General features: G+C 45.6%; 1 protein-coding gene across 2 annotated transcripts; it reads left to right on the forward strand.

Annotated features, from left to right (window-relative positions):
* Positions 1-71,179: 71,179 nt before the first annotated feature.
* SLC15A2 (solute carrier family 15 member 2) lies at positions 71,180-112,283 on the forward strand. 2 transcript variants are annotated; one of them, XM_086615643.1, is made up of 23 exons: positions 71,180-71,321; positions 71,624-71,670; positions 75,040-75,127; positions 75,746-75,887; positions 77,743-77,835; positions 78,959-79,058; positions 84,173-84,263; positions 88,099-88,176; positions 90,806-90,888; positions 92,121-92,207; positions 92,539-92,628; positions 92,981-93,025; positions 95,226-95,258; positions 96,330-96,418; positions 98,408-98,489; positions 100,433-100,558; positions 101,354-101,518; positions 104,157-104,203; positions 105,863-105,973; positions 107,386-107,482; positions 109,919-110,065; positions 111,126-111,230; positions 112,107-112,283. In XM_086615643.1, exons 1-23 carry the CDS (start codon positions 71,180-71,182, stop codon positions 112,281-112,283), a joined length of 2,265 nt encoding a protein of 754 aa, XP_086471769.1. The 2 variants fall into 2 exon arrangements, with proteins under 2 accessions (XP_086471769.1, XP_009985634.1); XM_009987332.2 differs by lacking the exon at positions 71,180-71,321 and having other exon boundaries at positions 71,539-71,670.
* The last annotated feature ends 19,758 nt before the right edge of the window (positions 112,284-132,041 follow it).

Raw genomic sequence — 132,041 nt, forward strand, 5'->3', positions numbered from 1 at the left:
GCCCGGGTCTAAATCACAGAGAGTGTGTGTACTCATGAATTAGAATCACTCCTTCAGCAATAAAACTGGAAAGTACAATCTACCTGTATCTGTATGTAATTGCAGTCGTGTGTATACAGGTACTTAAGTATAGCTCTGGGAGTAAAGCAGATTTCCAAGCTCCTGAGTCTCATGACTGTAACTAAGCTTCTGTTATCTTTAGGATTTGATCTTTGGGTTGAAAGCTCTCTAGGATGAGAAAAGTCTTGGTTAAGCTTTTGTATAGCACACAGTACAGTGATTAGTGGCCAGTAAGGCGCTACCCTGTATAAATAAGAATATAACCTAGATAGATACATTCTGTCAAATGCACAATGGTGATAACTAAGGAAAGGCTCCCTTTAAATATCAAGACAGGAGGTAATGTTCTGGAGAAGAGTTCATATAGAGATATGGGGAAAAAGATAACAAACCTTAAACTCGTGAAAGAAAAAAGCTCTATATGCTGTTTCCATGACCCAACTCTCCTTCTCCCTGCAAGTGTCAAACAGGCAAGTGAGGTAAAGAGCTTGCTTGGATCTGTTGTTCTGCAGGGGATTTGGGCTTGGATCTCATTTGTGACTTGCTAAGGGTGATTCCTCCCCAAAGGCTTGTTTGTGAGCCCTGAGCAGTGCTCCTACTGCAGTGTGTACTCAAATAGCAGGAGTGAGAAGGTGGTTGCATTGAGATTTAGGAGTGTGAATAAGGGAGGTATTCTAGCAATAGAAAGACAGATCAGGTTGTCTTTTTGGTCTTGAAATTTTCTTTCAGACCCCGATTTAAAAATTTTTTTCTTCTCCTTTAACAACAGTTTTATTCCTGTCACATTAACTTAACTAGCAATGAATAAAATCAGCAACTGCTACAAGTTCCTTTGACCACTGTTCCTATGACCTCTGAGTACTTCTTTCAAAATAGTATTCTGAAATATATCTGGTTCTATCTCGTTGCTTTCAGCTATTTTGTCTTTACATCCAGGGCTTTAAAGTGTGTGTGTATGTATGTCTAAGCAGTAGATTACATTTGAAGAATATTTTATTGTGACATAATTAACCTATTGTGTATGGTTTGGATTTGAGGAACATCTGTGTATCATTTACAGTAAGTCAAAAATATCTTCCAAATATAACTCGAAACGTCAAAATTTTTTACTTTTCTAACTACGGCAGTGCTAAGGATCACTGTAGCCACAACTCACTCAAGCCCTCATGGCACCTGGTACCTGCACCTGGTACACTCATGGTACCTGAGGGTTGCAGTATTCAACCCTCGTTAAGTCGTGAAATGGTGATAATGTATGCTTACCAATTGTAACTCCTTTGCCTGGCAGCTTCTAGTTTTTGTAAGATCTCTGTCCTACTCTTGTTTTTTTCACAAGCCCTGCCTTGGGGCATGTGGAGAGGCTGAGGCAATTGCTTCAGGGCAGCCCTGGCACCACTGTATTCCACTATGAACACTGGGATTGCCATTTCCTTGGGTTTTCTGTCTGTCATAGAATCATATGATGGTTTGGGTTAGAAAGGACCTTAAAGATCATCTAGTTCCAGCTCCCCTGCCATGGGCAGGGACACCTTCCACTAGAAGGTCCACTGTCTGTAATTCCCTCTTGAGATCCTTGTCCCTAATGCTATAATAGGCCTTTAGGAAGTTCTAATTTATAAGCTTGAAACTTGATATAACGCCCATGCATTTTGTAACTGGTAAGTAATAATGTTAGTTCTGGCATAATCTCTGGAAATTATTTTCATGCCTAGGCATGGATTATTGAAAACAGCTGCTCATCAAAATCATGGTATCAGCATTAGCTGGAGCACAGCTCATTACGGCATTTATTGTCAAGGCACCTGATATAATCAGCTTTATTGCATGAGCTTTGGTTTTTATTTGAAGGAAGGCGGGAGATAACCATTTTTCAGCTTAAAAGACTTTAATAAGTCACTTCTGTGCTAACAGACAGTGAATCTTCTTGAGAAGAGAGCCACAGTATTCCTAAGAAAAACTATTTGTTGGGTCTTTCTTGACTGATTTCTGGGGAACCCAACATGAACGCGTCATCTCAGATAAGAGTTTGTTTTGGTTCTCAAGATTTTGGCCCACAAAAATTGTGCCATTTCTGGCCAACACTTTTTTATTTCTTTTAGAATTTCTACTGGAAAGTTTCTGAGAACAGCCAAGCAGACTGTGCTGGGTTTACGTGATGGGGTTTTGGTAGCACAGGAGGGGCTGTGGAGATGGAACCTGTAAGTAGCTGCAAAAAGCTTCCCTGGCTTCAAAACCAGTCGGACCAGCCTCTTGCCAGGTCAGACCCCCCCCATCCCCTCGGGCCAGGGCCGAGCTAATCAGCACCTCTGTGGTGCCGGAACTGGGGCTGGACCTACGCTGAAGAGAGGGAGTAGGTGGGGGGCTGCCCCCTGGGCTCCCAAGCAGGCAGCTGCCCATGCTGGGCCACCGCTACCTGACTGGAGATAGCCACAGCAGCTTGGAGAGCTCCAAAGTGACCCGCTCCTGGGGTGCCCGCAGGATGGAGTTTGTCCTGCTGGGAATACTGAGGTTTGTCAGGCCCAGCATGGCTGCAACGGAGAGAGGACCAAGACCTGAGAGAAACGGCTATGCAGACACCATAGTCAGTGAAGATGGAGAGGGAGGAGGTGCTAGAGCTGAGATTCCCCGTCAGCCCGTGGTGAGACAGCAGCAGCTCCTCTGCTGCCCGTGGAGATTAATGGTGGAGCAGAGAGACCCACCTGCAGCCTGTGGAGAACCCCATGCTGAAGCAGAGATGCCTGTGCCTGAGGGTTGTGGAGAATGGTCTCTCTTTGCTGCTGGAGACTGATGACAAGGCGGAGAGGTATCTGAAGCCTGGCGAGAACCCCACGCCAGAGCGGGTGGCAGCTCCCTAGGAAGCCATGACTCTGCAGGGAAGAAGCCCACGCTGGAGCAATCCAATGGGTAAGGATTGCATCCTGTGGGAAGGACTCATGTTGGAGAAGTCTGTGGACTGTCCCGTGAGGAGGGGATCCATTGGAGCAGGGGAAAAGAGCGTAAGGAGTCTTCCTCCTTTAAGAAAGGAGCGTCAGAAACAATGTGTGGCAAACTGACCTGCAACCTCCTATTCCCTGTCCCCCTGCACCACTGGGGGAGGAGGTAGAGTGGGAAGAAGAGAGGGGAAGGTGTTAAGATCTTTGTTTCTTGTTATCCTCTCTGAATGAACTGTTAACATTAAATTAAATTGATTTGTCCCCAAATCTGTTTTGCCCGGGGTCATGGCTGGTGGGTGATCCTTCCCTGTTCTTATCTCAACACTCAGGCCTTTTGTTACATTTTTCTCCTCTCCACCTCACCACGAGGGAGGAGTCAGGGAGCAACCTCGTGGTAGCTTAGCGGCTGGCTGGGCTAAACCACGACACTGTTGAATCCTTCGTAAACACAAGAGATGAGGATGCCTAGGCTGGATAGAAACAAAGAAGCCCAGAGGAGGAAAGAGAACATGACTTGGCTCACACTGAATGCTTGCAGTACATGTGAATTCCTCCTCTCACCACTTTTCAAGGTCATTCAGCTAACCACGTAAGGTGCTGAGGACAGCCCAAGCAGATATGGAGTTCAGAGCAGCTTTTTGAGATGTAGAAAGATGAATGAGGAAAAGAGAAGTTTTGAATAAGAGTGTTAAAATATATATTCCTGCTGCTTTGGGGAAGGTTGGGGACGTGCAAAAAGAAGGTGAAGATGTACTGAAATGTGGAGAAAAAAAGTGTGAAATTATAATTTCTTTCACAGTTTAGACCTAAAACTTGACAGGAGTAGTCATCCGCATCCAAGGGGAAGACTGAAAGACCAACGTGTCTCAGCTATTACTGTGCCCAGTTCAATGAAACTGTGGTGACAGCTTCTCCTGGTTAGCAGTTCTGTCCCAAGTGATCTTGGTTCTCTGCATAAGAATAATTCATGATGGCTTGGGTATTTGCAGGCAGCGGTTTCTTGCTTACCAGTTATATGCACAGGAATGGGCTGAATTAGTGGGAAGCTCTAAAGAATCTATTAGTTTGGCTTTTATTTCACCGCTTGCATATTCTGGTGTTGGAGAAAAGCTCCTGAAGGGCAGACTCAGAGCTCAGGGTTTGTGTCAGCAGGAAGAACTATTCAGCTCCTGAGCAGAGATACCAACTTCATGCAGAGTTTCCATAAACCCCATGCTTCATCTGCTGTAGTGAAGGGTCTGGCCTGCTGGGAATAGCAAGGGCTTGGGCTTGGGCTTTACTTGTTTCTGTGGTTTTCTGAATCCATAGAAGAAATTAGTGTGTTCTCAGATTTTCCTTCTCTGAAAAGCAAATCTCTCTGCTGTGGTGAGGAAGGAATGGAGGTTAGAGGCAAAGATGAAGGAGCCTTTCATTCAACAGAGAAGGCTTTGTTGATGTACAACACATACCTGGTGAGTTAGCTGCTGAGGCCTCTCTTGACTTGCTTTGAACAGGGGCCCTTGTTACAGAACCTGTTCTCCATCTCTCATCTCCCATATGCTGTCTTTTCTGTGCAGCTTGGTTTGTCTCCTGAAAATTCATACCTGGCTTGTTCTCATAAGTGTGCTTACGCATGACAGAGGATTATTTGCTCTCTCTAAGAGATGAGGCCTTCTTCATGCTGTTATTTAAAGTTTAAAGAAAAGTGGAGTGTCTTTAAAAGGCAATTAAAGAAGACCCAACAACAACCCAAACTGTTCTTTAATCTCTTTAGTTTCACTTCTACATGCTGCCTATCTTGTTCTACCAGTTTCAATGCTCTTGCAAAACAGTTGCACAATGACTTCCTCTTAGCAACCAGCAGAATTAAACTTGAGCTCACCTAATTGGCTCTACCTTTTCTAAGATCCTCAATGTATTGAGTTTCCAATAAACTCTGCAACCTCCTCTTCTTCCTGCACCTTTTCATTGCCATGACTTTTGGAAAATGTACTCTCGGATATCCTCATATACAGCTCTCAGAGAGACATAGGAGCTGATTGCATCCTGAAATGCCAACTCATCCCTTAACCAATTTCCTTTTTACACCTGACTCTCTGAACATTGGCAATTTATGAAAAGATCTAGGCTTTTACCAGAGTTTTGGTCCAAGCGTTGTAGTATTAAAAAAATCTCCCATTACAAAGTGTTCCTAAAAGCTAAGGCTGTTTTAAAGGCCAATGTCCAATTGAGATTCCCCCTTCAAATACAAACAGGTTTTGTGCCAGTTTCTGATTTTGCTGGAATAACAAGGGCACAACAGAGGCAGCAAGAGGTAATTAGCCACTCAGAGCATCAGAGTCAGACAAACTATTTTGGATTTAGCTGTCCTTCAGCAACTCTTCTGGAAAGGCTTGTATGCTTTGCTATCTTCTCCCACCACAGTGTGGAAAAACTTCCACTCCCACGCTGCATGATAACCTGTTGTTTTTTTTTTTTTTCCCTATGCGAAAGTTACCAATAGAAACATTTAGCTAACATTTCATAAACACCTTTTTTATAAATAATGGTCACCAAAAACGTTTGCCAAATGTGACCTGAATGTAGGTGAGGAAAAATGCATCGGGATTAGCAGCTACACTCGTGTTGCTCCCTTATTTGAGCCTTTTTCCCCCTTACAAGCCAGACTTTGCCAAGTAACCTTCACCAGGATATGGTATTTGTCAAGGATACTGAAGATCAGTCACTGTGGCTATGTTTAACCCAGGATGCAAGACCGTTAAGCTATTTGAGAAGTTCTTGCCACAATGAGTACGTTTTAGAAAGTACCATCTGGAAGGAATGTACTGAGCTTAGTGGGGACTTTTTATCCCCGTTGATTTGTAAAACAAAACGACTGCTAAAAGCTTAGAACCCATCCCTGCTTTTGTACTTTCCGTTTGACTCCCTCCTGGTGATGAAACAACAGCTACTCACAGGTGAATAATTGAGGTCCCCAAGAGAGAAACTTGTTAACATTTTAATAATGTCTCGGCTATATTTATAATTCTGTAGAGAGACTTGAGAGCTGAGCGAGCCAAAGAAGCTGCCATGTTACATCAGAGCCTTTGATCCAAATAACCTCTGTTCTGGAAACAAGAAGTGCTTAAGCTGCACAAATCTCTTTAAAGCTAACAAAAATACGTGTGAGATTGTCTGTGCTGTACTGGAGAACAACCACAGCCAGGCAACTTCAGCCGCTCTTAAAAGGCAGCAGCTCAGTGATGGGAGACTGGCAAACAGCCACTGTCCATGGGAGGTGTAGGACAGTGCTGGTGGATTGATCTGACGCTTCCTGGGACTTTGAGAGCAACCCCCACGCAGGTGCTTTGGTTCCTGGATGTGCTGAAACTGCAAACCGCTCCCCAGCGCGTGGAAGCTTGTCAACCTCCTGGGTCTTATCAGCAGCTCACACCGCACAGAGACCTCCTGCCTGATACAGATGCTCAGCTGTGAGAGGCTGCCTCCCAGCTGTGTTTTCTTCACCTTGTACTTCTCTGACAAGGAGGAGGGGCTGTACAAATGGTAAATTTGTTTTCCAAGCTAAATGAAAACTGTAATTTCAAGCTTGCTTGCCTTGGCACCTCTCGCACCTTTCCAGTTTACAGGGAGAGTGGCAGGGTGCTCGGCAGGGAGGGAAATATTTTGGTCATCCCACAATAAGGTGAGGTGACTGTTCAAGGTTGTGCAGTGGCTCAGCAGCAGGACTCCTCACTGCTGGACTCTGCTGACAAAGCCACACAATTTCACACCCAGCCAGCTTGCTGCACTACTACAGCCTTCCCAGACTGCCACGTAACACGGTTCCAGTGAAATAAGGCCACTTGGTCTCACAGGCTTCTTTCTCTCCATGCTAGCATGAGCTTCCCTCCTTTCTTCTCATGGGAAAGGGTATTTAGGATTGTGTTAACTGCATCTGGTATGGGGAAGTGATAATACACCCCTACTCCTTCCTGGCTTTGCTGAGGCCTCCTTAGCCTGGTCTCATGGGGTGAACCACTGAAGTTCCTTCCCTCCACCTTCCCACTGCATCAGAGGAGGAAATTAAAAGCACCTTCACAATGCATACAGCTGCTCTACTCCCTCTGACTGGGGGAGGTGGAGACAACTCTTGTGTCCCTCAGCCTCAGTGGCAAGGACCACATCAGGTACCTCCTCTGAAGGCTGAAGCATGACTATGCTGAAGCCAGGCTGGAGCCACAAGGGAACGTCTGGGTTACCTTGCATGTTGGTGGTTGGGTGGTCCATGAGGTGAAAAGATAAATTAGGCATCTGTGTGCCTTCTCCTGGTCTCCCCTATCTCCTTGACTTGGCCTGGGGCATCTCTGTAGAAGTACTGCATTGCTCCCTTACAAACGTGCAGCTGCGATGGGTTGGCAGGTCCTGTGTCCGTAAACAGTGGGCATGACTCTCTCACCCTACTCTTCATGCAGCTACTCTGTACTGGTCCAGTTGATGCAACAGTATTTTATGTTCTGACAAAAGAGAATGAGACCTAGTCTTCCTAAAGGTGCCACTTTCAAAGCACAAAGAAAAGAGCATCTCGGAAGGAAGACAAGCCATGGGAACCACACCAGGTAGTCCTTTTCCCTCTGGGCCTGACTTAGTCACATATCCAAGCTCACAGTCCTGTCAGGGCATAACCCACCCAGCTGCATGGTCTCCCAGCCTCTGGCGCTACTGTCCATGAGCAACGAAGAAGCATAAAGTGCAAACATTTGAGTCACAGACAAAGGGTGGGTGAGCAGGATTAGGCGAGGCTGTGCTGACTAACCCACCCCAGCAACAGGCAAGTATTGCTCCCAATTTGTCCTGAAGGAGACGGCTCTGGCTGTGCTGAAGGTCAAGGTGGCGTTGGAAGAGCCTCCTTGTGCAGAATTGTCTGAACTCTGATCCTAGGCCACCTTGTCAAAACGGGATCCCAGGCCTGGGTCTGGCTGGATTTATACAGAGACATCACAAAATTGATGACGAAAAGCAAACCAGGGATATATCGTTGCTACTGTTGCATCTGACAAAGGAGAGTCAAATCCCTTGAGGCAGAAACAATTTATCTGTGGCCCAAACTTACTCATTAGGAGCTGTTTCAAACAATTGGCGTCTTCGTATTGAAAAGGCGTGTCCTGATGAATTTGGCAAGGACACAATTTCAGATTATTTTATAGTCTGCTTTGTAAAGCTGTATGCAGGGTTAATGACAGTGTAGTATTAATTGTGTATCTCTGGCAATTTGCAGAGAGGCATTTTTCTGACTAGAATCTTGTTCCTGCTTTTAACGTTTCTAGTTCTTGAACAACAAAACAACTGGAAATTAGAGCGCTGCTTTCTCAAATGGCTTTATCTGAGGCTTTCACAGCATAATACAACTAAGTGCTTTATTGTGAGGCCTTGTATGGACGGCATGAAATTTACTCATCCCCAGCCATTGTGCAGCCTCCCGCAGACTGGAGTGTGACGGCTGTTTGTCAGCGACCAGCAGTGCCTCAGTAACTCCGCAGAAAGGCAGGCTCACAGCCGGCTGACACTGAGCTGGGAGGAACCGAGACGGTTCGGACACATTTAGCAGTAAACCAGCTTACCTGCTCAGTCGCACTGACAAACAGATGCATAAATACAAAAGCGTGGCTTCTTATCACAAGCAACACGTCTGAGTGAGGCCCAAGACCTGGTTGCTTTGAATTTCCCGGAATTAACTGCTAATGTATTAGCTGTGTTAAGATAAAACTGTGTGTCTGCAAGGCCTGCTGTTAACTCTCTTCTGTGTGTGTGTGCCGAGATACAAATATCTCTGAAAAAATAGCGTTTGGTGCTGTAGATTCTGGTCTTGACTTCAACAGGACGAAGTCAATGGTTACACAGCAATTGTTCGGTGAAGGGCACTTGCTCAGTGTGAGGGAGAAATGGTTTACAATGGCTTTAAAGCCTCCGGGTAGTTAACATGGATTTTAAATTTTGACCATCATTTAAATTAATTGCAAAATTCTAACTGACTTCCGTGTGACCAAAATGACAACTTGAATTTACAAATATTCAAGTGGCATTCTTCAAGGTATGGAAAAGTAATTTCTACGGGGATTAGATACACGCAAACAACTTCCACAGTCACCTTCCCCAGCTTATTTCGAATGACTGGTGTGGTTTGGTTGGTCTTTCTGCACTTCACTCTCCTAAGGATTGCCAGCAGGACTGTTCATCCCTATGCACTAGCGTAGCTGGGCTGTCAGTGGGAAGAATGTAAAGGTCCTGAGAGCATCCTCCTTCCTGAGGCTTTTGGTACCTGAGCTTGGACCGAACTAGAGCCAGCGCAGCTGAGGGCAGCCCCATTCCTTTGGTGACCATGGGGAGAGACTCCCAGGCAGTGCTGCAGGAACTTGCTGACAAGGCAAACATTTCTGCCGGCTGCATTATCACACTCAGCTCCTGGCTCCCCATCCCTTGAGGAGCAGCCAGCCCATGCTGTTCCCCAACACAGAGGAAGTTTAAACCCAAGCAGGTTTGGGGTTTTTTTTAAACAAACTCTGCAGTTAAAAGACACTCCAGGTGATGAAAGCACTTGCACTTAATGTGCTTGCAGATTTTCAAAAGCCTAAATTTGGCATCCCAAATAGTTCAACCTATTTGACCAGACTGAGCCCCAGTACAGCTTGTACCCTCTCCGGGCAAATCTTAAGTTTCAGTTCCTGCAGATACACACCTTTTCCAGGAGCTTGTCTTACCTCAAAGACTTATATTTGCATGCTGATGATGTACATAAATAACATTATTTAAATCTGGTGTTTCAGCACACGGCACTAGGGGATTTGTGTGCGAGGCAGGAGATGGTGCTGTGTTCAGGAATAGTTTGATTCCCTGGACTCTTGCTTTGCAAGGAAATTTCAAGCAATTTGGTTTGAGGCCTCTTCCCACAGTGTTCTTATCTTAAATCTGTTATTTTTGCATGCTGCATGCTTTCCTTCTTGTGCAACCACAGTGCCAAGGAAGGCAGTCCGTTTTTCCACGACCTCAGTGGAGAGATCCTCTGAGGCTGGGACAGGAACCAGCCCCATGAGAGCTGGTGTCAGTATACATCAGGACTCAAAGAGCTCTGAGGGCTTCTGAAAGTTATTCCATGGAGCAGTCCAGAGAAGGACCTTTCACTAACGAATTTCTTAATGATTGCCTGAGTGCCACCAGATCCTCTAACCAAGACACTGGGAATTGGGCACCTAGAAGCCGAAGCTGATTACTAGCAGGGATAGAAAAAAGAAAAGAGAAGAGAGACAAATAGAGCAGAGCTTTTTGAAACATTTCCTGCAGAAGGTGTTTCTCCCGAGGGAACTTTGACAATAGTTGTACAAACACCCAGACAGCAGCTGCATGTGTCCTGTATCTGGTGGGCTCAATTCCCTGTCAGGTCCCACATGCCCACCCTGCTTCTCCTCAGCTCCCGCTCAAGGACCTTCCACTGCCTTACTCTTCCAGCAGGGATAATGTGCCTTGGCACTCAGGCCACATGCCAGACTGGGCAGTTGCCCAGAGTTTTGTTGTCTTTGAAGAACGCCGGTGTTTAGGTTCCCTGACTCCCTTTTCAAAAGTGCTCTTGATGTTTCAGTTCATTTTGTGATACTGTTTGCCACTGCTGAAAAATCAGGCTTCACTGTTGGTTTGTATGTGCACATCTACATATGGGTGAGATGAGAGCAACTCCTGAAGGAAACTGTTTCCTTCCCCAGTTCCACCAGAGACTGCCGTGCGTCCCAAGGATCGCCTTCCCAACAGCAGCCCTGAAAGAAAAACATTTCCAAAGAACCATCCATATAAAAACCCACAACTTTATGCTGCGTTTTTGTTGCTTGCAAGTGGATATTTTCTCCTGCGTTTCCTGAGGTCTGTCACAAGCACCTCGCCACAGCTGTCACCTCAAACTTTCCCTGATAGAGCTCCTGCCGCAGCCTGAAAGCACCAGGTTGGCACCGAAGCTGTTTGGCAATCACTCAGCGGCGATTTAAAGATTAAAAGGTAGTGACGACTGAGGAGAGCAGCAGGCAGGCAGAGTGCGTTACTCCTCTGCAGCCCAATCCAAAGGAAAGATAAATATCTTCCTGGCTGCAGGTCCCTGCCGAGGCGTTCACAGGCTGCCTCACCCACTGCTTCCCTGGACTGCTCCGTCTGGTGCCAGAACACTTGTTCTGTAGGCAGCGAATGTCCTGGTCTAGGCAGGTCATGGCTTAGTCCTGCCTGCTGAAGGCTGCCATAACAAAATCCTGGCGTCTTCCCTCCCAGGGGTGACCTCGTACGTTCTCGTTTCCCCTAATCCTGTGGCACCGGAGCCGGGGAGCTCTGCCCAGGCCAGGCCGGGATGGCGGCGCTTGTCCCACGGATGGGTCGGCGGTGGCCCGAGCTGCCCGGGGCTCTCCGGCTCTTGCCGGGGCCCTGGAGGCGGGCGAGGGGAGGCGGGAAGGGGCGGCCGCAGCGCCGCGAGTGCCAGCCGGCACCGGCGAACTCCCGTCCCGCGGGCAGCTGCCGCTCGCGGGCGCCTTTCGCACCGCGACCTGCGCTCAGAGATGCGTGGGCGACGGCTGCTGCTCCCCTGCGGGCATGGCAAGGGGTTGTTTTATTTTCATCGCTGCCCCGGGGAGCGAGGAGGCTTCCTCCGTCGTGTTTCATCTCTGCGCCCCGCAGGTGCAGTCCCGTCCGCCCCCCCGCCCCAGACCCGCGGCTTCGCCAGCACAGGAGGCGGCGGTGGTTGAGGGGCCGGCGCCATCTTCCGGGCTCCGCCGGGCGGCGGAGCGGGCAGAAGGGCGGGCGGGAGCGGCCGGGAATGCTGCTGGGGGAGCAGTGAGGATGGGGCTGAAAAGGAGCTCAGGGAGGCCTGGAGGGGAGAGGGCCCCGGAGACGGGGGACGCAGTGAGCAGCTGTCGGTGCTCTGATGCCTCTTTCTGCCTTATGGCCGCTGTCGCCGGGAGGAGAGCCTGGTGCCCCTGGCTGCCCCGCTGCGTTCCCAGCCTGGCCTCGGCATTGGGATGAGACACCTGCACCAGGGCTGGGAGTGAAAATTCAAAGTACAGGTGGTGGTTTGGTTAGAGCCCAGGTGAAAATGGGGCTCAGGAGCAGCCGAAGCAATGAGGAACCCCTCCTCACTGCCAGCAGGCAGCTGCTGTCAGGAGTAAGGCAGCCAGCCGGAAAAGCACTCAGTATGTTGTGGTTTGGGTTTGCTCTCCCCTCCCTTTCCTCGACTGGTAGCATTGGCTTCTTCCTTCATGTTTCTCAAACATCTCAGTTCAGGGGCAGAGAAACCAGCGTGGTACCAGGTGCTCACCAGCTGCCGAAAAACGCACTGCCCGCCGATGGCCAAGCGTGCGGCAAGGCCTCGCACGATGCGGTACGTGTGCTTGGGACTCCCTGGCCTTGCTCCATCCACCAGAATGCTAATTCTGAAAGAAAGCAGGAAGGAAAACGTACAAATCTTACTTGTGGCAAGAAGCCACAGGAAGGGCGCTTTGCCTGGGTGAAGGTGGTGGGGCGCATGCTGAGGTCGCGTACCGCCTCTGTCAGACACACGTTCGGAGGGCTGGGTAGGTACCTCGACGCTGCCCCGAGCATAAGCAAGTGCGGGCAGTGCTGCGCTAACTGTGCTATGTGCTTCCAGGCATGATTTGGCTCGCATTAGGCAGGTCGGAGCTTGGGATGGGTGGACCTGTGCCTATCCAGGCAGGCATGCCCATGGAGTCTGAGGAGGTGTTACATACACGTCTCCTGAACTCAGTGCCCCTCGATGGCATAATGCTCAGTCATTGCCAAGCATTGATTGAAGCTGGGATTCCGAGGAAGAGAATTTAGCAATCATGCTGAGGTTTCACAGAGCTGTAGGAGTTGGAAATAGTCAAGGTGCACTGCATCCTTGTTTGCTCAGTTCATGCTGGGTCTGCCTCAAGAGCTTTTCATGGTTTTTATCCAGTGGATCAAAAAGGAATCTTGTCTGCACATCCTCACCCTGATGGCTGCCACTCTGCGTGGAAGAAGGCAGTCGACATTGAGTGAGACAACGAAGGAAGTCTAGGTAGAAACCAGTGAGAAATGGGAGATTTGCACAAATGAGTTGTGATTTCTTGGCTAATATATGTTAAAGAAGAAAGTCTGGCCTAGATAAGCTGCCGGTCTCCTGCTGTGGGAATGCAGAATGAATGCTGTGGAGTCCCTGCCTCTCTCTGCATTTGAAAGGGACTAACACTTCCCCTCACATCCTTCAGATGTCTTCACAGACTGCAAGCCTTCTGCTCCAAGGCCTGTCTCTCACTTGGTGTAGGGATGACATCTTGCACAATGCAGTTGTATCTGGTGCTTTTAGGCATGACTGATATTTCTGCTAATGATTATTTCTCACAATAACCCCTGTGGTGGTGCTTCTGTTGCAAATCAGGAAACTGTAGAAATAAATCTCTTCCTCTCAAGGGTGTTTTGTGGTTCAAGCAGAGAGTTGCAACTCAAGAGATCCCTTTTGCTTTGCCATTGGCTCAGTGTGACTGTAGGCAAGTCATTTCCTCTGTCTGGAGGAACTTCATGTCTCTGAAAGTCTGAGGAGTCTGTATATGAAATGAAAAAGTGGTCGAGCATGGAATCACTTGTGTAGTGGTAAAGTAAAGGAGTGTTTTGTTCTCGCTTAGTCGTCTTTTATTACCACATCAAAGAAGAAAATGGTAGAGGTTGTCAGCAGAGGGGGAAATGCCTTTTGAGGAATACTTCATTCACTGAAAAATACAGTTTTGCAGAATGAAATTATTTGGGAATGTGCGTTGAGTTCAGTGAATCGTTTGGGCCAAAAATGAAGAGGGAGAACTTTTCCAAGGAAGCTTTTGTTCTGACAGCCTCAGAAGAAAATGTGACACATTTTGTTGAAAGTGATATTTCTTTAAATGACTACACTTTCTAGGGAGGAAAATGAGACATTTAGTGTGACCTGGAGGAGGGAAGGGTTCAGAGTAGACTGAAAAAGACTGAAAAAGGCCTCAAACTGTCTGAGGTCAGCCTGTTTTATGGGTTATGATCTTTTTTTGCTCAGCCATCATCCAAAGCTCCAGGTCCTCATCATGATAAACCCAGGCTGATGAAAGGACTCCCTGACACTTTTCTTATCTCAGAGTTACAGGTAGCTGCTGCTCTCTCCTGCAGGAAGGATTTGGCTTGCACCTCGGTGAGGAGCACAGAGGAGTGGTAGCATTTTCCAGCTAAAGGACTACTTGAAACTGGTGACTGTATCCTCCAGCTCCTCAGCTGGATGGGCTGTAAGATACTGAGTGATCTCCCAGAAGGGCTGCCTGCCTTGCATTCCCCCTCGAGTAGCAAGTGCTCAGCATCATCCTCTACACACCTATCGTGACAGGGAGCTTTGTGTAACTCAAATGACCCAGGGAGGAAGACCCACTTTCTAAGACAAACAGTGCCAGATTGAAGCTGTTTTCAGTTAAGATAAATTGTGTTGCGTTCATGCTGTGTTCTAAACTGTTTGAGTTACAGGTAGATTGTGTTACGAAAAAGCTCCTAACAGGAAAACCCTGTCTATCTGTTAGTTTGGTAATGAGCCCTAAAGCCCTGGAGGAAGAGGGAGAAACTGCTGCAGCTCTTTCCCAAGGTCTGGTGGTGACTGTGAAGTCTTTATGTCAGGAAATGCTGCTTTTTTTTTTTTCCTTGAAATTGAGGGAGAGTCCTTGGTGACTATAGTTATTTATATTCGAGTGTGCAGATGGGGAAATCGAGGTATCCTTCTGTAAGGACTCGATTAGTAAGGGTCAAGAGTCATAAAATGTCTGGAAAGCATGTATAACATCATCTGATGTTATCAGATGACTTATCCATCAAATTGTGGATGTCCATGAAGAAGGAGTCTCTCCTGTGTGCTGGGTTGCACTTCTGCATGTCCCTGACGCCGCAGTGATTCACGATGAGCTCTGTAAGTTGGGCAGCACACTTGTAGCACCACTGCTGTAGTGGGCAGATGCGAGGTTAGTGGAGCACACGCCAGTCCCTGGGCTGGCCATGCAGTGGCACTGAAAGCAAAGCTAAATCCCACACCTCAGCTCTGGCAAGGTGTGTGCTGGCTACAAGGGAGGTGCTGGGCAGACTCTCTTGTGCTGGGAGGATGGAGAGGGGATGTGGAAGGAATTAATCAGGTGCAGTTTGCAGAGCACAGGGGGACGTGCTCGGCCCTGCACCGTTTGGGAAATTGCTCTGTTAGCCCAATTGCTCACAGTATGCTTCTGCGCTCCTGCTGGCTTTCTGGGGCTGGATTTCACCGAGACTGTTACCAAAGGAAAGTGAGGGTCTTTGTTGCTTGCTCCGTTTGCCCTGCAGAATGACAGAGACTTCAGGTTTCCCTTCTGCAAGAGAGCTGTATTTTCAGCCCTCTTGTTGTTCTGCCTCGTCTGTCCTGTGAGTGAAATGCTGACTTTGCTCACGAACATATCTGTCTGCAAAGTGCATGGAAGCAGAGATGCTGGAGGCAGAAGTGTTGTTAAGAGCACACAGAAAGAAGGGAGTGTCTGCAGCAGCAAAGGTTCTTACTGTAGCTAGTGACAAAGGCAAAGATTGCCTATTGATCTGCTAAATTGCAGAGTATGCACAATGCAACGAATAGGTTTGAACTGTTGTACTTGAAATGGCTGAAACTATTTTGATGAAATAGTTTTGCTCAGAAAATACTTCTCAGAAGGGAGGCAGTTTTGAATAAACAGTGCTTGGATCAAAGACAGAGAGAGAAACGATTGCATGCTCCATTACAGTGCATAGCATGGGAGTTACAGCGCTCATCTGGGCGGCAGGAGCGTGAGGGACTGCTGAACGTGAGCTTGGCTGGATGCATCCCAACTTCATGGGTATTTTGGGTCAGGTTTTTATCAACTTACCCTGTTGAAATTGTTCTACTTTGTAGAAAAGAAATATTCGTTAGCCTTGAGAAAGCTGGGTTCAAGTCACTGTTTGGTTGAAGCTGTGATATTTATGGAGTGCGAAGAAGCTCTAGCAGCAGAGATGGTGGCATTGCCCAGTAGCCTGCTTGCAGGAGACCTGCTGACAAGTCAACCTGAACTTAAAGAGTCTCACCCTGTCACAGCTGATAGCCCCTAGCTACTGAAGTACACATGCACTTCTTTTCAGAAACGATTTGAGAAGCCTAGATTTTATTCTAAAATGGGATTTTTCAAAGTTGCAAAAATCTCTGTGGGTTGAGAATCCATTTCCTACCCAGTGCTTGTTTCAGTAGAAATGCAGGATTTACTGTACAATGTGTTCACGCGCATGCAGTAGCTGATGGAATAGGACAATTAAACTCCAACTCAATAGGTTTCTCTAGTTTCCAGATAAGTTCTAAATTGGGAGCACTGCCCAGAAGACTTGCTGGAAATCTTTGAAAATACGTGAGCATAAGATTCCTTCCAAACTGTATTAGGCAATATCTGTTAAGTAACTAGGTGAGCACAGAGCAAGCTGAACTCCTGACGTGCTCAAATGAAACAGTTGTCTGGGTGGATCTGAATTAAAATAATCCCACTGGTTGGGAAGGCTTCCCTTCTGCTTTGACTCTGCAGATCAAACACTGTTAAAACAAACAATCTCTCCAGCCTTACGCCCCTTTTCAGAGTATCACCTGCCTTGTTCTTGTACAAGATCTCCTGCGCTGGTGTTACAGCTCTTCCCCTCCTGTGTGTAGGGACAGAAAGGGTGGTGGACCAGCACAGGTGTGCTGTGGATTGCCAGTTGACTCCATTGACAGATAACCTAATGCCCCAGACTGTCTGAGTTTATATGCAGCATTGTTCAGGATGTGCTTACTGCAACACAGGATTATCATCTGCTCTCCTGTCTTTGGTTGCCTCAAAGTACTGTTCTTTCCTCAAGTTGTCTTTAAAGAATGCAGCTGTTGCAAATCGCCTCTCTCTGTTTTTCCAGCCTCTGAACAAGAAAATAGATCGATTTTGCCTGATGTGTTTGGCCTTTAAATTGGTGGAGGAATCACAGGGCTTTCAGTTAGCAATAATCTGCACTCTGCATCTACCACCTCTGCAGCAGTGAGGGGCTGTGGGGTGCAAACAGACCTGGAGGAAGCCTCTTCTTTGGCCATAGTTTTGTGTCAGCAGCAGGCAGAGAGTCCCTGAGACAAGAAACATGGAACCAAAGGGGCTTAGTCTGTCCTAAAATACAAGCCAAACATGCTTGGGATGCAGAATGTGTTTTTTCTTTCATATATACTGTGTGCTACCATGCCTCTCACCAGGCGGGAATGTACAGGCACAAACCTCAGCTCCTGCCAGTCACAGTCGCTGCTGCCTGTGCCTTACATCAGCATTCCCCTCACCTAGGAGGTATATTGCTTTCCTCCTCTGCTGTCTGGCTCTGATTGATGCTGTCATTTGTGTATTGAGACAACCAGAGCCTATAAATCCTTCCCAATACCCTATTATTAAAAAGGGATCTCACCTTCAACTTTGGGGTGGTGAGCAGGGCTCATTATGCCGCTGTTTGTTAGCTGTGCTTATGCAGGCGGTGTCTCTTGGGGCCGGAGATAACACTCAGACGTGCGGTGTAACACGGTCAGGGAGTGGGTTGTGTGCGTCAAAAGGTGTCTCGAGGGCAGGCAGAGATTTCAAAGGCAGCAGCCTGCAGAAATTGAGATTTTTACAGCTGCACCGTGAGGGCTTGCGATGTGGGCATGGGCATTTGTGACTTCCAGGTGACAGCTCACCCCAGAGTGGTCCAGAGTGGTGGCACTAGCCCAGGGACCCTTTGTTGCTTCCTCACCTGTGGCTGAGGGTGAAGATGGGTATAAAACCAGAGGCCCTGCTTAGCGAGTGCTAAGCCCGACTCACAGAGCCTGTTGCAGTGCTGGTTTGAGGGGACAGAGGCAGCCAGTATGAGCAAGGCAGGTGCTGTCTTGAACTGATGAGAGGCTTCTCAGCTTCTCAGCCTACTCCTTCCTGTGTCCCCGGGCCCTGCTTCAGTAGGGGAGGGCAGGCATGGACTGGCCATGCACCAAGCCTCGCCTACAGGCCAGACTACAAAGACATCTATGAGAAGAGTCATCTATGTACAGATTTGGCAGTATTGACTGTCTACTCCACGTCACCTCTGAAAAAAATAATGCTGAGGTAAATGTCTATCTCTGTACCCAATTTGATTGAGTTTTCCTGCTTTCTGGAGATTTCTTCCCCATTTTTTATTATTTTGCCTCAGGCGGAAGGGTCTGTTTTAGGGCCAGTGTAATAACTATCATAACTTTGTCAGGCTGACACATCAGTATGGTGCCAATCACAGTTATAGAGACCCTGGGACCACTTCATCACAGCAGCGTCATTCCAAGGCTCCTTTTAATCTTTCGTAATAAAATTTAAATGACAGTAGCTGTTCCAGTCATGAACCAAGAAAAGCCTCTCATATTATTTCCTCTTTTTTTTTTTCCAGTGTTGAGTTCTCCATTTTATAGTGACTAATTTATATGAGAGCTGACATCTTCCAGAGCTGGCGATGTGTGCCTGAAACAAGTGGCACTTCTGTTTAGTGACTCTCTTCTCAGCAGATAGGGTGTTTCCAGAGTGATGCGGAAAATTGTACAGTTGGGCTGTTGCCACCCTTATCAGAATCCAGGCTGGATTTCTTGATGCTTATGCGTGGTTTTGACCAGGAGCTGTTATTGAGCTTGGATAGAGATTTGCTGTGGGTTCTTCTAACCAGCCATTAGAGATCTGACCCACTGATGGTGCTGAGGTCCGTCTGCCTTTCAGTCCCACATTAAATGAGGAGAGCCAATGGCTCCTCACGTACTTCCACTTTTCTCCTCTCCCCAGCAGAAGACAGTAGAAGGACAACTTTAAAAAAACCTGCACAACCTTTTCACTTTAAACATGAGTGGCGTTAAATGGCCTGCCTCCCTGGGAAACGGGCCTCACACTTGAAAGGAGAGGTAGGGTGGTTTGTAGCAGATCCTGGAGACTGCACAGCCCACAGACTTGGACCAGCCCCTGAGAAAAAAGTCTTTGGCAGTAGCAGTCAAGCCACAAAAGCCAGTCTCAGCCTTCCTGAAGTGTGAGGGGTCAGGGAGCTGTTTGGAAATCCTGTGGCTTGAACCTCAGTCTAAGCTATTTCTAGCACTGAACACGCTGGGACTGGAGCAATAATTTGGATTATGCCCGTGTCTTTTGCTTATTTTTCATTTAACCTGCTGATGGCTGCTGTCTGTATTGCTTTTCAGATCTACTGAGAGCAACTGCTCGTGACTGCATTAGTGGGAATGGATGTTTATGACTGATCCCTTGGTGGCTGCAAAACCCATCATCCTCCATCAAAACATCACACTCAGCTTGGTTCAAACAGGTATTTTTTTTCTGGTCTGTTCCTCAGTCTGTTCCTAGCAGAAAGCTGGAGAATGACCAGAATCACTGAGGCTCTCAGGGTCTTGATGGGAAAGAGGAAGGATGCTGGCATGAGGAGGGTGTTGGTCTGGTGAGGTGGATGCTGTCCCAGTCTGAACATCCCACAGGCGATAAGCTGAAGCGTTGGATTTTTGTGCTATGGGTGGATAGGTGCAGGATTCCTGACCCAGACTCCAGGCATTGCTAGGTTCCCTTCATGACATTCATAGGTCGTGAAGCTGGAGGGAAGGCCGAAGACTGCGCTGGTAACATGTAAAATCCGAGTACTGTGGCAAGGAGATGGGAGATGGGGACTGATGTCCTTTCTCGTCTCAGTTAACCTCTTCATCCAGTGCATTTGCACTGGTCTGGTATGGGGAAGACCTGCTCCAGCTACTGCACCAGTACAGACCTCCCCTTTGACTTCAAGACTTTTTTTTTTCTTTCTTTTAGCAATTGGCCAAGTCACACATGTAAGGGAAAGGGCAGTGAATTATAATCAAGGCATCTTCCATCTCCTTTCAGAGTGCATGTCAGGGAAGGTGATGGATATCTGGGGCCTTATTAATACCGCAGTGGTGAAATGTCACTGACTTTGTGGCATGAGCAGGCCTTGATTTACATGAGTATAATGGAGATCAGACTGAGGTCCTCAGACGTCAGTGTCAAAGGCCTGCAGAGATGTACTACATTTTCTTCCCTGCTGACGAAAATGAAGTCCTGGGGGAAATGAGTGGTTTGGTCTCATCTGTGTTCTTTCTGGAGTAGTATTACCTTCAGAAACCCTAACTGGCAGTCAGTGCCTCTCTTCTTGGCATTCTCAGCTGGAAAAACAAGGAATGAGTGGTCTGGGAACAGCATTTTTGGCATCTCTGAGCCATCCATGTTATCTTATTTAGCTACAAGAGGGGTTGTTACCGGGAACATCTGTTTGTCGTGTCTAGGTGGAGAATGAGATAACATTTAGAAGACACTATGCATCCAAATCTCTGTTGCTTTTTAGAGCCAGTCCCAAACAGATCATCTTTGAAGGAGATGACACCTTTGGTTATGTTTCCTGTCTTTACTCAATATCCAGTGTCCTTCTATCAGCCTAAATCTTTCTGTGTGAGTTTGACCCATTCTCACTAGCATCATTGCCCTCTTGTGCTGATACCTTTCCAGCATGCCTTGCTGGAGAACTGGCCCTTTAGCAAAGCTGCATGTTTTTGGGAGACTTGACCTTGGTAGACTTCTGGACAAAATGTACCGGTCTCAAGAGCTTGGATGTTACATCATCAGTGCTTTCTATCCTAAGTTACTTGCAGTTGGCTTATTCAGAAAACACCGCCTAGATTGGCATTTGCTTGGCTGACTGTTTTCAGTACTTAGTACTTTTTAAGTTTTAGAAGGTGTGGGGCAAAGTGAACTAAGCTCATATCTGTAAGGGATCCTAACGTCAAGTTAGATATCCTGATCCTTTGGCCCGTGAAGGTTGTTTTTGTTTTGGTAGTAAGATGAGAGTTCTAACTGCTCCTGCTGCAGGAGATGAGTACGAAGATCCTGTCTGGGTGCCTGGTGGCTGGACAGGCCTGGGCTGCTTGTTTCCCTGAGTATCAGTGGTTCTCACCAATTTCTTTGTACAGTGATCTTCTTGTGTCTTGTTTATCCCCTCTTCTCTTTCATAAGACTTTGTTATAAATTACAGCAGAAACCAAGAGGTTATGGGAAAATTAGGGCTGTTTCTATTTTTCCTCTTTCCAGGTGTACGTCCTCCCAGGGTATATGTCCTTGCCCCATTCTAAATTGCAAATGCCCCCCAAGAGTTGTCTCCCCAACGACAGCCTTGCTACCACTGAGGCAGAAACAAAGCCACACACGTCGTACTGATTTCTGGCAGCACTGTCTGAGTAGTTCAGGGGCTGTTTTCAGGATGGATGAGGACCTTGCTTCTCATTTTCAAGGGACCAAACCCTTTTTGGCCGACTCTGTCCCATGTAAAGATTTTACAAGATGCTTAGAGCTTGCTACAGACTAATACCATCCAGAGACACTTCTGCAGCCTATTGCTTTTTGGTGGATCTCTGAAGAACATCATAAACCATCAGTTTTGAAGCCTAACAGATCTCTAGGGGGTAACTGGGGCTCAAAGAGTCACAGTAACTCTGGTGACGTCTTTTTAAACCCCTTGCTTTTCTCTTACGAGGTTTTAAATCCTGTGCCCCTGTGGCATTTTTTAGCATGTACCAGTATGTGTAGTCTCTAGCAGAGAGCACCCGAAGTTCTGTTTATGGGGGACTGGTGTATGAATTATTACCTGCAAAGCTTGCAGTCAGGTAGTGCGTTATAGTGCTAATTAAGGCAAATGTCATAGCAAGAGCACACTGACGCTGTTGAAGTTAATGGCCCAGAGCATTACTACTTAGCACACCTTTTGAAGTTAATGGAATCGTATTAATTGGGATCTTGGAGGGACTGAGGGACACAGAGTACATCGCTCCTGAGCAGCACCTTTGTTATTACATTTAGGCTGGAATAGCATCCAAGTTCCTGCTGCCTTTTGTGCCCCTTTTGCACAGCCATTTCACAAATGGATGGCTCTGATGAGGCCCAGGGGAAGGTTGTTTGGTCCTAGGATAGAAGGTGAAAAAGTCTGTTCCAGTTGTGGTTACAGAGAATCACTCTGCTTCCAGAAACCACTGCTGAGAACTGCCAGACCGCCTCTGGCACAATCCTGGAGGAACAAGGAGGTGAGTTCAAAAATACTGTGTACCCTTGTCCCTGGGTCTGATTCTGCAAATTCACTTCCCCTCCATGGAGCTTGTTCCAATGAGCACAACCCAGGGTACTGGTGCAAGGCACAGTGTCACAGCACTAAAAAAATAAAGTGTCTGTCAGCAATACTTAGTCCTTTTGAACATTTGACAGCTGTGAGAATTTGAACATTGGTAGCAGTGAGACTGGTGCAATGCGTGGTTAGGACTAACGCCAAGAAAATTTTTATTTTGACATAGAAAAAAGCAACTAATGGAGGGCATCTGCTTTCTTTGTAAAAAAACTGAGAGAACTGATACTTTTCCGCAGAAAACCAGACCTCAAAACTTTTAATACAGTGCTTAGTGCAGTTGAGGAAAAAGGAAAAAAAAAATACTCCAGTGGTTTTCTACTGAGGATTTTAATTCCAAACCAGAATGTTCTCATTTTCATCCAAGTTTTCCACATGGGGGAAATAATTTTCAAGCATCTCTCATATAAAGTAATTAACCATAGGCGAGGAATGGATGATTTCAGAAGAATAGGAACACATACTAACTGTAGATAATGATATTAAATCCATTGTGCACTGGGAATTTAAGTTTTTATGATACTGTAGATTTGCTGTGCCATTTTATCCTTGTTGAGTTCAGACTTAAAAAAAAATACTTAGCTATGGTATAGCATTTTCTCTGTATTAAGAGGAATACAATTATTAATTGTTCTTTTGCAACATTACCGGGATGTAGCTTCATGATTACCATTGAATAAATCGGTAGACTTTCCATTATCTCCTGGATTAACATAGGGGAAACATTCATATTTGCTTGAAAAGCTCATGATTTGATGTCAACTCAAATCTCCCACTGCATGGAAGTTGAAACAACAGCGTGGTTGAGCTGGTGCTGTCTGCACGGGAAGTTCCCTGTCAGCTCCATGCTGGCCTCTCCTCCTGCCTCCGGCACCTGTGGGGCCTGGTTGCAACATCCAGAGCTCATCACATACGATGCTGCTCCGCTGGGCAGGAGCGAGCACGTGAGCCCTAATCCTGCTACAGATTTGCTGCATGATGTTGGACAGGTCTCTGCCTTACTGCTGGGCCTGCTGTGCAGCCACCTGTAGCAGGCTGCAAGGGACGGGCAGGGTTTGCCAGCAGAAAGTCCTTCTGCTCAGGGCAGTCCCTCTCGGGGCTCGTTACCCTGACCTTAGCCCGCAGAACCACTTTGCTCCCAAGCAAGCGCGAAGCGCTCCCGGCTGTTTAAACCTGTCGCGGTTCTGTTTGAATTGAAAGATTCTTCTGTTCCTTGGTGGAGTGTGTTGTAAAACAATCAGTGACATTTGTTAAATGGAGAACACGCAGGGCAAGGACTCCATCCGCTCTGAGGAGACAGTGAGTAATGGTGTCTTAATGTCTGAGAGCTGTAAAGCGACTATAATATCTTCAAAGTCAAGACAGCGCGGTGGGGCTCTGCGTTGCCGTCCCGTGTTCAGGGGCAGGCCGTCGCTGAGCACGCGGACAGCCACCATACTTCAGCAGCATCTACGCTGAGGGGAGGAAATCAGCTGCTGAGCAACATGCATCAGAGAAGAGACAGTTTTATTATTTACTGGCAAGTGTTCCTGTAGCACCCGTCACTCAGCTGGCTGCCCGTGCCTGCCAGACACTGCTTTGCACTTCCAGCGGCGTCTGCTCTGCCCTCTTCTTGGCACAAATCAATACGCCAAGCCTCAGCACATTTGGGAAGGGGGCAAAGATCGCACAGGGGGAGTGGAGAGGAAGCGCATGCCAGTGACTGGATGGAAACCTGCGGTACAGGCTGGACATGGGTCTCTGTGTTTTGGATCCGTCAGACCTGTGGTCCCAGCGATCTCTGTCCAAGGGCTTCGTCTTACCCCTGGGGCAAGGTCCTGTCTCTGGAGGGCTCAGAAGAAAAGGCAGAACAAGAACTTCATTCTGAGTCTCATACTGGGTCGGGTTTAAACATGAACTCTTCACTTCATGTGCAGAGCTCTTGAGCTGAGGGGAGCGGCTTGGTGGAGGACACTGTCCTGAGCACGTGCAGGACCTGTGAAGGCTCTCCTGCCACTTCTGCCCCGCACAGCACAGGGCTGAACTGATCAACCTCATCTGTCACCAGTGCTTGAAGATGCATATTAACGCTATTTGAAACTTGGCTGAGTAACAACTATGTGGTAATGAACTGTGCATTTATAGCTTCGGAGTCTCTGGGACAGACGGATGGAAGCGGAGGGATGATTTACATCCTCAAACCTGTTATTTACGAGCAGTCATGTTCCTCATCTTCTTGTAGACAAATTGAAAGAGTTGTAAATTTGCCATATACAGTCCCTTGAGCTAATGCTTATGGGAGATGCAATTTAAAACATTTCATTCGTCCTGGAGAACTGAGCCTGAACAGCATTGCCATGGCAATAGGCACAAAACTTGAAAATAGGGGGACACACTCCACACAGTCCTTCCTATAAAGAATTTACTGTCCACATAGACACAACAGAAGAAGCAGGAGGGAAATTAAGTTTCCTGAGTGGCGATTCACCTTATTAATCTCTGCCACTAGTGACTAGCTAAGGACTAATTAGAGGGCTAACTGTGGGTCATGAGAAGTGAACCAGCTACCAAATAGGCATGACAGCATTGGGCATTTATTCCCTAACTGATCGTATAGACCTGAAAGTGCACTCCTGCTTTTCATAAACGTGAGACTACTGACATTTTAGAATTGATCTGGAAGAGAATTCTGCCTTATTTCTAAGGAAAAATCTTGGGTGTGTGTCTGTGGGAATACAGCCGTTATGTGAGATAAGGTACAAAGTGAGAGGGGAATCAGGCCTTAGAATATTTGCATTTCTTCCTTTCTGGACACTTTCATGAAGACAATGTTGCTTAGTAGGACTCACTCCACGCCAAAGCATTTGTAAGAGCAGGAGTGGCAAGGGACTGTTATTTTCCTTTGCAAATAATCCAGTGTTTTAGTATTCTCCAGTGCCTGTGGCTTACTGCCCAGCATCCTGAGTTTAAGGAAGAGGTGAAATATAGCTATTTTCTGTACTTTGTCTGTTTTCCCTGCAAATCTGCTTTCAGCCTGGAATATGGATTTTTGAGGGCTAATGTGGAAGTCAATAGATCTAGTTAAATGGATTGGATTCCCTTTTAATTGTAGTAATTGCACTGCCTTGACTGGAGTTGTCACTGATCTACAAGAAGGAATTGCCAGTTGTGCCATGGACTTCTTATGAGAAGGAAGAGGCCAAGCCTCTGTAATACTTTGTGCCTCGGTTTCTCCTCTCCCACCTTCACAGTCTTGTTCCTTGCTGTCAGTGGAAAGCACCAATTACTGTGAATTCCCAGTGTCTGCTCTGGCTCATGGACAGAGCTAGTGACAGATCTTCAAAGTCCTGATCAGAGGCAATGGCATGAGCCTTCTTGCTGTCCTGCTATAAGGCTGCCACGCATATCTAAAGGACATGATTTTTTCCTACTTAAATATTATCATGAAATAGTGGGAGAAGACTTTACCTATTTGACAGGGCTACCTCAAGGTAATGTTACAAGCAGATTGCCAAATTCCTCCATGCTCTGAATCTGCCTTTCTTCCTATGTGTGCATGGATCAACCGTACCTAGGAGCTCTGCAGTGCCTGATGAAATGGGGCTTCATGGGAAAACTGCACCAGTCTTGTAGTCCTGGGGCAGTCAGGGCATCTGCTTGCCTGTCTGTTCCCCTGGTCCTGCTTGGGTATCTCAGCCCTGTGCTAATACAGTAGCAATATTCCAATGCTAATAAAAATATATCTTCCATTGTGGTCCTTTGCTAGTACTGCTGGATGTTTTAAAAGAGCTTCCTTAGACCTGATGCTCTCTGGGTGTTATCTTCATTTCCCACACAGCTCCTAGGTGTGTTTTCTCTTTTAACTGTGTGTTTCATGTATCTGGTGATGGTGAATGCCCTATATTTTCCAGAACCACTTTTGTTGCTATCTGCACATTATCTGTTCCTCTACCTCCCAGAGATATAGTCCCTGTCATGGCATTGGGTCCTCCCTTCCCTGCAAAGAGGCAGGAGGGAAAAAAAATCGCTTCATAAATTCCCCCATTTCATCACCTGCTGACTCCAGTTCACCCCTATCATTTTTACCGGAGTAATTGCCTTGTTTACTTTCTGTCTGGTACAGCCTTGTCCGCAGTGCATGATGCTTCCTGCGAACCTCTGTAAGTCTGATACTCAATATCTCTTTCTGGTTCCTTAATAATCCTCCTAACTCACTTTGCCTCATTTTTATAGGTCTTCCAGTCCCCTTGCTAGGGAGTTCATATCTTTAATACAATTCTCTTTATTGCTTGTACTCCTCTTTACCTTGTGGCCTAAACATGTTGGCCTCTAATGCCTTGGGTTTTGCTCCTAGTGTAGACTCCTGTAATGAGCACTGAGCTCACAGCAGGTGAAACAGTAATTTTACAGAGTCACCCATGGACCCATGCATGTGAGAGAGTATCCAGGGACAGAGCCTGGGTTTCTCTGCTCCCCAAACTGTCTCTGCCCCTGATGCTCCAAAGGCCCCTCCTAGATGGTGCTGTTACTTTCCTTTTCTGTGGCCTGTTGTTATTTCAGGTGCTAACTTTGTCTCTTATTAGGTTTGTTTGGCATTTATCACAGTGGATCTGGGCATGCAGGTGTCTCCCACCTGCAGATAAGAAAGATGTTGTCCTGGTAGTACTACTAGGGCCGTTACCTCTTATTTTTGGGCTTACATCTGCAGCGTCCAATGCCAGCTCAGTGGAAGCTGAGGGGTGGATTTGACTGCAAGCTCTAAGGTGTGTGGAAATTAACACAGGTCTCTCTACATGGGCACTTTTCAAACCTTGAATGTGTAAGTTAGAAAAAAATACTGAAGATATCCCTGTATTGCACTAAAGCTGGGAAGAACTCAGAAAATCCATGACTGATGGAAATGGATAGTGGAGGATACTAGAGTTTTCTGTAGATCAGCCTCTCTCAAAGCAAGCATGAATCCCCATGATAGTCTGTTCTGCTTTGTGGATCTCTTTTATATTTTATGTCGTTGATTGTGTGTACGAGATTGGTGTTAGATAGCTGTAACTACTCCCCAGTTGGGTAAGCATGTGAAGCAAGGTAATATAAGTACACAATTTCTTTTGCTCCAGTAGCAGGAACAAATCCACCCCATATCCTAGTCTTTAGCCTGTGCCCATGTCAGAAATGATTCAGTCATTTGCTGTGAACCACAGGCCTGCTCCACTGGCACACAGGCTGGTGTGGCCTGGGGACACTAGCACTGGGTAAATGGCAAAGAGGCTGTTATCCAGGTCATTATCTCTTCCACTGCTGTCTTCACACTCTTCACAGCAAGCTGTGCTAAAAATAGAATAAAAAACACAGATGAGCTTTCTCTTAATCCCATCTAGAGAACTTTTCCTCTGATCAATACATTGGCTTATTGCCACATGCAATGCAGAAATTCTTCACGTGGACACAGGACTGCTAACAGGAAGGGGAACATCTCTATGGGCAACATGTTAACAGAGTGAAAATAAAAATCCTTTCTCCCTCACATTGCTGAGATAAAATGAAGTGCTCTCCATGTCCCTGACCTGTCACCCGAGTTCCTGTCTTGCCTTTTTGTCTGTGGTAATAATGACGGTAAGTGATCCAGCAGGATGACTTTCTGTTGAAGACCCAAGAAAGGCCAGATAGCTGAAATATTGTGAGGTTATTCAGAGAAGAAAAGGTCTTGAGGAACAATTATGTCTCTTTTTAATGGCAAAAAAGCTGTGCCTGTATGTCTCCGTCTTCCTGGTGCGCAGAAACTATGGATGTGCTTTTAAGGCCCCACAAGTGTTGGCGTGTGTATAGCACGCCTTGTGCCTAGTACTGGTGTGCTTTGTTGCTGGAATTTCGAAACATCGAAGCTTGCATTAAAGTGGAGGGGACCAAGACCATGTAAGATGTACAAGCAGCGTAGTGAAGTAGTTATGGTTCTGGCATAATGGCAAGAGGCAGTGAGGACTTTTGCTTTGGAGAAGAGAATGACACAGAACTCCTGGATTCTTTTGTTTTCAGAACCAAAGTGTACCAAGCAAACCTGCTTGCCTTTTTTCCTGGATACCATTACAAAAATTAATTGATATAGATAAGAACACGGTGTGTGGAATAGAATGAAGTATTAGAGACACTGTTTCATGAGATGTTACAAGCAAAATTACTTTCAGTTAATTAATACCTCCTCAGGCTGGGAGGTAAATGTGACCCAAAGGCTTCAGGGACACATTTTGCATGGCTAGAAGATGAAATGCATGCTCCTGCCTCAGTGTATGCATGTGATTTTCTATGCTCGATTATTAATATGTATATTTACTTTGTGTCATGGGTTAGGCCACCTCAGCAACCGAACCCCACAGCCGGTCACTCACCCTCCCCCACCCCCAGGAATGAGGGAGACAATTAAAGGAGAAACGGGAAACCCGTGGGTTGAGATAAGAACAATTTAATACAGATGATTTAATACACAGTGTAGATGCTCACCACCCTCTCTTATCCGTAGCCCATCTCGTCCTGAAGCTGCAATTCCCGGACGAACGTGAGGCCCTGAAATAGAGAGGGGCAGAGAGAGAGAGAGACAGTACTCTGAGAGTGGGAGTACTGGAAGAGAGCGGGGAAAAAAAAAATGCAATAGAGCAAAAGCACAGCAAGCGCAAAAGAGCAGAAGCGGCGAAAGAGCCAAAGCGCAAGAAGTCCTTCTTTCCGGCTGACCCTCACTTTTATACTGGGCATGACACTGCATGATATGGAATACTAATTGGCCAGTTTGGCCCTCAATCTTAAGTTCCACCACAAATCACAAGGGGAATCGTGGCCCCCTTGTCCCAGCTATGCTCCCCCCTTATCCTGCCGTGCTTCTGCACTCCGGCACACTGAAAAGTCCTTGGAGTCTCATGTCCAACCACAAACATCAACTTGCTATCAACATTCTTCTCAGAGCGAGCCTCTGAGTAAAACCAAAACACGGAGCTCTTCTAGCTGCTAAAAAGAAGAGCTAACTCTGTCCCAGCTAAAACCAGGACACTTTGTCTTGCTGGAATAGACAAAAACAGAGGTGAGGAGTCTTCTGAGTAGCTCCCCAAGCCTGTGTTTCAGCAGGACTTTGGCATACAGCCTCCTGAATCTTCTGGGCAGTGGTCCTCTCCCCTGCCTACAGGCCGTCTAAGTGTAGGCTGAGAAGACTCTGTCTCCGCCTAAGGAAAGGGTTGGAGATGGGCAACAGAGTTCCTGCCCGAAGAGTTGGTCTCCCTTCAGTAACTAAAGGGACCATCTCAATGAGTAGGTTAGACTACAGGTGTCACTTCTGGGTGGCTGAAGGTAGGTGAGATGTGTCCCACACCTGTGGTCACACTTGCAGAGATATTTAGTGGGAGTTACCTGACTGCCTCTATACTTAAAGACTCTGGGAATTCTTGTATTCTGTAGACAACTCCTTGAGGGCAGCTGGAGATAGATGTGAATGCCACCCACTGCAAGCAGCTGAAAGTACATGCTCCTGAGTACTGGAGAAAAAAATACTTTCAAATTTGAGCATTTGGGGAATAAAATGGTAAGATAAAACCCCATCATACTGATTTCCCTGTTGGTTTCCATCTTGTGATACCAAATGTGTTCTGACATCACTCATGAGATCTGCTGGCTGTGGAGTTAATGCTGCACAGTGCCTTGGAGCAGAGCACACTGGCTGCCTCTGTTTTGAGGATTCATAGGAATATTAGCTGGACCTGAGGTGTGATCTGGGAGGGAAGGCAAGACAGGCATCAGAAGGAGATGATCCTTTTTGAAAGGATTATTTTCTTTATTTCATTCTCTTTTTCAGAATAATCCATATTGTCTTCCATTCCCAATTCCTCAGCAGTTTCAGAACACTTAATTAAAACATCATATTCATCTATGCCTAGTGCCCTAGATAGCTTCTGCTTCCACTTTCAAGAGAAATTCCCTAGGGAGGATAAATGGGGAAAATATTAGACCAAATTGGGCAGATACAGTTTCTGTGGAACACAGGGAGAAGGAAAGAATATGAAGAAATCACATCTCCTGACAAGGCTGCTCAGGCAAGACATTAGTCACAGGCTGGGAGTCAAATGGCTTCCTGAATAACACCAGGAAGCAGCAGCTATCATCAAATGACACATCGCAATATGATATTTCGGGGCAAATTGCTTAATGCACATGCATTTCAGCTCAAGCTGCTGTGAAATAAGGACAACGTAGTGTTCACGCATCCCAAAAAGTGACTACGTAGGGAAGGTAATAAGTTCGCTAGATATTCATGTCATGGAATGACACATCAGAGTGTACTGTGCACTCAAGCTTATGCACTGCTGCCTGCTCTTGACAAACATTCAATTTCATATGGGGATATCTGGAAGCATCTACTTAATAATCCTGGATTAGAGAGGTTTCGCCAGTGTCCTGAGTGGGAGGTACTGTGCTGTGGATGAGAAATGCTCCTACCTTCTGATACATGTCCATGAAATTTCTGTACTCGAGCACTCTGAATGTCATATGCACATTTTTCTGTGCATGTCCTCATGTGTGTACATGGTAGAAAACTAAATAGGCTACATATTCTTACCCCTGAAGCAGAAGGTTACTCAAAATGTGAACTCCATAGTTACAGTTGTAAAGTCAATTTCATAACTCACGTAGTAATGCTCCCTCTATTTAATAAGGCAATTCGTTGATCTGCAGCAGCAAATTATACTTTTTGAGCATTTAAGCGATACTTCCACTTGGCTTCCAGTTTACGAGGCAATTTAATATTTCCCTGGGCTCACTAGTGCTGACTGTACAGAACTTCTGGTGTTGGGCATTTATTCAGCATAAAAGCTTGAACACAGTTCTTGCTATTTTATGCACCATTTGGGAACATTTCCTTTTAGAAATCTCCCCTTTGCCCAGCTACCACCAGTGCCGTTGGAGTACACCCAATTCTGGCAAACAAATCCAAAAGGAATGGATTAGTCCAAGTGAGCTGCGTAGGGAGCCAACATCAGGAACACCTGGCCCAAACGGGACGTGGTGCCAGATTTCTAAAGCCATCCTGACCTGGTCACCTTCTCTTCAAAAGCACCACAGGACTCGATGTCTCCCCTGACTAATGGGGAGAATTTGAACATAGGAATCAGGTGCTTAGAAGAAAACTATTTCAGAGGGAGCTGTTGAAGAAGAACTGGTGATATTTATGTGTTGAGGCGTAAATGATTTGAAGAAGATATTTTTATGACCCTAAAGCTCTTTTGGTTTTCCATTTAAGTCGGCTCATAAAATGAAAGATGCTGCTGCTCTCTACAAGCCTTCCCTCATCTGTAGCCTTAGACCATGTCCATCAAGATGGCCACAGCTGGATTCCTCGCAGTATTGGCAGCAGAAATCCACTGGGTCTATCCGTTTGCAATCATGGTCATGCTGGAAATCTGCTAGGACACTGGAGCTGATTCCTGGAGACAGAAATATCCTGCTTGTAATATTCCTTGTTCTAAATGGATCTTTCTTCAGCTAAAAGCCCATCATAAAGCTAAAGCCTGGAAACATAAACATGTTTATTCAGAACATTTCTAAGAAATTTCCTTTAGGTGGCAGCAGGAGTACAAGAATATTTAGTCTCTTCGCTACCCTGGGCTGCTGCGGTGGCATGGCTGCTTGCTGAACATAAAGCCAGTTTTACAACCCTTTCACAGCCTAACACACGTGAGGTTTTATTTTCATTATTAGAGCAACTTGCTGATGAGCTGAAGTCATGAGTCAAGAACCCTCACCCGTCTGCCCAGTCCTTTGGATCTCTGTATGTAACTGCTGTGACAGTCTGGACACTTAACTGAATGGAAGTGATGCAGTCCCTGCCTAGGGGATCTCAGTCTGGACTTGGTATCGCCTACACATAACATTGTGATGGAGTGTGAAAGGCAAGGAGATGATGAGGAGAATACTCACGATTACTGTATTGCTTGTTCGCCTGTTTTACGAGTCGAGGCAGAACAGTAGAGCTGCTAAACTTTGCAGAATTCACAATCTCTGGGATGGCCCTAGTGCTTGCTTATCTGCTGGGAGGCCAAAAGATATTTCTCTATTCCTCCTCTCATTTTCCGACTCTTTCTTCCTTCAAGTCTTATCTGTTTTGGAAGGAAATTCCCAGCTGACATGTCCATCACATTCCCTGGGAAAGTGCTTGGAGGTTTATGGTCTGCTTGTGAGACAATGAAGCCTACAAAGCCCTTTCCTTTTGGACACCAGTATGCCTAGGAGTCTCTCAGGAAGAGGAACAGGGATCTGGAAGGGTCGACTCTCTGAACTCCATAGGATGCCATTCAGGCACTTCCATCCAGCTGGAAATGAGCCAGTAGTTCTCAGTACTACTGAGGGGGACCTGCCTGAGGCCAGGCTGGCCTTGAGCTTGTGGGAAACAAGGCAGTGGCTGAACTATGGCTGTCGTCTCTCCCTCAGCATTCAGTGACTGATGTGGGATGTAGCTGGGCACTCATGGTTGGAGACATCAAGTGTTTGCTCACATGCTGCTGTGTAAGAGCCTGCTCTGCTTCAGACTCTTCTGCTTTCTGGACTTCCTGTCCTCAGACCCCTCATTTCTCAGTGCTGCTTCAGAGGAGAAATCATGTTTTTCCTGTATATTGGGCTCCTGCCTTTTCAAGAAGGCCTTGAAGTGGCATCGCCTTTCTGAAGAGCAAGCAGATACACCTGTTCTATACACTGCAGTGACTTGTGGAAGCTGCTGGCTGGGTGGTAGAGGTCCCAGTATCCTGGCATTCTCTGTCATGCTCAAACCTCCTTCTATTCATCTGTCAACAAACAACTACCGTTGCCTCACACCCTCCTGGAGCCTGGCCATTTATCCAGCTTTTATGGTGAGTAAATAATATGCTCAGTTATATGTCTGGAAATAAGGTTCTGTACAAATTCCTTGGGCAATCAATATACAGAGTCGTTTTATGTTAGAAATAGCTTGTTCCAAATGGCCATATATATCTTTATTATACTGTAAATTCTCACAGTGTCACTGGAAGCCACATACGCCTTATTACCCAGCTTTGGTTGCAGAGCAAGCTCCTTTCTTCCTTCCCTTTCAAAGCCTCTTTCTCTCTCCTCCTGTCCCCTTGGCTCAAAGCTTAAAAATTAACCCACCTCTCCAACGCACCACATAATCTCCCTCCCTTCCTGATACAAAAGTGTCCTTTTGGGATTTTTTCCTCTCCTAGAAGACCCCACTACAGCCTTCTTCAAAAAAATAAATAAATCAGGCTTCGAATATCCATGCCCTATAGCCTTACTATTTTATCTGTGGGAGCTCCCAGCCAGCACTGACTGCCATTCTGTCAGGCACCGTACCCAGTGCACAAGATGGCTCTAGCCATCTTGAACCGACAATTTTACCAGAAGTCATCTACATCTTCTGGCTAAGGTCTCTCCAGATCTGGGGACTAATCTGAAAGGTTTGTGAAAGATAAAGCTGTGGAGCTGTGGGACCTGGGCAGTCAGATAAAGTGATGACAGTTCTGGCCACGTCGTGGAATATAAACTGCATTGGCACTGCGGGTAGGGATGGGGTGATGGATGGTTACTGCCCCTCAGCAGCTGAGGGGCTGCTTCCTAGTCCTGGGCTTTAGCTAGAAAATCACTGGCAATGGTATAGGAGGAGGGTTTTGGTAGCTGTGAGTCTTCTCTGTGGGGAAAATGTAAAAAAATCAGGCGAGCAGCAGAGCGTGGTGATATTTGCAGATGGAGAATGAGAGCCCTCAAACAAAGGCACAACTGACCCCCTAGAAGCAATCCCATTCTCCCTCCTGAGATGGAGAAGTGAAAGCTATTTGCAGGGTTAAAGTTATAGGCATTGGAGACAGTAAAATAAACAATAATGGCTTGAAGAGAAGACAGGAAGATGAAGCATGGCTGTGCCCTGGGAACAGTCACTGCTTGCTCAGCATCTCTTGCTGCTGTATGCCAGCTCAGAGCGAGTCCCACCTTCAGGCTCTGAATTACTTTAGGGGAGGTGGCTCTTTTTTATTGCTCTTAGCACTGTTGTGCCTGTAGAAAGTGAGGAGGGCTTCTCCTGCTCTGGCACAGCTGTAGCAAAGCTCTGGCTAGGTGAGAGCTAAAGACTGCCATGGAAGAGAGGGGTGATCCTCATGGGGATGAGGAGCATGGGTTGTATTTTATTGTGGGTCTCACCTAAGCTCAGAAGAAAGAAGTTTCTTTGCACATCCGTCATGTTTGAGCAAGTTCTGAGGAGGCAACTAAAATGCCTTGCTGGGAAACCATTTTTTTTTTCAGGATGAGTGTAGATCATCAGGTGCATCCATGTTGTGGGGCTGGGCCTGGGTGGAGGGGCTGAAACAGGGCCCACAGGTCTGGGACCAAGAAATTTCTCTCCACCTGGTAAGAGCTCCCCTTGGAGTATTTCTCTATGCCAGGGGCTGGTGCTCTGCTTAGCACAGAGGTGCCCACATCTTCAGCTGTGGAGATATTAGTTGTGGCTGAGCCATGACCTTGGGCCAGGGCTCTCGGGGAGACTGGCTGCCAGCTCCATGGTCTGACAGCAATGGGATAAGTGAAGATGCTCAGCGTGGTTACATGACATGTTTGAGAAGGCTGTTAGTAAAACACAGCCAGGACTGGCTCCGGCCCCCTGGGACAAGGCCTGCAACTCCACGAGCATCACCTCTCTGTGCTAGACAAGGAGTGAAACCCCACCACAGCCCCTGAAGGCCAGCATCACTTGTGTAGGGAGGCAGAGCTCTGCCGGAAAAGTCGATGTAATCCTGCAAAATGAAGTCACAGCTGGAGGCAACGGGCACATCCTTTGCTGGTGTAAATCACTGTGACCTCATTGATTTTAGGGCCAGCCATGGTATTGAAGATGTCACAAAAAGTTCCTTCGAAGGAATCTTTAGAGAAGTGTTTCCCCCTTGGACTCCTGTTAACTTGCCTGTGATAATACATCTGCAGCGTGCTATCAGTGTGGAGCTCACTCACAAGAAAAAGAAAGAAGGAGAGAGACTGCTGTTCATCTTATTGACTGCTTATTCACTTCTTAAAAGTAATTAGGAGTTTAATCAGAGTTTCTATGGATTTTTGGGGGAATCTGTAATTAAAATCTGCGCAGTCCCCTTGCATTATATACTTAACTTTCTCCCAGAGCTGCTCAAATATCTTTAATATTCTCACTTCCTCTAATGGAAACTGTCAAGTACCCCAACATAAAAACGAACAACTAACGAAACCGCTGCAACAGGCTGCCAAACTGCAGCCCCCAACAGTTTTTTGTTGTTAGGAAAGGTCTGATCTGCAATAACAGCCCAGGCTGTAGGTTAACAGGCCTGATCGACTCCAAGCTGCTTTTTCTCTAATGAATAGAGATGTTTCTTTTCATCAGTGTAAAGAGTGAAGCGTATGGAGAGGGGGGAGGGAAGGAGAAGACAAAAAAAGCCGTCTCACTGAGTAGGGATGGAGCCAGTCTCTTGATAAGCTTTCAATTAAGAGCAGATTAAAATTAGTTTTATCTTCTCCTGAAAATGGCAATGACGTTAATATAATAATACAATGTAATAACTTAATAACCCAGTTGGAAGTGACTCATCCACATTGGAAAGGTCACAATTTTGCTGCCTAGTTCTGGGGAGGTTAAACGTGCCTGTCTCTCATTCCTGCTGGTGTGCAGGCACTCGTGGGGAGAGGCAAAGCTGGGCAGTAATTCACAGCCTGGCTGCTTCTCCTCCCTGGCTGGTCCTCAGGGTGGTTGGATCATCTATGTTCCAGCTGCTGGGAGGTGATAGCTGGGTCGAGTGTGGCTGGGGAGATGATTAAGGGCTCTGATTTGCCTTGAAATGCAAATCTCCTGATAATTAGTGTATTCCTGGAGGAAGATCTTCACCTGCTGGCAGGCCTTGCATTTGGACAGTAGCCAGGGTTAGTCCAGCTTTCTTTCTCAGCGGCAGATCTACAGTGCTTGCTTCTTTGTTAGCCTCTATCTGGTGGAAGGGCCCTGTGTGCTTGGCCCAAGCAACCAGCAAGGGACCAGTGTCACCCAGTGGCCTCAAGAGACAGGGAGACCGTGGCCTGAACCACAGGCAGGAAGCGTGTTTGCCTCCCTGTCAGACCCAGTGCTTGGACCAGCTGGTTCCTGTGTGCAGTCAAGTGTCACCGGCGCTCCTTGACACGCAGTCCCACACACAGGCACAGCCCTGGGATATGAATTTGTTCAGGTTGCCTTGGGTGCTGCCTAGGAGAACCAGCGAGATCTGGTTTCCTGGTCTCCTTTGTCTTTCCTCCTGCTCTAATGCTGGTTGAACTGCTCTTTGTGCATCGCTTCGAGCTCCTCAGTGCCGCTCTTCACAGTGTAAGGCCACAAGGAGCTCGTTTGGCTCATGTGTCTGAGTTTGCCTTCAGACACTCAGCTGCATTCAGATCTCCCTTGTAAGTGAAGAAAGTCTCTTTTCTTGAACAATGTGTTCCTGAGCTACTAGGTCAGGCTGGCAGCTATGAGAGAGGATTCTCTTGCCTGTGAATTGCCCCCACAAACTACCTGTCCCCTCACCCCTACTGGGCCCAAGGCTTCCAGCAGCTTCAGGGAAGTTGGTACTTGGCCAGCTGGTTTGGAGGTGTATGTTGAAGCTATGCTGACTTCGACCACCGCTTCAGATCTGCTCCACACCAATTCCTCCTTGGCTCCTTTCTGTGTGCCACTGGCTTCTCCCAGTTTCTAAACCCAACCTGGTCCTGGAGGAGTAGTCTCAGCATTTCTCTTGCATGGCTCCATTTTCCTAGGTACTCTATCAGCACGTGGCTCCTACCTCCAAGCAGTTTGGTGTGACTGGCAAGGGAGATTTGAGGTGCAGAGGTGTGTGATGGGTCCATGTGTAGAAACAATTGTTGAGGCTCCAACACCTGGACCTTGCTGCTTACTCAATCCCATTGTTCCACCAGGGAAAGGACAAGGTCCCAGAGCTTTGAGGTGTAGCAGCCAGTGTCTGGCATTGCTAGGAAAACATCCAGGAATCAAACACCCACCACTGACTGTTCCCTGCTTCTCAGTCCAGCCCATCACATGCGTTAAGGACTATGAAATCTGTCCTTAGTGGGAGTTTATCTATCTCCTCTGTTCAGGTAAAGGAAATAGATTTCCTCTGCCACAGGAGAGTGTTAGTGAAAGCTGCCCTGTGCAGTGTTTGCTGCCCTGAGCTCAGGTGTTGACCCCTGCAATTAACCCAGACTATCATCTGGGAATAGTCTGGTGTCATGGGAGAGTGCAGCCACTTGCTCAGTTCGTGTCTGGATGAGGCTGGATGATCTCAGATATGCCCTTTGCTTTCAGGGACAAAGTTGGTAAATCTGTTCCTGCAATCCAGACAAGGTAACATTTTCCTGTTCTTCGTGGACAGAGACTACATAGATTTATTTGTGTCTGGGAAAAACAGTCAGAAATGCTTCATATTTTTTTTTAATGAACCTCTGCTTGAGATCATAGCAGTCCACTTTCCTTCTAGTGTTTGGGGCACTTTGAATGCAGGATGCATGTCTGGTTTACAGCTGCTGGAACCTGTAATCCCACTGCAGATTCAGGGCTGCTCTGGCAACAAGCTCCAAGTCCTCTGCTTATAAAACTGTGTGGCTTTGTATTAAATCTCTGGGAGGTCTAGAAATCAGTCTTCCAGTGGCCTGATTGCCAGAGCAAAACCTTTGTAGGCACTTCTTCTATAAAAGCCCACTAGCTGGAATTAACCTTGATGCTTACCAGCTGTTTGATATTGCTGCATTGCTGGTCATTCTGCCTGGAGAGTTTTACTGTTAACACCAATCCATCACGTCCTGCTGATCAGTGCTCTCTTGTCAGACATGAGACAATGCCTACTGCCCCCTCAGAGGGCTGCTCATGTTTTGTATCCCTGCAGACTGGATGTGATATGGCTGATTTCTCATCATCCCTTGGCAGAGGTGACTGGTGCAAGATGCTGGCACCATACCTGGTGCTTAGTCCCTCCAAGAAGCTGAGATTATCAGTCTCAGAGGGAGAGGCAGAAAGGAGCTTCCAATGCAAGGTAATCTCTGGTGTCTTTCGCACCCTCTTGATTTGGCTCTGCCAGCTGCCCTCTGGATTGAGAAGATCTGATTTGGCAGGAGGTGATTTGCTCATCTCCTTTCATGGTTCGATCAACACTGTAGCCTGTTACTCCCATGTCAGAGAAAGGTATTTGTCTCTGTGCCTTACGTGGTGTCTTATGGAGGAGGGTAAAAACCTCTTCTCTTCCCTTGTCATGGGGGCTGCCATCTTGGTCTGGAACCTGGGCATTGAGCTTTACCCATGAGAAGTGATCAGATTAAATGGGTTGTCTTCCCAGATAGAGCACTCAAGACCTCTAAGTAACAAAGCATAATCATAATGATGCAGTAATTTTCAGCTGACAACATCTAAGCACTTGAATAGGTTACCATGCTTTTGTGTGCTGGCCACTGTTATGTGCTGGAGGTTTCCTGCAGTTGAGTGTGTCAGTGGCTTGCTAGTGCCTTTGAGTTTATTTAGCTGAAAACAATGAATTAAAGTAGCTATCCCGTAAGATGAACACTTACCTGTGCCCAAAAGCAAAACCCTTCAGAGCACTATTTACTTATGTCTAACCTCTAATGTGGGCCTTTACCTTTTGAGTTGAGTGACTCACTGTGATTGACTGCAGATGAGTCTGCTCAGCCTAGTGCAGGTGCAGGGTGAACAAGTTCAGTGGTAAAGAAAGTGAAAAACAACAGTAAGGAACTGAAATAACAAGGAAATATCAGCCTGGGAAAAAAAAAAAAGACCATAGAATCATAGAATGGTTAGGGTTGGAAGGGACCTCAAAGATCATATGGTTCCAACCCCCCTGCCATGGGCAGGGAAACCCTCTACTAGGAGGCCCAAAGCCTCATCCAACCTGGCCTTGATCATCTTTCTTTCTATTGCCTTTATGGGCTGTGGTTTTTCCATCCATAAAATGGAGTGTGTAGGACTCCGTAGGCCTGAAAACCTAGCTTTAATTCAGAAATGTCTCTAATGTGCTGGAAAGTCATCAGATGGAGAGTGACAGCTCAGCAATGATGTGGCCATGACTAACCTAGTTCCTCGTCATCTTCCCTTTCCCACTCCTGGTTGTGCAGCTAGGGATATTAGAGTGGGAAAAGAAATGGCTTGAAAGCATTTAAAGGGGGAAGTAGTTAGATCCTGTTTAATCCATAGGGAGTGGTGAGCAGAGGAAAACATGGGAAAATGGAGAGGGGAGGGGAGGGGAGGGAAAGGAAGGGAAACAAGGAGTTTCTCAGGTGTAAAAAGGACATTACATGAACTGCATGGGATGTGGCATCAACACTGGCAGCAGGAATCCATCTGTCCATAGTTATGGGGCCGTCTGGTCCCATGTGTCCATCTAGTTATGGAGCTTGCTCAGTTCCTTTATCCTGCTCTGGTTTGAATTTGAATGTCACTTAGCACCCATCTGGGTTCAGGAAAAAGTGTCCCTCATTCCTGTATTTTGTCTGAGGTGATGCCCATCAGATTGCTTTTCACCACTCATTGTATTTGTGACCTAGTTTCTCTGTTCAGGAACTTGTGTTGGCAAAAGGTGGGGGACAGTCCTGGGACCCCAGTTGTCCCCAGCGTTGTGTCTGACCTCATGTGTTTGTTTGCACCAGTCTGTCACTTCAGTGCTTACTGGGGTGCGCATTGGTTAGAGGGGCTGCCTGTGGCAAGGGGGGGTGAGAGAGGCTTTGTTGCTGATGTTCGAGGCTAAACTTCGCAGCCTCTGCAGTACTGTTAGAAAGCTCTTCTCCCTCCATTGTTTGAGGATAATGAAGGCAGCAGTTTCTTGTTTGGATTTATGCTGCTTTAGAAGGTTAAGCTGTGGGCTGCTTTCAGGTGCTTCTGTGTCCCATCACCCATGTCCCATGACAGCAGATGTGGTAAGTGCCTGCTTAGCTGCATTTCCCTCCACATACTAGGAGGACAACTGCATAGATTTGTTAACAATGTCAGGGGAAAAGAAAAAACATAGGATATTTTGCAATGAGAGTCTGATTTTTATTTTAGTGGTGGTATAGGCTGTTTTCTTGAGCTTTGGCCTGTATTATTTTTGCCTGACTTTCAAGTGCTTGTTTTTTAATAGTTTTCCATTGACTGACACAGGAGGCTACTTGTGAAATTGTGACAGAGAAATTTGAATGTTGCACTCTATAGAATAATGAGACATTCATGTTGTGCATCATAAATAGAGAAATTTAGCCTTTGACAGAAAGAACAAGCTCAGCGGATTGTGGATGTTTCTGAAGATGCTTTTTAGCTTTGTCCTCTCGCAACAGCATAGTCAGGACTGGACCTCCTACTTGGGAGTGTGAAAGCTCCTTGTCTTTATTCCTGAGCAGCCAGGGCTAGCCAACATTGATAACTGTGTTCAGTGTTCAATAAACGGTGTTTATTGTTGTTGGAAAAAAGTAATTCCCCTTCTGGCAGTGAAGGAGGTGTGATTTGTAAATAGAAGTCCGGGAGCAGCGCTGTGGCTGCAGACACAGCAAGGGTTTGACAGAATCGCAGCGGAGCTGGATCGCGTGTGTGTCCGTGTGCGGGCGCGGAACAGCCCTGTCAAAACGCAGACCCTGCTCGCTAGAGCCACTGCCCCAGATGGGAACCTGCGGAAAGCAGATACTGTGCAAAATGGCTCACGTACCGTAATTCCCAGCCATGCTTGCTAAGGGGGAATTCTCCAAATTATGTGGGACTGGAAAAACATGCCGAACAGGTTTATTTGACATAATTTCAAATGTGAAACATCTTTAAGAAAAGTATCTTACTTTGGCCATGTTGTAGTTACTGAGATGGCTACTGAGGCTTGTTACACAGGTCCCAGCTTTTTTCCTTTGGAGAGGTGATATTGCTTGTTTATAGACAGTGAAGTTCTTTCAAAGGATCTCCACTCACCTGGCATGCTTTTGCAGGTTTTCAGCTCTCAGGGGACTTTGCTCTCCCACTGAGGGTGTCGTCTTTAATTTCCTCTGGAACAGAAGCACCTGAGCTGCAAACTCAGATGCTGGAGGAGCATTTGGGAATGTGCCACTTGCCCTATTCTTGCACTTTTCCCTGAGCATCTTTGGCACAGTCAGAGGCAGGATCCTGTAGTTATTCTTGGTTTTCTCTCCCACTGCTTCACCACCCTATCTATGATTCTATGATCTCTGTGCTCAGAAGCTTATTGAGGGCATACTTTGGCCTCTTCCCTAACTTGAGCCTGGCATCATCAACAGGCTGGATGTAGGGAGGGCAATGAACAATTCAGGTGCTGGTCTCTGGCTGCCAGTTTATGCAGCAGTCCCACAGGAGAAGCCTCCCTTTCTTAAATGCAGGATTCTCACAGTAACTGCAGATACGCTGAGTCGTCCCTCGCAGCACTTATCTCCCCGATGTGTGCAGCCAACTCCCTGCCCTGGGCCTGGCCACTCACTACTCAGTCAGGATATAGATGTTTAGTCTGTTTTTGTCTATTCCTCACAAATCCATCCCAGAAGCCTCCCAGCCGTTTCTGCCACCTTTCTCCCAATGCCATGCATTTTGTCAATACCCAGCCTGCTGCTGGGGATTATAGAATTTATATGTGTATTTTTAAGCAAGCAGCTCTCTGCACTGGGCTGTTGGAAAGCAGCAACTGAAGGCTGTGTGCATGGAGTTGTACAGGGAGGGGAAGCTGGAAAAGAGAGAAAGTTTCACCAGGATGCTTACTGTCTCTCCCTGACCCCATTGAGGACCTGCTCAGAGCCCATGCCTCTTTTCGAGTCTGTCACCTCAGTCATCGGGGAGCTGCTGGAACAGGCTGGGAACAGGCTGTTCTGATGCCAATGGCGCTACACAAAAAGGCATTCACAAATAACAAAGCTCTGAAACACCCTGAGCAGAAGTGTCAGCAGCTTGAATTGGGGTCAGTTGTGTTACGGAGAGAAGCAGGCTGGGCTGGGGGAGCAGGGAAGAGAGACTCCCCTTCTTTTGCCTGGCTGAGGGAAGGGGCCTTCAAGGCAGCGGGGAGCGAACCTGCGCTTGCTGCTTGTCGCTGAGAAAGCTGGGCTCTGGCAGGGGTCCTTAACCCTGCTGCAGATCAGAGTCTGGTCACCCTGTTCTTCTTCAGGCCTCATGTGGATACCCCAAAAAGCATCCTCACAGCCACAGAGCTTGGCTTTCTGAGGCTGTGGTAGGCAAACAGACATTGCCCAAGGACCTGCAGATTGTGTAGCCTCCTGACTGCCTGTGATGCCCTGAGCAGCCTTGGACAAGTTTCTGCCTTGCTCTGTGCCTCAGTTTCCTCTTTTCTGTACTAGGATAATAACACTGATATACTGAGGGGAGCAGGAGAGGTGAGGAAAGATGTTTGTGTCATGATGGCAGTTCCTGCCTTGAGGGGCTGCTGCTAGCAGAGAGTAGAAGGAGGTTGGTTTTGGGACAAAGGCAGAAGGATACTTGTCTTTGCCATTAAACCAGTGGCTGGCTCTGGCCACATGATGACACCTCTTCATGCTGTTTCGGTAAAACAGGAAAGCAGATCCCCCAGGTCCAAGCAGCACCAAGGATTTGCTGAAGCTTAGCTCTGAACCAGCCAGTCTGTGGTCCCTATTTGAAGGTGTCATGCCGTTGGCTGAAGGAAACTCATCAAGCCAAGTCATACGGACCTCCAACAGCAGGGTATGTAAAACATAGGCTTTCCACTGGCTGTACTTGCTTCATGAATCAACTTTGAGGGAAGAAGATAAGATTTTTAAGGCTGTACTGAGTGGGAGCAAAGCCTGCCCCTGCCTGCCAGGTATTTAATAGCAACTAAGCTGCTAAAGGACTTTGCCAGCATAATTTCTCTGCAGTGCAGTACCTAGGGCTGAGCCACCAGTGCTACCTACTCTGAAGACATGAGATGCGGACCTGAGGACATGTGGGATGTAGTATTGCTGGTTCCCATACTGGAATGCTTAGCAAGTGTGCAGATACCAGCTGGACGCATGTTCAGGGTTATTACAAGTGCAATCACCAAATGCTTTCTCCTGAAACCCTGGAGCTGCTTTGCAGCAAATTAAAGAGAGCAGAAGCCCGTATGCTATTTCACTGGTCAGTTCCCACTGGAAGGGGGGAAAACAAATTGAAGTGCCTATTTTAGCACAGTGAGACAGCTGTGCTCTTCTCAAGGCAGTTCCTGAGAAGCCACCTATCCATGCTTGATGAAGGGGAAAGCATCTGGCCTAGCAGCAGCCAGTTAGCCGGAAGTGGTGGGGTTGGCTAATGGTTGCTGTTGAGGAAATCTTTTGATGACAGCTGGGCAAAGACCAAGAGGCAGATGCAAGTCCCAAGCAGTCACCCCTAAGCAGTGTCAGGTGCCTTTCATGGGACTGCCATGTGCTAGGTGAGAAGGGGCTGCGACCCACACAACAGGGCATTTTAGAGCTCAGCGGCAGCGGGTGTCAGGTGTTTGGCGGGATTTGTTCGTTGTTGGTTGTGACTCTCAGTTACCATCTGCAGAGTGAACCTGGGGAACTGGGTTGCAGGAACACTCTTCGTCTGCATCCCTGCAGAGGCAGGCAGCTACTTAGAGAGCCTGTAGTGTTTTTTAAGCAGTACAGACGTATTATGTATATCATGTTACTGTTAAGCCTTGGTGCACTCTGGAAATGTCGGGCATTCTTATTCTTCTGTTAGCAAAATGGGTTTAAGAAGTTTAAGTGACCAGAATCCCAATAGGTTTCTGCATGAGGAGAAAACAGAAAGGTGAGGGTGTTGTCATGCCTTGCCACAGGCATAACAAGTGACATTCAGATGTTGCTAACTGTGCTTGTTCTTTATTTCTAACACAGTTTTCATAATAGAAACAGAGTTGCAAATTAGAGAAGATGTCACTTCAGTGTTAATAGATCACAAGAACCAAGTCGCTCAGAGGATGTAATCCCTCCTTGTACACGTACATAGGTGCTGGGCGTGTTTAACTGTTTCACCACCCAAAATACTGTAGGGTGATTATCAGTACTTTCTTTGAACCCCTTGCTTATAGTGCTTTATAGTTCACATGAGATAATTCAATTAAAATAAACCACGCTAAATCTAGGCTGAAGTTTTCCTACTTGACGTTTAGGAGCTTACACTTTGGAACGAGTTCACCCTGTGATATGCATGTTTTCGGGTGTTCCTGGGCTATTCCTATGTGATTCCAAACTGAGAAAAGTTACTCTGTTATCAGGAGGTTTTAGTTTGCCAAGCAGCATCCGCCTGTGTCCTGAAAAAGTTCTTTTGGATCGACAGTCAATAAAAAGTTGCAAATGATTGTTATAAAGGGCTGACTGCTATAAGACAAAACAATAGTTCCTTTCCTTTTCCAGGTGAAAACTTGTCCCAAAGATGAAGTGATTTGGTGAAGGTCCTTCAGAAAATGTAAAGCAGAGACAGGAGATGAACTCAAGTCATCTGACATCCCATTTGATGCTCTCTTAACTAAATGCCTGCCTGCATTATGGGAAACTCAGCAAGAAACATGGGTAATGAAGCTGCTCAGCTGCCTGGAAGAATGACTCTGCTACTATATAGCAGGTAATCCTTTAGATTTAAGAAATGCCATAACTTGTAAGGAGGAAGTTTACAAAATATGTCATCTGAAGACACTGCTATGTTTAATGCATTTGGTGCCAATGATTTGCTTTCCCTTGCTATGCTGTTTACAGAGCAGCTGGTACAGAGCTGTTGAGCTTGCTATTGAAGATGAAAGGCTGGTTGTTTTTCAAAGCCCTTTGTGCCTCTTTGCTCCTAACTGGAGCTGTCAGTGCAGATGCTTTTTATTTCCTTTATCACTGGAGGTCTGAAGTCCCTTCTCTAAAGATTTCTTCAATTCAAAGGAAGATTTCTCTTGCTCTTAGTCCCAGAAGACCTGGAGGGTCTTTGCTCTTTTGTTTGGCTGAAGACTCCACAGGACACCCTGTGCCTTCGAAGGACTGCTGAAAACCTCTAACCCCCAGAGAGCCAATGTTCCATCTGAAGTCCTTGATGAAAGCATGAGGAATTCAGTCTGTTCTGCTTGTTTCTGTGTCCTGGGAAGGAGAACACCCCTCTTGAACTATATAAATGCAGTAAAAAATTTCCGGTGATAATTAATGAGTGGTGTTTACAACGGTACATAAAGGCTGGAACTTCCTCCCTCAAAACAGCCGTACAGAATATCTGTTAGGTACTGTACAAACTCCTACAAAGAGATGCTCACTGAAGTTTAAAAGCCAAGTAATCAAGCAAGCAGAATCTTCCCAATTTCAAAGCTGAGGCTCTGAAACTATGGGAGGTCAAGTAATTTGCCCAAGATCATGACAGGAAGATGAAACACAGTTAAGAATTGAAACTAAGGTGCTGCTTTGGTACCTTAACAACCTGATTTTCCTCTTGTGTGCCATCTCTCCTGCACTGAAATAGGCTGAATTACAGGATTTTCTCTTTCATATAGCATGTCAGCTACATAGTTCTGTTACGTTGGTGGCGGAGCTATCTTAGAAATCTCTCTGATCAGTCATTAAATCTGCATGATCTCACTTTTTTTTGAAATGTTCTAGCCAATGAGTTTCTCTCAGAGCTCATCTGATTGGCCTTTAGTGGCAGTCTGAAGGACAGTACCTGCGATGCCCGTTCCAAGCACACAGCCTTCCCACCCAGCCTGCACCAGCAGGGTTATCTGTCAGTCAAAGTGATGCTCCTAAATGGCTACATCGCCCGACTGGAAAGCAGTCTATGCAAATCTCGTAACGAAGCTGTACTGAAAAGAACTGGATCCTGAGTGTTCTCCAAAGCTCTCCCCATCAGTGCATTCAAGTGACTTCTGACTGATGAAATGCTCTTCAGCTAAATGTGCTTTTCATCTGTAAATGTGTTTTCTGTAAATGATTCATAAAAGTGATTCCCACGGGTGTTTCTCAGGTTGTCCGTAGCCCTCTGCCAGCACGCACCCCTCGCTGACCACACCGTGTAGCCCTGGAGGGGAGCTGCAGCTGAGCGGCTTGTGAATTGTGCAGGGCTGAAAAGCCACTCTCCTCTTAGCTGAATGAGAGAGAAACCATCCCAAAGTCACATAGTTCCCTGACGGCGAGAGCAGATCTTGCTCTCCTTGCTGGGCAGTTTGAGTGAATTGATACTGAAGGGTGAATACTGCAACGGAAGGAGGAATGCCTCTAGGTACATTTCTAGTTTTAACGTTCTGCACTTATGACACCTGGATGCTGGGAGATCCATGCAACGATCTGCTTGTTTTCTTCCTGTTTTATATCTTAGGCTAGTGTTTACCCAGCAAACCACCTGCAGAATGCACACAACCTTCTTCCTTCTGTGCATCCACATACGAGCTACTTCTTTGCTGTTAGTGATTAACCGTTACATAATTGAGATTAGAAATACATGAGGGTGAGGAAGGAAGGCGACATGGCTGCCGAAGAAAACTTGTCTTCTGCATCTCAAGTATCAGGTCACCAGAGAACTGTGTATAGAGTAATCAAAATTCACACGGCTACTGCTGAAGGTGACTGCATCTCAGTAGGCAATGCAGTTCTTTCTCTCTCTGTTACATTTGGCCTATTGCACTGTATCAGTGCAAAAAACATTCCCCAAACCCAAAAGACTCCAGTGACACCAGAAGTCTGTACAGGACTGGTAACAATGTGAATCTTTTAAGTCCTAGAGCTTCACCCTCAATTTGCTTTCTCAAACTGCCTGACCTGAGAACAACACAAATTCTTTACTTAATTCTCTTACCAAATTTGCTGATTTCTATTTTAAAAAGGTTCTGTTGATTTTTATTTTGTAAGTTTGAACCTCTTCAAAAAATATCCCAAAGTGCACTAAATATGTCATCTCCTGCCACAGAACTCGTTTGGCTTAATAATTAGGTTGATCACCACCAGTAACAGGCATAGAAGTTTAAACTGTATATAACTGTTCTCTGTACTAATGCAATAAAAGTGGATTTACTTTTACAGTGGTAATTTTAGCAGCAATCTAAATCAGCACCTTGTTGATAATCAGACAAATCTTCCTTTAAATAGAAATGCAGTGCAAGTGAGCTAGTTAGTATTATGGGCACATTATTGTCTTTACTTTCTGCAATCAGTTTTTATTCATGCTTTTACAATAGGTGTAAATTTTTATATTTCCTCAGGCAAGCAGAAGAACGAACTGAACTTGTAGAAAATTCCTTCAAATAGGCTACAGTGATAAGAAATAGGCAATTCCTAACAATGTGTAAAAGGTCAATGGATTAGAGTACTGAGTTCTGCAAAGGGGCAGCCCTGCTACGCTGGGGCTGGCAGCCAGGCAGCTGAAAAAGGAGAGCTTGACTGAGATGGTGTTCAAAGAATGGTGGGGTGTTTTCTGTATGGATGTGTGTTGCGGAATTTGGGAGGGGAGAGGGAGAATGATGGGGAGAAAAATCTGTAGTATGAGGCACTGGGTGAATAGTTGTTTGGAAGAGGAATCGTCTCACATGAGGATGGAAGACTTGCTCCTGTGACAGACCTGGTCTCCCTCAGTTGTGCCTTGTCCACATCCCTCAATCCCAGGCTGCCCTCCATTGTGACCAGGTGCAGGAGAAGTGAGAGACACCAGGGAAGTGGTTTTACATCTTTATGTGACACAGTGACAAGCACACTGTGCGGAGGGAAGAGCAACTCTGGAAAGCTCTGGGTTTGATACTCTCAAGCAGTACCAAAAAAGTAAGGCCGCCAGTTTTATTTTCCTATTCTCTTGACAATGTTGTTTTAAAAAGTTAAAGAAATCATTGAGATCTTGCTATGCTGAAGTTTCAAGGGCACTTATGGCACAGAAAAGCTTGTTGCTCCACATGACTCTGTCTCAAGCTGCGCTGGCTCAGACAAGCAGTGTGGTGGCAGCTCACACTCACATTGCTCCCAATGGTGGATCTTTTATTTTTCCTGTTTTCTAGGTCCATCCAAAGGAGCCTAGGTCAATCAAGGATGTCCTGCATGGCTGCCTCTGGAAACTCCAGATGGCTTTATGTTTGCTGTTGATTTAAGGATCACTACTTTACTTTTATCAGGAGTGCTATTCCCATTGGCTGCCAGGAGAATCTGTTCAGTTGAACATCTAGACAGACATGTTAATTATTATCCTTTCTGTTCCTTTAATGTCTGGATAGTGCCTCGCCATCCTCTTCCAAAACAAGACCACGCGTGAATCAGTTTGAATGCCACATGCAATGTGTTGCTCCCGCCTGACAGGGGACAGCTGTTCTGTGTGCATGGCCGCGCGCTGGGAAATGCTTGGAGCTGAGGTCCTGAGGCTGACTTGCCTCAAATAGAAGTCACTGCCCTGTGTTTTCTCTTCTGTGATCTTTCAAACCATTCTCCTATCTGACTACTGTTTTGTAAACTCTAATGAAAGTTACTTGCGACATGCTATCATTGCAATTTTCAAGCAAAAGGAGAGAAATGGTGGTGGCACATTCTGTGCAGTGTAACTGAAGGCAGTGACATACGTTACATTAGGGTTGGTCTTTCTATCTCTGGTCCTTTCTTTTTTTGTGAGTAGTAAGAGGACAATAAGTCAGCTTAGATTGACTGTTCCTTGCCTGAAGAGCCATGCCGGTGTATCAAGAGATGGCTGTGTGATGGGCAAGTTGAATGTTAAGCCTTGTGTATTCTCCAGTCTGGACGATTCCTCATTAAAGCAATTCACATCAGTGCAAGTTCAGATCCTAATACAGAAACAGCAACCAGTGGGGTTGGGCAAGGCCATGGCCTGGTTTCTCAGGCCTGTTCCAGTTTGCAGAATAACCAACCCATTCCCCTGAGCAGGAGCAGGCTGCACCTTCTTAAGTTGCTTAGTCAGTTTCCTTCACTTAGCAACAGTAGGATGGGTATAGCAGCCTGGCTTGTTTTGTCCTAGAGACCTGTGTCTCCAAGGTCTCTTAAGTCATCTTCTCTGCAGCCAAAGACAGATGGGGCTGGCTTTGACATCTGGTTGCTTTCTCCTTGGGGACTTAAATGGAACCAGTAGCTCATTTTATGTGAGCTGCTGGAGAGCTACTGAATGGCAGTGCAATTGCATTCTGATACCAGTGGGGAAATCCAGGGCTGATTACCTTGCCTGTCAGGGCTAGAATAAGCATGGAGACTTCCACAGCTGATGGAAAGGGAAAAGACCAGGGATGGAGAGTCTGTGAATCAATGGCCATCCACATGTTGAAGGACAGAAAGGCAAACCCATCTGTTGCCTGATAGTGATAGCTCATCACCATGGTTCTGGAGTGACTTGGAGGACAAGCACTCTCCAACTGCATGCTGGAAGCAGAAGGTTCAATGAAGTGAGCTTCTGTTGTGTGCCCTGAAGCCAAAGAACATTTGTGTCAGGAACAACCCAGTGCAAGCAGTGACCTTTTGTATTGTATCCTTTGTGGCTGGTGCTTGGCTCTGGTGCTCTGTATAAGCCAACCCTTTGTTTTGGTTTTGTCTTTCCTTTGCCTTCCCATTTCTATCTCATCTTGGTTCATCACATGTCAAATTACTTTCATCCTTGCTGCCTGCCAGGATGGGGCATGGGCTGAAAATATGGTAGAGCAGAAGGTATCACATATATAACCTGTTTTCTCTGGCCAGGTACAGGTGTGCAGTCCCAGCCTGTGATCTCAAAGCTCTTTCCTTAGCCTGTGAACAAGCAGGGAGCCTGTTGCCTTCAATGACTCTTTTGCCTAAGAAAGCACTTTGTGACTCATCCTACAGCAAGTTGTTAAGTGATAGAGACTTGCCTCTCTCCAGGCTATCTGTCCAACCTGTGATGGAGAAGCTGCTCACTGTGCTAAGATGTGTTTGACGATCCTGTCATTTGGGCAGACCTGCTGCCCTTGGCTGGCTTGCATATCAATGCCAACTGCCTCAGGCAACCACCCAGTGCATCTGCCACAGCTTTACAAAGCAGCCGAGGCTTTCATTGGCATGGCCAGAGTCATCTGTTCTGCATGAATGGGGCTGACCAGCATCTGGCAAATCTCTGCATGGCTGAGATCTGTTGTAAAGAGTGAGAGACCCGACTACTCCAATAGCATGACTACAGAGCAGGATTTAGTCACTGTAAGCAATGGCACTGCCCTGACGTGATTGCCTTTGAGCTTTGAGCTAGAATGAGTGAAGCTCCTTCCCCATTTAAAACCACCTGGATCTATAATGTCTGGCAGAGTCATGATATCTGTCACATAGGCAGCTTTTTGGGTGCTCATAGCTTCGGTTTCAGTGATGGGTGCCCTCTCCATGGAGAACTTTGCCCTGACATTCAGCACATAGCTCAAGTATCTGAGAGTCTGCCCCAGCAAGGGGGAGCTGGATGGGGTGGATAGGTGGGGCAGATCTGGCCCATGCAGGAGGCAAGTAGCCATCCTTTTTGCTCTGCCCTTCCCTAACATCAAGCACAAACCCAGAGCTTGTCCTGCTTGGCTGGCTGGCTGGTGAGCCATGTTTACTGAAGAGGCAGCCAAGGCAGTGTAAACCTGTATTCCACTCATTGGCAATAACCCGCTTCATTGCTTGTGCTTTGTACATGCCAGTGCACCATTAGAAAGGTGGAGAAATGGCAGGAGCGTGCACTGGCAATGCAATTGTCTCCAGCTCTAGAAGATCTGGGAATGTAATGGTCTTAGACACTCAAAGATGCACATTTCCACCCCACCAGAATGTCTGAGATTTAGAAAATCTTCCTATTCTGAAGCAGAACAAGCTACCTGCATTTTGAAAAACTGAAAAAACATGGCTTGAGTCAGTCAAAATGTTTCTGAGATGTTTTATTTCAGTTGTGAGATTTTATGAAGTGCAGATTTTTTAAGTTAACTTGTTGTGGTTTAGGCCCAGCCAGCAACTAAGCACCACACAGCCGCTCGATCGCTCCTCCCCACCCAGTGGGATGGGGAAGAGAAAATATAATGAAAGGCTTGTGGGTTGAGACAAGGACAGAGAGAGATCACTCACCAAGTATGGTCGCAGGCAAAACAGACTCGACTTGGGGAAAAGCATCAATTTAATGTGTTACCTATGAAATCGGAGTAGGATAATGAGAAATAAAACCAAATCTTAAAAACACCTTCCCCTCACCTCTCCTTCTTTCCAGCTCTACTTCCTCCCCCCGAGTGGTGGAGGGGGGACAGGGAATGAAGGTTGCAGTAAGTTCGTCACACATTGTTTCTGCTGCTTCTTCCTCTTCAGGGGGAGGACTCATTACAGTCTTTCCCTGCTCCAGCATGAGGTCACTCCCACGGGAGACAGTTCTCCATGAACTCTGATATGAGTCCTTTCCACGGGTTCCAGTTCTTTGTGAACGTGGGTCCCTCCCGTGGGGTGCAGTCATTCAGGAACAGACTGCTTCAGCATGGGCTTTCCATGGAGTCATGGCCTTCTGTGGGTGCGGCCACCTGCTCTGGCGTGGAGTCCTCCATGGGCTGCAGGTGGATCTCTGCTTCACTGTTAATCTCCATGGGTGGCAGGGGGGCTGCCTGCCATCTCCCCACGGACAGCAGGGGAATCTCAGCTCCACCACACCTCCTCCCCCTCCATCTTCACTGACCGTGGTGCCTGCGTAGTAGTTTCTTTCACATGCTGCTCCTCTGCTTTGGAGCACTCACCAAGTCTTGATTTGGGGGGAACGACGGCCCTTGGCTGACACTGCTGAGCTGTGGGGAGCCGCTCCCTGGCTGGGGCTGCGCACAGGCTGGCGAGGCACCGCGGCCATGCCGCTGCGGCTGCTGCTTCGCCGCTGGTTGAGAGGCGGTGGCCCAGTGCAGCCATGTGCCTGTGCAGGAGGCCAGGGGCGAGGCCCACACCTTCCCCCTCTCTCCGCTGCAGGTCCCCAGCAGTTTTTTTCTTTTTCGCTTCTTAAATATGTTATCACAGAGGTGCTACCACCGTCACTGATTGGCTCAGCCTTGGCCAGTGGTGGGTCCAACTTGGAGCCAGGGAAGCTTCTAGCAGCTTCTCACAGGGGCCACCACTGTAGCCTGTTTCCCACTACCAAAACCCCACCACACAAACCCAATATACAACTAAAATCTTTGAAATTACGTATTTGAATATCTTTGAAATTTTACTCTCTCTCATTTCTTACGTAGACACAATCTTCTCAATTCCTTTCCCCTGCAAGCCCACATTCCTGCTTAAAAAAAAAAAAAAAAATCAGTTGGTGTAATCTAAATCTGCTTGATTCAATTAGAAAGAGCTTTTGCGGAACTGCAAAGTCAGGGGCTTTATCTTTCAAATGCTGAATGATGGCAAAGAGGTCACCACTGGACATAAAATTAAGCCTAGAACCAGTTTTTTCTAGCTTCTAGCTCAGTTTTAGATGCTGGTAATTTTGTCTTTGATGTGAGTCTGGAAATCACAGTAAGAAGCCTCATAAAGCAAAGAAATTATTTGATAGTGAGACATCAGAGTTGCGCATCCATACGTTTTACAGTCCTAACTGCAAGCAAAGACTTTAACTACTCATTCACTGGCAGTTGATTCCAAATCCTTTTAAAGGGCTTTAAGAAAATGTATGTTCTTGAGATTTACCCTCAGCTAAGTCTCCCCTCATACTAGGTCTTGTAGCTACTTGACTAATAATGGTCACACAAGGGTATGAGCCACCTAATAGCTTAACACCACAGTAAATCTTTTCACTCCTTGCACCATATGTTACTGGTTTTTAACTGGACTTTGCTCCAGCTCTGCATACCTAGCACACAGAACTGTCTCATCGGTGACAACTCACCGAGATCAGCAGAGTTACACTCTAACATCTGTGGATCTGGTCCTACAGGCTGCTCTTAGTTTTCTGCAATCTCAAATGCCATGCCACAACTTCAGCCTGGTGTGTGACCTGCCATTGGGCAGGACGATGCCTCCTCCAAGACCAGCATATTAAAATGTCTGGATCTATACATATTCATATACATTTTGATGATATATGGTGTCTATAATTTTTTGAACAGTTCAGCCTGAGGAGGTTTGAACTGAAGTGCAAAGGAAGCACCCCTGTCTGGCCATGATACAGCAGAGGAAATCTTTGCCATAACAAACCACACCAATTACTCAATTAAAGCTAAACCCATCTTTAATCAAGACAGTCAGTTTAAAAGGCCTTTGGGATTTTTTTGAGAAAGATCAGCTCCTAATGAGTGCAAAGGGAATTGCTCCTATTTATTCCAGGGTTGAAGTTGCCCCCAAATTTGCAGATGCTAATTTTGAAAAAGAGGATCAATCATTAGTTTTTAATAAAGAATTTGTTGCTTGAGAGGTGGGGGGAGGGACTGAAAGGATTTCCCCAGCCAGTTTGGAGTTCATTAGTGCACCAGTCAGGGAAAGTGTGCAAGTGCAGTCAAATGAATATTCCTTATTTAACCTCTGAATCCGTAATTCAGAAAAAAAGCAATTTCTTCTAAATCTGAGTTCCAAGTGACTGCCTTTTATCTGAGCTCCATTAAATTATTCCTCTGCTAAATTCTTATGAAATAGGCTGTTTGCTCCAGTAGCCGTTGACTCCCTGAGATAATTTTGAAACCAAAACATCCCGGTTTTATTAGTAATGATCCATCTTTCACTCTGGTGATGTGAAGGGTCTGAGGAAGGTGTTTGCACCTGGCTGTCAACTTTCTGCACTGAATCTGTTTCTTCACTGGCGTGGGGACAGGCTGGGTGAGCTGGTTCCTGCTTTTCTCCCTGGCTATGGGTAGCACTGGGATAAAACAGAAAGACATGAGAGCACCTGGCAGCGGTGCTGCCTCCAGCCAAGTCAAGAGGCAGTGTCCTCAGCCTCATGCTCACTGCACAAGCTTGTAGCTAGATCCCTCTCATCCTCATTCCTACCGCAGTGCCTCAGCAACGTCTCCGCTCTTCAGTCTCAGTTATGATAACGTTTTCCTTTCTTGATTGCCCCATGTGATTCATCCCCAGGATTTATTTCTGTGTGGCAACCACCAGACATAACTTTTCTACAGTCTCCTGTTTATTCAGGACTTAGTGCAGGTTTCCTACACAGCCCTTTTTAAAACCACAGATTTGTTTGGGTTTACTGACTCTAGTCAAAGTAGCTGTTCTGAAATCCCATAGGGATGGAGCATTAGGGGCAGACGGATGTGATGAGCTGGGGCTGCTCCACCTACCACGTGCAGCTGGCTGAAAATAGCCTTGACCTTTTTATAAATTGAAGTATTGTCCAGCCCTGTTTTCATTTACCTGACATACTAACGTGTTGAGGGAACTGGGCAGGAGAACTGCCTTGGAATTTCCCAGGTGGTGTTTGCTTGGGGCATGTTTGCCATGACAGATTTCTTCCCACGCATGAACTCTGAGGCAGAGTTTTTTTATTTTATAAAGCTTTTTATATCTCTGTAGATGACTGATGTGGCAAATTGAGCTCCTCTCTTGTTGTATTCCTTCTCTTCCCTCCTCTCCTTGGTGACCTGAGAGTCATTGGTGCCTGAATTCCTGCCCTTCTGTACCTCATTTTCTTTCTCTGCTGTCTTTGAGGAAGGCTCCATATCCATGACCCAGAGTATATGGCTTTGACACTAGTTGCTAGGGTCTGAAGGGCCGTTCACATGACTTGAGCAGACTTGGGCCTGTCTAGGCATGTAGAAGACCCCAGAAGTCTGGAATACCCTGCTAGGAGCAGCAATGGTAACTACAAGCTTGTTGTAGAGCTTTCAGGCTCCTGCCTCTGCACTGAGGAGCCTGGAAGCCCCCAGACCCCAAGGGTTTGCAGAGTCCTCTCTGTAGAAATGAGCTGGGTTCCCTGGGCAGCCAGATACTACTGAGGTCTGAGGACTCAGATGTCCTTACTCCAGCTCCTCCTGCTTCTCCAGGTAAGAGGAGAATCAGTCTCTTAATCTCAAGAAATCCAATGGCATCTTATCATGTCCTCTGAATTATTCTGTCACAAGCATCTTCAATGTCTGGTTTATCTCCTCTAAAATGATGAGTACACTGCTCATCAATCAGCCTTATTTAAAAACCAACGTGCTGCAGGTGGTTTAGCAACCGGAACATTGGGGCTGAAATTGCAGTCTCTGGAGCCCTGTGTCTGAACCAGGAGGGAGCTGCTGGTGTCTTTGAGATGCCTGAGTGGATGGTCAGCTGGCCACCTGCATCAGGCTCTGTCCTGCAGCATACTGACTCTCAGGAGCAGCAAATTTCAGTTTTACAGTGGATTATGAAGGCAAGGCTGAAGAAAGTGAAAACTTCTTTTCTCTCTCAGGCAATTAAAGAACTCAGGTTATTTTGCCTTAGGAATACAGCTCTACTTGCCTGGCACACTCCAACTGCACTGTAAGCTGCACTTGCGTGGCAAAGTGGTTCTTGCATGTGCAGAAAGTGGGGGTGCCTGAGAAGCGCTTGGCGCTCAGAGGAGGACTGGCTTCTTTGAGAAGCTGAGTAGTCAGTACCGCGACTTTCCCTCCTGCTTGCCATTCACTAAAGCCTAAATCTAATTTTAGGCATTAAGCTGAATATGAACTCTTGAAAACATATGGCATCAATTCTGATTGCTCATCACTTTTGGTAAGTTGGCTTGATATAGCCAAATCCTTTGAGTTACTTTCCATTCTCCAACAGGGAATGTGAAAAAGGAGAAAGCTCCAGTGCTGAGAGAGACCAGGTGTGGCCAAGCCAGCGCCAGCACGATCGCTGTTGTAGCTGTCTATCCTCCCTGTAGGACTAGCTGTTTCTACAGGAGCCCTGCTCTGGAGCATGTGCAAGTCGGAAAGAGACTCCAAGAATAACTCTACACTTACAAAGGCACTGAGCGGTACAGAAAATATAGAAGACTCCTCTGAAGTACATGAATGATGAATTAAAGAGTTAATGAATCCTCAAGAAGCTTTAAGTTTGCATACAGAAATCAGAGAGGGGAGGTTCACCAGTACATTTCTCTGGCCAAACCCACAGATGAAGATTAACTGAAAGCCTTCAGGGACAACAAACAGAACAATGTTGCTGTGAGGCCAAGAGAGTGTTTCGCCATTTGTCCTCTGTACATCAGCATGGTATACAAGTGCTGCTGTGGGTACAAGAAGAAATAACCTTTGTTCCCTACATTCTTCTCAGACACATCCTGAAGTTTAAACAGTTCACAGTACTCCTTTTTGTCTTAGACCACTTCACTGCTTCCTCCATGGAAATCCCTCCACCTGGGGACATTCCACCAACACGTTTCTTTGAGACTTGCTGCAGATATTTCCGTAAGTAACGTGCTTTGATTGTGTTCCTTTTCTTTCCACGTTCCCTGGCTGGGAGTGCTCGAGCAAACAGACGTCGCGTGAGGAATGTTTGTGGGAGTGCACTGTTTTGAGGCAGTCATCCGAAATATCCATGAAAGAGCTTCAGAATGAGAGTTGTGCAGATCTGCATTGTGAACCTGTTTCTAAGATGTGTGCTCATCCAGGTGAAAAACTCTGAAGTGAACGATGTAGCCTGCGTGTCTCATTGTGCTTGCTTATATATATTGCAGATCACTAATGCTATCAAAGTACCTGAAATTGATTGCAGAAATTACTTGAGAAATAGTTCGGAAAAACAAACAAACCTAAGAAAAAAACCACTTCTCTTCTTAGGGGGAAAAATGCAAAAGGCAGAAAATGAGCAAGCTGCTATTATTTTTTGTGAATTAATCACCCATCTCCAGATCTGACAAAATAACTCAAAGGAGGCTGGAGCTTCTTTTTGCTCTGTTTGCAGCCAGTGCTGGAAGCAAAAGTGCCGGAAATCTCTCTGCAAAGCCTATTCTGATGAGATTTCTAGCCAGTTTCATGAATCAAGTTGGTTTGGATTAACTGTGAATAAGCCCTTGGGCAGAACTAGCAAATCATGGGTTCATTGATCACAGACACTTCTGTGCACGGGGTCTGACCCAACACTCAATAAAGGCAATGAGAAACCTGCTGGGGCAGCTTATCTGATAGCTGTGGAGCCTCTTTGCAGTTCTCTCCGAAGCAGCTGGCGTCAGCTGTTCCCAGACACTGGAAACTGGATGGGGGTGAATTTTGCTTATGGTCCATTCACCTAATTTCCTGGGGTTTGCATCAGGCCCAGGGACAAGTTCTTTCCACTGCTCATTTAAAAAACTGGTGTAGCAGATGAGACCTAGTAAGAATCAAGCTCGTCTTTTCCTCCTGCTGCTCTGATGCCTTGTTTCCCAGCAGAAATTAACAGGGGCGGATGCCTGCTTCTTCTGGGATTGTTTAACTGTGGGGACAGTTTCAGGGATGTCCCTGGAGGCCACCTCCAGAAGTGACATGTTTTTTAAGTTATGCCCCTCTATTGATCCCCTGTCTGAACAATTTCCAGTGGTGCTTGCCCTGAGCCCAAAGGTGTCTGCAATCAACGCCGTAACGATATTTGAGGAGAGCACTGTTAAAAAGGCTGCCTCTCCTGAAGCATGCTGTATGTTTTGAATGTGACAGGCTATATGAGAGGACCTGAAACAGAGACATTTGAGAAAGCCTGGGAACTTTTAATCCTTGAGCCTAAGCCTAGCTATGCTTTCTGACTTTGGTTTGGGATCCTCTGATTCAAACACACCCTGGAACACCTCTGCTATGAGGATGGGCTGAGAGAGTTGAGGCTGTTCAGCCTGGAGAAGAGAAGGCTCTGGGGAGATCTTATAGCAGCCTTCCAGTACTTAAAGGGGGCCTGGAGGAAAGCTGGAGAGGGACTTTTTACAAGGGTGTGTAGTGATAGGACAAGGGGCAATGGCTTTAAATTGAAAGAGGGCAGATTTAGATTAGATATAAGGAAGAAATTTTTCACTCAGAGGGTGGTGAGGCACTGGAACAGGTTGCCCAGAGAAGTTGTAGATGCCCCATCCCTGGAAGTGTTGAAGGCCAGGTTGTATGAGGCTTTGGGCAACCTGGTGTACTGGAGGGTTTCCCTGCCCATGGCAGGGGGATTGGAACTAGATGATCTTTGAGGTCCCTTCCAACCACCATTGGAAGGTGGTCCTTCCCAAACCATTCTATGACTCTTTTCACCTGGCATCCAAGCCTGGAGTGGACCATGTTCCCTCTCCAATGCAGAGGAGGCTAGAAGTCTTAAAAAAAAAAATAATCAAATTCTATCAGAAGCTTTTGCCTCAAAATGAGTTCTCCATATGGTAAGAATGACTGATCTTCTGAGATTTCATAATGCTGGAAATCTTGTGAGACTGTCCCCTACCTTGCTTTGAAATGCTCCACCCTGTGCCTGGGTTCCTCCTGTGCACCCAAATCTCAGTCTAAGCTAAGCAGAAAGTTGCAGCCACTGCTTTGAGACCTGGAGAAAGCCTTTAATACCCTTCTGTATCTTAAGGACATTTCAAAAATAGAGGGTAAAATATCTACAGAATCAGGCATGGGAAGAACTCAATCTGAGATGAGGAAGAATGTGAGTTAATGAGGTTTGAGTCTTCACCAAGTAATTATGGGATAATTAATTTAATGATATACATCTGTGGACCCAGCTGACCTGTATACTTGGGTGGTGATAATGAGTTTAAAAGGCAACATGTCCCCCTAAGCCTATTTTGGCAGTGTTACTGTGGGGGTTGGATTTGCTAAATGCTTCTCAAGGGTGAACTGTTAGCATAGGGGTTAGTTTTTTTCTCAGGTTTGTGTGTGGCACAACAGTGCTGTTGTAATGTGATTGCAACATGCGTAAGAGTTACTCGTTCTGTAGCTGCTGCTCATTGTCCTGCTGCCCTCCTGGTTGTATTTGCTATGCTGCCCTTGAATGCAAATACTCTCAGTTCTCAGTAGATAGGGAATCCTGAGGTCTCTGCTGTTGGTTTTTTTTTGTTGTGGTGTTTTTTTTTTTTTGGCTTAGGATCGTGACTGGAACATGTTTGAAGGACTGGTTTGTATCATAAAGAGGGAGAGAATGTAGGTTTCTAAGTTTCTCTTCTATCACAGCTTGACAACCTTTCCTTGCCTTAATCCTTCTAAGGAATGAGTTAATGTATTCTCCAGCATCTTTATCACTCCTGCAGAATAATCACTGTTTTAAAGATGCCTGCCTTGATATTACAATGTAATACTCTGCCTGACTAAACCCTGAAAGTCTGGTGTCTGGTAGATAAAAATCATTGAGAATGATTGTTTCATTTGAGGCATCAATAACTTCAGCAGAGCTGTTAGGACAGCAGCTCAGCTGCTCAGAAAATGGTAAAGAAAATTTTTTGTGTTAAGTAGCTCACTTTGCTTGTCCTGCAGACTCCAGTTGAGGCTCCTGGGGGTTTGATTTTCTGGAGTCAGAAATCCAGTATTGAATGCCTGATGGAGCATCAGGGCTACCAGTCCTCCTTGTGAGGCTGTGTGAAAAGGTAGGATGTGTGTTGAGAAGTAAAAGCACTGACTGAATGATCATTCAGGAGTTGTGGGCCCAGTTCTTGTTTCTGTGGATGGCTTTCTGCTCAGCCTTAGGATGGTTGCTTTTTTTCTTTGCCCTTACATTGACTCAGTTGCTGGACCAGTCTTGCAGTAGCTGGGAGAGAGTAGGAGAGGTCAGACCTCCCATTTGCTTCTTCAAGTAGTCTGGACCACCTCACAGCTGGCAGGGTTTCTGCCTGGAGTGACTTGAGTCAACCAAGAGCTAAGTCAGCAGGGCACTGTGGTCCCTATCTCCATGTGGGCTGTCACTGTGCTCACGAGCAGCTGTAGTGCCAAACTATGTGTGTGGAGCCAGATGCCACGCTGGAGATGGGACTTGCAGGGAGCATCCTTGAGGCACTGGTTTTCCTTCAGGGCTTTTCTTTTAGAAGGTGTATAGTCCTCTGTCACTTCTTCCCAGCCTGATGGCAAAGTTACTTGGGCCAACAGCCCTCAGTTTGGAGGCTCATGCAGGAAGACAGGCTGGAGTGAGCCTGTGTTTGAAGGGGTCTGTGCTGTTTAGAGCCAGATGCTGTTACCACAGGGGCTGTTAATTGAAGGGGTATCAATAGACAGCAGGCCATCTCTCTCTAATTTTCCTTTCCTGCCTGTTTCCTTAATAAAACTATTGAGAGGAAGGCTGCATTAACTTTACTTTTATCTTTAATTCTGTGACTGCAGTAAAAGCCAGTATTTGAGAAGTCACTGGCTACAGGATAGAATTGGTTCTGTAATAATAATAACTTGTTTTCACTCTTTGAAAATAAATATGGTCCTTAGTAGAAAGATTTACTCATTGCTGGCAGTCAATCAGCAGGACAATTTGGGCTCTGAGTACTTGATTAGAATAACTTTAAGGAAAATTGCCTTCCTGAATCAAGTAGGGATCCATTAACCTGATGAAACAGAGTTTGCTTATCTGAGAGGTTAAGACTCAAAACACATCCTGGGCTGCATTAGATGAGGCCTCTTTTAGAATGGGATAAAGACAGAAAGTAATAAAAACACCATCTGTCATGTCTAGTCAATCAGATCTAGTATAAGAGAGGAATTATTCCTCTGACTTTACCATTATAAGATCGTCTGTTCGTTAACAATGGGAAGTGTCAGGAATGCTGAGAATTGGTTTTATTGCCTCAAATTATTTCTAGCTGTCTTTATCTGGGAGAGAATGAATATTAATCTGAGTTTATACAGCAAAGAAATATTTCTAGGTGAGTACAATGCTAAGGCATTCTGTGTTGAGTCTCTTTAGTGATTTATTGTTAGAGGTAAAACTGCACGGGAGATGGAGAAAAAGTGCCATGTACACTTTGCTTCTGAGAGTGATTATTTCTGTAAACAAATCTCTTGCAAGTTGCTGAGCACTCAAAGGTTCTTTGAAGCCAGTTGAATATATACCTCTTGAGTGGCCCTCTGCATCTTAAAGGACTGGCACGGCTGGATTTTCTCAGGTAGCCTAGGCTAGCTGGAGGTCATGGAAAAGGTGATTGCCTTTTTTTGGCATGAGTTTATTAAAGCTAATAAATGTTGGTACTAATGGATTTTTCTGTCAGTGAGTACCAGTGTGCTCTCCTCTGTTTACTAAGGGCCGTACAGGAGAACTTGGAGACGTCTAAAGGCTGAATGCCAAAGAGCAAAGACATGCCAGCTGTGAGCACAGGAGATGGAAGGGGTGGTGGAAAGCCTCTATCAGTATATCCCCAGCACCACTGCTCATTGACTGGGATGGAAACACCATCTCCTCTTGTCACACATGACAGATGAGACTGACCTGAATAGGCACGTCTTCATCATCTAGCAGCTCTTGCTGTAGCTGGTACATGCCTATGCTACCTCACAGCCCACCTGTACCGTTCCCGTCTTGCTGTTGCAGCTGACCAGCTTTTCTCTGTTTGCCAGGCAGACATCCTCTCCAGGGAAACAGGTTTAAGAGAGCAAGTGCTGGGACTAGTGAAACCTCTGCTAGGTCTGGGCATTTTGTTTTGCTCAGGTGCAGATGGCATTGGCTGCTGGTGAGTAATAAATGTAAAGAAGGACCAGATCAATAGCTGATAGGTCACCACAGGAAGATACTGGAAATCTGTGGAGTACTTACAGTGTGCTACTAAGAAGAACTGCTTAGAAGTAGATTAGGAAACAGAAGGGCTGGAGGTGAGTGTAGTAGCCTGAAGAGTGAATGTGGCTTAATTTGAAATCATTAAACGTCCTGCTGTTGTGTAAGACTCGTGCTCTGACTGTGTGTCTGCAATTACTCAAAACACATGGGGCTGGCTCTGCTCCTGGTGAAGCCAACAAGGCTCTGGGGGCCTGCAGGTGCAGTAAGAGCAACATACACCATTGCCTGCTGCTTGGGCATCTGCTGTGCTGCTGCCCTGCACGTTCAGCACTGCTCGATAGCTCTTGGGTGGCCACAAGCTGCAAAACACCAGAGGTGGTTTTTGTGTGCCCATGGGAAAAACATTTCTGTGTTCAGGGTTGCTGTTTGCACAAGTGAAGCATGCAGAGTGTTTGCTGGTATGCGCTGTGGGACTCGGCTGTTGTGTGATGGGCATAACCCCATGCAAGATCTCAGGAGGAAGGCTGGGGGCAGACGAGGAGGGTTAGAGCCGGTGCCTGATTCAGTATTCGATCATAGGCAGAAGACGCGCTCCAGTTAAGCTACTGAGACAGGAGAGGTTATTTCTGGGAGAAAGATGTGTTGAGCAGAGGGAAGTTAACGTGTTCTGTGCGGGTGGCATCTAGGGAGAGGCTGAGTACCCCTAGTGCTACTGATGTCAGGTGGATCAGACACCACTCAGCTCCTAGGAAAGGTGTACCTCTTTGAGGGAGTTAGCATAAGAAGGAAGAGGTACAGATGATTTCTTCCTCCTGCACGAGTATAACTTTTCTCCCTGCCAAACTCAGAGGGGGTTTGCCACAAGTGCCAGTGGAGGGCAGACTGCCCTGCGCACAGGATGGTCAGGGCAAAATGAATGATGCTACAGTGTCAGGGTCCGTGGAGACCCAAAAGATGTATGTATAGATCGACATTAAAAAAAAGGCAAAAAAGATCTCTAGTTTTGTGCCAGTCCCTCTGAGACTGGGAAAACCCACATGACTGCACTTTCTGCTGGAGCTGGTGAGAGCTGCTTGCACTCACCATGTTAACAAATTGATCCCGATGGTTGCTGCAGGGGGAGGCTGAAAAGAATGGATGGCACTGCAAGCTTGTTATGAAAATGCAGAGAGCCAGAGTTAATGAATCTTGGATGAGCCCCTGATCTTCCTGGCCCTTGGTGTGGCAGTGGAAGGAGCTGGTCAGGGAGAGTCTGATTAACATCTCAGCGGAAATGACAGCCCCTAGAATGCAGAAGGTTGTATCATATCTGCCTGTGCTTGCATCTGGGAGAGGTCACTGTCAGCTGAGATCTCTCTGGATTAGATGTGCAGGGTTTTTTTATCAGAACAGAGGTATTTGGGGGATTTACATGTTCTCTGTCCCTGGCAGCTTGCCCTGATGAAATACTGATTACACAATTGCAATCTAACTTAAACTGTAGTCAAAAAATCAGCTGTATGCTGGGATATGGCGAGAATACCCTCTCTGTGGTGGCAAAGATTTGAAATTGTGCAGTGTGTTATGTCTTCTGACACAGAGAAGCTTGCAAAGAATAAAATAATCAAGCTCTTTACTGTGGGTGCATGGAAAAAAATGGAAAAGCTGAAATTAATGCCTTCCCTGAGATTCTCCTAGTCCTGTAGCCGGATTAATGTATGAAACCATTTGCCCCAGATGTACAGGAGCTTAGTGCTGCTTGTTTGTGGCCAGTGGAGTTCGGGCTGGGGGACTTGAAATACGTGCTCAAGGTGCCTGAGAAGTAGCGTAGTCAGAACTGAACCCCAGGGTCCTGCTGCCACATCCTGTAGCTGTGCCCAGTCCTTCACTGCCCTATAGACCTCCCCGGTGCTGGGCATCCCTGTGAGCTGGCTGTGAGGAATAAGAGTAGTTACAGGATTCCTGCTCTCTCATTACCAGCTGCCTCTCGCTGAAGGAGAGGCTAGCAGTGAGTAAAAGCAGCTTTTTGCTCTGGAGCTGAGTGGGAGCAGGTGCGGGATTCACCACCAGAAAGGAGCTACTGGCCAGCTGAGGGGTAGTGCAAAAAGGGAAATTTCCAAGGCAGTATCTGTCCCAGAGGGTGGAAACAAGCACAGAGAGGAGGGCAATGCACCCAAAGGATGACTGAGACACTGGATGTGACTGTCTTTCGGCGTTCCTTCAGACCCAAGGCTGCTGCAAGCTGCGATGTCTTCAGTAGCTGAGCTATCCCTCAGAGCCTGTGGCAGAATCAGGAGCTGTTTTTTCTTTGCTGTGATAATACTACAGGCAGGGCAGCTTAGTGGATAGACTGCTGGGCTGGCGTGCAAGAGGTTTCAGCGGAGTTTGCCTTCGTCAGGATGTTTTTCCCTCTTTTGCTCATCTCTGAAATGGAAGTACTGATATCTGCTCAGTGAAATTCCTTGAGATCTGCTACTGCAAGGCACTCTGTAAGATCCTGCTTCCGATACCATCAGGGAGAAAATGTTCTTGGGACACCAAACAATCCTCAAGTGCTTTTCCAAGGTCCTGCCACACCACATCCATTTTTCTTCCAGCTGCAGGGACTTCTCACCTTCTCACTCCATGAAGGGGACAACCCAGCCTCAGCCCCAGGCAAGTGGATCCAGTAACCCTTCAGGTTTTTCTGTTTCCAGGCTCTCTGTGTTGTTCAGAGGTTTTGAACAGAGAGCTTGAGTTATGCCTGAGCCAGACAGCTTGGCACTAGGTATCTGAGGGACTAGCACACCTTGTTTGTTAGGGGTGTAAAAAAGACATTACGAATTGATCACTTACACCGTTGCGAGTCAAACAGCACTGACTAGTGTGTTAGAAACTGAGCTCACATTCCCTTGTACACCTATCTTCGCTCTCCTTTTCTTGATTTGTTTTTTCAGAGCACTCTCTTCTCTGTTACTGACTTTACATACCTATGTGAACAGTAAAACTAGGTTTTGTTTTAACTAGGGACTGTCTCTAAGAAGTGGGCAGCATTCCTAAAATGCTTTAAATCGCTATAAAGGGGAAACAAAGGCCAAGCAGGAAGAGCAGAGCATAGAAACATCCCAGGGAATGGACATGTTCCCATGGGTCCAGATTGCCTGGGGCACGTGGATGTCCATTTTCTCTATGTCTTAAACTTACTGAAACCAGTGCTACCAGTCAGCTCTGAGTCAAGTCATGGTATGTTATCCCATAGCATCAAGTACAACTTAGAACTGGGAGGGAAGATAGCTGGAAAGGAATTCAAGAGGTCACTTAGCCTGTCTCCTTACTGACAGCCTGAATAGTTAAATTGTCCATGATTTTCTATGCAATTTATCACTTTTCTTGAAATTCACTTACTGTTAATCAATGGTCAGTTCCAAAAGACCACAAGTCTTGTTCTGGAGCCAGCTTCTAATTTTTTGCAGTGGTTTTGTGATACTCCTGTCTTGAGAGCCTAGAAAATAATTTAATTTTGTGGTTGCATTTTGTTTGTGCTGGGTTTTCTTCATTTCCTGCCTCAGATGCTCAGAAGATGCTCTATCTTTTCCTGTGTTTTGCGTGAACATTCCCTCCAATGTAGAGAAAAATCCTAACTTTTCCATGCTATGACAGCCTCTTAAAAAGCTGCTTGGAAATAAAAGCCCTTTCCTGATGTGTTTTTTTCCTCCTAATCTTCTAACAGAAGTCACAAGCATTACCAAGTGAAGCTTTTTATTCTTCCCAACAACTGTTCTCCCTCCAGCTTTTCTTCTCTTTTGCATTGTCTGGCCTATAGTGCTCATACCTCTTTTCTGCTTGTTTTTCACAGTGCTTGCCCAGAGTCTTACACTGCTAGCTTTGCCACCCTGCGCTTTGTACTTATCTATGGTACATCTTCTTATAATATAACACTCCTTGGATCCTGGCCATACATGCTACATTCTGGATTTAAATCCTTCTTACCATCTATCTTTACTTTAATATATCTCGTGTGAATAGCCTGCTCTTTTGTAACCATAATTAAAGTTTTACTTCAATGCTCCTTTCACAAGCGACTTAAAATTTACCGTAATCTTTTTATGAGTTGTTTGTGCTGGTTTTCTTCCTTTCACTTCAGGCTATGCATCCTTTGTTGCTCTGTCAAATGACTCAACACCTGTAGGAATTTATTCCTATTTCATTTTGCAATTTGATCTGTGATCAGCTTATGCTGCTCACTGTTGCACATATAAGTAGCTATTGCTGCACATTTCTCTTCACTGTAGAGTTCAGATGTCTCTTCCCTAGTTCATCTTTCCATTCCTCCTGCCCAGTTCCCCTGGATCAACCTTTGTTCAGCTAATAGCAGAGCTCAGTAGGAACTGCGTACCTGTTTGTAGCCTTGACTGTATCTTGTGTGTTGAGGTGATGATGCAAGATAGGAGGCCATGAAGCAGGTGGGACTGGGATTTCCATGCAATGAAGGGGGGAAGGATGCAGGTGGCTTCAGGGCCATGACCTGTGGTGATGGAGTCCCCATTTTGCTCTACTGCTGAACACACAGAATTTCGCTATGAGCCATTTCTGTATCTGCAGAAAATATCTGGGGTTTTCACCTGCAGAGGAGATGCCTTAGACCCTCTCTGAAAGGGAGTCACAGCAGTTTAGAGGAGGTTATGGGGGAAAGCAGAAAGGAATAAACAACAGAAATGCGATAGACAAAATGTTGATTCTCCTTCAGGTAGCTCATGGCTTTAAGGTGAAAAGGGGTCTGGGAGAAGGACATGTCAATGTTTTATCTGCATTCCTGTGTGACAACGTGAAGAATCAGGAACTGAAGCCAGTCTGGCAAAAGGTGATGAAACTCTGCATCTTCTCACAAGCCTAACTACTGAAAGACATGTATAGTTAAGGCCAGCTCTGTAGCTGGTGTACAGCATCAAAAGTTTGGATTTATGGCCAGCTGTAGATCCTGTCTAGTCACAGGTCCAGTCCCTGTTTTCATCCAGAAGTAGTAATTTTACCGAGAGGTAGTGTAGCTGCAGCATGAAGTGGTTGATCGTGAACATCCATGAAAGATGCCATGAGCCTTAGAGGCTGCATTCAAGGAGAAAGGCAGATTCTCTATGACATTTGAGAGCTGAGCAGAGGTGACTTCAGATCAAAAATAAATGAAAGTTTAACTGTTTTATTGGTGACCAAAAGACTGCTGTTGTGCAGTGAAACATTAACAACAGGGTGAGAGCGAGCCAGGATTGCTCAACGAGGTTCATCTTCAGGCGCAACAGACCTGGAGTCGTCCAACGCGCAGGAAGCAGCAGGCATGGCGGAGGGGGATGGCATGCTGCAGGCTGCAAAGGAAGCCCAAGTTGGTGAGAAAATTTTTTCAAGATTTATTTTTGCTAATCATAGAAGAAACTGAAGGCAAAAAGGCATCAGTTTCTCTGATTATTACAGGTTGACTAGTGACCAGATGACAGGCTTTTAAATACAGGTTATGTACTTGATGTTGTTACTGGTATAATCTAAATACCTTTACAATTTTGAGTCTGTAAGGGCTAGTAAGTAGAGCAGAGATGCGGGTCTGAAGACTTCTGGCATATTTTGCTGGTTCAAGTGATTTGATACATCATTTTCTTATTATTTTGAAGATTGACACAAATCCACAGGCAATGGAAACCAGTCTTCTGTAATCAAAGAATTGGAGAAAATAAGCCAGAAGAGACCTGGAGAGGTTATCTTGTCCATCTAGGGCCAGGTCATTAAGCCCAAAGTGTTGCAGGCACACATTCATCTAGCTTCTTATAACCTTACCTGGGAAAGAGAGAAAGAGGAGAGAAACACAGATATGGTAAAAGGGCTATAAAAATATGACCAGTGTGTATGAATTTGAAAATAAGACTCATTATTAAGAGACCAGTGTGGCTGAGCTGAAAATCAAGAAGGGATTGTACCACAAGATGAATGCAGATAAAAATGAAGAGATCAATTGAGTATAAACAGATTAATGTGCACAGTACTGCAGTGGGAAGCAGTGAGAATCTGAGGATTGTAAATGCAAAAGGAAAATGCAGATTGTCTTCCTGTGGATTTGAGAACCAGAAAAAATTAAATGATGGACTGAAAGTCATAGAAAAATGTATTCATGGGAACTTCTGGCTATGCAAGGCATCTGGTAGTTAAATATTACATTTAAGCATGAATCATCCTGCAGATTCCCCACTTGCATAAAGGATAACTCAGAAAAGAGGAGATTTTACAGAAAACAGCCCTTGCTTTCATGCTTACTAGTTGAAGTTGTTTAGCACATGATTTTCACAGAAATTCAGGAGGGCACTTCATCCATCTGCCTGCTCTGAGATGGGACCTGATATTTAGCCAGTCCCTAATATGTTCTTATATAACAAAAATTAGGGATTGCCTGAACTGTGCAGCCCCAGCCACGCCAGCTCTGTTGCAGTGCTCACCTGTCTTTGCAGAAAGGGAATATGGCCAAAAGCAGCCCGAATCTTTTTTACTGAGAATAAAGTCAGTTGTTTTTCTCGTCTTACCCTCAATGAAAATGCAGAGTAGTTGGTCTCTGTGGCTGCTTTTCCTGTCAGTGGGTGAGGGTAGCATTTGTTTGGTAATCTTCTTCCCTGAATTTAATCTTTTTCATTCCAGAGCCACAAAGTAGTTTAACCCATTTGGCAACAGCATTTTGAATTCATACCCTGTTCTCTCCCAGGCTTGCTCCATCCTGGTTTCGGACACAAATATGAGCAGCACACTGGCTGTGTTGTTTTCTTTGCTCATGGAGAGGCTGAGGACCTGCACATTTCCTACCCTCCTAACCTAATGAAAAATCATTGATAGCTGCTCTGAGAGGGATTTCCCTGTTGCCCATCATATGGGTATTTCGCCTGGACCCTCTTTTACTTGTGAAGCGTCAGAGGCACTGGAGTTAAGACAGATCACATCCACAGCTGCTCTAGCTGTTACACCACTTGCCTTGTCACCAAAGAGTACAACAGTCTGGTCTGAGAGCATTTTTACCAATCCAAAATGGCTATCTTGTAACCCTTATTCTCCTTTTGGTGCTCCGAAGGGATTATCTGATCAAGTATCTCTCAGGCTATGGAGGAACACGACTGAATTGTCCTAACCTGCCTTTTTAAAGGCTGTGGTGATGTCCTGCTTCTGCCCTTCGCAAGGGAAGTTGTTCAATACTATATTTAGCACTCAAAGGTGTGCTCGAACTTCATCAGGCTCTAATGATTTGAGCACGTTTGAGGTATCCAAATATTCTTTAAGCGTTTTTTGTCTCATTTCACCCACATTTCTGCTGGTTCATTTTAATGGTGTTACGTATCTTGTTGCAATTTAGTTTTTTTAGTGAAAACAAACAAAAAGGACACAACTTTTCTGGCTTCTCTGGATGAGTTTTTGTTTGCTCGTTTTCTAGTTTAAGTAACAGACTTTCATTTTCCTTCTCCTTCCTCCAACATTGACAGCATTTCTAACACCTTTTCTTATTGCCTTTTGTGTCCCCCTGCTAGCTGTAATTCATTTTGTGCCTTAGCTTTGCAGCCTCTATCACTCCATGCTTGATCTGTTTGTGTATACTTGTCTTCAGAAATGCCACCTTATTTCCATTTGTGGTACAATTCCTTCCTGATTTTCAGCCCAGCCGCACAGGTCTCCTTCTATTGAGTCTTATTTTGAATTCATTGGTATCTGAGGTGTTTGCAGATTTATTCTCTTTAACTTGTTCTTGCTGTTTGCCATGAGTTACCGTTTATTACCAGACATTTGAATTCCTTTTTGCCCGTTCTGTCTCGGAAAACCTTCTGGTAGCTAATGGCCTAAACATTTCTGCAGTGTATTTGACAAGTAATATGTTAATCCCACTGACTGATATGTTTTTTCATGCTAGTATTAAAAAAAAAAATCATTTAGCTTATGTGACGCACGGGGCTGTGTAAACACACTCAGAAAATATAGCTGCAGGATGCTGAAAATATTAAGGCATCACATTGCAGCAGCGTGGGAGCCCTGCTCAAGGGATGGTGAAACCTTTTCTGTCTTCCTTTTGTTTTACTCCTTTAATAACTTTGCTGCTGTGTTTGCTTTGCTCACCTGTGCAAGGCAGAATACAACAGGCTTCTACTGGAAGTTGTCTAGAGATACTTAGGGCAGTAAGAGATACCACCAGAGGGCACAGAAATATTCCTGCTGCCTTGAACACAGGGTCAGACTTGCAGGACTCAAGAGTACGTGCTAACCTGGTGTGCAAGAGACAGGACCAACATGCTCCAGTCTGTTCCTTGCACTTCCCCCAGTGCTGGGTGTGCTTTTGAGTCACTCTTGCCCGTGAAATGGGCTTAACAAACCGCAGCTCTGTGGAGGCTGTTTGTGGCACCCGAGAAGCGTGACCCGGGTGAAAAGCAAGGTTGCGTGGGTCTGCAAATCACTGGGAGGGCTGAAGATGAGGAGCTGGTCTGTGCCAGTACGGAGGAGATCCCAAACTGCTGTAAAGAAAAAGGAAATAAGAAAAAAGGGTAGGCCTTCCTGGCCTCGTCTGAAGTTTGTGCTGTTGGCCCCATGTTTAGCTGCTCAGTTAGCAGGAGTGAAATGGAATTTCTGGGAATCGTCAGGAGAAGCAAAGCTAGTGCACATGAGGGAATCTGGGGAGTAATTATACTTACTCTGTGCACTGTCACATCTGAGTCCCTTTTCTAAACATTCTCCACGTCTTATTAGCAATAACTGAAGCCAAATTAAGGATCTGTGGTGTAGGCAAAGGTCTCTTTCCTGGTTTGTCAACTGCAGACGTGGTTCCTGTGATACCCAAACACTAGCAGCAACTCGGTACTGGAGCTAGGGATAAGTTTTTGGAGATTCCTTGTACCAATTGCAGATTCTGGGTATGATCTGGACTTTTGCTCATAAGAGAAGGGAGAAATATTTGGGAAAATTCTTTGAACATTTGCCTTTTAAGGAAGTTAAATGTAAGGGGAAGAAAAAACCACCTTCACTGTGCTGAGAATATGGCAGAGCCACAGCCACTGAGAATGGTTTATGGAAAGACTGCTAATTTTGCTCTGTAATTGAAACTGGTACTGGAAGAATATGATGACGAGCTCCTCTGTTCCCGTGGGAAGGGCATGTAAGGAGGGGCAACAGGGTACCTGCAGGGAGCTAAGCCCACGTAGCAGCAGGGGGAATCCAGGACTCTCAGCACAGCATGGGATGCGTTTGCCACATAGGGAACCTTTGGATAATAAGAAGTAGATAAAGGCCATAAAAGTGGCCTTTTGGATAATAAGTAGAGATGGGGTTTGTGGCTGCTCCTGGGTGCTGGCTGTGCCCTCCGTATTGAACTGTCCCAAGGTCATTCCAGGGAATTGGTGTGGGAATGAACTCTGGGTTGCTTCACTCCTGGGATAGCAAAGAAATGATTTAACACAGAGCAGGCATCCGTGACATCCAGTGTCTGAGGGTTGGGCATGATGAGCATTTTAGTAGTTATGACTTGGGATGAATGTGTGGCTCTTCGGTGGAATGAGATCCCTGCAGAATAAACCTGTCATTATCGCATCAGGAGGGAGATGCACACTCTGCTCCTAAATCCACAGGCTGTAGGGGTATGTGGGAACTGGGATTTTTATTCAGCTCACATCTGTTCAGCATACAGTGCTGTGCTGGGCTGGTGCACGTACAATAGCTGGGGGCATGCCAAGCAAATAGGAGGTCCGTGCCACGAAGCACCGACAGCCCCAACCTGTGAATGATTTAGGCTTTGTTCCCTGACTCTTCTTGAACTTTGGCGTTGTCTTTCCTGGTAGCATCTCCCTCCCTTTTCTGCCCTGGCTGCACAAATGTGCTCAATTAGGGTTAACTCAAACTGAATCAAACTTCATGCCTGAGGTTGGAAATCTTCCCAGTCAACTCACCACAGCCACATAGCATGGTGGGAGACAAGGCGAGAGGGGAGATGAACGCTTTTCAGAGAAACGAATCCAAGGAAACTTTGTTCACTTTTATTTCTGCAGGAGATGATCCTCCCAAAGGAGATTTCCCTGTTCAGAAAAAATCCCCGGTGAGTGTTACAGCTGGTTTCCTTTTCTTTGTTTTCTGCTCAGCTTGCTCTAAACATTGCAAGATCTCTCTGTTCTTTCCTCTGTTGTGCTCTGGCTAGAGACAAACACTCTTTCTTGCAGAGGGTTGAAATAAGCGTTAACAACTCAAGGCAAAAATCCCTCCAGTAACCTGATTAAGTTACGAAAGGGCAGCTTAAAGGGAAAAAACTGTCTGAATGTTTGGGGAAAAGGGTAAGAGTTTTGATTGCTGCCTTTTTCCTAAACGTTACTTTCCCTGTGGAAAAGGACTGACTTCTCTGAAGTGGAGGGGGATGTCGTGCATGGGAGGGAAGGAGGGAGCTGACCTGTACGTGTGCTTAATTTGATGAAACCCACCAGGGAAGGGCCCCCAGATGCTGCAAAGCAGAAGGAAGGACAGGGATTGAGGACAGGCCGCTGGTGTGTATTACAGAGCCTGACTGTAGTGCCGGAGCCTCAGGTTTGCATCTTTGCTTCTGATTTGAAGCCAGATTCAGGTGAATATTTTGTTGCCTTGCAGCTTTGAAGTTTGTGCAGTTTTCAGGCTAATTCTGGTTGAGTGCTTGACCCCTAAAAACTACATTGTATTGACTTTGGAGAGAACAGGGCTTGTGTTGCACCTGCCTTCACTTGCAGGATGGTAATACTGGTAATGGTAATATTTGCTTCTAAAGCCCGCCATCAGTCATGTCATTAGCAAGCCAACTATTTAACTCACAGTTTTAAGTACTGTGCAGACATTAACTATTGGATATCCAGAGCTCCAGTGAAATACTAATCTTAGTCCCGTTTTGCAGCTAGTCAGCAAGAAGGAGAGGTGAAAACAAACATCTCCTGTAGCTGGCACTTTAAACGACCTTTCTTTTTTCCAAAGACACAGACTATCAACTTCCACAGTATCTTTAAGAGCGCCATAATCCTGCAGATCCCAGGCTTACAGTGGTAGCTAAGCACAGCAGACTGTCTGTGCGTTCATGAATCCAGGCTTAGCCTCTTTGCTTTTGCTGGGGCTCTCTGCTGAGCAACGTCCTCCTCCGCGAAAACGAGAAAACTGCATCTGGCTCTCCGCATGGATGAAAGCTGCCCACTTTTGGATGTCCAGGCAGGCCACAGGCAGGTCAGTGATACAGCAGAGAGAATACATGAGGGTTTCTGCGTGTGCCGATGCCATCTCATGACATGCCAGCCAGATAGAAGTACCCCTGCTTGTAAGTTGTTGCTCTGCGTTTGTAAGTACTTACTCAGGGTGCTGGCTCAGGTGCTTAGTGAGGCTTAGCTGGAAATCACCACCTTCCACTCTCCTGTCCCTGCGTGCCCCTCCTCATCTGTAGGAAGTGCCCATCCCAGAGCAAGAGTGACTGAAATGGGTCACTGCCAGGTTTTCTGTCACTGGAGGCTGCAGTGTGGTACCTTAAACTGCTGCAGCTAAACCCAGCAGGGCTTGTGCACCGAGTGCAGAGGGGTGAGTTTAGGCAGCAGTTCTCAACACCTGGCCATCTGGGTTGGAACAGTCACGCTCTGCATCTCCATCAAATGTTATTAAATCTCATGAGTACTGATAGCGAAGTCTGTGAAAGAGGAAGAAAAATATCCCTGTTATACAATTTTACTTCCAAGTTCAGAAAATGCCTTCAAGCACTCACGGGAAACATAATTTGCCTCTTATGGTTTTTCTTCTTTATTACAAAAATCTTGTTGGAGAAAGGTATTCTATGTGTGCATATGTCTGCATGTTTGTGCATTTACAGCTTATATATGCCACCATTTTTAGACTAGTCTAAAAGCAGGAGGCCCCAGTGCAGTTTCCAAGGGAGCCCACTCTGTCTTACAAGCCATATGCTGACCATGATGGTTTCAGAGTAAATAATACATGAAATGGATAATTACATATTTACTCTAGTAAAGCAAAGAGGCCAAGGGTTTCTTAATAAAGGCAGCCCATAAATAGAGAGAGAGAAAAAAACATATAAAAAAGGACAAAAATATTTGTCTGTAGAGATTCTGGGTTAAATAATGGAAAGCATTTTGTGGGTTGGGTTTTTTGTTTGGTTGGTTTTTTTTCTCGTCAGACAGCCAGTCTTGTCTCTTTTGTCGCTCTTGTATAATGTTGAGCAAGACAGCATCATTAAGCTAGACTCTTCCAAACTTGATGCCATTGCTTTGGGAATCCAAATAAGCTCAGGTCTTGTGGTGGTGAAATAAACCTGAATAAACACATCTATTTTCGTATCTGTATTTGCATTTGGGGCTCTGGGAAGAAACACAAGAATTCATTATTTCCAGCTTGAGGCACAGAAATGCATGTGAAGAGTTCATCTCACTTCACTGGCCCACACCGTGGCTGTTTAAAACCACAAATATAAATGCAGCTGTTAATATCACACTCCCTCCCCCAACCCTCACCAAGTGCATGGCCAGCCTCTCTCCCACTAATTAGCAGAGGCTGGGCAGTGCTGTGAAAACCTGCTTTCCCTGTTGCGAGGCAGTGGAGCTAAGCAGCTGGAAGCTGCTTAGCTCGGACCGCGGTAGGGTAGCAAGAGGGACGGAGGCCCACGCAAGGTCATGCCAAGACTCATCTGTTTAAATGTCTTGTATTTCACTTGGGAACTGCTGATTTTAGCTGAAGTAAAGCCAGATTCAGTGAAAGAGTGGCCATGCTCAGATCCGACAGTCCCACTGCTGTTTTGCTTAGTTTTGATTGATAAATTTAGTTATCCATAGCTATTCCAGCATTCTTGGAATAAGAAATTGATGCCATGCCTGAGGGAGTGCTGAACACAGGGCTGACACTCTGCTTCAGTGGCCACAGTGGTCCGGTTCGGTGCAAGTGAGGTGCAGAGAATGAGGGCAGTTGTCGCGCAGGAGGGAGCGGCTTCACACAGAAGCAGACAGCAGCTCCCTGGGGTCTACCAACTGCTGAGGCAAGGTCTGCTACTAGGAGAGGGAGCAGGTGGGGGCAGGGGAGTAGCTTTATGTGGAGGGTAGGAGAAAAGGCATCCAAAGGTGGTTTTGCATCTCAGTGGGTTTTTACATTGCAGTGGAGAGACAGTAGGACACTTTCACTGGAGTTCCTGTAGTTATGAGCATGGTGGGCTGCTGACAGCCCATGAATCCCCATGGTGTTCCTTACTGGGCTTGCATCACCAGGCTGATTCACTGGGGAGCCTTACCCAAAGCAAGATAGGTGTGGGGTCCCCTCCCTCCTTTGAGTCCAACTCACAGGCCAGTCAAGCAGCAGTGGGCCCCATGTTTTTTGACTGAACTACTTTTCACCACCCAGGCACTGTGGGGATATGTTACTGGGGTGAAGGCTTTCACAGAGCTGATGCATTCTTGTCTGTCTCCCGCAGAAACTCTGTGGCTCCAATTACCCCCTAAGCATTGCCTTCATCGTGGTGAACGAGTTCTGTGAGCGCTTCTCCTACTATGGCATGAGAGGTATGTAACTTGTGTCTGGGAAATGACTTTCCTGTCCTTGGGTTTCTGTACACACTGGCCTAATGCTCCAGGGCTGTGCTGTATGTGGTCTCAGCTGCCTTTCAAAGTAAATTATTATTTTGGGATGCAGGTATGAATGGTGTGCCCTAACATTGATGCTACACCTGCTCTGAGCAGAAGTTGGGACTAGAGAGCTTCAAATATACCTTCCAGTCTAAATTTTTATAGGATTCTCTGTCTCAAACCTGGTTTTCCAGTGTGTGATGTCTTTCATGGTTGTGTGCAATCAGCATGTTTGGGAACTGAATCATATAGGCACCTAATTTGCAAATAGAAAATGTGCATAAACAGAACTACAGGTTGTGGTAAGATAAGCTAGAAAATATATTTTCCAGCTAAATATAAATGTTTATGAGCAAAGAACACCTGATACTTATATATCTCATTTTCCTATTTCAGGGATTATGAGGAGCAGGTCTGAAAGCACAGATCATTCCACAACAGTGCTCATAGCTGCTAGACAAATCAGTGGTTTTCTTGCTACCGTGATGTAGTTTCCTGCTTACCTGCAGAGATACACATTAATTATCTGATGTGATTTACTTGTTTTCCTTTTAGCTGTCCTGACGCTATATTTCTTAAGCTTCTTCCACTGGGATGAGAATCTCTCCACTGCTGTGTACCATGCCTTTTCTGCGCTCTGTTATTTCACACCTGTCATTGGAGCCATCATGGCAGACTCATGGCTTGGGAAGTACAAGTAAGTGAAGACATGTCTCTAACTCAGGCAGCATACATCTACACCATGCAGCCTGTGCAAGCGTAGTGCTGTGTGTGCTCCTAGTTTTAATCTAGCTCAGGGTGCAGCAAAGGCACGCTTGCGAAGGTCAGCTCCTCTCTATTAGTGGATGAACAGCTGATCTGTTTGCTCTTGCTATTCTGTGCTCCTCTTTCACCCAAAGGCCAATAGGCAGCAAAGTTGGAACAAATTAAATGTCACAAGCACACTTTTCCTCCACTGTCCTGCCCTACCCACCTTGAGGAAGCTGTGGTGTAGGGTGATTAACCCTCAGCTTGCCAAGATCTGCTTCTGAGAAGGATTTGAAGATGGTAAGGAAGCAGTGTCATCCTCTAGATCTCACAGTTTCAGATGAGATGTCACTAGCTATACTATACTGACTTACACTTTCACAGCATAGGGAATGTGTGAGCTCACCCATTTTTATGTCAGAGAAACCTGGATTCACTCAAATAATCTCTCTCAGCACATAACAAGGTAAACTCTCCCTGAGTGATTAGGCAGTCTTCTCTTCCACTGATAAGTTGTGGGGCCATCATCTGCCCCAGAGTGGTGGTGAGCAGGAGGATATAGGACTTTCAACACTGTCCATTGTTTGAGGAGTCTTGACTGTCAGAGTGATGATGTGCAGCCGAACCCTTCTCTCTAGGACTAAGCACATCTGACAGAAGAGTCTCAATAGAAAAAAAACAGCTGCTATGTGCCTTTCCAGCAGAAAGTTCTTAAGGAGATATCAATTTTCTTTTTCCTTTGTGGTCAACTTTAGTCATTCACTTGTCCCTTACAATGAAAAAAATATCAGTGATGGTTTATTAATTTTGTTATTTAAGGTCACCTAGCAATATCCATTGGTATTTGAGGATATCTGTCTTTCAGCATGATGTTGTGAGAAGGTAAATCCTTATGCAGACTTTTGCACGTTAGGCAGGAAACTTCCCTGGAGTAATCCCTGTGACTTAATGGGGGGTGGCTTTTGCTGTAGTAGATGGATCTCAGCCGATACTGAGGACAGGATAACAGATTAGAGGGGCTTTTAGAAATTATCGGATGTGGCTCTAAATTAGCTATTGCAACCAGGGTTTGAATAAATTGAGGACTGCTTCCATACTCAAAGCTCCTAGGGCTTCTTCTAGTGCCTCTGTCCTAACAAGTCCTTCCATTCCCTCTGTGTGTGTCTACTCTGCACATAAATACATAGACATGTCTTAATCATGAGGATGATGAAGGAATAGAATATACACAAGAGCCTGATCCTCCTAGTCAGATTTCTTCTGCTCCCTCACCAAGACATGGGAGGCAGATAGATGAGCTCAGTCCTTCAGAGGTACTTGGGATCTAAACCAGACTTGTAATGGGGAAACCACACTCCTAATTCAGATGTGTTAGTCAGGTGGATTGAATGTGGGCAATGGTCTCTATCGATGCCTTCCAGTCAAGGGATTCACTTAAGCGCAGCTACAAAATACCAGTTATTAGTAATCTGGAAACTGAATTGGACTCATAGTACTCTTCTATTTGCAGTCTTCCATGCATGACAAGACTGGAAAGTTTTTAGTTTATTCTGCTCAGCAACCTCTGCAAAGAAAGCAGGGGCTATCCCTCCTTAATCCGAACTCATTTGCCTATCTCTTTCTTCCAGTGCACTCGGTGTTGAAACAACAGAGTTATAGCTGCCTGCTATACCAGTGGTATGAGCAAACCAGTTCCTTATGTGTCTGCCAAGTAGACCTGCCGTATCAGGAAGCACAGGCGCAGTCTGTTTTCGGATCGTACATCACCCAGCACCTTCAGTCACTGCTATTTGCTTTCCTCGCAGGACGATCATCTACCTCTCCATTGTGTATGTGGTTGGCCACCTGATAAAGTCAGTCGGTGCAATTCCATCCCTAGGCAACCAGGCAGTTCATGTGTAAGTAGCTGTTGAAACTGCAGTGCTGTAGTAGGTTATGATGGTAGCTAGTTTACTCGGGAATGTAATTTGTTTCACCTCCATCAGGCCAACAGTTTGGGGGCTGTGCATGGGTTGCTTTTATCAGGGAAGGGTTTGGGATATTTGAGTAAGAACAGGAGGGCGGATCTAGAGTGTGAATGCACCAGAAGGAATTGGAATTCACCACAGAGACTCTAAGCCTTTTATCCTAAACCCTTACCCGTATCCTCAGATGTGAACCTCTGATCACCACTCTGCTATACCATGCCACTGCAGTTTTGTCTCCTCCTTCCAACTGCCTGCACCAGGCTCATTCCTTCCTCATTTCCTCGTCAGCATAGCTGCTTAGCTCAGCAAAGTTCACCCGTGTGCATGAAAACACAAAACCAAAGATACATTTTCTGATGTGTCCCTTCCATAGGGTACAACCCTTATTGCCCTCTAGATTCTGAACTGATAGGCTTGTCACAGTAGTTCCCCAGCTGGCGTCTCCAAAACCACCAAGCTCTTTTTGCCTAGATGGTCACAGCTCTAAAAATATGCACATGCAAGCAGGAGCACATCTCATTTACAGAACAGTTTCCTTTTGTCCCAGACCTGGCCAGTCCTGACACTCCTGTTCCCTACAGAAGTAATCTGTCAGGCCAACAATGGTATTTTGAGGAGCTCTAGGAGGTAGAAAGCATCCAAGAATGAGCTTAATTCAAAAGTTTGTCTATGCTTACCCAGGTGGGAAGGCTACAGGAAAAGGCTTCTCTTTTTTTTTTTTTTTTTTTTTCTTTTTTTCCCCTTGCTTTTCTCAGTTGATCTCTGCAATCTTTTGTTCTCATATGAGCGAAAAACAATCCCACAGATCTTTGATCTGCAGTATGTCCTTTGGGCCTCAGAACAGCAAGAAACTGACAAAACTGGTTTGGCTAATTGACTGATACTGAATGCAGAAATGAGGATAATTGATTTGTTTTTTGCACTTATCTGGCTCATCATCACTACCCATGTGCAAAAGGCAATGATACCAGAGGAATCATGGTTGAGTGACACTAAAATGCTCTCATTTTAGTGAAAGGTTCTGCAATGGTGATATTTTTGTTCTTGCATGAAGGATCCTGTCTATGGTTGGTCTGTTTTTGATCGCCCTTGGAACGGGAGGTATCAAGCCCTGTGTCTCTGCATTTGGTGGGGACCAGTTTGAAGAGGAACATGTAAGATTTCTTTTCTTTCCTAAAATCTGCAGTATCTGTTTACTTTATGAGGATGTTTGTGTGAATAAATCCTGTTGTACTAGAATAAGGGCCAGTTTTCTAGGAAAAGATATATTAAGATGTGAGGTAAGATGGTTTGCATAAGACTTGAGAGAATCTGCTTGCTTCAGGAAAGCAAAATGACAGCAGAACAGACTGACACTGGGAAGGACAGGTCATAATTGCATCAAATCATCTAAATGTTAATTGGATGTCGAAGTAGTTGGAAGAGCCTGTATCATGTATCATGGAACTGTAGCCATTTCTGGACCATCTTAATAGACGTGATTATAGTGCACTGCAACGGAATACAGCAAATGAAAGAGAAAATTGTATTATCAGCCTATGCTTCCTTGGGAATTTTCCCTCTAAGCAGCCATAGTCTGTGTCTTAGATGTTGTCCAGAAAGAACTGTAGGAAATTCCAGTCTTCCAACAGTAGTGCTGGTACTGGAATGTTTTCTAGATATTCCAGAATGGAAAGTTCTGAAGAGTTGGGAAAATCTTTCCTTTTAGTTCTATTTGTGCTCTGCGTCCTGTGAATTGTAGTCCAGTTGCATCATGTCCTCATTCTCCATCATGAGTGCTTAGCCCCTCGCCTGCATTAATTGCAAACTCCCATTATGCAGCACAGTGGCTTAACAAACGATAACATAATGCTTAAAGAAGCAAAGCAGGTCAAGAAGTACTAATCCTCAGCCAAAAAGCATAATTGTCAAATTGACCTGAAATTAAACACTTACATTTATGTTAACCTAACACACAAGTAAAGATTTCAGTTTTCTCAATGACGGTATTCAAATCAGCACCTTCTGTGCATGGCATGAGTCCTCAAATATGTAGAAGACTGCTGCTACAAGAAAGAAAATAAATGATGAGCAGGCTTAAATTCAAGAAGAATTATTTAGGATTGACAGTAGGAAAAATTTTCCAGAAATAGATTCTAGAGAAGTACTGGAAAAGACTAGGACCTTTGAGAGATGGAAATTCCCATCAATGGGGGCATTGAAGAAGGACAGTAGACTAATGGTCTGCCAAGAAAGGAGCTGGTAGAGTTGGACAAGAGATGGAAGCCCCATAGGACAGTTTGCTGTTTGTCTTTTGCAATGCCCCAACATGTAGTCAGCATTTATTGAATAGATAATATAGACTTAGAATGCTTATTTTAAAATTTTGGGAAGACTTGTGCTTTCTGCACATAAACTTTGTGATGCTGAAGTGATGAATCTTCTGATTATTAAGGAGTAACAAAACCCAGGATGTTTCGTGGTCACTTTTTCAAAGCAGATCCTTCTGCAGGCATGTCCATCCTATGCCGTCAGTTGGACTTGGTGCTTTAGCGGATGCTGCAGAAGAGGGAGCAGCAAGCATTTTGCAGTCACCAGCCTCACCAGTTGGCACAACTCTGACTAAAAGCAGGCTGGCAGTGCAGCACACATGCTCTGGGAATACACCATGTGCATACCACCATGTGGGCATCCCAGCTTGCAGCACCAAGAGTTGTCCCAAAAGGATTGTAACAGGTGTTACAGCAGCATTTTCAGAAGTGCTACTTCTATGAATATTAATGACTAATAATGTTTATCCAGCATCTTTCAATTACCACCTAATTACAGTATGATAATATGTACCACTTATCTTCAGCGCATTTTATAGACTCCAGCTAATGAATCTCAGCATCCCAGTCAGGTACATACATATTATTATCCCAAACTTACAACCGCAACTGAGTTACAGGTTAAAAATTGGATTGCCTGTGGTTGTGTGGGACTGTGCCCGTTCTCCAGCATTCAGACTACACCTCTCCCAACAAATTTATCAAATACTAAGGCTCAAACATTCACCTGTGTGTTGCCTTCAAGAAAAACTAATTTAGAGAAAGAAAACCGTAAAAAGCCTTCTGATAAAGACAATGCTTTCTGCTCTATTCGTTCCCTTCAGAATAGAAAGTTTTGTATTTTACTGTTTTGAAATGACTTGGCCTTTCAGAAGTGAAAAAGGTTTTATGCTATGTGATAGGAAATTTAAGTCTTCAAAATCAGAATGAGAAGTTTTGAATTTGTAAGGAATGAAAGGTTTGGGGCCAACCAGAATATTTCTCTCCTCGGAGTGGTGTTTCAGAGGACTTATCATGTTTTCCCTCTTCCACTCCAGGTAGGATGAAATAAGTTTTGAAATTAAGCATTCAATTCGCCGCTTAGTTTTCAGGACACCAATAAACTTCATCTGAGCCCTTAAGTGCACAGACTTAGTTGTTTCATCTGAAAACTAGGGATGTGGTAGTTCTGTATATAAAATGAGTAAATAAATTGCCCCTGCTATTCTCACGTAGAGACGAATGTATGTTTTGAGGGTTTGGTCTGGTTGGAGCAAAACATACCAGACCAAAACCATTGGTCTGGTTTTCTTTTAAGTACTTTATGAGTGTAATAGTCTTGGATCTGCTGCTTTGAGAACAGAACTACTACAAGCAGTGATGGAGACTGATTCAGCAGGAGGTCAGACAGGGAAAGTAGATTTATCTGCAGGAGATTTCCAGGCATCTCTCTCTATGGGATTAGGAGTCCAAGCTAAAAATGCCTGAACAAAATTATATTTATGATATGTTATAGGAATGTGAAGGCTTCTGTGCATATTAATTGAGGCCTAAAGCTGCTTTTAAACAGTGTGATACGGTGTTTAAGGTACTAAATAGCTTTCTCTTTGTTTCTTTATTTTCTGGTTGCCAAGGAGATCAGGATTATCATGTACGGTACCTTTTCTCAAATTAGCCTAATCCAAATCATGTTGTTAACTTACGTCTGCTCCAAAGATTAACAGAGAGGGAATTCTTTTCTCGAATCAGTGTAATTTGCAAGATGCTGCGTCGTTTTTGTACTCACTTCTACTTTTCTCTGACCATTTTTTTCCATCACTGAAATCTGAAAATATGTCAAATAAGATGCCTCAAATTCTTTATGCGTCATTACTCTCTTCTCTTACCAGCACATTCTTTTTGGTGATTGTTGCTGTAGACTTTATCATGTTGAGAGCTGCATGCTTGAGTTTTTCCTCAGCTCTCAGAAATTCTGAGTTGCTCAGATAAGAAAGATTCGAGATATGACATGAGAATATGACTAGAAGAGGGCAGGACTGTGAGGATTCTACTGCACCACCCATGTCAAGCCATGGCAGGGCTACTCTGGGAGCAGGAGAGATTGCTGAGGTTGCTTATTTCTCTAGATTTCCTTATGATGACAAATAACTAGTCACAAAGGTAGAAGGAAGAAGAAAATACACTTTTACTTGCTTCGCAGTAGAAAATTCCAGGTAATCGAAACACTGGTAAGGACAGAAATGGAGTATAAGAGATAGTAAGACCCTGTTCTGTTTGCTATTAATGATGGGAACATGTCATAGAGGTGGTTATTATAAGGTTTACGAATCCTTTAATCCAGGATAAACCATTTACGAGTAATATATGGATTAGATTGCCTGGGATGTGCTAGGAAATAAAATTGTGGAAGAGACAAAAGCTCAAGTTGATAGAGTCTTCATAACTCTGCTGGGGCAAGGCAAAAAGACCTTAATCCAAATGGGGAGTTCCCCAGACTCCTTGATGGGTGGCAGTGGGAGGCGATGGGGCTCTCACCTTCCCAGTACCCGCTTCACAAGGGAACATAAAGAAAAGCCCTCCCATGCCCTCCCACCTGCCCACCTTCCCTGCAGCAATCCCCTGTGATAAGAGGCTTCTTGCCGTATAAAGTAGCATTATTTCCTGTTGGCTGCACCATCAGTCACGGGAAGTTTTGTTACGTTTTTGGATCCCAGGCTACATTCCATAAGAGCTGTCCTCTTTTAGTTGCCTGCAATTCTTCTCATTTTCTCCTGTTTTCTGGTCTTGTGAATATTGTTGTCTCAGGGAGCAGAAAGAAGCAGGAGATATTAAAAGGAGAGAGGCCAGAACCAGGCCCCTGAGGAGCTCCCTCACACTCAGCTAAGCTAAAGCTTCACATTCAGATGATGCTCTGGTCATAGGGATGTGGCTCAAGGTGCCCTAAGGAGCTCTCTGCCAGGCACCAAGCCATGTCCCAAGCAATTTGCTCACTACCTTTACAGGACCTGGTGACAGGTGGGAGCAAAGCCTAGATACATGTGGAGTACATTGGCTGCCTGGGCTTGGGCTGTCCTTAAATGCTGGTTTCACTGGCTCAGGTGTCCCATAGCTGGTGATACAGATGAGCATGGGGTAGATCAGGTAGCCTGCTCTTCTTCCTCCACTCTGCTGCCCACTCAGGCACAGGAAGGAGGTTTAGCACTGTGCATGTATGTCTCCTCCAAAAGCAAGGAGAGACTGCTCTTGGTTGAATGCCTTCACATATTACTCTTGCAAAAAAGATTAAACTCCACATCAAGTTCTTGATTCCTTCCAAATTATGAGTTATACAGGAAGAAAGAAGATCAACAGGAATCCTTTGACTATATGAACTATAATATATTACAACATCAGTCAAATTCTGAACTCTTTCTCTTAGAGTTCATCCCACCATCAGGTTCTTCAATTTGCTCCCGTAGATTTAATTTACCCTATTAGTTTGAGATTGACTGGCCTCAGCATGGTAATCTCCCATCTGATGGATACCTCTCATCTATGCTGTTACTACCAGCTCATCAAAACACACAAGTTTATTTTTCTATTTCTACACAGGAGAGGAGGAAAAAAAAAGAGCTCAGACATGGGAAGAAATGATGAGCTTGTCAAACCGTGCCAAATTGGATTGAATTAGGTGACAGAGGATCTGAATCATGCTACTTGTTCTGAATAAGTAAATGCTTTCCCCTCCTTGCAGTCTCACAACGCTCTCGAAGCAGTGGCTTTTCTTCTGAAATGCCAAAAAACCCCAAAGCGCTTCTCAAGTAACGTGAGCTGATTTGTGTAGGCATTTACCACCACCTGAACACAAGATTGTTTGCTTAACATTTTATGCACTACGTGTCAATATTTACTCAGCCTTCCTAACAAGAGAATTGATGGTGCTCAATTTGCAAGCCCAATTGTGCTAGCTGTGACATTGATATTGTCTTCTCTTGTTTTAGACCTCGGAGAGAAGCAAGTTTTTTTCCATCTTCTATTTATCCATTAATGCTGGAAGTTTGATCTCCACGTTTGTAACTCCTGTATTAAGAGGTCAGTGTTGATTTAGAATAAGACAATACATTAGCTGCCCTCTGACTACTCTGCTGTGCATAGTTAGGCTCTTATGACAACTGAATGGCAGAAATTACATTATCTGTGGAGTGGCCAGTGTATTGCATTTACGCCTTGTTAATCCTGCCGTAGCAGCGTAACAGATTTATAGTACTAGCAGACAAGTCACAGAAACTATATTCCTGGTTGTATTTCAAAGCCAGCCTGTACTGTAGAATCAGAATGTGAAAAGTGGAAGGACCTATTGGTCATCTAATCCTCCCCATTGCCAGCGAAGGATTATTCCTGTCTTGCCTGCAGGTAGCCTGAGTATGGGAATGGATCTCTGCTGTCCTGTGCAAGTGTCAGGACCAAAAAACTTAGCAGAACAGGTTTTGAATTCCTTCCTTCTCCCTCCCACAGGGTGCTGCTGGCTTTTGGAGGGGCTCTGTCCTTTTCCCAGGCAGTGTCTGCGTGGGTCTGCTTGCAAGATTGCAGCCCTGAGCAACTAGCCTTGAAAACAAAGCACAGGCCTATGCCCCACTTAAGACCTACTTTACATTCCAGCTAGCTTGCACAACCCCATTTAGTCCCTGAGTCTTGCTGCAGTTACTTCATTGTATCTCAGCGCCTAGAAGCCAAGGGGATTGGCACGCTCTAAATACAGGCACAGGGGCAGAGCAGCAGGCTATGGGTGCCTGGGGACAGGGACAAGGTAGCCTTCACACTTAGTAACAATTTTTTTCATTCCGTCCCTTGGCCTCCAGGAAGCTTTCTTTGTTCAGAGTGGTTATTTTAACAGGCCGTTCATTTCACAAGGCTGTGGGCAGTTGTGCTTGTCTCATACTTACAGTGTGCGTGCGGCAAAGACAAATGCTGGATCTCATGTTCTTTCACTCACCAGTGTCCCCAGATCAGCATTCTAATTGGAAAGGGTGTTTGCTCAATGTCATTGGTGAGTCGATGCAAATCCAGTCCCCTTCAAACACCAAAACCTGTGCCAAAATAGCCAAGCAATAAACTAGTTGCAATATGGAAATGAGGTGAAGAGGATGGGGAAAGAGTAAAATTTTTTTGTGAAAGCTTTTTTTGGAAGAGCAAGAAATGCAGTTCATAGACATTTGGCAGAATTTTGTAGTATATACTTCTGGATAGAGAAGCCCAACTCATTTTGCATGTAAAAAGTTCAGTGTGTCCATAACATCTCACTGCCAGCTTTGCTGGATTTCAGCTAATTTGCTGAAAATCAGTAAATAAATGCTATGCATGCACACAGCTATGCAGCTGACCATGATTGCCCAGGGACAACAAACAGGAACAACTGAAGGCTTCATGAGTTGGTTTCCTGTTAAGTATGTTGGCTTATTTTAGCCATTTTGTTATTGCTCCATGTAAGAATGCAGTAATTTGTAGCCACTGGCATACAAACACAGACCCCACTGCTGGCTTGCAGTTTGCAACTGGACTTCTAAATTCATGTGGTGTGAGAACTGACCTGGTCCAAGAGGCGCAGGATTTCAGTGAGCCATAGTTCAGATCAAGCAAAACCACATTGTAACAAACCTGGCTTCCTAATGGGTTATTGCAAGACCAGACATTTGGAGCAGGCTGCCTCTAGTGAGATTGGGAAGGTGGTGAGAAAAGGAACTGGAGTGTTAACACTAATCATAGAATCGTAGATTGGTTTGGGTTGGAAGGGACCTCAAAGATCATCTAGTTCCAATCGCCCTGCCATGGGCAGGGAAACCCTCCACTACACCAGGTTGCCCAAAGCCTCATCCAACCTGGCCTTGAATACTTCCAGGGATGGGGCATCTACAACTTCTCTGGGCAACCTGTTCCAGTGCCTCACCACCCTCTGAGTGAAAAATTTCTTCTTTATATCTAATCCAAATCTGCCCTCTTTCAGTTTAAAGCCATTGCCCCTTGTCCTATCACAACATGCCCTTGTAAAAAGTCCCTCTCCAGCTTTCCTCTAGGCCCCCTTTAGGTACTGGAAGGCTACAATAAGATCACTCCGGAGCCTTCTCTTCTCCAGGCTGAACAGCCCCAACTCTTTTAGCCTGTCTTCATAGCAGAGGTGCTCCAGCCCTCGGATCATCTTCGTGGCCCTCCTCTGGTCCCCCTCCAGCAGCTCCATGTCCTTCTTGTGTTGGAGACTCCAGAGCTGAGCGCAGTATTCCACGTGGGGTCTCACGAGAGCAGAGTAGGGGCAGAATCCCCTCCCTCGACCTGCTGGCCACGCTTCTTTTGAGGCAGCCCAGGATACGGTTGGCTTTCTGGGCTGCCAGCGCACATTGCTGCCTCATGTTGAGCTTCTCATGAACCAGCACTCCCAAGTCCTTTTCCTCAGGGCTGCTCTCAATCCATTGTCTGCCCAGCTTGTACTTGTGCTTGGGATTGCCCTGACCCACGTGCAGGACCTTGCACTTGGCCTTGTTGAACTTCATGAGGTTCTCACAGGCCCATCTCTCCAGCCTGTCAAGGTCCCTCTGGATGGCATCCCTTCCCTCCAGCGTGTCCACAACACCACACAACTTGGTGTCATCTGCAAACTTGCTGAGGGTGCACTCAATCCCACTGTCCATGTCACCAACAAAGATGTTAAATAGCACTGGTCCCAGTACCGACCCCTGAGGAACACCACTCGTCACAGGCCTCCACGTGGACATTGAACCGTTGACCACAACTCTTTGAGTGTGACCATCCAGCCAATTCCTTATCCACCAAGTGGTCCATCCATCAAAACCATGTCTCTCCAGTTTAGAGACAAGGATGTCGTGTGGGACAGTATCAAATGCTTTGGATAAGTCCAGGTAGATAATGTCAGTTGCTCTTCCCCTATCCATCAATGCTGTGACCTCATCATAGAAAGCCACCAGATTAGTCAGGCAGGATTTGCCTTTAGTGAAGCCATGTTGGCTGTCACCAACCACCTCCTTATTTTCTATGTGCCTCAGCATAGTCGCCATGAGGATCTGCTCCATGATCTTGCCAGGCACAGAGGTGAGACTGACTGGCCTGTAGTTCCCTGGGTCTTCTTTTTTTCCCTTTTTAAAGATGGTAGTTATGTTTCCCCTTTTCCAGTCAGCGGGAACTTCACCAGATTGCCACGACTTCTGAAATATGATGGATAGTGGCTTAGCAACTTCATCTGCCAGTTCCCTCAGGACTCGCGGATGCACCTCATCAGGTCCCATGGACTTGTCCACCTTCAGGTTCTTTAGATGGTCTCGAACCTCATCATCTCCTACAGTGGGTGGTTCTTCATTCTCCCAGTCCCTGCCTTTGCCTTCTGTGACTTGGGCTGTGCAGCTGGAGCTCTTGCCAGTGAAGACTGAGGCAATCCTGTGCTCCCACATATTTAGTAGGGGTATTGGCTTCCACTTTGTCCTCTGTAGGTTACCATGAAATCAGATTCAGGTTTTTGGCTCAGTAACTCCTGCAGCTGGCACGAATAACGTGGAAACACGGTGCTTGGTTATTTTGATCTAGGCAAATACAGAATGGCTTCAGGTTATTTTAAATGTTGCGGGTTTTTTCCCAGTTACGTTCCTACTACTTCTTCCTACCTATTTGTCTGCCCCCTCCATTCTACCATTCTCATCAATATCCCATTATCAGCTGCTTTTGCTGGCAGACACTAACCCTGCTTCCAAATTGTCTTCCTCAAGGGAGAACAACTGTTTCAAGGAGATTCAATTCACAATGTCAAGCACCAGCAAATAAGATTTAAAGCCAGGGGAAGTGACTGATTTAGGGTAAGCAAATCAAAGGCCCCAGTAACATAAGTCTGACTGTAATGGGGTGCTTTTGTTTCTGACTTCTTTTTCAGGGGATGTGAAATGTTTTGGAGAGGATTGTTATGCACTGGCATTCGGTGTCCCAGCAGCACTGATGGTGTTGGCTCTTGGTAAGTGGAAACAATAATGCTTGTAATAGGAGTTACCATTTTTGAGTCCATGGGTAAATGAGAAAAGGCACAAATGCTCTAGCTCTGAATGGATGCTCTGATTGGAAACGCAAGGGTTCAAGGTCATCCAACAATTCCACAGTTCAGAACAGCAAGAAAAATCCCTAGTTCACTTAGTGGTGGGCAGACAATGGTTTTACTGCAATCCTTTATCATGATACTGATGACAAGATGGTCTGGTGGATGTTTCACAATACAATTACCTTGCTCTATAAAGCAAAGGGAGACACCAAAATGATTCTCCTGATGGCTTGCAGCTTTGCCTGTGAGCAGGCTTGGCCTTTGAACTGCAATCCGAGCAGTCCTCAGAGTTCTCCAGTTTAGATAAGAGAAGCTTATACTGCTTCTGACCTTTCCACAGGCTCTTTGCAGCTTGGAGCCATCATTAATGGCTCAGACTTTTGCTTCAGAATCTGTGCACCACACAGAAATCTCGAAGGGAGCTGAATGAGATGTTACTTTATTCTGAGCTTTGCTCGGCTGAAGTAATTCCCACAATTACAGTGATAGCTTATTATTATGTTGCAATAAAAAGCTCTTATTGTCCGAGTGTCAGGAGGCAGCCGCAATCACCCTACTTCCTAAAGCTTGCATCTTAGCCCCATTAATGTACTTGCCAAGATTTCTTCTTCAACCCTTATAAAATTTCCACATTCTTACTGTTACTCCTTGGTAGCCAATACAGAGGACACCCCGTTAGCTTTAGTTTCACAGTTGCAAGCTGCTGAGGGGAGCAGTCCCCTTATTACACTGCATTTGAGAGGTTTTGACACAGCATGGGGTGACTTCTCATTCAGCTCATTAGCTTAATTGAGAGACCAAGCAACTGTGTGATTTCACCACAGCATCTGTGATTTGAAAAGTTTGTCCCCCAGAGAATGTGAATGTTGCTCTTTCCCCTCAAACTTCTATCAGAGAGAAGAATCAGAACACTGGAGAAATGTCATTAGGCCACAGCTAACGTTACAGCAATTTTTTCAAAAAAGTGCATGATCACGGGCCTGAGAAGCTTCTCTTTTCCCCTGTGGCCTGTTTGTATCAGTTTGAGGCAGCACAGGCTCTTCCGTGCACCATTGTGTGATAAATGTTTCTAGCAGGGTAGTAGTTGCCCAGGGGAAAATGGACGTGTAAATATTGCAGTTTTGGTGAGGGCATCAATCGAAATGTGTTTTTAGCTAGTGTCCTGCTGCCAGATTCCACGGCCTGCCTGGCAAAGCAGCTCTGTGTTCTTTTGTAACACACTGAAATGCTCTTGGAGGTGATATATTTGACTATGTGAGCAGCATGCATATCTGGAGAATATAGCCTTTCAGCCCTGACTGGCCGTCTCCCTATGATGATGGAAAGCAAGGACAGATTTAGAGGCAGAATGGAAGTCTTACAGAGCAAGGTTTTCTGGGCTGCTTCACTTTCGGAAAGATGGGGGAAGATTGATACTATTCAATTCCAAATGCCAAACCTAATGCAGGAGCCTCAGTTCCCAAAGGAGTCAATGGCATCACCAGAAGGTATTCCCGCAAACAACCTTTTAGAAACACCAGCAGGTCCACATGGAGATGCTAAAAACTAGGTAGTGCAGCTACCCACTCTGGGTGACTTTGAAGAAGTGTCTTTCACTGCTACTCACCTAAACTGACTTCAGAAGTCTCTGACAATTCTGCAAGTCAAAACTGGATGCAGAGGATCTTCACAGTCAGAAAAGAGAAATGGTGAGTTCCCTGCAGTATCCCAGGCCTCCTGTGTTAGGACAGAGGTGCCTGCCTTTCTCCACTGGCTGTGGACTGACCCAGACAATTGGATTAGTTTAAAACGTTGAGGTTGATTTGTTATATGGATTTCATGCTTAGCTTTTATTGTGCTTCTCCCTGATGACATCTTTGGAATTGCAATGTGCTCAGAGGCTCTCAAAGAACAGGACAAATGATATGTAATCAGATAGTCCCCTCTCTGACAGGATTTTGAAGCCTTAGTCCAATATTCTTTGTGCTTTGAGGGGGAAAACCAAGACAAAACAATATCTTAAATTGTATGTCTCTTCGTGGAAACCGTAAATGGAGGTAATTTCTGTTAACACCAGTGTGTCGTGCGGTGACCTTCATGGCAGTTTCCATTGAAATATATGTAAGATATAAGTACACAGAGCTCGTGTTGCATCTGGATTAATCCTCACATGGTTGCAATGACTCAGGGCTGATTTCCAATGTCAGGGGCAGGCAGCAATTCAATTGTATTTTAAGTTTAGTCTACAAAAAGTGTAGATTGGGGAATTTTTAAAGCTTTGATTCCCAGCAGGAATCAGATGTGGAGGTGCCTGTTGTGCCAAAGCAGATCATGAGAAGGTGGACCGTGTCTTCCTAGGGATCACACTGCCTCTTGTAGGATGTTGCATTTTCTTCCATCTGAAGACATTAAAGGAGTCCTATGTATTTATTTTGTTAAAACTGCAATACTGTAAGCTACAAGAGGAGAGGAGATCTGTTGAATACAGGGGTGGGTATCCTTCCCAGAAGCCAGGGCAGGATTGAGCCTCAGTCATGGGAATTCCCATTTGGATTATAATATTTTTCAGTTGTGTTCATTGCTGGAAGTGGACTGTACAGAAAAACGCCACCACAAGGGAACGTCTTACTTGAAGTGTGCAAATGCATCGGCGTAAGTGTGTGCCATTCTCTCTTTTTCATGTGTGACTCTGAGGTTGCAGGTCAGAAAGTGCAAAGGGAAAGGGGAGGTGACATTTGGAGTTCTGTATGCTGCTCCTGGATATCTTCCTGATGAGCTGTAAGGAATAAGAAAGCACATTTATGTTCTAGTTTGTTCTTTCAACATTTCAATTGTTTTTCCTTAGCTCTGTGAACTGTTCAGTTGATGTCAGTAGAACTACTAGTGGCAGATGCTGGTAGAGACTGAACTGAAAGGAAAATTCAGAAACTTACGGAGTATCAGATATATGACTCAATTATTTTCAGCTGAATAGTTTTACTGAGGTTTATCAGTTCAGCAGACAGTAATAGTACACATTCATATGATGCACATTGAGCATGTTCTTGTAAACGCAAGAAACACCTGCTGAAGTTGCATTATAGCCTTATCAATTATTTTTCATAATTTGTGAGCTGAATATAGTATATTAAAAACCACTCTCTTATTATTAGGTGGGTAACGATGTTTGTTTTTCAGGAAGCTGTTGCTAACAGCAGATGTTTCCTTTTTACCTGAGTTGAAATTACCTAGGACAGATTTACCTTGGGGAAACAAGCTGGATCTTAAAGATAGGCTTTCTAAGTGAAGTCTGCCACTCTTTTGCCAGAGTGGCTGTGTTCAGTGACTGGAGCACACAGCATGAACAAACAAGTTACAAATTCAGTGTCACTGATTTCTCCTCCAGTGAGAAACCAACTTGAAAGCTGGTCTAGGAGTGAATGAGGCATGGGCTGCACCAGAAAGATCTATAGAACAAGAAGGGAGTGAGAGTTCTGGTTTTGACTGTTACTTTGAATAACGAGGCATTTCCTCCCCAGCACAGTGATCAATTTGACAGGTGCTTTTTGGAAGAGAACTGAAGAAATTAGGTTTAAAGCTTTATCATATAGCAGGTTTTAAAGCAAGCATGAAACACTCTTTGGGAGCTAGTGTCAGATTTGTCTCCAAAAGACAAACCCATGAGGTAGTTCATTCCCACATTATACCTTTCATAAACGGATGTCACAGAAACTTCCCTGCAGAGAATTGGTCATAAAGCATCCAAACTGAGAATTTGGAAGTGTCCCGCAAACCCCTGCAATTTTCTGGCACTACATACATTTGGAGATGGGGAGGGCAGCCTTGAGTTGAGAATGTGACAAGGGCAGATATGCCACAAGGGAGTTACCTGTTTTTCTCCCTAGTTTGCTCTTAAAAACCGGCTGAAAAACCGCTCCCGTCAGATTCCAAAGAGAGATCACTGGCTGGACTGGGCATCAGAAAAATACTCGGTAAGCAATGCTCTACCTGGTAGATTTGGAGGGGGAAGGTGGAGACTGGCAGATAGACAGGGGAGAGAGTAAGACTGGCCTGGCTACACCACTCCTCACATGCACCGGGCTCTCATTTGTCCTGTCCCTTCCCACATCTGTACTTTCCTGACCCTTAATGGACAGTTTATGTGCTGCACTGAAATGCAGAGATGCAAATATATCCAATATCACAAATAAGTGCAATGAGTAACTGCCATGCAGAAAGAAATAGGAGCTCTCATGCTTTGTGGCTTGAATTACTTGTTGGCTTTTCACCCCTATCTTACCTTTTTGCTCATTCCCTTTACAGAAACAGCTGATTGGGGAGGTTAAAATGGTGACACGTGTTCTCTTCCTCTTCATACCACTGCCGATGTTCTGGGCCCTGTTTGATCAGCAGGTACAGTACAGTGTGTTGCAGGTCTGCCTGCCAGCCTGGGTTTGCACCCTCATCCTTCCAGGGTAACACCAAAGCGTCCTGGGGGCACAGAGTGCCGTGCTCCTACTAGGTGTCCAAAGGCTTGCTAAGACAGTACTCACCGTCACTACTGGCCATCCCTTCACAGTCCTGCCAGGTGTCTGGCACAGGAGGGTGAGAAAGAAGAAAGTGCCCTGCCTACTGGCAGGTGTTACAGGGAAGGGAAGGAACAGATGGGAAATAAGACCTCCAGCACTGTTGTCTTCTCTGTCCTCATGTTTTCTAGTCCCATAGGACATCTCAAAGGCTTCACAGCTGTCTGTTTTCTCCTTAGGGATCCAGGTGGACTTTGCAGGCCACAAAAATGAATGCTGATTTTGTAAGTACTTAATGTCACCAGGGCTGGTAAGACTAGTAGTAACATCACTGCTCTTGCTTTTTAACTGGAGTATCGCAGTACTAAGAACATCTGCTTGATGAGTCTGGGTGAGTTGCACTTTTAGTGATTAGAGCCAGGGGTTCTGTGCAGCCATGTTCAATTCATCACAGCACGCCTTGGCAAAGAGCGAGAACTGGGGAACCATCAGCAGCCTGCAAGGTCAGGAGTGCTGACCTACTGGCAACCAGTCGCTCTGTGACCTTGAGCAGGTAGGGTTTCCAGCCTGCTACCCCCAGTAAAGACAGAGAAGTCAGGGAAAGTTCACACAGCCCTTGTAAGGTGTAACTAGAGCTCTTATAGTTGTATGTTTCTGCTCTGGCTTACTTGGTGATACACTAATGAAGCCTCTCAAAACCAGCAGGAAGCTTGTGTATAGGGTAGAAATGTGATGAGGATTAATTAGTTAGCAGCCATAAAGTTCTTCAAAGATGTGAATGGCAAATTGTACAGGGTGCAGTGGCAGATAAATGTGGATCAGCTATCTACCTAAAGATGCCACCATATAGGGCTGGTTTCCAGACATGTGTCTTTTAACAGACCATCTAGATCTTACCTGTGGATGCTCACATTAGAATTTAGAATTGTAAATGCCCATTTTCCAGTTTAAAATTGAATTAAAGACGAAGATTTGAACTATTCCATGTCACCCCTGTTAAAAACTGGGCTCTCAGCGTGTGATACTCATTAGACTTAATTAATTCAAATGAGGCATGAAAAAGACTGCACCTTGGGTTTATCCACCTCAGAAAGACAAAACAATGAAAGTTCATGCAGTCTTTGTAATGTGTATCTAAAAACTGTTTTCTGCTGTTTTGCTCACATGCACTTAGTGATCCATTAGCAGAACATCTAAGAATCACCAGGCGTCACTTATTAAACTTTCCCTGGTGGAGAAGGACGTATTCAGAGCTTTTTTGTCACACCAACTTGGATAGATTTTTGGCTTGTGTTTCAGTCTCAGTCCCTCTCCACTGGTGAGTTGACCCAACTCAGGAAGGTGAGAATTAACTGCAACATTGGGGTGATCCCATCATTAGGCTTGTTAGAGTTCATGTTTGTAAAATTGTGTTTTTTTCCCTTCTGCAGACAAAGAGCTCAGCTAGGAAGTCTGGAGTTAAACAGGGAATGATTTAGCATGAGATGAAATATTTGAATGACATGTATAGTGTGCATAAAGTAGCAGGAGGGGATATTTGCCTGATATTTTCAGTTGTAAGACTCCTTTGCTGTGACCAGTGGTTTCCACTCTCCCAGGAGGCAGCTACTGGCAGAAACAGGCAGCCGTTCCAGATTCAGCTCAGGACAAGCCTGGCAGACAGGAGACAAACCCCTACAGCGCTTTCTTGGAAAGATATTATGATTTCTTCCTAATTTTTTTCCCCTTCTTCATCTTAATTTCAAACAAAAAGCCTTGCGTGGAGTTCAGACACCAGCCCCTCCCTGGAGACAGCTCATCGATCCGTTTTGGAGACTGGGATCCCTCCGTCCATCCCTGTTGACCTTGCCTAATTGTGGGGGCTGGGTATAGTGATGCAAGGGTGAGACACTCCTTACAGCCTTGAGGACTCTTGGCTCAAACCGAGAAGTCACAGTTGAACAGGTGACCAAAGCCTATTGGGTGGAATAGAGGGAAGAAAGAGGTGTTTGTGCAGCCCACTGGCTCAGGGACAGTCTTTTGTTATCCTTTTGGGGTGCTTGGGAGAAATGCCAACAGAACTCAGAGGCTCCTGAAGCTTGAGAGCACTCACTTGCAGGATTTGGCTTTTCCCATTACAGAAGCAAGGAGGGAGGAAGTTCTAAGTCCAAATCCCAGCTGGGATGCTAACATGGCCGTTCCTCCCCACTCACTTAGTTCCTGGCTCAGGCAGTCTGAAAGATGGGTCTCAGTACCTGTCATAGACTGTGTCCCAGCTGCAATATATCAAGGTCTGAGTGTTGCTTCTTCTGCAAAATGATTGTCTTAAAAAATGTCCTTAGATGACCACTGTCAAGGGCATTATGTCAGCTGCTAAAGCCAACACAAAGCATTTGAGGAAACCACCTTTGCTGCTAAAGCCTCGCCTGGACTGGTTGCTTGTGTGCCATGTGCACTGTTATGTTATGGTATTTATGAATCACTTGGAATATCTTTTCGTTTCAGGGAGTGTATGTCCTTCAGCCTGACCAAATGCAGGTAAAATATACTGTAGGGTAGGAAATAACCCTTATAAATATATTTTCTTTTTCTCTCTCATTTTCTCATGGGACCAGTGGCCTTTCTCTGCTTCTTTCAAAGGTAATAGCAGTGCTCCTGCTGACTGCTGTGGTGTGGTCTTCCTTATTGCTCACTAGCTGTTTTGAAAGCTTAGTCTTGGGGTTCAGAAAACCCCAAGGATATCCTAACATGCTTGAATCCTTGAATCCTGCAGAACAGTGCAGAGGTGTGGAGAAACATGCTCATACCATAATAGTTCTTGAACTAGTGCTGGCATATGGAGAATTCAAGCTGTGTCTCCTAACATGTCCCTGCTCTGGGATGAGCATTGTACATGAAATATGTTTCCTTCCTCCTTTTCCTGCAGGACAGATGAAAATGTGAAGGCTCCAAGACAGTGCTGTGGTGTCACAGTTGGTTACGATTCTTACGCTGAACAGCTCTAAAGAAATTCAAAGCTGTTCTGATCCCTGAAATCTTCCTTCGAAACTGAAACAGCATCTCTCTACCTGTTCTCCATCACTCTCTATTTTCTTGCTCTACCATTGCTGGCTGGCAGAAAAACTCTGCCCTCCCAGGAGAAACATCGTTCCTGGGGGATTACCAAGCTGTGTGCAAGTGTGAGAAATTCCCAGTCTCACAGAACACTGCCTGTTCCTCTGGGATTTTGCTGAAGTCCCAAGATGTTTCTATTATTGCTGATTTGTTGTAAGGTTCCACCACAGCACCAAAGGTCGTCTGCTCCTATTGTCAGTGGGTTTTTTACTTTTTAAAAACATAATGCTTTAATTCTCTCTTTGGGGAAATTGGGCCAGTGAGGCTTGCTTACCTCTTGGAGGGGAGGATATGAACAAAACGTATTCGTGCCTGTGAAAACTAAATAGCAGAAGCTGTCGGAGTGCAAACTACGATTATATTTTAAAAGGAGGTTTTTAAGTGTTTGTTCATGTCCTTTCTGTAATGGAATTATTTCTGGAGGACAGTGCTTTATGAGTTTAATTACTGAAAGTTGCTTTCTAGTCACTAAACTCCCATTCTTTTGTATTGCAGTTCTTAAATCCACTTCTTATTCTTGTCTTCATCCCAGTTTTTGACCTTGGGCTCTACCCCCTGATAAACATGTGCAAATTTAATTTCACGTAAGTACTTGGAGACAATGGAGATGCCTCAGTTCTTATTCTTTTGCAGCAAGTGTGCAGAATAGCTTTTAAGGAGAAGAAACACAAATTTCCACTCAGCCTTCCCAGTACTTGCCTCTACTTCAGCCCCAATAGGCAGCATCACCCTTTTCCATAGGCCCTGGAAATTCTAGAGGGGAAAATTCAGTGATGTTGGATTCTGCTCTGTACAGATTTTCCCTGAAAGCAGATACGAACTGCTCTTGAATTCCTCTTTGAATTTGATCAACTTGTTCTTCATCTTGTCTCTTGTATCACACCTAAATGTTTCTTTCTCTGAAAGGTCCCTGTGGGGCCAAATTCACTGTCCCATGTGGGCTACATGTGGTGTTGTGAAAGCAGTTTCCACACTAGAATCTGAACCAATGAGTAGGGGAATTTCCATATGGCCCAAGAATTTTCTTTCAAGTGTATATTAGCAAGACGTGCAGTGTAATAGGAGTGGATCTCCAGGTTGATTCTGAGACCCACTTTATGGATTTTGGGGGATTTTACTTTGGAGTATCTGTAGCCTGCCCCTGTGGATTGATGCCCTTTAGCAGTGGGAGTATGTTATGTGCACTCATGGAGGGCCTTTGTCAGTGCAATTTCAGCTGAAAGGAACCAAGTTTCCGTACTCCAGCACCACTTAACATGAACCACAGCATGGGAAGGGGTGGTGAGTGGGAGATTAGCTTAAAAAGCATGTTTCTGATCCAAACTAAAATGCTGGATAGAAAAAAACCACATAAAATGGAGACGGAAGGATCCTCAGAAGCTTACCCCTTCACCTTGCTGATCCTCTCCAATCATGCTGAATTACCTGCACCTAAAGACATATAAAAGACATTGTCCAGCCCTGCAGTGATGCCCTTTGGAGAACATCCTTTAGAAGCTGTGCTTCCCCATGCTACCTCAGTGTAAGCCCATGCCCTGATCTGAGCCCCAACTCGACAGAAGACTTCCTGCCTGATGACCAGTTCACAGACTAGTTCACCTGGCAGCTCAAACTCATGCACGGATCAGGACTGAATGACATGCTGTTGTCCCCCGGATGTCGGATACTAACAGGCTCCTGTCCAGGGTAGCTGTGGAAGTGGCCGTGGAAACACTGTAGCCTGCAAAGAGTTAACCTGTGTGGTTGCAAAAGTGTGTGCTACAAAATCCCAATGCAGCATTGAAGGTCAAAACCAATTTTTTATTACAAGATGCAAGCATTAAATGTTTTCTTATCCTGAGGCATGTAACTGAGAGATAGAATTTGGGTTCCTAATCTGTATTTCCCACAGCCCAGTGTATCTGGAATGTGAATCCAGACCATTACAAAGAGTGGAGACCTCTGAATCTAGAACCAGATTTATTTCAAATCTCAACAACTCAGTACTTGGTTTGGACCTATTTTATTCTGCTTTATATCAAGAGTGTCTCATGTAACTCTGGTAGAGTTGCACTAGTTTTGCTCCGAGTTCAGAAGCCAGCTTTTTATTCTCTAGAAATGTAAATGTGTTGGCATGAGAAATAACCCAGAATGATGCCACAGATGGTCCGAAACACTGATGACACAAACTATACATTTTTCTTCTCCTCATTTCTGCTACTTTTCTTTTGCCTTTCCCAAAAGGGACTTGAAAATATATCATTTCTAGTGCTCCTTCCAACATCACAGGTTAACATAATGCCATGAGCTATTCCCACTAGAAGAGCTAGGAACAAGATAATATGAAACTTGCAAGCAAAGTGGGTTTTTTCATGGCGTATCTGTTTTAATTGGCCTCAGTGCTGGCCTCGTACAGAATAATAGAATAGTTTTAAGTTAAATGATTGGCAATTTAAACAGCACATCATCCCCAGTGCCACCTGTTGGGCAGTTTATTATGTGATTTTGGCACATCTTTGGCTCCAAGGAATGGGATTCTATGTTTTAGATTACTTTTTTTTTTCTTAATGGTACCTCTTTCATTTGTTCCATAGACCTATTAGGAAAATGGCAACAGGTATGATCCTTGCAGCCATGGCATTTGGACTTGCAGCCATTGTAGAAGTCAAAATAAATGTAAGTATAGGACAAGGGATTCCTCAGAAATACTTTCATTCCTGGAGTTGTTTTTATTGATGCCTGTTAGATAATCCTTTTAACCATTAACCAATTAAGCATACTGAACCAGTGGCTAATGATAATTCTTACTTTGTCTACTTTTCCTTCTCTTTTTTCTCTCTCTCTTTCTCTGTCTTTTTCTATCTTTCTGGTCTTTGCAGTTTTGCTGTGCCGGTCATCTGTATTGGTCTATATTCTAGATTTCCATCGTCAAAGTGCTTGACAGACATCTAGTTAATGCTAGTGATTAATTCCCAAAAGGTAGTCTTTTCTCTCTCCTATTTCTTGCTGTAGCTTGCCTATGTTTTACTGTTTTGGGGAGGAATGGAGGGGTTGTGCGTGTGTATGTGTGATGGTTTTGGGTTTTAAATTTAATTCCTTTCCTACTTTAGGGTATGGATTTGGTTTTTTTACAAGCCAAATTGATTCTCCAGTGAGGCAGGTGAATGCAGTCACTTCTGTAGTCACAGGCATCAGGGAATGCCAGGCATCCTCAGACAAGATGGCAGCAAATCTCTTGTAAATTTGATGTTAGCCCCTGCAGATTTGTACCATTTGTTTCTGGCCCATGATCAGCCTTGTGCAGACTTTGGCTGACCTTTGGCTCATGAAAGTCACTGTAGGATTTATTTTTAAAGCTTCCATGTATACTTAAATGTTCTGTTAGAGTGGTTGGCACACAGCCCTGGATTAACATCTGCTGGTTCCTCACGTGAATCCACTGACAAGTCTCATGCTGAAATGAGACTTTATGGGTTCAGGTCTTCTTTCTGATCTCTTTACCTGAGCAAAGAAGTGCTCTCATCGCCACCACCAGCAGCTTTGGCCGAGCAAGGAAAGTCTGCTCTGGCTGTGGGTGACTTCTCTGAGCAGAGGCAAGGTGAGTTAGATGTTCCCCCCTGCCAAAGCATGGAAATTTTATCCTGAAGGCCACTAAAAGCTCTAGCAAAAAAGGGGATAGAGTGGCCCACCTTGGCTTGGCTGTGGGTAGTACAGGTGAAAAGCCACAGTAGTGGGATTTGCTGGATACCATTAAAAGGCCTGTTGGTCTAGAGCAGCATATGGGTACAGGGAAATCAGTGTCTCCCTATCTTCTCTGACAGTGTGTCTCCCCACAGAGTAAGATTCAAACTACCCTGCCTGCAATACCCAAATTATAGGATGAGATAGGAGAAAAATTATTAGCTCTGAAGTGTTCCTGGCAGCTACTTGAAAATCAAGCTGAAAAAGAGAGAAGTTTAAAAAAAAAATTCATTTTAGATCTGCAGGTAGTACAAGGCTTATGCTGATTGAAGTACTCTTTCTAGGAGATGATTCCTGACAGAAAAAGATACCTCTGTGCTGGAGGCATTGTCCTGCCTTTCTCAGAAGACAGAGAATAAGATCTTTACAGTCGACTGTTAGATAGCATGGTGTCAAGTGATGCAAAAGCACTGATTACAGACATGTAGCTGGGCTGGGATTTTCAAAACTGCTTAGCTTCTGGCCTCATTCTTTTCTCAGTCACCAACTGCAGTGGGAAATAATTATTCTGGTCACTGGTTTTGAAAGCTAAGCACAATTTTTTCTGTTCTGATATGGCACTTGGTTAAATCTAGACAGAAGGGAGCTGTATAATAAAAGCAGTGACTTTGTTCTACCTGCCCGGCAGTTGTGTCGCCTGTACACTTAGTGGTGTGAAGTACAGTTTTGGGGAGGAATGATAGGTTGGCCATTGAGCTACTATGAGGAAACCTCCCTAAATAAGATTTATGTTCAGTTTTCTCTCAGTGCAACTTCTGATGAGGAAGGGATGGAAAAGTGTCATTACAGAGAGGAAGACTATTATGGCTAAAAAGGAAGAGATATTAAAGTGCTAATAAAGCATACAGATGGCACTTAAAGCCTTTTACTTTAATTAGGAAACTGATATGCCTCGACTTGTCCCAGGAGAAAGTTTAATTCGGGTCCTGAATTTGGCAAAGAACCCTGTTCAAGTGACAGTCCAAGACCAAGACCTATTTCAGCAGCCTGTGGATGCTTTTCAGGTAAGCATATGTGTGGGGCTGGAAGGCCTGACTTGCATCCCATTGAAGAAAAGGTGGGCTTTTTTTCAGACATTTTCTAATATAGTCCACAGATGCTAGAGCTTGTTCTCCACCGCCTTAGAAGTGCATTGGAATAGCTTTGAAAACGGAGCAGGTTATCTCCATTGATGAGACAGAAATGGAAAGTTTGGAGACATATTTCTATGGCAAAGGAGGAAATGGCTAACTAAATTCACTTGTAATTAGGAATAGTGAATAATTGTCCTGAGATGGGCATGCAGAGACATTCAGCTCACATCTCTCAGTGCTCAGACCAGGCATTGCTGCTGGGATCTGGATGGCATCTGAAAAGTATTTACCTGCAAAAGAGGAAAGAAATAGGAAGGCAGGTAACTGGGCGTGGGCTCTGGGTTGTTTCCTATTTCAGCTTCCAGATTACTTTACAGGTCAGGCTAGTTTGGGACTCAGCCCAGCAGTCCATTGGCAAGCAGCTGCCTGCCATGTTTTAGATGTGGTCCCACCGGGGCAGAGCAGGGCCACGAGAAAGGGTAGCTGTGTTGGCAGAAGCTGTTCTCTGACCCTTGAGTTGCATCCGGCAAGGGAAGGTACTCCAAGCTCTGGCTTGACCAGCCCAAAGCCTATAGGTCAACAAAGGTCCTTTGCTGTAGAAGACAGCTCTGACTGTCACCCTCTCTTTAGAAGATCCCTTGAAGAGAGGATAGAGTTGCACTTGGTGGGGAGAGCCAGATCCTTTCTCATCTGAAGAACATGTAACCAAGTTTGTTTTTTCCGCAGAACCCAGCTGAGTACTCAAAATTAATATTGAATGGAGAGCAACAGAGCCTTCGCTTCACCCTGCAACGTCAAGGATTGTCTCTTGCTTTTAACTACACCGTGAAGGAAAAATCAGTATACAGCTTAATTGTTTTTGAGGCAGAAGGAAGCCTATCAAGCCGCTTAGTGAGTGTGGGAGTGAAGTGTAAATACAGTATTAATTCAATGGCCGTGATGATACAATGGGGTAATAGACTCATTAATTCATTTGCTCAGTTGCAGTGTCTGTCTGATTGCTCTCAGATGCTCTAAACCCGACTTCCTAGCTCGCGGCACTGGGTCTGTACGCGTTTCTGCCGCTTGATTAATAGAGGCGTTATGGCATCTGAGAGATCCTGGGCACACTTTAATCCAGTGAATGCTGCAGTGGGAGAGCGGAGTCATGCCTGCTAGGCAGCAGAGCTTGAGAAAGCTGAGGAAACAGAGCGCCAGAGATTTTCCCCCAAAGATAGTTCTATAAAGGAAAGATGTTAAAGAGGCTCTAGGGCTGGGCATGGAATAAAAGCATCAGAGGAATGATTCGGGGTTTAGTTATTGCAAGCGTTTAGTGAAAATACACAGAAGGCCCATTTGTTTTGCTGAACAGAATAAATGATTGAGCTCATTTCAGGCTCTGCAGCAGAGCTGGCTGCGTTTGGACTTTTGTGTATTGCTGCAACAATCAGAGAGAGGCATATGGGATGTATAGGGCCGGATTCTGATATCTTTTATGTGTAGCTGTATCCTAAGAAGCTCTCTAGAAATGAATGGTGTTATTGCTGATTGTGGCAGGTGTCTAAATGCCATCAGAATCTGTCCTCATGCTAAAATATCAATTCTCTTTGCAGTTCCTCAGCTTCCTACCTTGCAGGGTTGCCACAGCAAGCATTCAATATTGTATAGTAGAAATCACATAACTATTTTTAAAAATGAGGAGTTTTAAGACTTTTTTTTTTCCTAACATTGAGATTTTTTGCTGCTTTATGGTTTAGAGCCTGAGGCTTATTATCACACAATGTTGTTAAGTTTACATGTGACCCTGATGACTGTGTGCTGTTACATTAAGAAACAGATACTCATACAGTGATTTTCATACAGTCCTTAAGAAGTGAAAGCTTGTGACAGGCTGGAGCAAAGCAATCTCTGAGCATCAGTACATCTCTGTGCTGCCCTAGCTATCTAGCCTGTGCTTAAATGAATGCCCACACTAGCACGGGCAGGCTCCCGTGGGGGAGCCTGCTGGGGAACAGCCGTGCTGTTGGGTGATGCTATTGACCTGTCATTCTCAGCTGTAGATAAGGGACATGTGGAAGACAGTGTGGTAAATGATACTCACTTTTCCAGCATTGCAACACAAGGAAGGTAATGCCAGCGTCACTGCTGTGATGTGGGGCTTGCCCTGGAGTAGCCATGGTCCATGCCAACCTCCTTCACTGCTGGGTTTGGCCCTCTCACTCAGGTGAGGGTGTTTTGGAAGGAGCTGATCTGAAATTGATTTCTTCTCCTTTGTGGGCTGTTGAGTGGGCAGGAAATGAATTTAAGAGCTCTGGGGATCATCAGTGAAAGTGAGTAATAATTTGGCTGGCCTGTCTGCAGTGAACTAGAGTGTTAATCCCTGTGTGTCTCCCGTTGAAAAAAAAATAATTATGTTGTTTATTATTTATTGCTCTGACATTTATTATTCACTGTGGCTATTTATTATTTAGGGCATACATTATTTGTGCATCAGCATATCACACTGAAGTACAATAGACATTTTATATGCATACTGAAATTCTGGATCTTTGGTCCTAGAAGCTCAGGGTTTAACATCAGGAGGAAAGTGTGGAGAAAGGGCTAGAAAATGTTAAGAGAAAGCCAGTTTCTGAAGGTAGATTTGGTCCCTTTTGGCTTACCTGGGTTCCGTCTGTGGGCAACACAAATTGAAATCGCCCTGCCAACTTAAGTGGACATGGCACAGCTGTGGATTTCTACCAGCCAAGAACCTTGCTCTTTATTCTTTTTGTGTGATGTAGAATCTTCTGTCTTTTTTCAGCATTGTACAGCAAATAGGCCCTCCTCGAATTAGTGTAGACCGTGCTAACTATTGAGCTGATGCTCTCTCTGACTGTGTTCTCCAGGAGAGGCACTCCTCAGTGTGCCCAACCAGGTGGCCATTTCAAGGATGTGTCTGCAGAGATTGTGAGCACAAACAAGCTCAATGCATCTTGGTCTCTCCTGCTCTCTGCCTGCACCATACAACAGTTTAATCTCTTTAGTATTGAGGGTCAGAGAAAATATGAGTGATACACGATGGCGGTTTCTGTTGACTTTAGGCTTCTGCGAAGTCTCTTTAGTATGCGAAGAACCAAGGTCTGAAAGTTAGGCAGTTGCAGGGTTTGTAGGAGTAAGGCACTCATGTTTAATTGTGATTAATCATTGGAAGAGGATATTGCGGATAATGCTCTCTTGCTATCTTCAGATACTTTTTTGGAGAGTGTTACATGCCTCAGTAGAAGGGTGGTTGGCTGAAACTCTGTAGCCTTTATTACGCAGGAGATGAGGAAAAAAAGGTGCAATTTCATCTTAAGCCCTTGGTGGAGCTGAAATGTTGCCATTGGCTTCATTGTACCAGGACTTCACTTCTGTGGCCTGATGTAAAGCTTATATAAGAATTCAGTCGATTTCCTTGGGCTTTGCAACACACATGTAACTCCACAGACACTAGTATTTTCTGCTACATGTTGTTTATAAGGCAGCATTAATGAATATGTTTGACTTTTTTTCTTTTTCTCTTTCTCTTTAGATTACAGACTTGGAAGCAAAGCCAGAAAATGGTTTGGCAGCTGTTAGGTAGGAATGGCTTTTTTTGAGTATTTGGAGGTGGTGGGGTGAGGGAAACTGCTTTTGTGTAATGCAAACTGTATGTAACATAACCCAGATGTTCTTAGGTTGGAATCTAGTCCACACTTCTCATGGAAGACTCAGGTGTCAGCTGCAGAGGCTTTACAATGTATCACCTCCCATGCTTGCCATGCAGAGCTGAGCATTATGGCTGCTTACTGCTTAGGATAGTTTGGGCTGAGATGACAACATAAAAGATCTCCTCCCTTGGAAGAGTGGTAAATTCATTTTGCTGTGTTCCACCTCTTTGGGAAAGAAAGGAAAGAAGCAATCTGGAAAGGAGCCCTTGCTATTTGTCCTCTGCGAACTGGCTAATCTGTGACGTTCATCTCTCTCACTCAACCTCATGCACAAATGGCTACTACATTGGATACAGTGACAATTTTACAACCTCATAAACCGTTCAGCTGGGCATTGAGATCTGTTTATCAGCTAGTCTACTTTCCAAATTTGAGCTAGACCATGAACAGTCCTGGGCTGCTCTGCGTCGAACTGCCATCTCACTGTGGTCACAGTTGCCTCCAGCACCACATCACTAGACCAATGCCAGGCTGCTGAGATGCATAAGGAGCAGATTTGCAAAACAAAAAAAAAACAATAAACCCCTGCAATTTAAAAAAAAACAACAAAACAAACATGAAAAACCAACCAACAAAAAAAAAAAAAACTAAAAAAACTTTAGATAGTGTGAAACAATGACCAACTCCCTTGTCTGAAAGCCTGTGTTGACAGTAGCAGGAGAGCAGTATCTCTTCATAGCCCTGTGTTTCTGAAGGCTTCTACTGACTAAGCATCATCTTGGAGACTTAATACCTGCAGTCAGGAATGGTTTATATTTTCCTGTGAACATTTTTGACAGAATCCCAAAACTTTCCCTTCAAAATTTTATGAACAGGTTTCACTAGGAAAAAACTATTTTTCCATGAAAAAGTTACTTTTGTTAAGCATTTGACTGTCTTCAGGGATTTCACCCCCATTTTTAAGAACTGGAAACTAAAATATTTTAAAACATAGTCAGATCAAATGAAAAGTGTTTGGTTTTGCTAACAATTTTTGAGTTGGTAAAATGAAACTGTCTTTTATGCATGAAAAAGCATACAAACACTGGATGAAAAAAACCCAAACCTGAACATTCCTGTGAAAGTTTTGACTTTTATGAAAATATCTCTTTATTTTGCTAGAAAACTCTTTCCCACTGGTAGAAACTCCTTAGAAAGTGTGCCAGCATGGTGTGCACACTCATCAGGACACCCAACTTTATAGTTTCCTAGAGTGGTCTGGGGTGCTGTCCTCTTGAATGGCCACAGAGCAATCTTTGAAGGTCTCTCAGAAGAAATTGCCTGGAAGTCCTAACCCACAAAAAGTGAGAGTCACTTTTCACAGGAGAGAGATTAAAAGGGTAAAATTACACAGCAGGGAAAACTAATCTTATATAGAAAAACTGGGCAATGAATCAGGTGAATATTTTGGTAACTTGCAGGAGAGGCTGTCATAACCTTATGGAATTACAGAATGCTTTGGGAGAGAGAGTGCACTTCTTCTAAAGTGTCTGATAGTATGCTTCTCCTGCTCTGTCTGACAACTCAATGAAATATGCTTTCTTTGCAGATTCATTAATGGTTTGAGCCAAGATGTCAACCTCACCATTGACAGCAAACGGTTCATTGCTGTTCAGAAAAACTACAGTGCTTCTGAGTACTTGCTGCTAGAGAGGGACAAGTAAGTTTCCCTTGCGGTGCTGAAGGTCCTTACTGAGGCCTTTCCTTGGATACAATGAGGCTTTTCTCAGGCAAATAGCAAAACCTTCATTGCTGTTGTCTTGGCATTGGGTTGTGGGGGCAGATGTTTGTAAAACAGAATTATCAGCTCTGCGCAGAGCAGGTGCTCTGGGCCACTGGTGTGTGTGCAGAAGCACCATGCATTTAGTCTGCAAAGCGTTCAAGCCAAAGGACAGCAAATCAGTATCTCTGTGTGCAATATGCAGTTGAATAGATTCAGCCTCCAAACAGCGTCTGTGATAGCCCCCTTCCGCTGACTCTTACTGCTTTGATAAGATAAAATCAGTAGAGACAAAGCTTGGAAACTGCATTCCCATGATATGAGTATAAAGACATCCTGATTTAGGCCATGATCTGAGTTTTTTCAGAGTCAGGTCAGGGCCAAAAAGCTTTTTGAAGAAGTCCAGATACAGCACTTAACTTTCTCTAAGCTTTCATTCACATTATGTGGGGGCCTGGAGGGAAGAGACTGACTGTTCCTGTGCATCTTCTGCATCTGTGCATCCTGTGCATCTGCAGAGTAAGGTGGGACATGGCAAAGTCCTCTCTGCTGCTTGACGCCTACTCTGTTTTGATGTTCTCTCAGGCCCAAGCTCTTAGTGTTAGGGTGCTCTCAGGGAAAGGCTAATTCATATTCCGTGCTACAAAGTGTTGGTATGTGGGCTGGTAACAACAAGTAACATTACATGGCTTTGCAGGCTGGGCTTGCTAGACAGGGGCTCCATATGGCCTTGGTTTGGCAGCATTGGAGTTGGCTCTTGTGGGGTATTTCTGGCATTTGCAATGTTTCAAAACAAGCTTCATGGCTTTTCTCTGCATCAGCTCCATCCAAAATATTTATTGCTGCAATTTAGTAGGATGCAGCAGCCATTGTGGCAATGCTGCTGAGCCTCTGTGCCATCTCACACATCCAAAATCAGAAGAACAAATATGAAGGCTAATTTGCTCTATTGAAGGAAACAAAGTGGCTGATGGGTGCGTATCTCTGATTTCCTGAAGGCTGCTTGAGCCTGGCTAACTTGTCTGGCCTGCAGTTCCTGAAGGAGTGGAGAAAAGTTTGGAAGCAAAATAAACCTGAGGGGAGAAAAAAAAAAATCAGTGTTAGGAAGAAGCAGAAACCATTTACAAATGTTAGCAGTAGCCCAAGTCATTAGGTGAACTCCAGTCAGTGCCTAAGTGTTTCTGGAAAGAAAAGATGGCAAGAACTCTAGTGATCGTCTGACATAAACATGATTGCAGCATTACATCATATATCATCCCTGCTCCATTGTAGGGGTCTGTTTAATAGCTCTGCTCTGTGCTCTTTGTCTGTGGGACTAACTGGGAAATACTGTGCTTCATCATTGTATCTAGATATAATAATGGAAAATGCATAACTGAAACAGGAGAATTCACCCTGGAGCTAGGGCTGCTCGACTTCGGCGCATCATACACCATTGTGATAACTAACGTAAGTGTCTCTGTGATGGTAACAAGTTCCTTCTGTTCTAGTCTCTGGCAGTGCTTTTGTTCTTATGTTTGTGACTCTTACTTGTTTTCTCCATCCTGTGAGGCCTGGGCCGTAGCCAGCTGAAGGCAGTCCATTACACAAAGGTCAGTAAAAGGTTTTGGCACCTATGTAAGCAAGGTGGATGGGTACTCATTCCACCTTACACGGTGATCTTGTCAGATCTCATAGGTTAAACAAGATGATCTTTTCCTTGATGGAAATCCTCCAGGGAAGAACGTGTGATCTGTGATTTGTGCTGGTCTTATGCCATCCTTCTTCAGTTAACATTGACCCAGCACACTGCAAAGAGCTGTTACAGTCTGCCAAGAGCTGACTCTGCTTGTAGTCTTTATAATACTGTACCTGGTGATACCTCACACCCGAAAAACTCTGCAGAAACAGTCTGGTATATCCTCACATTTAACTTGCTGATCTAAAGGATGATCTTCCAAGACTTGTCCTTTCCCTAAGGCTATGGGAGAAGAGGGACAAAGTGTTGAGGGAGGAGGTTGGTGAGATTTTGCATCTGTTTTTCCTCCTCTCACTGTCTGTACAGCTCATTTGGAGCCTAGTGTAAAGTCAAGGTATGATTTTCGGAACAACCTAGTCTTGATGGGGCATGAGCACTGCTGAGAGGGTGGATTCGTTTTCCTGCCTGCCAGCCTCTTAGGCGCACTGCTCCAACCCTGGTCCAGCTGGCAGGAGCCACAGAGATGAACGTGTTCAGCTTAGTTCCCATTTTAAACTTCCCACTGCACAGGCACACAGACAAACCAGGGCTGACAGGACACACTGCTAAGCTGCCCTCTGGGACTTTGACTACTATGTTGTGATGAGCAGAGCAAAATGCTGTCAGCTACTCCCTGGCAGTAACATCTCCCTGTTGGGCAATTAATGGGAGCCGTTCACATCTGCAGAGTCCAAATACGTAGAGGAAAAATATAGCTGCAAAGCACCTGGCATTTTTTTTTTTAACTCTGGTAGCTGGAGTAGGATGCACAGTCCTGGAGGGAACAGGCAGATGCTGCCATCTGTGAGTGCAGAGATTTATGTACATAAAACACATACATATTGGAAGTGATGTTGGCCAAGCCCTTCCTGAATGGCTGCAAACGTCTTTCCCCAGATGAGGAACTGAATAGAGAAGTTGCACTAAGAGTCTTGTCCCAGAGCCTCTGGTAACACAACTGAGTCAGAGATAGTTGAGGTAGATGTGTCCCATGTCACTGAGGGCAAGGATTCCCGTTTGTGGTCCCATCTACGAAAGTCCCTGCTGTAGCCATGGCTGCTCAGGGGTGGCTCTGTGCCTCAGCCCTTCTGCACCCTGTGCTAGGCATTTAATCTTTTTGACCCTCTGTTTTTCCATCTCTCTCCATGTGGTTTCCTCCTACTATAGAGAGTTTGCTCCAGGCCAAGATGATTTTTAATTATTGCAGTGATTTGTACTGAGCCCTGCTCCTCTGCCAGGAGTGCTATATAGAAGAACCAAGAATCCAATATATTAGTCTGCTAATGTGGCTGTACTGTGATACTTAAATCATGGGGATGCTGCCTTCTGCCCAGCCTTCCTCGGTGTGCAGTTACAGCATGGTGCTGTGACATTTCTTTATGGGCTAAAGAGCAATGCACAGCTCTCCTTTCACCCCTTTTAGCCTGCTAAAATACAGTCTTTTGATTTGCCTCCCTACATGGTGATTAAGTACGTCTCATAAACATCCCTTGTATTTTCCCAAGTACTCTTCTTAAGCACGGGATTTTCTGTCTGAAGTCATTTCAGCCTAGTGTTTTCCTGGCTACTGGTCAAATCTCTCTGCCTCTGGGCATCAGAGGCAGTATTAATTACACCTGGGGAAGAAAACAAAAAGAATTAGGAATACAGCTACCAGGACTATCTGAATATACCTGATACGAGGCAGTCTCTACTACACTTGGTACTCCTGAACTGGACTCATTTGGATGTCACTGTTACTGTAGGGGAGTTGTACAGTGCTAATGAAATGGGAGCAGTGACCACATGGATGCAATGAGCATTTATCCTCTTCTTTTCTGTCTTTGTGGACAGCAGCAAGTCACAGGCTCTGCACAAATACCACACAGGCTTCTCCCAACCCCGCTAAGAAGACAACTTGTTCTTTTGCAGTAACTTATGCAAATCTTGTAGCACATGAATGAGCTAGGATGCTTCCACCCTGTCACCTCTGCCCTGTGCAGTAGGAGTCAACCTGTTCTCAAAAGGCTTGGAAATGGCAGGGTCAGACCCAGAGGTTTGCTTCCAGGGTGGAGCTTTGCTTCCACCTTTACTTAAAAAGTCATTTTGTTAAACTTGGTGTTGGAGTCCAGGCTAAGAAGGACCTGATCTTTGAGCAGCTAATCAATGTACCTTTGTTTTCAAGCTAGGTTTCTGGAGGCGCTGTTAAGACATGGAAGTCTGAAGACATCAAAGCCAACAATGTCCATATGGCTTGGCAGTTACCACAGTACTTATTAATATCTGCTGGGGAGGTGATGTTCTCCATTACGGGTCTGGCCTTCTCCTATTCTCAGGTACTTCACTTAAAGATAAGGGGCTTACAATTAGGCTTCAGGATTTATTCCTGCATCTGCCATTGACTTGTAATACGTCCTTTGGCATGACGCTTACTGGCAATGTTATCTGTGCTTCAGCTAAAAGTGGGATTATAACACCACTTGCTGAGTGCCCTCAACGTAAATTAATTCATACTCTGAAGATACCTGTTCTCAATTATGCTCAGAAAACTCCTTTTCTGGTAAAGCTGAGAACATAGAACAGAACTGGATAGAAGTGTGTTTTAATATGAAAGCTCTGAATGCTGTAACACCAGATTTTTCTCCCAGTGAAATATATTGCAGTATATATTTTCCAGCGATAAAAAGGCTGGAAGGACTTAGAATCTTAAGGACTACAGAATGCCATGGGGCTTGGAACCTGCTTCAAGAGGAGAGATTGAAATGGGTCTAAGCCTATCTGAGTCTGTAACAAGGGAGCAAGGGGTAATGATTGTGCAAGAGATTATTTGATTGTGGTATACTTTCTGGGGAGAAGGTTTATCGGGAGAGCACTGAGACATTAAAAAAATCAAAAAGCTGAAGCTACTCAACTTTATCCTTGGATTAAAGTGCAGATGCTTATTAATGAGGGCAATTAATATAGTGGGACGATCTGTCATGGGATGTGGAAAATTCATCATCAGCAGGAAGCTTAACATCAAGATCCAGTCTCTTTTCATGGGGTACAGCCACATGGCACCAGACCCCAAGCTGCAGGGCTTGTTGCGTGGCTCCCTGGGCTTCCTGATCTTACAATTTCAGATGGTGCAGGTTGAGGATGATCAGGATTCAGCTCTGCAGCCACAGCATCTCCTTCTTCTTCATGTGTCTTCCTGGAGGACATATTTCAAAAGCTCCTTGTGTGCAGCTGTTTAGATTAACTACAGAGATTAACCAATCTGCACAGAGGAAATTCTACCATCTCCTCCTAGGCTGAGCCTGGGAACACCTACACTGGACAGGACATCATGAGGGTGAACCAGGGCAGAAGGGCACAGTGTGATACCCACTGATTGGACCCTTCTCCTCTTTTCAGTCTCCAGCCAGCATGAAGTCGGTGCTGCAGGCAGGCTGGCTGCTCACCGTGGCTGTTGGGAATACACTTGTGCTCGTTGTTGCCCAGGCTGCACCAATGGCACAGGTATGGTTTGGCTCTTAAAATAGAGATAATGCTTTAAAACAGGCCCTAGATGGTGCTTCTGGATGTCTGCGGCCCGGAGCGCAGCTTCTCTGCACAGCCCCAGGCTGGTGCAGTGGAGTGATGGCAGCCAGCACCAAGCTGCCTCCAGCCAGGGGTCTGCTTTGCCCTCAGCAGTGATGCCCTCTGGAGCAATGGCTTTCCCTAAGCCTCCCAGTGGCAGTAAATACTACTGTGACCTGCACTGCGATAACGTTGCTGGCGCTCAGTTCTAGGCAAGCAGGCTGTGTTTGGGCCTGGAGCCTGGACACGATGCCAGCCACGCGTTGCAGTTACTTACGAAAAGCAGCTTGCCTTCATCTAGCTAGCTCAGTGGGCAGGCAGCCCCCTCACGTGTCTAGCTTGGGACTCCTTCGGAGCCATCTACCTGTGGCACCCCTGAGACGTTGGGCCTGAGTGGGGAGGTTGTGGTGTGGAGCTTGTTTAATTCAGGTTATCAGACTTCTGGGATGGTGGCATTAAGGTGTGAACTGGGGCTTGTTTCTGCCTAACAAGAAACTGCCTCTCCCAAAGGCATCTTGTGGGAAAAAAAAAACCCAGGCAGGTATGTTCCAGTCAGGACAGATTTGTAAGAAAAAAATTAAAGAAACTAGCCCAATTTGTCTTGTTTGTTTCAAGGTATATCACATATTCATAATTACAGTATGTGTAAATGGGTTTACCAGAAATCAGGATGAGAAAGTTTCTATCTTGTGAGCAATCCTGGAAGCTAAAAAGTAATTTTCACTCAGCTCTTTAAAAAGCACTTGGAAGTACACAGAAATCCTCTGGACTGAGAGTCTGGGGTCCCCTGACCTGCTGTTCTTTTTTCTTTCCTAGTGGGCTGAATTTGTCTTGTTCACTGTTCTCCTCTTTGCTGTGTGCGTTGTTTTCTCCATCATGGGATATTTCTATGTCAGTGTGGATCCAGAGGACGTAGAAGAAAAGGAAGAGAAGAGACAGTCCCCAAGCAGAGGAAACATGATTAGTCTTGTTACGCAGAAAACAAAGCTCTAACACATCATGGGTTGGGAACTTTTTTTTTTTTATTTTTTATTTTACTTAGTAGATGAGAAGGTAAAGAAAGGTAGGGACAATGTTATTTTATTTTATAGCATTGCAGTTGTTACCACTCAAAATGTAGCCACCTTCTAAATGTGACAAAATAGCCCTCTATAAAAACAATGGGGGTCCTGAAATCGGAGCAAAACTCCCTGGGAAAGCTTCTCCGGTATTAAAAGCCCTTATAAGTAAATACAGTGTAATTTAAAACCTGCCCATCTTTTTAAGCATGGAATGCTTTCCTATAATTTTGTTTTAAACATATATTTAGGGCAGCAGGGAGGAAGGGTGGAATGAATGCCATATGACAGCAAAATTTGGAGATGTTGGGAGAAAAGAATAAAAACCCGGTATAGGAATTGGGGAAGAATAGATGTTACTGACAGAAGAATTTTTAATGCTGTCGTCAAGGACTGAAAGTGTTACACATGATCCCAAAGGATTTCATCATGTAACTCTCCTTATGAGTATTTCACCCCATTATTGCATGTTATGAATGCTTCTGATTTATGACTTTCACCTACAGGCTCAGAAGTAATAACAGGGAATTAAATTCTGCTGGCTAAAATATTCCCAAAACACTACTGAAGAAGATATGCGTGCTACCATCTCTCTGACACCCATTTTTTCCTGGAGATTTTTAGCAACCGATGGTGTTCTTTGATTAGATGTGATTAGAGAATTGGTTTACGCTTTCTTATTTCAGAAATCCAGGCAGTTATTTGCCATCTTCCTATATATTAAGCCTTTATTGGGCATTTCCTTTTACAGCACCTGCCACTGCAAGTTAGGATATGGCTGATTTCTTATCTCATGCTTCAGTTATTCCCCACTGGGAGACATGTTGCAGCAGTTTCTATAAAATTCCAGGCATCCTGCAGTGAGTTAAACAAGGATGCACTTTATCATTTTTTCAGTCTACGAGAGGAGACCATGGCATAAGAGTTTTTTCTTTTTCCTCCCTATTTTTGTGTCTCTCTACCAAACTTCGGATATAGCTATTTTATCAGGATTGTGATATAATTGTCTGATTTTTCCTGACTTGCGTGAAGCTATGATTTCATATTCTACATAGAAATAATTCAACCATTGCTGATCTAGTAAAACTCCTGAGAGAGTCCTTGCCTTCCTCTGCCATTCCAAGGCCACAGTTGTAACAGCTATGGCATAATTTACAACAAGGTTATCAATAGGATCTTCAGGAGAATAGATTTTAAATGATACTTTCCTCTTCCAACTTGGCATTGGCCGTAGGTGGTCACTGATGCTTTGATTTCAGGAGATCATGAAATACGTGTTTAATTTCATTCTTGATCAGGACAATGCTAGGGAATATGCTTGGCTTGACATCTCTGCTTCTTTAATGTGCTTCCTTGTGTGTGTGTCTTCATGACTAAGACCGAAAAAACACACTTTCTAGTTTATAATTAGAAGCCTCACAGCCTCAGATTGTTTCGTTTGCTTCCTGTCCTAAATGGTCATGGACTTTCACTTTCTGCATAAGCTCCTGCCTGCTGTGAAACAGCATCTGGGTGTTGGGCCAGAGGGTACCGTGGTCTCAGACAAGTGACAACAGGCTGCGAGTGTGCACACAGAAACACTTATGTGGTTTGGTTGATGCGGAGACATTTATTAAGCTGTGGTGGCCGGATCCGGGCGGCTGAACCCTGTAACACAGCAGGGAGTGAAGGACACTGAAAGCCATCTATTAGGTCATCCGACCTGCTCCTCGGAAGCCAAGTGAGGATTATTCCCTCTGCTCCTTTCTGGTATTGTTCTCCTGCCGTGATTCTTTATGTGGGTTCTTTCTCCTCCAGGCATTGTTGTTTTCCTAATCCTGTTTTATGATACACTGCGAATCAGCTCAGAGGCTGCTGAATCATTCTACTATGATGCCGTTTGACCGGTTTCCAGTTTGAAGCACTAATAGAAAGCATTTCTTCCTCTCCCCTGCAAACAAAACAAAAATCCCCAAACTGAAGGAATGGACAGGCTCCAGTAGCACTGAACAGACACAATTTAGAATTATTGGAGCATTTAATTTTTTATAAGCCTTGAATTTGGAAGTATGTTGGGGTTTGAGGGCATATGTGGTGAAAAGACAATTGAAAATTATTGGAGCACTTTCCTTGGGAAGCACTTGGTACATTGCAGCTCAAAGTGGCAGGAGGGGAAAGCAAAGCGTCCAGAGGATGCAATCTGTAAGACTACATATGCTTGAGAACTTCTTGATTTTTAAGGTTTTTTTTCCTTACTGGCGGCACTACCAGAAGCTGTCACACAACTCTGAGCTTAATTTAAAGGAATCATTCCAAACTCATAAAAGATAGATTTAGGATGTCATCTGTATCTGCTTTTTAGACTCCTGATGCCAAATTGCCCCTTTCCAAACATCTCCATGTTCCAAACCATCACCATAATGCTAGGGGGAGAAAAATTGCAATTCACAGTTGGGAAGGTTATGAACAGGAAGGCAATGCTATAAATAAAGTGCTAACATGAGGCTGGGGGCTGCTTCTGCAGCCCTTCTGGGGAATTGCTTGCCCGACAGAGTGTGAGGCTCTGTTCACATTTCTCTTCCAGCTGACACAGTTATTTCTTCCCACTGGCTCATCATCACCTATTGGAAGCTTTGTGCCCCTCTCATCTGCCGGCTTGGTGGCTGGTGTGATCCTTCCCCACCGTTTCAGCTGCAGTCGTAAAGCTTTGCTAATTGGACCCGTTTATTTGAAATGCACGATCAGTTTGGAGGGATTTCCACTGGGCGTGCTGACAACCAGCCAGGAGAAGGTTAGGGGCTGTGATGAAGAGCTGCCCCTGCTTTAGCTGGAGAAGGTGGCAAAATAGCACATTCAGCATCGCGCTTCTCCAATTTTAGAGCCACAACTCCCATCCTCGGAGCCCATTCATTGCTTTCAGATGGACTCAAGACTGGATCAAAGATTTAGGACCTGAGTCTGTGGAGTATTGGGGTCTCTGGGTTTTTCTTCCATATGGTCAGCTCAGAGATGGGACCATGCACGGCTCTTAACACCCAATTTTAGAACAATATTCCTTATTCTTCCTGATTCTTTGATTAGAATCAGAGGAAAAAGCCAAAATAGTGATAGTATATGTAAAGTTATGTGAACCTCTGGAGAGAAATAGCAGCCTGCTGCCTGTCCGGCTTCACCTGTTCACTGAAGGGAGTTTCAGCTGTTCGTGGAGTTTGCCCTGGAGCAGATTAGGGAAAGCTCACACCGGCTGCTTTGGAGGCTGACCTACAGAAATGGTCATCTCCAGCTAAGGGACAGTAATGAGCCGGTGGGGATCTGTAGGTATGTTGCTGCACAAGCCTTCATGGAGATTGCAGGGGTTTGATTTCACTGTGGAAGTATGTATATTTATCTGCTTTTCTGAAGGATGCTTTCAGATATTTTTTTTTTGTGTGCAGCAAATTTACCTTAAGTTGCACTGGCTGTTATTCAACACATTTTCCCCCTTATCAGGTTGTAAGTGTGGCCAGTGTTATTTCCAGCTTTGCATGAGATAAGCATAAAAATGAGATTTCAGACTCAGCAAAACAACTTCTTAGCTGTGGGTTCCTTAAATTTACCTCTTCTCTCTGAGGCAGTCGAACATCTTTAGGTAGCAAGCTGCTTTGTGCAGCTCAAGGGGCTTGCATCTCTCTTTTCTTCCCTCTCCCTTTCCCGACAGCCCTGCAATTCCAGAAGATGAGCCCTGGGAGGGCTGCATGGAACTGGCTCGGATGCAGCTAGTGTGTGCTGTCTTTGCTGTCTGGGAGGCAGAAGCCTGGCCAGGCACAGGAGCTGATTCCTCTCTTGAGACCAAAATCGAGCTGGGCAAGGTAGCCTGGGGCGGGGCTTGCCCTGGTGGAAAACGTGGTTTTTCCGAGCAGTGATCTGGATGTGAGTTTTATTGTGAAAGTGAAATGTGAGCCAGTGAAAGGAAAAGTTTTCACTGGCCTTGGCTTTGAGCTGAGGTGCTCTACAAAGAGGCTGGATACTGCCAGGCTGGGAGGAAAGAAAGGGCTATTTGATCAAGGTTTTCCCAACTCCTTAATGAACAGCTGAAATTCCTCACGTGGAATTAACTGGAGAGAAAATGAGATTGAAGAACTGGAAAGCTCAAATGATAAAACAATGAATGACTTCAGACCTTTCGAAAAAGTGCCCTCCTAACTGGTCGTGAAGGGCTGTTGGGGGAGTTAGTCACCTGTGGCTTGAGAGCTAGCTCATCATTCCAGAGTATTGTGAAAACCAGCATACAGACCTGTGTTGGTAGGTCTGCAGTGACCAGAGGAGGAGGCTGTGCTCCTGGTCATGCCCCCACCATCCAAGACAGACACCATCTGGGCTTCCCTTTAGGTCAGAAAAAAACAGCTGAAGGTGTATTACAGATGGGAGGGGAACTACAGTGAGGGATAGTTAACAGGCAGTTTTAGCCAGGGTCACACGCAGAGGAATAATCTTCTCCCTGTGTTGAATTTCTTTGCCTAGCTACAGGAAGCACTTTCTGCCACCGGCAACTTCAACCTGGGAGTTCAGCTCCATGGCAAATACTGCAGCAGCTGAATTTTGGACAGTACCAGACTCTACATTTCATTAGCACTACTTTTGTTATTGTGATATAATTTTAAAATAGCATTTAAGAGATGTTTCTGGTCCCAGATGTTGACAGATCTGGCTAGGGTTTTGCATCTTGATAGCTGGATTTACCATAGTCTTTCATGTTGACATCTGTGATAAACCTGTCATGTATAAGTAGATGTTGCAGGGCCCTTGGATTTCCCCAGCAATTTAGAAAAAAAGCAAAATCCTCAGCGAAGCTGGCTAAGCATGAACTGTGGCATTGCTTCCTTGTCGGAGCTGCCCATGTGCTTTGTAAAGCAGGGACCCTCAGTCATCTCTTGCAAAGTGCTTCTCAGAAAGACAAAAATGGGGGACGCTATTAAACATTTTGCCTTTGCTCACGCCACTTACTAAAATTGCATGAAGAGAAAGAATTGCTTTGCTTAAAAATTCTCCTTCCTCACCATCTCAGGTGGTCAGCAACGAACAAAACAGGTTGTTTCTTAGTAAGCTTCGGATCAAGGGGCTGCTGCGTCTTCCCAAGGTCTTTCCATTCTGTGTTTTACCAGCAGAACAACATTAGCTGCCTCTAGTATCTGTAGATCAGAAGATTGCCAGGATGCAGAGCAGCCACACGGCAGGCTCCCACTGTAAGCTGATCAACTCTGAACTCTTCATTTTTAATGAATAGTTTCAGCAGTTATCCTGCAGGGCTCCGCCAGAATTGGTCTAAATTTAGGCCAAAACTAAGGACATGAGAGTCTTGTAATCAACAAGATTAATAGCAAAACTCTCAAAAGAACTGCTAAAACACTGGTCTAGTGCATAATTAAAATTTTAATATGCTTACAGAGATAAAAACCTAAACCAGAATGTAGCGATTCAGTCTGAGCAATGAAGAGCTGCAGTTGGAATCCAGCAGCATGGCAACTGGCAGCCAAGCTGAAGACACAAAAATCAAGTAAACATCACTTTTTAGACAATTTTTTGTCATTGCATATGTTGTTCAGTCTGCTTGGCCTGTCCTCTTCAATCTACCCGTGTGTGTAAGGAAAAGAAGCTGAATTGACTTGTGGAGGCCACACACCCTTCCCAAGCTGCAGCTTTTTTTTTCTCTTGTTGCCAACTCTCAACTTGGCTCCAAATGACTCCCTTCTCTAGCAGTCATCCCCCTCATTCCCACATGCTCGTCCTCCCTCCCCAGAAGTCACTCTGATTTCTCCCTGATGACTTTGCCAGCCCTCAGCACCTTGCTTATTCCTCCTCTCATGCAGCCTCTCTGCTGCCAGCAACAGCCATGTCTTCTTGGGGGTTGTCCTGGGTAATGCCACCCACTTTCCTACGGCAAGAAAAGCTTCTCACTACCACAGGACCACCATGTCTGGGTGGAAATCATGCAGAGCCAAATATCTGTGGGTAACAGGGCATCTGCCCTGGCTTGCTTTGCTCTGGCCTCTTGTCACAGCCTCGTATGACCCTGTGCATCTTCGGTAAGCAAATCAGTTCAGAAGCATTGGGGTAACCCAGCATCTCCGTGTGTCCCTATGATCTATCCCGTGCCCAGTTAGCTCCCTGCTCTCAGCCCTTGTGTTGTGTTGTGCCAAGCTACAGGGATCCCTGGCCTGAAACACTGCTGTTACCAGCCATGGGGGATCCGTTTGGGCTGCCTGTGGCCCTTGGTGGCCCCAGCCTGCTTTAGTTTGCCTTTGTTTAGATGTTATTTATGATCAGGCTGCTCTTTCCAGCCTCCTGCTTGTGCTGGAGGCTCTGGAGCCCCAGCCTCATCCCCTAGTCAGTTTGTGAGTCTTTCTCTCACCTTTTGTTCTCTGCTGGCTGTGGCTTTACCTTTGGAGCTAACATCACTGGTTTTCTTTTTCTCTCCAACGGTTGTCCTGAGCACCTGCACTCCTGTATAAAATAAATGGCCTTGCCTGTTTGCAGGCAGATGGTCCATCCATCTTCTACAGAAACTTTGATAGTGCCATGAAGAATCCCTCTGAGCTAATGGTGCCGGTATAGTCTTTTACATCCTTACCAGAGGACTTCTTTGGCCCTTGTTTGCACCCTTCTTTTGTACATGCTGGTTGAAACCGAAGGGCTTGTGCTTCATTTCTCACAGCCCACAGCACTCCTCAAGCTTCTGTAATGCAGGCTCTGAGTTCCCTCTTCTGTTCTTTTTTTGCAGTTTTTTACTGTGTTCACATCCATCACTCACAGCTGTGGAATGAAACACTGCTCCGGTCTTCTCCTGTCAACTCTCACTTATCTGGCGAAGGTTGGGCTTCTAGCTTTTCCATAAAAACTTTGTCTTTGATGCCTTTAGTCCTAATGCTGTTCATTGTTCAGCATCCCTTGAATCCAGGGATTTGAGCTCCTTCCTTTGGGTTTTCACTTCCATCTGCTCAGCATTTCTTGGCTGGTGTCACTCTATTACACCTCCTGGGGCCCACTGACCTACTGGACTGAAAAGAAGCAGAGAAGTCCTGCTCAACTGTAAGTTTTGAGCACTTTCTCAGCTTGTTAGAGGAAGAGCAGGCACTTTTCCATTGAAGAATGTGCTCTCATGCCTACTGCCTCCTGCTCTGGCTGGGAGGGGATGCTGCCAGGTCAGAGCAGCTCTACCATCTGCGGCATTTTGCTCCTGCTTTTCTGTGTCTCTGGCTTGGATCCATCTGCTCCAACCCTTTCCTTGGTGGGTCTCTGGCAGCGGTAATATTCACTCAGAGGGAACTGTTGCCTCCAACAATTTATTTGACTGTTGTCAAATGATGTTACTTGTGGTGATTCCCATCACAGGGTTTATTTTGCCTCTTCTGTGTCCACTGGTTGTTCCAGGTTTCTGCTGTGGTTTCTGTTGATTCAGACTGTCAAGCTCTTGCCAATTTTGTCTTCCTCATCATAGCTTCCTATTATCAATGCCGCACTTGGAGTCCAAGTGCCCTTCATGCCACAGATCTGCGAGCTAAGTAAACTTAGCAGATCATGAGGGAAGACTTTGACCGCTCCTGTCTCCATCAAAGACTGGGATTAAATTAGGTCTCTTTGATAAACTGAGCTGATGGGCCAATTTGGATTGCACACGTGGTATTATGAGCCTCGCGGGGCTTATGATTAAAAGACATAAGAGAATGCAATTATTTAGAGAGCTACTGGGAGATTGCTGTAACTCACTAGTCACTTCTTTATCAGAACAAAAGAAGAGCCCAATTCTGCAGGATGGCAGGCAGCCCCTGGGAAGTGTCTTCGAGCCTCTAATTGCTGGAGGAGTCAAGAGTCACGTTTGTCTGCTGCAGATTTTGATGTGTGTGATAACACTTGGGGAGGGGGAGAGAGAACGTCACTCCGGCTGTTTCTGTCTGCAAGACACTTGCTCCCGGAGTGAAACCTTTTACACAAGTGGCTTCTTTATCTCTTTCTACAGTTGTTTGAGGTTTTTCCCCCCATAAACTACAGTTGTCTTTGCAGTGAGGTAGAGCTCAGCTGGGTTTCTTTGCTGGACTGTAATCAAATCCTGACCTGCACAGGGAGCTCAGTGCAATCTAGGCTGACTCCCTGCATCAAATCCTCAAGCCTGGGGCTGGATCCTGACCCAGTAGGAAAAGCTCTGTTAGCTTAGGCTCTGCATCAAGCCCTGAAGATGAGAAATGTCTGACTGGACACAAATACAATTTTGCCTGTTTTTTTTCTCTCAGGTTACTGAGTCAGAGCTGGATGGCGTATGTAATTGCAGTAGGGCTATTCGCTTTTTTTTTTAAAGAAACATTCATGCTGCATTTTAATTACAACATTTAGAAAACATCCAAATAGCTTGAGCTCAAATTGATCTTGTTTTTCAGCTAGGAAGCTTGTTTTTCATCTATTATAATAATAAATGTGCTATTGATAATAGTTTAGGTGCAATAAAGCAAAGCTTTGTGTTATGCATCAGCTCAGGAGGGCCAAAATTTTCTAATTATCCATTATTGATATGACAGTTTGCAAATACTTAACAAACACATTACCAGGTTTTCCTTGTTCCTCTCTTAGTTCACAATCGCAGCCATTTTAACAGCCGAGTTCAGGATTAATGATGATCTTGTTTAAGATGATTGTTTGCTAGCAGGTTTATTCTCTAAACCTACAAGTGCAGTAGGAGAACTAGCACTGGCACTTTGAATTAAATCTTATCCTGGAGCAAATGTCTTAGCTTTATTCCCTCCAATTCTCTTAAGTAGAAATCGGATTTGCCTGGTAAAGTGCTTAGACCTGTTATAAATTTCTTAGTTAATGTAGTCATTTTAAATATTGAAGCTTAGCATGAAAGGCTGGCAAAAGGAGCTGTTTTTCTCTCCCAACCCTGAGCTTGCTGAGTCTGTTCAGATTGTAAATTCACCTGGAGCCTCCGTAGAAAAGAGCAATCCAGAAGGACATGCTGGATTTGGTCCTCGGTAAAGCAGTGGAAGTGGCACTGGGAAACATTCCATCCAGGTCCTCGGACTGGTAAAACACATCCATGCTCTGCAGCAGCTTCCCCTCCATCTGCTCCAGGTCTGAGCACAGGGTAAAGGGTATGTAAGGGGCTGAAATGCCAATGTCTGCCTGGGAAGGTTGGTTCTGGTGCAGTTGGCTGCAGGTGAAGCAAGAAGGGTGCTATATCCCGTGGGAAAGCCTGATGCATCCTCTAGAGTTTAAGCAAGGGTTAGTTAACCAGTGGGGAAGCTGTCACAGAGGCAGGGGCATCTTCTCGGGGAAAACACTGCACCAGAATAGAGGAACAAAGCAAGCATGAAGCACTGCCCTCGGAGCACATGCTGGGCACGGGGCCATTTCTGCCCTGCGGTTTCTGACCGTGGGCTTTGCATGCACAATACAGGAATTCACTAGCGTGTGAGCCAGGCTTTGGAGATGAGAAGTGAATTTGTTCTCAAGTAAAATCACCTTTTGTAAGCAGAAAATCTGTGAGTTGGGTTCCCCAAGGGAACAGTGTTTGAAAATCACAGATGATTAAAACATAACACTTTAGAGGTTTTTTGTTGTTGGTTGGTTGGTTTTTGTGGGTTTTTTTGTTTGTTTGTTTGTTTGCCTTTTGGGTTTAGGAAGCTGAATGCTGCACATAAGTTTCTGCATAACTGACCTGGTCACAATTTTTTTGTTTTAATGCAAGAAAATCCGAGACTCTCCTTAAAAGAGAAGCCCCAAGAGTTCTGAAAAAACAAGCATCACACCAGCAAAAATGACTAAAGTTGGCAACTCTGAGTGTAGGAAACACATTGGTCTTAAGCAAAAATAAGCCAAATCAAACAAAACTTGATGGAACAGCATAAAAGCAGGCAAGCACCACATCTTGGCTTGAAATAATATGTTAATAGAAAGAGTGTTTCTTCATTGCTTTTAATTTGATAAGTGGTAAAACCACAGACTTACGCTGAATGCAGTTTGTATGTGCCCTCTGCTAATTGCCCATCCCCATGCGCAATGTAAGCACTCATTATTCACTTCTCTTGGAACTATTGGTGGCCAGCGTGGAGCGGCAGGGATTGGGGCACAGCTGTGTATTTCAGCATGTCTGCACATGTATTTTCAATCCTGGAATAATCCCTATTATATGGACATTTTAGCCTGGTGTTTAAGTGTTTATCTCACTTCTTTTTAAGGCTTGCTTAACACTTTTCCAGTCGATTGAAGCAGCATCGATCACAGTAATATGCCAGCTATGATATTCCTGTTAATAACTAGTGAGGAGCTGGGTGGCTCAGAGCACTGTTTGATGCCCTGAGCTGCGCACGGGCATTTTCTCTGCAAATGCCAGGGGACATTTGCTGACAACAGCAACTTGCAGATGTGGTGGGCAGCAGCAAGAAACTGCCTGTCATTCAGTCCCCAGTCATCTCCCAGCTTGGGAATATGGCTATCGATGCAGTTACGTTTGCAGCCCTCTTCTGCTGTTGGGGGTTAAGGCTTTGAGAAAAACGGCCTTACGTGCGAGTTCGTGATGTGAAGCTACCAGCTGGACACGCCAAGGGTAAACTGGCTCCGGTTACCTGCTTTGCTTACACCAGCTGCCGTGTATTACAAATCAAACCAGCCACAAGGAACGAAACTATTAAGCTGCTTTCTCACGATCATTAATTATGAAGATACCATCACTCATGTTTGTAATCTATGAACTGTCCTGTGATAACTGATTTATTTTTCTTAGTTCAATGAATTGTGATGGTGAGGCTGCAAACAGTGTTGGCAAGCGATTCCTGCAGGGATCCACTCCTGCAGTTCTGAGCTGGTGAAACCTCCTTTTCGTGACATGAGGCCAGCACAGAGACTGTGCAGGTACAGATTTACATTCTTCCCATCCTCCTGGATACCCTGCCCCGTCTCTGGGAAAAGCCCAACCCAAATGTGTCCTGCTTAGATGGTCTGGCAGGAGATGATCTGGCAAGTATTTGATAACCTGACAGTCAATTTAAGGAGAAGCTTTCAGGCCAAGAGGGTATCACCCCAAAGACTTTCTCTGGCATGTTGAACACCCCAAAACTTTGCTGGAATCCATCAGCCTGGGAACTAATTTCCCCTCTCCTGCTTCACCATCTCTAATGATTTTATTCTCAGTGTAGCAGCACAGTGAGAGGGGCTCTTATCCCTCTCTCAGGCCAAAGGCAGCAGGTATGGGGCAAACCCCATACTTCTTCAGGCCTCACTCAACTCATCCTGTTGGTGTTTGGCCCTCCTTACACATCTCTGCCCTTTCCTGTGGCTGGGAAGGGCAGCAAAATAGGTCAGAAGAGGAAAAGTTCTTCAAAGTTGCTTATCCCACCAGGGTCACTTGCTGCCCAGGTTGGCCATGGTACGGAGACTGAGTCACCAATGGGACTTGCTCCCAGAGCATCTGGAACAGTCTTGCACTGTTTTCTCCCATAATTGCTTCTGGACAGATGTCTCCCAGCTGGTCGGTCTCCTCAGATGTGCACATGAGTCCATGCGTGTGATCGGATCACTGATAGATGCTCCGCAGCCATCTGGATGTAGGGAAGAAGTGACAAATCTCCCCCCCCCCACCAACCACACCTTCCATGAGATGTTGATGGATGGGATCTTTATTGGCTGCTGGGCTAATTAAATAGAAGTTGCATCAGCTTCTAGCTGACAGGCTCTAATTGCTCCTGAGCAGATTTTGAGAGGACCAGATTAATAGGAAAATAAAAGGAAAGACTGTGGATTGGATTCAAGGATGTATCTGACTGCATCATGCTTCAGACAAGCTGGAAGTTTGTCCCACCTTTCCCTGGGGAACGAGGGCAGGGCAGAGGGCTCCTGTGCTGCAAGAACACACAAGGAGGTGCTGTCAGAAAAGCCAAAATTAACATAGATAACAAAAGGCAGAAAATAGTATCCTGGTTTTAGATAAGAATTTCTGAAGTCTTATCTTTGCCCCAGTCTCTAGCTTTGGCCTCGAGCAGCCAGTACCCATTGCTCTGTGCCCCCGTTTCCCGTCTGTCACGCAGGACTGGCAACGCCTGCTGCCGAGGGCTCAACTGTCTTGGATGCTCTGGCACCGCATGAATCTGAGCCTGGGGTTTTTTCCCTCTTGCTGCCTTGAAGTGAGTGGCAGATTCGCACAAAGACTTGTGCGATGTTGTGTGCCAGCTGCCAGCAAGGGGTGCAAAGCCCTCCTGGCCTCTTGCTGCTGAGAGGGCTTTGTTCTCCCTTGCAGGAGCAGGGCCAGGGTCCAATTTGCTGCCCTCCTCCAGGCTCCTGCCTAAAACTCCAAGTGGGGAGTGTGGATGGTTCAACAGGAGAGTTGCTAACAGTGGAAATTGCTGGATACCCAAGTTTCAGGTTGGTCCAGGACAGAACTGGACCTGGTACGCAGCAGATCCTGGCATTGAAAAAGTTAACTGATGTTAATGGCCAAGCCCTCAGTGACTTCAGTGGTGTCATGTTTTCCCCAGTGGACTCTGCGGGCTATATCTGGGCACATACAGCCTTAAGAGGCTTGTCCCATGTTTAATTTATGGGGTGATGAATGAGTTCTTAGCATACAATGCATTTAATTCCATTTTTGCCTGATTTATGATGTGTTGTGAACTGCATGCGAAGTTTTTAATTCAGTAGGTGGTGACTCTGATTCAGTATATGGAGTGTGACGGAAGAGGTGATAAATTTGATTCCAAAGGTGATGCATCAATTTCAGTGTGAAGTGCATCAATTTTATCACATGGCACATTGGTTTCACTGCATGACACCCCAGCAATGGCAGTGCCAGGCTGGTTAAGTGGAGTATCTTCACTGCATCACCAGTGGTCTCCACGTTCACCACCTCCCCGGAGGAAAAAGGCCCTTGCTGTTGGTCTTTTATTCGACCTTGTGGGACTTGAAGAAAAACAGTAAAATGGCCCATCAGATGCTGGTCAAAACATCTGTCTTCAATTTAACACGTGCCCCAGGTAAGGGCTTCTGATATTCCACCTAATTTCAGGTCTCAGGAAGATGCTGCTGCTCCTGGGAATCTCAGCACCAACCAGGAAATTTGCCTCATTTTAGGTTCATTTCGTGAGTCAGTATCTTTGCTTTTAGCTCAATGTCTGGCTGATCCACGTTGCTGGATGAAGATGTGGGGTTTGAGTCCTCTCTGGGAAAGAGACTTTAACATTGGGCTCTCTGACATCTGTTACCTTTGAAAAAAAACACCTGGAGAAGACACCTCCTCTTCTCCCTCACTCCACACTGGGGATGCTTTTGGGATACGACTTTCCAGATGAAATAAACCCATGTCTTGATTAGGGGATCCTAATGGCATTCAAGCAGCAGCTGTTTGGGCTGATGGGACTTGGTGCACACGAGCAGGACACCCTGAGGCGTGCTGGGTGCCGAGGGGACTTCCAATGCCTGCAGTACCCAACCCCTTCCTCATCCCCATGGTCCATTAACACCAGTGCCGCTGAATCCAGCCCCAGCACAACGGAGCGTGGCGAGTCACTAACGCTGCCGAGAAAGATGCGAGGGGGCTGATGAAGGGATTTGGTGACAAGCTGAGCGGGAAGTAATTACTTTTCTCCTTCTTTCCTCCTCTCACTGCCACAGCCTCTGCGGCAGTGAGGATAAATGCAGTATATTAGCAGCGGTGAGTGGCAGATTCACTGAGCTGCGATTTATAACGCTGTCCTCCCCGAAGCCTCATTGGAGGGCGTTATGAAGTTGGCTTTGTAAGAGGGATAAAACGATGAGAGGGTCACTCTGGAAAAGCATTTGGAAACCTTCAGAAAAGGAGCTGTTTTCTTCTCTCCGAGTCAGGTATGTCTCATTGAGCCAACCCCAGTGGAGCTCCGAGGGAGGGTTAGCGCTTGCACAGCAGATATTAAATTTAATCCAGTGAGAAGGAGCAGATGTTGATGTGCCAGGCCTGTCTGCCACCACGTCTAATGCATGAGGATGGCTGAAAAATCTTCCATCAAAATGTTTTGATTTTTCTTGAAGAAAAAATAGGAAACTTCTACTGGGAAAAAAAAAAAAAAAAAAAAGAAAAGAACCCCCAAGGCAGAAAACTTATGGCTGGAAAACTTATGGCTGAGAAAACTTTGTCTTCAGACTATTGATAAAGGGTTGCTGCTGTCAGAGGGGATAAAGAGGAGGATGTTTTTCATCAGCCATGTTAATCTGATCTGTCCCTGCATGCAGGCTTGTGCAGGCAGATAAAACACATCCCGATACGCTGATGAGCCAAACCCTATCGCAGTTTCCAGCGAGGGACTCTGAGCTGTCTGGATGGAGAGGCAGGGGAGGGCTCTCGCTTATAATGTACCCCCTGGTGAGAAGGGTCTCAAGCCCTGGGGACAGGCACTGGGCGAACATGCCTCTGGTCTGCCTGAAGAGAGCTGCTGCAGGCTCAGTCCATGCTCTGGGCTCCCAAAACCTCTACAGCAAACAAGTCACGCTGCTCCTGCCCCTGACAGCCCGGTTCCCACAGGGAGAAGAAGCTCTAGCCCAGTCCTCCACTCTCCAAAAGGGTTAAAAACCCCACCTAGTTATACTTCAAATGATTAAAAAAGTACAAGGGAGAGGAAATGCTAAAACTCACTTCCTTAAATAGCAAAAATTCTCATGAATCTGAACTGTTTCAGCATCACCTTGCGAACAGCTTTGTTCATGACTAGGGTAAGACCTGTTGGGTCTGGGAAGTCCCTGTGGCCGCTCTTCCGTCCTCCACGCACCCCGCTGACGGGAGGTGTGTGCCTTGCTACACCGCAGCTGGGAAACCAGACGGACTCGTGGTGCTCCGATCGCCACCCCCTGCAGCAAATCTCAGCGGCTGAGCCTGCCAGGAGCTGGGACCCAGAGGTGGGCAGCGAGGAGCGTCCCAGCTGAACGGCATGGATTCCGCTCCCACATGCCAAGCCTCTGGCACAGACTGTCCTGCAGCATCATGCAGCCACCCTGCAAAGCTTCCCAGCTGCCAGAGCATCTCTCATTTGTGGAGAGAAGCATGTAATTTATTCCTTCGTTTATTTATTTTGCATGGGAGACAAGGCTGCTGGTTTATAATGTTGAACGACCATTTTAGCTGAGTGCAGTAGGTCCCATAAATCAATCGCCCTCTCCAGAGCATTAACCAGTTGCCAGGAACCAGTAGTTTTACAACACCTTTCATGTTATTCTGGGAGAACTCCGGGGCCAGAGTGTAACTCGGCCTCACTCTCCAAATCAAGGGGATTTACATCGACTACCTGATGCTGCTGTGAGCTACTGCAAGTATTGTCATACAAATAGTTTAAAAATCTTATTTAGCCTAATTTTTACTGAAGAAGGGTTCATAAATTGCTTCATGATGTCTTAAAACGCATTTGACAGAGCATTTATTCACCTCAGATGAAACTGTAATCCCAAACAAACACATCTGTCACTCCGAAATAACTCCAGGCCAAAGCATTAGCTGAAAGGAGGTCCTTCTCCAGTAGTACATACTCCAACGACTACTGGTCCCATTTAGCCGGGCCTCCTGGGGGCTCGATTTCCTTCTGTTTGTGTTGTCAAGGCTCTCAGCAGACATCATGGTTTTCCTTCAAGCCCTCTGTCTATCATTAGCTTAAGAATGGTGAGGTTACAGGTGCTGCAGCCTGTTGGGATGGCTCCTATCTTCTCTTTGGTTCACTTTTCTCCCCTATCTCCATTCGTCCATCCATCCATCCATCTATCCATCCATCACCTTTTATTTAGAGGGAAAGATCCTGGGATAGGAACTGTCTTTCTTTTCTCGGTTTTATCTTGTTCCTGGAGTGGCAGGTTTTTATTGACTTGCAAATACACAAAAAGCGCATTTCTGTCCATCATCAAAAGGACGTGGTTGAGCTAATGTTTTTCCTGGCTGCTTGAAGGTGAGCCCTTATTTTTATTTTAAACTGCAGTTTTTAATTTCTGCTGGCTACAATGAGGTTTTTGTGCCTTGTGAGCCACACTGGGCACCCACGTGGCCTCTCAATGGGGTGAACATCACCAAGGGGGATTCTTGTACCCTCCTGCCCTGCAGGACTCTGCACACCTCTAATGATCAGGCGGTCACTCTGTGCTGTTGGATTTCCTGGAGATGTTTGAGACCCAGGTGATTTGCACCATTTTGTCTTGCTCAATTTTCCCACACTGCTCTGCTAATGACTTTTTTACAATTACAAGAGAAGAGGAAAAGGAGATCTGAGGCCCCTGGGTGAAATTTATCCTCTGCAAACAGAGTGAAATGCACACTCAGCTGGACATGGGCCTGCCCTGGCTTTTGGCTTATTTTCTGTGCAGATAGAGCTAAACTTAGTTTCATCTGTAAAATTTGCCATTCACGTCAGAGGATGTTTCAGTTAACCGGTAATCCACGATGATGAATTTTCTATGGACTATAGGACCAGGGAGGCTTGAGGAGAATATCTGAGTATGTCTCTGCCTTTGGCATGGGGTATTCAGGAATGGCTGAGGTCCAGGCTGATATCGGTACCTCTGCTTTAAAAGGATTTAAGTTACAAAATATGGGCAGTTCCTTGTCTGTTTTGAGTCAGCTTTCCCTGATTTCCACCAGCATCTGGCTGGCACGATTTTAACGTACAGCTTCAGGTTGCAAACAGAATTGAAATTTTCAGACATACGGCACTAGCTTTGTAAGTGGTAATTGCATCAGCTGAGGATCAATGGAGCAGAATAATATCTGCCCACTAATAATGGCTTAATAAAATTAATAGCAGCGGCCCTGCCATGAATTACTTTAAAATAGGGATTGTAGGATAGTAATGTAAACAATCATTGATTTTTCTCGGGAAAATAGAGTACTGTAAATTAGATACGACTCTCTTCGGTGTGTAGTTGATACCAGACAATGCAGAAAATGTATCAGATTACCTCGAAGGTGGGTGGAGAGGGAAAAAGCAAACGGGGCCCCTGTGGCATCGGGGAGGCGATTAGATAAATGAAATGAGCCTGGCCCAGAAGATGAAAGCTCAGAGCCGCATGGCACTCAATATTGCTGCCATCCAACCTGACCCAATTAATAACATATTAGCGCAGGACAGGTCTGTTCAGTGGTTCAGGTCCGTTAATTGAAATAGTGTGATTAATGGCATTGAAGGAGACGAGTAATACTTAGGAAAATGACAGGAGTCTGCAGCTCCGTGCCATGGCTGGTGCATCGCTCGGGGGTGAGGGGGGTGGGTGGCGGCCATGCTCGCCGCAACACCCAGCCTTTGTGTTTCGGCACCCTCCGGCTGGGCTTCGGTGCTGCTTTTATCCCCCTGAGATCCTGTCAGCACCCTGGTGCTGAGCTCGGTGTCAACACCGGTGTTGGAGAGGCGGCAGCTGGAAGGACCAAATCCATCTTCAGCCTTTCCCATGGGCATGGGTGAACTGCGTGTGCTCGGCAGCACAGACATCCATGGGGTTTCCATCCTGGTGTCTGGGCTGTGTCTGGCCACTGGGATAAAGGCATTAGGTCAGATGCGGTGCCACTGCTCTCATGGGTGCTGGAACCCATGGATGCCATGCGGGCGGATGTCGAGGCCCTGGCAGCAACGTGGCTCTCTTCCCACCAGCTCATACACACCTGGTGTCCGCGTTTCTCATGGATGCCAATTTTCCTGTTGATTCCAACTCACCCTAGTGCTGACGTCTCAAGGACAGCTCCAGAGGCAGCTTCGCGGAAGAGCAGCAATTGGGAAGGGGCTGCCATGGCACCTCAGAGCCCAGACGTAATTACAGCAAATGGCCAAAAAGGGCTTTCCAATGATTTGAGCTGCCGCTGTTTGCAGGATGATTTGGCTGCGGGATTACCTTCCGTGTGGCTCCTGGCCTGCCGTCTTTCCCCTGTGGCGGTGCCTCTGTTTGGACGCGGGGCTCAGCGCAGGAGTGGGCACGTGGTGCACAGCCCAGCTCTTTATCTGGCAAAACCAGTTCTCGCCTTTCATCTCCCTGTGAAATACACACTCTGTGGCCAGTGCGTGAGTGCGCTGGGAAAGCAGTGGTGGACTTTGCTCCCGGGGAGCCACGGCGAGCAAGCAGCTCATCTCAAATCGTTGCCCCAGCCGTGGGGAATGAAGCTTCATTGCTTCAAGATCTGCTCTGCCCTCGTCCTTTTGGACATTTCCATTGTTCCCATGAAAGCTGGGGGTAAGCTCGTCCCCCCGGTGCCTTGGTGCCAGCCGTGCACCCCTGCTTCCCTCCCAGCACGGAGCCTGCCTGTGCAACCTGGGGAATTCACACTCGGTTTGAAATGCCCAAATCCACAAGTTTTTGGAGGACAGTGTGGCTAATGGGGATGGTCCGGGTGCCTTTGCTCCTGCGAAGAGCGACTGTGTGAGCTGCAGGGGCTGGTTTTGGTCTGTCAGAGGCAAAGGGACAGAACTACAAAAGCAGCAGCAACACCAGGGAGAAGCGAGTCTGGAAGGACGAGTTAAAGCACGGCTTTTAAAATGGGGAATAATAAATGAACAGAAGCACCCACAGTGCAGAAATGAAACGTCCCTTAAATCCTTTGTTTTCATTTCACATGATAAAGGAAAATCATTAGGGCTCAATTAGTCATGAAAGACAGGGGTCCTTCTGCACTGCACCGGCTGGAGAAAGCAACTCCTGTTCAAGAGCACATCTTCCCCATCCAGTGTGGGATCATTAAATATCAAACGCTTTATTTGTGCTATTTGCATTGCCTGTTGCGCCCTTGCGCGGGATGAAGACCCTGCGGCGATAACTGATGTACGTGATTTTAAAGTCACTGGGCTCTGCCTCGCAGAGCTTAAAACAAGCAGAGAACTGAAGGAGAAGCTCTGAACAGCGGAGGCTGCTGGTGCCGCTCCATCAGCCCAGCGGGATAAAAAAGAAAAGAAAAGGGGAAAGGAATGACAGATGAGTTTACGTGACCCTGACCCGGGGAGATAAGGGTCTTGGGTGCTTTGCCTTTCCCTTGGAGATGGAGAGGAGGGGAAAGGGTGGGTGACAGCCACTGCCAGTCCCAGTGTTTCACTGGGATGAACTGGTGTCTGTTCCCCGCTGTGCTGGGGGAAAGTTTTGCTGCAGAAGACCTTTTCTGCACAGGTACATGAGGCCTTAAAATATTTATAAAGCCATAACTGATGTTGAGGTGGCGGGTGAGAGACTCCAAACCGGGAAGGTTCCTGAAGCTGTTTGCACACTGGCCCCTCGCTACGCAACTGGTGGGACCCTGGTGGTTCTGGCATGGTGCTGCGGTTTGGGCTGAGCAGGCAGAAGACACGCCAAGAGGAACTAAAGTAAATGCTCCATTAGAAAAATCCCACAACAAACGATTTCCCCAACCCCTCTCTCTCCCCAGACGTGGCCGCGCTGCACGCAGGCTGCCGTTTGTGTCGCCATGGGAAATGTAAAGCGCAGCAGCTGTGCGTTACTTACCGTGTTTATTCCCCGTCTCTCTCCTTTATTTCCTTGCCGAGACTGCAAATAAAAGAGCAGGTTAGTGGCTGTGCCGCCGTCACCGTGCCCAAAGGCAGGAGGGCAGAGGCTGTCGAGAGCGGCCGCGGTGACTGGAGCCCCGGCACGGCCCTGCAGAGAGGAGCTGCCAGCGCGTGGTGCAGAGCGGGGACAAGCACCCGGGTCTTTATGTTACGGCACACGAGAGCCGGTGCGATGGGGCAGAGCGAGCTTCTCCGAGCAGTCATCTCGGGGCAAG

The sequence above is a fragment of the Tauraco erythrolophus genome, chromosome 8 (genome assembly GCF_009769465.1).
Source record: "Tauraco erythrolophus isolate bTauEry1 chromosome 8, bTauEry1.pri, whole genome shotgun sequence".
In the NCBI taxonomy this organism is placed as follows: domain Eukaryota; kingdom Metazoa; phylum Chordata; class Aves; order Musophagiformes; family Musophagidae; genus Tauraco; species Tauraco erythrolophus.

What these genes read in the sequence shown, in the direction of transcription:
- SLC15A2 (XM_086615643.1), top strand. Translation starts at nt 71,180, where the DNA reads ATGCACACTCTGCTCCTAAATCCACAGGCTGTAGGGGTATGTGGGAAC. An exon ending in CAAAAATGAATGCTGATTTT is followed by an intron (nt 93,026 to 95,225) that starts GTAAGTACTTAA and finishes TTTTCGTTTCAG; the next exon opens with GGAGTGTATGTCCTTCAGCC. An exon ending in AATGGTTTGGCAGCTGTTAG is followed by an intron (nt 104,204 to 105,862) that starts GTAGGAATGGCT and finishes CTTTCTTTGCAG; the next exon opens with ATTCATTAATGGTTTGAGCC.